This window comes from Ceratotherium simum, chromosome 24, assembly GCF_057802395.1.
Source record: "Ceratotherium simum simum isolate JZ-2026a chromosome 24, ASM5780239v1, whole genome shotgun sequence".
Classification (NCBI taxonomy): domain Eukaryota; kingdom Metazoa; phylum Chordata; class Mammalia; order Perissodactyla; family Rhinocerotidae; genus Ceratotherium; species Ceratotherium simum.
In genome coordinates, this window is record NC_141923.1 from 19,093,260 (window position 1) to 19,237,438 (window position 144,179).

At 39.4% G+C, this 144,179-nt stretch overlaps 1 protein-coding gene across 4 annotated transcripts; it reads right to left on the minus strand.

The window, feature by feature from the left end:
• Positions 1-2,696: 2,696 nt before the first annotated feature.
• Positions 2,697-104,697, minus strand: FLRT2 (fibronectin leucine rich transmembrane protein 2). Of its 4 annotated transcripts, XR_015556132.1 has the most exons (3): positions 100,856-101,676; positions 3,569-9,535; positions 2,697-2,850 (listed from the first exon to the last, which is right to left on the minus strand). XR_015556132.1 is itself a non-coding variant. In XM_087448091.1 (2 exons), the coding sequence occupies exon 2, from the start codon at positions 9,160-9,162 to the stop codon at positions 7,180-7,182; it is 1,983 nt and encodes a 660-aa protein (XP_087304217.1). In that variant the 5' UTR covers positions 9,163-9,535; positions 104,252-104,697; the 3' UTR covers positions 2,697-7,179. The 4 variants fall into 4 exon arrangements, 3 of the variants coding, with proteins under 3 accessions (XP_087304217.1, XP_087304215.1, XP_087304216.1); XM_087448091.1 differs by lacking the exon at positions 100,856-101,676 and adding an exon at positions 104,252-104,697 and having other exon boundaries at positions 2,697-9,535; XM_087448089.1 differs by having other exon boundaries at positions 2,697-9,535.
• Positions 104,698-144,179: the final 39,482 nt, after the last annotated feature.

A 144,179-nucleotide genomic window follows, 5' to 3' on the forward strand; every position in this document is an offset into this window, starting at 1 on the left:
CAGGGAGCAACATATGCGGGAGGTGATGTCACACAAGGAGTTTGAATTCTCTCTCAGAGTACCTGTAATGGAATATTTTGAAAGCAAGACAGTGTCACAAACAGGCATTCTTTATAGATTATCCTTTGTCCTGAGTGTGTAGGAAAGGCTGAAATGAAACAGACTAGAGGAAGGATCTTAACCATGTCTGACTTAGGAAACTGAGAAAAGAAAACACATTTCAGAGAGCAGGTAGGTGCTGGAACTAGAATTGTTGGCTGATTATTTAAATGTAGGAGTGTGAGCACTCAAAGGAGGCAAAGAAGCTAGAATAGCCTAGGCCATGAATACCAGCAACTTCCAGGGAAGATTTTTGATGATGCGAAGTTAACTCTCCTGGAAAACAGTCTTATTCACCACCAGAACCCATCAGGCCTCAGCAAATATCTGCTGCATGAAAACAAAACTATACTAACAAAGGCCCATAAGGCCCAAACCAGAGAGTTTAGCAGACTCTGAGCCAGCACAGTTTTATATTTGATTAGGAAAAGATTGACGCAATATGGAGGTTTATTATGTCATTGAAATGATAAGAATCTCCCTAAGGACATATTGAAATTTTCATCTAGTTTAGACTTCACACCAAGAAAATGGGCAAATGCGATCCTCAGCTGGGGTGTGTGCTACAATGACATCTGGCTTGGAGTATAACATTAAAAATTGTCTATCCTTAACTTTCTGTATAACAAATATAAAGCTTGAATAATATCCTCTAAAGCACACATTTTCTATTTGTGCTATGAAAAAAAAGCATAAATCCAGAAGCCAGTTTGTTAATGCCCTAATAGATTCTGACATATGAGCATCTTCAGCAGGATCTACAAAATACTTAGAGCAAACTCTCAAGTATGAAACAAATTCATTACTAAAAATAACCTGACTTAAGTCCTTTTAATAGTTCTCTCAGCTCACCCTGTGGGTGTAGATATATCTGATTCTATCTGAAGCTTTCAAATCACATAAATGTGCAGCCATCAAATAATCACAAAACAGCATTTCTATTAAAAAGTAGGAATGGATGACCAAGACACTTAAAAAACATAGATATTTTGCGGTTTTTAAAAATATTCCCCTGATTTGTCACAAACAGTAATTAATATGTGCATCCACTGAGTAAAGTTGTGATATTTCCATCATTGAAATTCTTAAACACTGATTAAGAATTTGTCCTGAAGGCTAGTCAGTCTTAAGGCTAGTCAATTTATTAGGAAGGAAGAAAACAGTTGAGTCCATGGAGTCAGGTGCCACTATTATTATTTTGGATTGATTTCCATTCTGGTGCTCAATGGAAATTTAAGAGGTTGTATGTGTAATTACCAAGTACAATTTCTAAATTTTCAATTACTTGTTATAAATTTGAAAATTTAATTCAAATTGAGTTCTGATTTTATCAACATACTATCACATTGTTTCACCTATTAAACACCAAGATCATCTAATATATACGACAGATACATTATCAAATTGACCAACAAGTATGGATGTCTCTTTGTTACCTTAGATACTCTGTTGAGTCTATGAGAGAATGTAAAGTTATTACATGGGCTCTGAGACACTGGAATGTGTTAGAAAACGAGTTTATTACATGATCTGTGAGCTCCTTAGCAGTGGAGTCATATTTTTCTCTCAATCCCCAGTAGAACCTAACATAGTCCTCTGTAGAAAGTAGATGAGGAGTAAATACATTGGACAAACAAACATATTTCTTTAGGAACATAGTGGCATAGAAGATATGCTTGATTTGGCTAAGACTGTATTTTATTCTTCTAGGAAACCTCTAAACTCAGACCAGTGCCTGGAACAGAGTAGAAGGAGTTTAATAAATTTTGAATGAATGGTATTCCTTGACTAAGGTCCTGGTCTCTATAGACTAAAGTATGTAACTCTTGGCAAAAGCAACCAAGCATACATGGACATTATTTTACAGAAAACCTCCCAAATGTAATATGAATCACCTGTTACCACTGTCTTCTATAGTTAATTTTCCAACAGAGACTCTGCAAATAATTAATATTGTTAAGTGAAGTGTCATGATTTTATTTCCTGATTCAATCTCTGTCAAATACATTATTAGTGAAATGGCCAAGAGGGATTAGAGAAAGGAGTTCTGGAAAATCATGAGATTAATCCAGTCAAACATGAGCATCTCAGTGGATACCTTTTCATGAGTGCTCACTGAAAGAGTAGGTGGATGAGCTAGGAACAGTTCTGAAGTAGAAAAGTACCGTGAGAATTCTTAAGGAAAACTGACACTTAACACCAGTAGTGTATATTATGAAATAAGGAAAAAGACTATTCTGATTGGATAACTACATTGATATTTATCTATATCCTAAACAACATAGATTTGACAAATACAAAATAATATGCTCAATGTATGTGTGAATATTTAAAAGATATTCATTGCAACACACAATTTAGTCAGGAAATAGAAAAGAACATGAGGATTTTATATAAATTCCTCACACTAAAGGGGCCAAATGGCCTTAAAAAAACAGAAGTTGTCTTCAAGGTAGGAGAAAATGAAAAATTCTATTACCTCCTTCATTCTTGCCATCCTCCTGCATCCTCAGGAAGCATCCTTCATTTCTCTTTGCCATTAACAATACAAGTATTGGCTGTATCCCAATGAACTTAGATAAACACAATGTGGTTTTCTTTTAAAATAAGCTTTTACTGAATATATCAACAAGGTACTGTATAGTGTAGAGTGAAGTTTGTCATTAACAAAGTGTGTGACACAGTAGGTCTCAGAGGACGTGTGATGCAGAATCTTCCAGCCCCTTGTAGTCCCTTGTCAGCGAGAACACACTAAACATAAACCAGAAGCAAATCAACATATGGTTCAAACAATAACAAATTATCAGGATTAACTTTCAGTGAGTAAAGACTGGTCCTATGAGGAACACACAGTGGCGACGCCTTCACTTGTCTAAAAGATTACAAATCTTACATCCCCTGGATTCCTTTACAAATGACCCAGTGTGTGTGTTTGTGTGTGTGGTGTGTGTGTGCATGCACGAGTGCAATTTATAGTAGTTTCAAAATGTCTGTTGCGATGGCCTTGCTTTGTGCTCTTCTGGTGGGTGTGCTGCTAGAAAAAGAAAGATAAACAAAAACTATAGCAAAAGAATCTGATGTGTTTGTTATAACAACAGTATCATACATGTACAAAACTTTCTCCCCACAATCAGTGACAGGTATCCCATGGCGAGCAACTGTCTTTCCACGCTGCTGAAGAAATCAGAGAAGACTGTAAGCTACAGCTTCCTACATTAGTATTTTGTCTTAAAAAAAAAAAGAGTATCAGGCAGGGTTTGACAAGACTAAGAAGTAGCAGAGGTTTTGTTTGTTTTGTGTATGTATCTCTTTCTCTTTTGGGCACTTTTTTCTGTTTTGCTTTCTTACAAAGCTGGAAAATTAAATCATGAGCAAAACCATTATTCTCACGTTCTAAAAGAAAACTTAATGTCTCCTTGTTACAGGTTAGAGGAAAAGGCTATAAACAAAGTTAATGGAAATTAACTACCTCATGGTCAAAAGTTGCAGTGGGCTCTGTAGCCGAGGTTTGCTGATCAAGTTCAACATCTGCTCCCTGCGGACTGCGACAATATTGCCTTGTGTCTGGAATGGATGCTTTGCACACATGAAGAGCTAGTCCTCCTCAGTGGGGAAGGAAGTTCTGAGGATCTGCACTAGTAGGAAATAGGGCCATAATATTAGCTACGTCATTAATACTTTTTATCAGACTGGTCACATTATGCTTTTTTTTAACCTCAGGAAAAATATCTAATGCATTTTTAACAAACACTCAGATAATTAGAAACTGCATTATTTCTCACAGGGTAGAATGTTTTCCACTTGTTACACAAGGAAAATAGGCAGGGGAACACACTTTTTGTCTCTGCCTGTGATTGTCCCATGCCATGGGCTGCGAATGCACTAGACAGTTTTGAGGGAAGCCCACGGTCTCTCCATGATCAAACACATCTCTCCAAACAACTAAGTATTAATGACAACCCTGGATATGAATAATGGTCAATAATATCTGTGTGATCATGGCTGTGCCTTTTTCCTTTGGAATTTTCTCTGCACAGTGACGGTCATCTAGCTCTGAAAGTGGTCACATACCATCTGAAATCATCTCATTTGGTCAGACGTCATCAAGCTCTTTATAAACCAGTGACATTGGCTTTGTTCATGGACTTGGCCTGCATCTTCAACTTTGACTCTTGACTAATCTCCTCAAAATACGTACTAATAACAACAAGAGAGGCCCAAATACAGAGCAGATGTGTGGGCAAAACACATTCCCGTGACTGAAAATGCCAATCAAAGCAATCCACCATTGATGGTTGTCCAGCAGTTTTCCTAAGACACAAAAGACATTACAAATTCAATGATGTGTTTTCTATCCTGGTTAAGTGAGAGCTCCAAGGATGCTATTACAAGTGGGAGACTGATCTTAATTTTAGCAGTCTTTGTCATGTTGTACACAAGATCAAAATAAGGCTATAACTAAATTCTATCTCTTCAGGAACACCTTCTAGCAAAGGAACCATTTCAGATCATTTTAACCATTTCACGTGACTAGGTTTCCATTGTACGACTTAAGTCCCAAATAATTCCATGAATCCCATAAGACATTATAGAAACCTCTCCAACCTTGGTCTTCTTGGCCCAAAGCAAAAGGTTTCAGCAGCCAAGTATTGCTCTGGGGGTTATACATACATACAAATAAATGAGAACGATTATTTTGTGGATAAAAAGAAAAGAAACCCTCAAAAGTCAAAGTACCGTCATTTGAACACCTAGTTTTATCTACACAGCCAAGGGGAAGAGGATAGTGGAAGGGAATTATCCAGTTAAATACACAAAACCCCATGTCCTTGTCCTGAATTTCAGATGGCTTACTGCTACACTGATCACCTTCACAGATTGCCTTATCCCTTCACCGTGTGGATCCAGTTTTAACAAAGCAACAGCCAAAACTTGCTAGCTAAGAGACTAAAATGGAAACCAAAGTCACTTTAGAATTAATTCAAATTAATTCATAGCTAATTTCAGCTCGACTGACTGCAGTTTCGATTCTTGTGTTTACAAGATTATAGCTTCAGTTATATTTTCTGCTTACTCTGAGGGACAAGGGAGATTAAAACATATAAGTTGGGGTATATTATTAAAGAAAATAAAGCTCTTTCTATAAAGAAAAACTTGCATAGCATTTTATACCTAAACTTTTACAAAGAAGACACATCACAGTTCTATTTTGTTAAAAGTGAGAGAGAGAGAGAAAGCAAAACGATTGTGACATTAACTTCACGGGTTCCGAAAATAATGGCTAGTAGTAAAGGAAATACGCACACAGAGTGAAATGCCTAAATTTGATTTTAAAAAGAATTTTCAAAAGGTGTATTTTTTAGATAATGTATGTGATCGATAGCCCTTCTACATCTAAGGGATGGAAAGGAGTAAATTATACATGCTTTCTGAGGATGGACAATGCTTCAAAAACATCTAGAAATAAGCCCGGACATCCCTCTCTTCTCTATGCCCTCTGCTCTATTCCCTGCTCTGCCAAGATTATGGGAACAAGCCTTTACTCTCTGACTTGTTCATTTCTCATCTGTTATCCTGTTAATATAAGATTGATTATCCCTCCACAATTCCCAAAGAAGAGGAACATCCAAGATTGAAAAGGAATAAATGAAATTTCAAAAATGGCACAGGATCAAAGTCAGTCCAAGGTGGAAACTCAGTATTGCTTTAAAAAAAAATACATTATGTTGGCCAGCTTTGATGTGTCCTTCCAGAATTATTAGCAGTGAATATTAGCATACATCTTAAAGTGTATAAGTGTATATGGATATTTTGTGCAATCAAGACTGGCATCTATAATTTTCTTTCAAATTTTGAGCAGACGGGGAAAAAAACAAATGTAGCATCAACAGCTAATTACGAAAATATACATGAGGTGATTGGAAGACAAGAATTTGCAAGGGGATAAAGGTATTAATTCAAGCTATTTCAACATGATACTAACAAAGTCCATTGATATAGTAGAGCAGAACCACTGATCACTTGCTTTTGTCTACATGGCATCAATAATTTTTAAGTAACAAGTCTAGAATATTCCAAATATTGATCCCTTGTTGGTCTAAATATCATGTTGACATAGCTGCAGTGAATCTACCCAAATAATTCTCATTATCAAAAATAATTCCATTCAATATAATTCTTCCTATTTTATTAGCCTCTTCTAAAAAAAGTATTCTAGAATATATCTCTGTTGAATGTGATTCAACCTGACATATAATTTGAATAGTAACACTTTTTAAAGGGAGTTTCCTTGCTGGGACATCATAGCTGTCCCCGAAGATGACTGCAATCAGACTTAGGTCTCTAACTCTGTTATCACATAGGGTCTGGGAGGCATGAGGAGTGATTTTTAAGTTCCCCATCAGAAAGCCAACTCTGGGGTTGGAAGGTCTCTTCAAATTCATCTCATTTTCTTCATTCTGCCAGGTTGGCTTAACTCGTCTTACGGGAACTCACTCCCTTGTGATGCTTTCTACATTTCTTGTTTTGGGTCAAACCAGGGTAACTACCTCCTTTCTTATTATTTCGGAATTTTTAACTCTTCTTCCAGACTAGGAAGTACAGAAACAGCATGAAGATATCTGAGACATTTCTTGTTTTACCCATATTATTTATCCTCCCCTGACGAGTCCATTTTAATCTGCCCTTTCATCTGACCACCTACTCTAAGAAAGGAATTTATTCTGACAGCTTCAACAGCAAAGTGGTTAATGAGCATCATGAGAAAGAATCACTCGTTCTTTTCCCTTGGCGTTGGGTTCTCATTGTACAACCCTGTACAGTACTTCAGCAACTATTTTTTTTTTTTAAGATTTAAAAAGCAAAGAGTTACAAAACTGTTTGTAATTAACTTGAAATAGAAAAGATAGCACTTTTTTTAAATCCCATTATATAGTACACCGTATAAATTACAGAGTATTCAAATGCACAAATGCATCCGTGTAACATTTATCAAATGTAATTTGCGCGTCTTTATGTGCACACACGTGTGTGTTCCCAAGAGTTTTATTGTCCGCCTTTCTAACGCTGGACCTCTGGCTGTCACGTATGGCAGTGCTCCAGGTCTGGCACACTGCTGTTGCAGTATCGCATGTTGTTGGGGATATGGCAGTCTGTGTAATTAATGCCCCCATTTGGGGTGTAAATGGGCTGCAGTCTGAAATCTCCTTTAAGGAGCTGATCGTTATTTAAGGAGACAATCTGAAAGCTGGTTTCCGTCATCTCCAGGATGGAATTGTCCTTCTTGGTGCCTGCCTCGCAATAGTCATCTTTCCGCCGGCCTCGGTTGTATTTCCACTTCTGCGAGGTGTAGCGCCCCTTTTTGTGCATGTGCCAGCAGAAGACACTGAGCAAGACCACCAGCACAAATATCACCGCGCCCCCGATCAGGCCCGCCAGCAGAAAAGGGGAGCCCATGCTGTGGGATGTTGTCTGCTCATGGCTGGAAGCAGTGTTACTGCCATTGTTCACATAAGAAGCATGGGTGGTGGCCTCAGAACAAATGGTGTCTTCTACAGCTCGGTAGTTAAAAGCATCCAGTGGCACTAAACAAATCCGATAGGTGGATCTGGGCTCCAAATTAACCAGGCTCAAATGTTGCTTCTCACCACTGACTATGCGTTCCTGAACAATGCCCCCGACTAAACTGTGGCCCATTTTCACCCACGTGAGTTTGTAGGCCATCACAGTAAAGAGAGAGAGCCAGCTGACTTGAATGGAAGTGTCATTCACAAAATGGATGGAGAGTTGGATCCGTTCAGAGATAGGCGGGGTCACTCTTTCTCTGCCATCCCAGTCAGGAATCGTGGGAAGTTTCGATGCAGTAGGAGTAAGAGGTGTATAGCTTCTACTAGGGCTTGGGGCAGAGAGTGTGGGAGGCTGAGTTGTGGGAGAAGCTGTACTTGGGGCTGGGGTGAAGAGAGGCAGGCCGGGGGTCGTGGTGGGACATGACAAGAGATTCATATTCAACTCCCTGACAGCCATCCCGCGGACTTGTTCAGGACCTTGGCACATGAAACCCCGCACGTTGAGAGACGAAGGGATATATTTGAGCCATTCCGTGACCCATTTAATACCGCAGTCACAAAACCAAGGGTTATTCCGAGCAGTGAGCTGCTTCAGGTTGGAGAGATTATCAAAAACCCCTTGAGTCAACATGCGCAGTTGGTTGTTGGATATATCCAGTCGCTCCAGCTTACGGAGATTTGAGAAGGCTGTCAAAGGGATGTGGTTTATCTGGTTGTCCTGCAGATAGAGCCTGATCAGATGTGTACCTGGGAGATCAGGAGGGGGGTGGGAGAGCGAATTCCGTACAATTGAAAATTCCTTGAGCTTGGTGAGATGGCTGAAGGTGCCCTCGGCAATGCCCTTGTTGGTCAGGAGATTCCCGTCCACGATCAGACGCTCCAAGCTCGTGAGGTTCTGAAAGGCCATGTCTGATATGACAGCAATTCGATTTTCGTCCACTCTCAGCTCTTGCAAGTCCACAGGAAGCCCAACAGGCACACTGCTCAGGTGATTCTTGGATAGAAACAACAATTTCAGACTAATAGCCTCCCGGAAGGCCCCATCTTCCACCCCTACTGTGGATATAGAATTGTCATCCAGGTGTAGCTCTTCGAGCTTCAAGAGCTGGGCAAGAGCCGCCCGTGATATGGTCTGAATATTGTTTTCCTGCAGATGGAGAACTCTGACATTCTTGGGAAGGTTCATGGGGAATTCATCCAGTTGGTTGCCATAAAGGTAGACCGTGTGCACTGACTGTACGTTGTGCAGTTCTGCAGGAAATCCAGCATTATTAATTTGGTTGTTGTGGAGGTAGAGTACGGTTACGCCCTCCGGGATCCCAAGAGGCACTGAGGTCAAGCTTCGCTCATTACAGTAGACAAAGTTCCTGTCACAGCGGCACACGCTAGGGCATGCCAGGATTTCTGACACTTGTGAGTAGAGCCCCAGGGAAATGAGAAGCCAAGATTTCAGGAAAAAAGCCCCATGGCTGGGCCACTGCGTAGTCTGTAGGCCCATTTCTGAAGCACAAAAATAAAATACAAGGTGGTGGGGAAAAGAAAAAGAACAAAAAAATAGATAGCAAAACCAAAATGACTGGGTGGGGTTCTGTCAAGTCCAGAACTCCAACTAGAGGAAAAGTCTCGAAGGCCCAAGGTAAAAGAATCTTCCTGTGGTCTCTGGTCTTGTCAGCCTGTGTTGCCCACTTTGCTATTGTCCTCCATGTGCAAAACAATTTCAGTAGGGAGAGTTCTCCACACAGGCAACAAGTGATGCCAAGTTGTTAGCGGTCACCAGGGGCCCAATTGGGCAGGCAGAACTCCCTCTTCTGTTGTAGGTCAGGCCAGCGTTGATCAGCCTATGAACTTCTTGGTTAAGCTGAGTCTGCAATCTGTTGTAGGAAAGTAGAGAGAAAAGAGTCAGTTAAAGGCAGTAATGGAAGAAATGCTGATCAGAGGGTATACCTTCTGAGCATGATGTGATTGGGACTAAATGACCAGAGGCAGCTGTTGGCATTAAGTGATATTCTAAGTAACAATAATTTAGTTGAAAAGGTGTTCAAGAAACGAATGATCTTATCTTATCTTTAAAAATGATCAATTATCTTATCTTTAAAAGAAAACCATGATGAATTATTTAAAAGAAAACCATACTGTCCCTCATACTATCAATGATCATATTGTGAATTTTACATCCCAATCAGTATGTTCTCTTCAATATCTATTTGCACAACAGGCACACACTGTTGAATCCACTGCACCAAATAATGATGACTTACAAATCCAACTGGTCACAGTCTTGTCTCAAGACGAAACAAACTGAGCAACTAGTAAAATTTAAGGGAAAATGTAAAACCCTTTATAGTTATAAATAAACAAATGCAAAATGAGGACAGATAAAGTCATTTAAAAAGATGCATCCTTTTGATCTGACACTGTGATGAAGCAGTATAAACCTAACCAACAGAAGCACATGAGAAAGTAGAGAGAAGACTTCTTTTTAGTTCCCCACTTCTTCCCTCCTCTCGTCTTTGTCTTCCTCCAAAACAGCTTACTCTCAAGTTACCAAGTAGAATGATCAAATTCTAGTCCATGACACATGTCCCCTTATTCCCTCCTTGGGGACCTCCAGGTACAGATGAAATACACCGCTGTAACCCCATTGAGAGCTGCCAAGCTCATGACTAGGAATAAATTATTTTGCAACAACAGCACCTTCCTTCCATCTGTAAGTGTCTTCCTGCTTTTAAAGAGGAGTTTCGGCAAACTTTGAAATGATAGAAGGCACAGTTGGGGAAGTAAAGGCAATCCACAGATAGTAATCATGCCTTCTTGCTCCAGAACACGTTCCATCAGTTTTTAAATTCGAGAGGTAAAGAAGTTAATTGAAAGGTGCCAGATTTGATTTCCCTACAAAATAAGCTAACATGACAGGACATGGCAAGCTATGAGTCTCTTAATTCTCACCAATACACAGAAATTGAAACAAAGTATATCTAAAACCACAGAGCAACTATTTGAAATTGTTCCTCAAACTATCTTTAGAAACATAATGTAAAAAGAAAAAAAAACATTGTAAGTGCTATTTAAGTGTCAAGAATATTGTAAATTTGTTCTACAATTTAAAAGATTATGAACCATATAAAAAAATGCCTTTGATGACCAGAAACGGTAAAATTCATTTTTCATTGCTCAAAAACCTTTTAAAAAGGAGGGATGGGGAGTTTCTTTCCAGGCAAAAGCAGATGCATGTGACACTTTATTAAAAATCAAGCATTATTTAATTTGTTAAAACTTATATGTTTTGTCACTGAACAGGAGCTATCCCCTCCAGCAAAAATATCCCTACATGCTTAAAGAATAATTTATAATAGAATTAAGGGTAGTATAGGAAAAATGAGTTTAATGCCATCAGCTCGATGCCATTCTTAGCTCAGGTTTCAAATTTTCAAACCGTCTGAATGCTCCCTGATAACTTGCTACTCGAGTGTGATCCTCGGTCCAGCAGATTGAGGTTGACCTGGGCAGTTGTTAGACCACAGAATCTGCATGTTAGCAAGAGCCTAGGGTATACACATTAAAGTTTGAAAAGCAATGCCCTAAACACAGTGCCAACTTATTTAATTACTCAAATGTTTTAATTTATTAAATGTAAAATAAATGCATGTCAATTGACTCTTTTGAGAAGCATAAAGGCATAAGGCATACTAAGAACTTTTGTCCCCAGGAGATAGTCTTCAACTACATTTTATATGTAAACAACATCTTATACAGGGAGCAGTGCAATGACTATCTATGTCACTAGGCCTCAATGGACTCTTGCAAATTGTTTGTCTGAAAGACAACCACTAATGTCAAGCGGAAGCTTAAAGAGTTATTTATAATCAGAGGAGCCCACTTTTAGAAAGCAGCTTTTGTTTAAGAATAAAAAAACTGTTTGGTGCTATTAGCATTTACTCTTCCAAAGAGGATAGTGAGACTAAAAGAATAGAATCTAAGATATTTCTGAGTATTCCACAGGAATCTTCCAAGTGTGATAGCAGCAAAAGATGAACAGAATTTCCTAAGGGAAAAAAAACAGCTGTTCCAGGGTCTCTAAGTAAGTTTCTATGTAAAAAGAATAGATGCGACTTGAACCCTGGTTAGACTTGACAAAGAATTAATATTGGGCGGCGGAGTCAAGATGGCGGCGTAGGCAGACTCTGAACTCACCTCCTCCCGTGGACACAGCCAATTGACAACTACTCGTGGAAAAATTACCCCTGAGACAGAACTGAAAACTGGATAAGAGGAACTCCTGCAACAACGGACAATCCTAACTGGGGTAGAAGAGGCAGAGACTCCCTTCTAGAGAGGAAAAACGCCACCTTCACAAGCCGCCAGCTTCACGGCCCCTGGGAGCAGCTCACAGGTACGCACCCTCCCTGGAGGCGTGGGGCCCTGAGCCGGGGAGCGCCCCCGCTGGGGGCATTTTGTGGACCCAGCACAATCGACACCAGTGGCATAATATCTGACTGTGCCTGCTACTAAAGCATTGGGTAGCACCCCCAGAAAACCCGGTTCACAAAGAAACTAAAACTGGCTCTTAAAGGGCCCATGCACAAACTCACCCGTTCCAGAAAGCATCCTAAAATCACCAGAAAGAAAGGTACACAGTGCTTCGGTGACAAGAGACTCACCTAATAGGCCCTGAGTGCATCACGGTGAGGGGTGAGACATCTCCAGGGACTGGGACATTGGCGGCGGCCATTGTTGTGGCCTGGTGTGAGCGTGCTGACACAGACGCCATTGGAGTTCTCCCTGAGACCTGCTAGCCCAGGGTCTGCTCCACCCGCTAGAGCACCAATTTAATCCAGCTCAGCCAGGGCAGGCAGCCCACCCTAGAGACTGGCCCCACCCAACAACAAGCCCTCAGGCAACGTGTGGGCCTGCATAGATTGGTGACTGGATTCTCTGCAGCCTGGCAACTGAGCTGACTTGAGCGGGGCAGGGTGTGCACAAGGAGCGGGTGGAGAGTGTGGGGTGGTGGCGGAGTGTGTGGGGCTCCCGCCGTGGAGAGACTGGGTCCGCTTGGGGAGGTCGGGCGCCACACGGGCAGGACTGTGTTGACTGTGTGTGTGGACCTGTGGGCAACAGGGCTTGTCAGCTGCAGAAGACTTGTGCTTCTCAAAGACCCACATAGGAGGTTTGCCCCACCTTCCAAAGCCTGAAACAATTGGGTGCTCCTGTGCCTGAGGGCAGCCCCACCCAGCTGCAATCCCCAGAGAGCTGACAAGAGACCTAATAGGCTAGAGGCTTACAGCAATTGTAAGGCCCTGAGCCTAACAACCTGCCACACTGGGGGCCTACTCACTTAAAAGAAATACTGCAACACAAATGTGGTATTAGAACTTACAGCCAACTGTACTGGGGCTCCCCACACCTGATAAAGAGACTGAAGGGCCCACAACAACTACAAGCAGCTGAGCATTACAACAGCTGGCCAGGAGCATAACTCAGCCTCCCTGGGCGCCTATAGGGAGAGCTAATAGGCCACAATAGAAGGACACACGTAGCCCACATAGGGGCCCCCCTGGAACATTGAGAACTGAGGGAAGCACACTGGAAGCCTCCTAAGGCATCACTTACATAAGGTCACCTATCCAAGAGCAGGAGACGTAGCTGACCTACCTAATACGTAGACACAAGCACAGGGAAAGAGGCAAAATGAGGAGGCAAAAGAATACATTCCAAGTAAGGGAACAGGACAAAACCCCAGAAAAGGAACTAAGTGAAACAGAAATGAGCAACCTACCCGACAGAGAGTTCAAACTAAGAGTGTTAAGGATGCTCACTGATCTGGGGAGAAGAATAGATGAACTCAGTGAGAATGTCAACAAAGAAATGGAAGATATAAAAAAGAACCAATCAGAAATGAAGAATACAATACTGGAAATGAAAAATTCATTAGAGGGACTCAAAAGCAGAGTAGAGGATACAGAAGAACAGATCTGTGAGCTGGAAGAAAGACTAGAAGAAATTACCCAAGGTGAACAGGTAAAAGAGAAAAGAATTAAAAAGAGTGAGGACAGTCTAAGGGACCTCTGGGACAACATCAAGCGCACTAACATCCGTGTTATAGGTGTCCCGGAAGGAGAAGAGCGAGACAAGGCGGCAGAGAATCTATTTCAAGAAATAATAGATGAAAACTTCCCTAACCTAAGGAAGGAAACAGACATCCAGGTACAGGAGGCACAGAGAGCCCCAAACAAGATAAACCCAAAGAGGCCCACACCAAGACACATCATAATCAAAATGTCCAGAATTAAAGATAAAGAGAGAATCCTAAAAGCCGCAAGAGAATGTCAAGTTACATACAAGGGAAACCCCATAAGGCTATCAGCTGACTTCTCAGCAGAAACCTTACAGGCTAGAAGAGAATGGCACGATATATTTAAAGTGCTAAAAGGAAAAAACTTACAGCCAAGAATACTCTACCCAGCAAGGTTATCGTTCAAAATGGAAGGAGAGATCAAAATTTTCCCAGATAAGCAAAAATTAAAGGAGTTTGTCACCAAGAAACCAGTGTTACAAGAAATGTTAAAGGGACTGATATAAGGGGAAAAGAGAAGACTACAAATAGGAAAAATTATCTATTTCCACGATTAGAACGTAATGGATACAAATGCACAAAAAAGAGGTTAGATATGATATCAAAAACATAAAAGGAGGGAGGAGGGTAGTTAAAGAGTACAGCTTTCATACAGAGGTCAAACTAAAGTGACCATCAATTCTGTATAGAAGAAGTAAGGAACAGAGAAGGACTACTAAAACACTGAGGGAAAAAATAAATAAATAAATAAAGTTAAAAAATGGCAGTAAGTACATACTTATCAATAGCTACTTTAAACGTCAATGGACTAAATGCTCCAATTAAAAGGCATAGGGTGGCTGACTGGATAAAAAAACAAGACCCATATATATGCTGCATACAAGAGACACACTTCAGACCTAAAGACACTCACAAACTGAAAGTGAAGGGATGGAAAAAGATACTCCACGCAAATGGCAATGAAAAGAAAGCTGGGGTAGCCGTACTCATATCAGACAAAATAGACTTTAAAACAAAAACTGTAAAAAGAGACAAAGAAGGGCATTACATAATGATCAAGGGAACAATCCAACAAGAGGATATAACACTTGTAAATATCTACGCACCCAATGTAGGTGCACCTAAATATATAAAGCAATTATTAACAGACATAAAAACAGAAACAGACAGTAACACAATAATAGTAGGGGACTTTAACACTCCACTTACACCAACGGATAGATCATCCAAACAGAAGATCAATAAGGAAACATTGGCCTTAAACGACACACTAGAACAGATGGACCTAGTAGATATATACAGAGCATTCCATCCAAAAACCGAAGAATACACGTTCTTTTCAAACGCACATGGAACATTCTCCAGGATTGATCACATATTAGGCCACAAAACAAGTCTCCATAAATTTAAGAAGATTGAAATAATACCAAGCATCTTTTCTGACCACAATGGTATGAAACTAGAAATCAACTATAGGAAGAAAATCAGAAAAGCCACAAATACATGGAGATTAAACAAAATGCTACTGAACAACGACTGGGTTAACGAAGAAATCAAAGAAGAAATCAAAAAATACCTGGAGACAAATGAAAATGAAAATACGACATGCCAGAATTTATGGGATACAGCAAAAGCGGTTCTAAGAGGGAAGTTTATAGCGATACAGGCCTATCTCAACAAACAAGAAAAATCTCAAATAAACAATCTAACAATGCACCTGAAGGAACTGGAAAAAGAAGAACAAACAAAGCCCAAAATCAGTAGAAGAAGGGAAATAATAAAAATCAGAGCAGAAATAAATGAAATGGAGACCAAAAACAATAGAAAAATTAATAAAACCAAGAGCTGGTTCTTTGAAAAGATCAACAAAATAGACAAACCTTTAGCTAGACTCACCAAGAAAAAAAGAGAGAAGGCACAAATAAGTAAAATCAGAAATGAAAGAGGAGAGGTTACAACAGACATCTCAGAAATACAAAAGATTATAAGAGAATACTATGAAAAACTATATGCCAACCAATTCCACAATCTGGAAGAAATGGATAAATTCTTAGAATCATACAACCTTCCAAAACTGTATGAAGAAGAAGTAGAGAATTTGAATAGACCAATCACCAGTAAGGAGATCGAAACAGTAATCAAAAACCTCCCCAAAAATAAAAGTCCAGGACCAGATGGCTTCCCTGGTGAATTCTACCAAACATTCAAAGAAGACTTAATACCTATCCTTCTCAAACTCTTCCAAAAAATTGAGGAGGGGGGGAAGCTCCCTAACTCATTCTATGAAGCCAACATTACCCTGATACCAAAACCAGACAAGGACAACACAAAAAAAGAAAATTACAGGCCAATATCACTGATGAACATCGATGCAAAAATCCTCAACAAAATACTAGCAAATCGCATACAACAATACGTTAAAAAGATTATACACCATGATCAAGTGGGATTTATTCCAGGTATGCAGGGATGGTTTAACATTCGCAAATCAATCAACGTAATACACCACATTAATAAAATGAAGAACAAAAATCACATGATCATCTCAATAGATGCAGAGAAAGCATTTGACAAGATCCAGCATCCATTTATGATAAAAACTCTGAATAAAATGGGTATAGAAGGAAAGTACCTCAACATAATAAAGACCATATATGAGAAACCCACAGCTAATATTATCCTCAATGGTGAAAAACTGAAAGCTATCCCTCTAAGAACAGGAACCAGACAAGGATGCCCACTGTCACCACTCCTATTTAACATAGTATTGGAAGTCCTAGCCAGAGCAATCAGGCAAGAGAAAGAAATAAAAGGGATCCAAATTGGAAAGGAAGAAGTGAAACTGTCACTATTTGCAGATGACATGATTTTATATATAGAAAACCATAAAGAATCCACCAGAAAACTTTTAGAAGTAATAAACGAATATGGTAAAGTTGCAGGATACAAAATCAACATACAAAAATCAGTTGCATTTCTGTACACTAACAACAAAGCAGCAGAAAGAGAAATTAAGAATACCATCCCACTTACAATTGCAACAAAAAGAATTAAATACCTAGGAATAAACTTAACCAAAGAGGTGAAAGATCTGTACACCGAAAACTATAAAACATTTCTGAAAGAAATTGAAGAAGACACAAAGAAATGGAAAGATATTCCATGCTCTTGGATTGGAAGAATTAACATAGTTAAGATGTCCATACTTCCTAAAGCCATCTATAGATTCAATGCAATCCCTATCAAAGTTCCAACAACATTTTTCACAGAAATAGAACAAAGAATTCTAAAATTTATATGGAACAACAAAAGACCCCGAATAGCTAAAGGAATCCTGAGAAAAAGAACAAAGCTGGAGGTATCACACTCCTGACTTCAAAATATACTACAAAGCTATAGTAACCAAAACAGCATGGTACTGGCACAAAAACAGACACACAGATCAATGGAATAGAATCGAAAGCCCAGAAATAAACCCACACATCTATGGACAGCTAATCTTTGACAAAGGAGCCAAGAACATACAATGGGGAAAAGAAAGTGTCTTCAACAAATGGTGTTGGGAAAACTGGATAGCCATATGCAAAAATGAAAGTAGATCCTTACCTTACACCATACACAAAAATTAACTCCAAATGGATTAAAGACTTGAATGTAAGACCTGAAACTGTGAAAGTTCTAGAAGAAAACATAGGCAGTACGCTCTTCGACATCGGTCTTAGCAACATCTTTTCAAACACCACATCTGACCGGGCAAGAGAAACAAAAGAAAAAATAAACAAATGGGACTACATCAAACTAAAAAGCTTCTGCACAGCAAAGGAAACCATCAACAAAACGAAAAGACAACCTAACAATTGGGAGAAGATATTTGCAAACCATACATCTGATAAGGGCTTAATCTCCAAAATATATAAAGAACTCATGCATCTCAACAACAAAAACCCTACCAACCCAATTAAAAAATGGGCAAAAGACCTGAACAGACATTTCTCCAAAGAAGATATACAGATGGCCAACAGACACATGAAAAGATGTTCAAAATCACTAATTATCAGGGAAATGCAAATCAGAACTACAATGAGATATCACCTCACGCCCGTCAGAATGGCTATAATTAACAAGACAGGAAACAACATGTGTTGGAGAGGATGTGGAGAAAAGGGAACTCTCATACACTGCTGGTGGGAGTGCAAACTGGTGCAGCCACTATGGAAAACAGTATGGAGATTCCTCAAAAAATCAACGATAGAACTACCATATGATCCAGCTATTCCACTGTTGGGTATTTATCCAAAGAACTTGAAAACACCAGTTTGCAAAGGTACATGCACCCCTGTGTTCATTGCAGCGTTATTCACGATAGCCAAGACTTGGAAGCAACCTAAGTGCCCATCAAGGGACGAATGGATAAAGAAGCTGTGGTATATATACACAATGGAATACTACTCAGCCATAAGAAACGATGAAATCCAGCCATTTGTGACAACATGGATGGACATTGAGGGTATAATGCAAAGTGAAATAAGTCAGAGGGAGAAGGTCAAATACCGTATGATTTCCTTCATTAAGTAGTAGATAGTGACAACAATGGTCGGATACATAGGGACAGAGATTGGATTGGTGGTTGCCAGAGGGGAGGGGGGAGGGAGGAGGGTGAAAGGGATAATTCGGTGCATGTGTGTGATGATGGGTTGTAATTAGTATTTTGGTGGTGAACATGATGTGGTCCATGCAGAAATAGAAGTACAATGATGTACACCTGAAATTTTTACAATGTTATAAACCAATGTTACTGCAATAAACAAAAAATTAAAAAAATAATAAAAAATAAATAAATAAATAAAAAATAAAAAGAATAGATGCTTAACTGTGTTTATAATCCAAGTTTTCAGGGTCTGAAAAACAACAAACCATTCTTGAGGATGACAGAGTTTACTTTGAAAGTTCATCAGCTAAAAGCCTCAAGGCAATAGTCATTGGGAGTTAAAGCACTCAGGGATGGACCTGGAGACCATCATTACATATCCATGTTGTAAATTTTCCACTTGCGTGAACTGTGTCCTCTGGAAGAGGAGAGATAAAGCCCCTCCAACCAACCCTGTGCCCCAGGCCTTGCTCTCTTGGAGGTGTATTTTACATATGAGTGGTTCTTTTATAATCATGTAAGAAGAGGATGTGGTCCTGAAGAAAACTCCTAATAGGATTACATGGGGCAAACTCTCGCATTTTTATCTACCTTCATAGGAGAAATATCCCATCTGGATCACCATGTGTTGATCAGCTATGTTCAATTTTGAATGAAAACAAACTCTCGGGGCTTTCTTTGAGCTTCTTGGGAATCCCACAAAAGAACAGTGCATACTGGATTTGTTCTAATCCTTGGATCAACAACAGCCTATATATGCTGTCAGCCAATATACTGTATCTTTGTTCAAATTAGTGCCAGTGTCAAATTACAAACACCAAGGCAATCAGAATTTTTTTTTTTAATTTAAGTAGGCTAAAATTTCCTTTATACTTTCAGCTGGAATTCCTACTGAATAGTGAGGGCAGAAATCCTTTTAGACCTTCAGCTAGAGACAGTATTTACAGAGAAAGTAGTGTAATATAAAAGTCACAAGCAAAGGCCCTGAGTTTTCATCGCAATTCTGACACTTAGTAGCTGCAGGACTTTGGATAAATTACCTAACCTTTTAAGTCTTAGTCTCCTCATCTGAAAAATGAGGATAATAATAGCTTCTAACTCCCATCACTGTTGAGGGGATTAAATGGGATAATATTTGTGAAAAGCTCATATGGTGCCTGACACACGGCAAGAACGTAATGAATATAAACTGTTATCTTCTGTGTGTTTGTTATTCTTAATGATATCCAAAGAAGTGAACTCCAACAGATAGAGCAAAATAAAATCACCTTTGACCTGCCAAATTCTATGCACTTTCACCTACCCCAGGATTTCTCAACCTCAGCACTATGGACCCTTTGGGCCAGATAATTCTTTTGTTGTGAGGCTGCCAAGAACATCCAAAAATGTCTTCTGACATTGCCATATATATGTCCCTGGGGGTGGCAAAATCTTCCCCAGTTGAGAACCAGTGACCTGCACCATCTCACAAGTACCTTAGAAGGTTAGCATTATTATTCTGATTTTATAAAGGAAATTGAAGATAAGTTTCTAATAAACAGAACCTAAAAATGCTTCTTGCCCTGGACACTGAAAAAGCATAAAAATGTAATGTGTTTTTCATTTATTTATTTGATCAACATTTATTGGGCACTAGAATGAGGATACAGTCTTATGCAGTGCTGGTGTGGTTTTTGGCTTCATGAGGCTTAAAGTTTAGTGAGGGGAGAATATGAATAAGCAGAAAATTATAGTACTGGGTACTATGTAAAGAGTTCTAACCTTAGGGCATCAGGGAATTACGGTACTGTGTAAAGACCTCTAACCTAGTCCATGGGGCATCAGGGAATTACGGTACTGTGTAAAAAGGTCTAACCTAGCCCATGGGGCATCAGGGAATTACGGTACTGTGTAAAAAGCTCTAACCTAGCGCATGGGGCATCAGGGAATTACGGTACTGTGTAAAAAGCTCTAACCTAGCCCATGGGGTGTCAGGAAAATGCTGCGGGGGAAGAGTTGTCTATGTGACTATCTGAAGGATAAAAAGGTACAAGCCAGGAAAGTGATTCGAGACTCTTTAGATCTGCACACAGATCCAAGCTGGTTGTTCTGCGATCAAGATGTGAAACCCAGCCCAGCTGAGAGAAGGAACTCAACTTTGGCTGCACAGAACATTCCCCCAACTCTTTATCTGCTTCTCACCGAGGTAGTCTTGTTTCTAGAAAATAATAAACAAACTCACATTTCAAAATCATTAGCCATTTCAAAGTCTCCAAATGTTGAGAATAAAACATTTTGCTTTACAAGATGAATTTCAAGTAGAGTAAGCACATTTTTTGTCTTTCTTTCTTTCTTTCTTATTTGTTTGAACACTGCACTGAATATGTTTCCCCTCCAGGAAACTAGAGATTATGAGGAATGGCTTAATGGAAGTTGCTAGGTAAAAAACAGAAATTTTCATTTAAAGTAGAAAACACAGTTTCCAAAGCTTGGGCGTAAATCAACATGCAAGAAATGCTCTTTGGAGACAGCAAGAACCTGGCCCTGCCAGTCTGTTACAGATGACAGTAACAGCAGCAGCTATCCCTGGCTACTTTACTTTAATTTAACTCTTTTCATAACAAGTAGGACTCAAAGCACATAAATCATGTAAAAGCTTTCTGCAAACTGTTTCTCCCTAGTGCTGCCTAAAATGTTTTTTTTTTTTTTAATTAATTCCAGGAGCCTGTATTCCAGGAGAGCTTAATAAACTCAGACTATAAAAATCATAGTACAGAAAATAGGAATTGTCAATAAGTACTGCCGATTGCATAATATAATGACACTAGGACAAACTAATAAAATCTTAATGGTTTTGGCATTGGCTGACAAGACAGCACAGTGCATGAAGTGATACAAATAAGAAAGTTAACTTGAAGTGGGATTCTCCTAGGAAAGTTTCCCAAGGTACTTTGGACTTAGAGCTTCTGGAATTTGGCAGTTTGTGCTTAAAATCAGACACACACAGGTGCAGAATCCATAGGCCTAACTACACTACAAATGTCTTTGTTACAATCTGGAAACACTAAAGCAATTTATAGATCTTGTGCACATTTCCACATTCCTGAAGATAGGTTATAAATACTGTTTGTACAACAATCAGGAGAGTTCTATAGTTAGCTGCCAAGATGTGGGGATTAGTGGAGGAATTTGGGGAAACATATAACAATAGCCACCCCCTAATTTGAAACCATTTTTCCATCTCATTCACTGAACCTGAACCAAGTCTCTTGAAGTTTCTCATTAGACAAATATTTTTCTTTTCTAAAACAAAGAGAGAGAAAGAAGGGAAGAGGGAGAGAAGGAGGGAAGGAGGGACAGAAAGAAAGGAAACACTGTATTTAAACAGTTGACAATTTCCTGGCTCCAGTCAGTCTAGAATTGGAAACATTAAAATTGGACCCCCCAAAAAAATCTATTCTCCTGGCAAGCATAAAATTCTCCAACACATTTGAAGAGTTGTTCTCACATGGTTTCCAATGCAGTTGGTTCAAATAATAGGGATAAGTTTAGAACAGAAACCGATGTTATAACCTCAAATGCATAAACTTTGAGGACACATTCATCACTGCCACACACTGCTCTCAATGCACTGGGTAGCTCCCACAGACCATCCCTTATGTCCATTAAAATCTATATCATCTAGGACTGCAGGACTGGGCCTTCCGGGTGTTTAATAATCCCAGTGGTGACCAGGCACTAATAGAGAAGAATTTTATTGAGATAGCACCAATAGGATTAAAGGAAAGGAAAAAGTATATGGTCCATAAAGGATGGACCCTCCCCCCCAGCTCATATCCATACACTTTTCAATCCATTTCAAAGTGAAGCAGTTCATTCATTTGCTGAAACAGATACTGAGCACCTCATGTTTTAGACATTGAAAATAGATGATTTCTTAGATTCTTATCTTTGGGAGAGATTTTTTCCAACATCTGATCCAGTGATTCTCCAAACCCAAGGGTCATCAAAAACACAAGGAGAAAGTGATGAAAAGTGAAGGCTTCTGGGTCGCACCCCTGCAGATTCTGGATTGACAGGTCTTCAAAGAATGTACACTTTGTCAACTTTCCCCAGGTGGGTCTGATGATCGGCTACTTTAGGGTTCGACTACCCAGACACACACTATCAGGAATTGCTCTCAGGGCATGGCAACAACTGGTCCTTCTCTCTTCTGGATCAAACCAACATGTGAGAGGCGGAGTGGTGGCATGGCAGCATGAAAAGAGCAAAGGGTTTGGAGTCGGAATTTAGTTTTGACCTCAGCTCAGCCACTCATTAATAGCATGACAATGGGCACTTGACTGAACCTCTCTGAATCTCCTTTTTTCATCTGAAGAGGGCATAACAAGTCGAGCTTATGATATTGTTGGGAAGACTACATATAACGCATGTAAAGTAACTAAGAGTGCCAAGCAGGCACTCAATAAACTGTGATTTAAGAGAGGTAGGGATGGTGTAATGAGCAAGAGCTGGGCTCTGTGAACAGTTGGCCTGTACAGCTTTCTCAATTACCAGCTGTGCTCACGTGGGCACACGACTTCACCTCCCTGTGCCCCAGTTAACTCATAAGTAAAATGGAGAAAATGATAGTATTTATCTCTCGCTGTTGTTGTAGGGCTATAAACCACTTAGAATATTATCTAACATATGCAAAACATACACTCATTATGTGCTGGGCATTCCTATTATTAGCTGTATAAAACAACAATAACAAAAAGCCTCCTACTCCAGGGAGCTTTTGTCCCTAATTTAGTAGAGAGTTGGTTCTTTTGAATCCATCAAATTTTACTTTCCTCTAACTTTCATTCACTATTTTGATCATAGTTATTTCCTTTGGAGATACACAGATACACCATCCCATCCATCAACGCTGCAAATATGTGGAGACATTTTTTGGGTCTCTGAGATCTTTTTCTTTCCCATGTAAATGTCCCATTTCTTTCATTTCCTCCTGACTCTTAGCAGTGCCAATGCCTTCATTGGCAATGCCTGTCTTGATATGTGTTGCCAGAATGGAAAACAGGACTCACACTGTGGTCTGACTAGCACCAACTACAGCCCAGCAAATAACTGAGGAATGCCCACTCCCTGCCAGGCATGGAGACAGTCACTAGAAAGATAACTATGGTATAGCACTTGGTGTTGAGCAGAGGTTCCTGTCAGTCAAATAACTCTTTGCATAAAGCTCTTTACAATTCCGAAAGCATTTTAATGTTTCATTTCATTTAATCTCACAACCACCCATAGGAAATATGTATATCAACCTCAAATGAAGTCCACAGACATGAAGTAATTTGCCTGAAGCCATATAGATGGTGGGGGCAGAGGATGGTATTGTAAATTTTCCATAAAAAATTTGGCTTACGGGTATGATTTTATGAATGGTATTAATTATAATGATATTAAAACCAACACCTACTTGCCTGCAAAAATGAATGCCTCTCCGCACTGCTTGAATTTACAAAATTAGCAATAGCCTAACATTTGAAGTGTGTAACAATTCCAAGCTGGATCAGCGCATAGGTAAAGAGTAGTTAGCCCGGGAACCCATTATCTGCTCTCTCCACATCACTGCAGGGCTCAGCGAGAGCAGGAGATCAAGTGGCTGCCCAGTTGATGGGGACCATCAAGGTGCCAAGGATTGGGGGCGTCTAAAAGACTTGATGGCTACTTACAGGATGGTAGCAAGACAGACAACAAAGGCTCCATGCCTACTTCAGTGTCAAAGAGTCCCATGTCGGCTGCTACCACATTCTACATCTTGGGAAAGTCTTTATGTGGGACCACTGTGGGAAAAGCTGTTGAAAGTGAAACCAATTGCCAACTGCCCAACACACAGCCACCTTACGTATACTAATCACTTGGGATGAGATATCATAGGTATCATGAGTTCTTTGAATTCCAAGTGAAAAAATCTGTAGAAAGTGGGATCAGCAATCCATCAAACAGAAAATTTAGGGAAAATCTTGCTAGATCTGTTTTTTCTCTACAAGAGACTGTGTCCAGGTAATAAGAGCACTTAACTCTAGAAAGTCTGAAAGGTTTCTTCTTCCATTTCCCACCCTACAATTCAAACACACAGTGCTCATTCTAAGTGTGTGTGTCCTTTCCATGCTGTCCCTAACCTGTCATACACCCAAGTGCAATGTGTCAGCATTTACCTGGAGGGAGAGAAGAGAGAATAAGTCATCTTTCCTTGCCCACTCCTTCCCTCTCTTTCTTTTTTGAAAGGCAAGCTATGCTGAGATAGAATAAGAGATCTGAGCTTAATGTGTACACTGTTCTTGATAATTCAAAAGAAGGAATAAGCACATCATTATACTCACACGATTCATCCCTAGACTTTGCATATTTCCACCTTGAGTTCAGCTGCAGCTAAATATTCATATACCTATTGAGTGTTAGCCACTGCTAGTACATGAAACACTCACAGAGTTATGAAGAATAAGTCACTATTATCCTTCATTTACAATGAGAAAACAAGCTTGGAGAAATCTGTGACTTATGCAAGTTCAAACAGTAGAAAATCCTATAGATAGAATTGCAACTCAGTTTTGTTAGTTAAAAAAATCAGTGCTCTTCCCACTATACCACATCTCTCTCCTTATCAGTTTAGGGTTTATAATCTATCATTTCAAAAATTCTTCTGCCAACACCCAAGATTCTCTGGCTCGCTGTTCTTTCCCACCAATCACAAGCCCAATATCCCCTGTGTCTCCTTGAGGTTCAGATTTCCATGAGAGAAAGTCACCTAACAGCACAGTCTACCTTCAGTAAGAAATCACCAACCTAAAGTGAGACCTCACCACATCTAGCAATCCTACTATACTTCTCTGGAGAACTCCCTCTCCCATTCTCCTCAAAGACGGCATCAATCTTCCATCTCCTTACACCTCCAAATCTTCTCTCCTCACTCTCAGCAGACCACCTGACTTTTATCTGAAGACATCAGACAGGATCTCTCACGTCTTTCTGTTGCCAAACACATGAGTCCACCCATATCTGCACCCACTTTCTTTTCCTTAAAAGTTGATCACATTGTCTCTTCCTTGGACCTCTTGCGATATAGGCCTCTCTAGAACATAACTCTCTACCTCCTCCTTCCCTGTGGATGCAACCCCTCCCTCTCAAACTGGATCCACTTTTAAACATTCCCCAATATTTCCCCCCAAAAAAACATCCCCTTGATCCCAAATCGCCCCTCCAGCTATTCCCACATTTCTCTCCTAACTTTAGCCAAGTTCCTAGAAAGAATAGTCCATCATCAGTATCTCTGTTTTCTCACCTCCCATCCATCTCACACCATCATACTCCATACGGGTTCCTGCTCCTACATTCAGACAAGCATCTCACTGATGTCAGCAATCAGCCCCAGGTTGGTAAATCTAAAGGGCTTTTGCCTGTCTTCCTCCTACTTAATCTCCCAGCATCATTTAGACTTGCAGTACATGCCCTTCTTGAAACATTCTCATCTCTTGGTTGCTATGACATCATAGTCTGTTGGCTTTCTTCCTATTTCTCCTGCTTGTTCTTATTTTTGCAGGCTGTCTCTCTTTAATGTAGCCATTCAGTGTGAGTCCAGTAAGCTTCGGTCCAGGCACTCTTCTTCTTTTCCCTCTCTAGGAAATGGCCTCCACGCCTGAAGCTTAAATTATCATCTATATGCAAATGAATCATAAACTTAAATCTCCATCCTACACTGTCCTCTCAGCTCCTTACCTGTATATCCAAACGCCCACTTGACTTATCCACTTCAGTGTCTCAAGAGCACTTCCAGTTTACCACTTACAGTTTCAGATACTTTTTAAGAATTTTAGATGCATGGACTCATAATAAAGCAGTGTATTTTATACTGTTATTACCCTCTAAGAGGAAATGAGAGCTCCAAGTTAAGTAGCTTCTTTAAGGCCAATCAGTGGACAAGTGACAGGCATGGGATTTGAACTCAGGCATGGGCTGCAGAGCCAGGCTCCTAACCCATGTCCTTCCTCCCTGTAAACTCCACGCAGCCAGAGGCAGGTCTGCTTTTGCTCACTATTGTTTCCCCAGGGCCTAGAGCAGCACGTGGCAGCATTCAAGAAGTATTTGTAGAATAAATGAATGAATCAAAGAATGACCTTCAGATGATGGCTTTGTTTGAAGAGGCAGTCTGTAAAGACTTTTCAACATCTTCCGTCTGAGGTCCCATAAGGAATCATCGAGATAATATTTCAGAACAGGCTCCAAGGGTTTAAAGCTACTCTAACTTATCCAGAGAGATTGAGAGATAGATAGAGAGTTGGATGCATAGTCCCCGAACACAAAGAAACTAGATGACCTTAGAAAAAGGCATTGAACGTACAACTAGAAAATAATTGCAATTACTACAGCACTATACTCGTTCTCCAAAACAATATCAAATTCTCTGCTCTTATTGACTAATGGTACTACTGCAATGGGGTCATTCTGACCCATTATTACAAACTTTGTTTGATTAAAGGCATGTCTGATCACACTAGATACCTAACACTTCTGCATTATGATGGTTATGACCTGAATTCAGGTAAGTCTCTATGGTCTACCACAAAATACATGTTTCTGCTCATATAATACCAACAGCTTATAAATATTTACGTATATTCAGTGTGACAGTTCAACTGCACTTTAATTGCACACCACTTTCCCATTCCACATAGTTAGAATCAGTACAAAATAGGCCAGTATCTTTGAGAGCAATAAAAAAGCTTATAAAAAAATAAACTGAATCCAAAAATATAAACGTGGCCTATTTTCCCACCAAACTATTGCACCACATATGTAATATACATAATGAAACAGAAAATCTTGTGTCTCCTTCGCAAGGAGAATACGGATTTCAGTCAGCGATATTGATTAGGCGCATGAAATGAAATTACATAGTGTGTATTTCCAGGTGAGTTATCTGGTTTTGAGTCTAAAAAATGAAAAATTCATTGCTTGAGCCTATTTCAGTATCATAGGGACAGCTCTGAATGTAAATCATATAAAATTTCCTCACTGAATAAATAGGTTTTACAATGTACCTTCTCATCTTCAGAACACCTGTCATGCTGAAGTGTCAGGCTATGTTCAGGGGACTATTTCTGGATTTAGGGGATGAGAGGGGACAAGAAATAGAAGAAAAATGATTATTTTTTATCCTTGATCTTCTCCTTCTCTCAAGGACATTTTTCCCCTGTGGAACATGACCAGATGTGAGTTAAGATAAAATCAAGTGATTTCCAAGATATAAAATAAAACCACAGATGAGCGCTATGAGCATCATATCCAATGTCACTACACAGTGCACATAAAGACTAATTCAAAGGAAATAGTAAAAAACACACAACAGATTTTAAAATCTACCTTTAAAAAAATCTTACTGGTGGCCTTTCTCATTTGAATGTATTTCGAGATATGTCCCCCAAACACAGAGGAACTTAAACATATCAGCAGCACCATTAATAGGTTTCTACACAGTCAGAGCGCTACTTTCATTTGTGGACACTATAGGTTCCAAATTATCCAAAATGCAAAAAGCTTCTATTTTCTTAAGTATATGCCTACAATCAATTTCAACTACTTAATTCTTTGTTTAAGAAAAAAAAGGGCTCCCTCCAAAAATTTTTTTAAAAAGTCAGGAGAACATCATAACTTTTTTTCTTTTCTTCTCTTTTTTTTTTTTAAGGAAAGCAAGCTACAGTCTGACTCAGTCCATGCCACCCAGGCCCATGTGCTCATGGCTGCCACCAGAGGGAGGCAATCCAGCTGACACATGGTCTCAGTAAAACACACACACACACACACACACACACACACGTTATACGAGAAGACAGTTTTGATTGGTGTTTCATCTTTGTCTTAGCTACTTGAAGGCTGTCCAGAAAAGAGTTCCAATCTTCACTTGCAAATAAAATTAAAAACTCAAGTTTTTATTATTAGATATAATATTATTATTAGTTTATTATTATAATTAGATTATAATTATATATAACATATAATTATAATTAGATTATAATTATATATAACATATAATTATAATTAGATTATAATTAGATTATTTTTATTTTTATTAAAATAATATTAGCTATTATTAGAGAGTAATGTGAAGTTTTGGATAATAAAGCAAATTTAAAATATTGAGATTGATGAGGGGAGCATCACATGTTCAAAATCAGACAGAATTACTCATTCCTTCCTTAGCTACACTCTCATGATTTACTGACACACAGCCCCCTGGTCCTTGGGAGTATCGTAGTGGGTCTAACAAGGTTTACCTTCTAAAGCATTACATCTAGATGGCAGGTCAGCTCTCAGACAACACACTCAAGAAACAGGTCAAAGAAAAAAGTGAGTGAGTGGGCAGCCACTTAACGTAATGCGGTTTCCCAATGGGCCTTTGTTTCCCCAAAAACCTTTCCTCATCAGTTCCCTGATGCTTAAAATTTTATAATTATAAACCAAGTCCTTTGGATTAAAAGGCTACCATCTCTAGAAATCCAAATATTCTTGGCAGCCATTCTAAGTCAAGTGAAATGTATCAGACCTTTTCCTAAAGCTAGCATTTCTCAGTCATTCATTTGTCAAACAATCATTGAGCTGCTACTCTGTGCCTGACACAGTGTCAGACCTTGTGATGCAAAGATGAACAAGACAGATAAAGTCTTTACAGTCAGGAAGGTGATATGTTTAGAAAGCAAGACAGAAAAGAAAAAATCAAATGAAAACTACAAGTTGAGACTAGAAATGATAAAATTGTAAGCAATGTCAGAAAGGACATAAAAATGTGTGATAGAGAATACTGGGAGGCTGTGGGTATGGGTTTAGATATGGCAGACAGGGATGGCATCTTAGAGAATGGGATTCCCAAAGAATGAGGATCTGGGAAGAGGGAGGGCAATGAATGGGAGAAGAGAGGCTAACACAACAGTCAGGCCTAAGTAAAAACAAGCACGGAGCCAATCCTGATGGCCTAGTGGTTAAAGTTTGGTGCTCACCGCTTCAGCAGCCTGGGGTTTGGTTCTCAGTTGTAGAACTACACCACTCATCTGTCAGTTGCCGTGCTGTATTGGCAGCTCACATAAAAGGACTTAAAACTAGGATATACAACCATGTACTGGGGCTTTGGGGAGGAAAAAAAAAAAGAGGAAGATTGGCAACAGATGTTAGCTCAGGGTGACTCTTTCCCAGCAAAACAACAACCAAACAAGCACAGAGGTACGAAGAGGGAAGAGCCTGCGCTCTTCCGGGAACCAGGGATGTTTTGTGAAGAATGGAGGAGTGGAAGACTGCGGGTTCTGACGGCCTGGACACGCAAGGCCTTGTGGCTTTGGTAAGCCATTTGTATGTTATTCTAAGGGCAATGGAAAGCCTGCAATTAAATGGACAAGAGCAGGAGTGTATGGTGAGAGAAGGTAACGATCGAAAGGGAGGACTTGAATCTATACAGCAAAGAGTAGAAAGAAGTTTTGGGGGAGGGGAGGTCTTGATGAAGTACAACAGGAAATTTTATCCATAAAAGGAGCTTAGGGAGGAAAAGCAAGCTCCAAACTTTTCCTGTCAGAATTTTCTCCTCAAATGTCCTGTTTCAGAGAGCCTCCCAAATACCCCTCTACACTTTTTTCAGCTGTCTCAAATTCTCTTTGGAAATAGACGATGTACAAACAATAAATAAATAAAAGAAATACAGCTTTGACTAAACAAGAACTTCGATGACAAAGCAAGGTACCCAGCTGGGCAAAGATAGCCATGTAATTAATTAGAAGGGTCTCTCCCCTTCTATCATGAGCACTAAAGCCTGCCACCCTGCTTAGCATAATGTCCCTTCCACTGGGAAAGGCACAGACCACCCGCTGTTCCCTAGCAAGTAAATTGGTTCCTACCTATAAATTATTCTACGTGGTGAAGAAAAGCATTGACTTTTTTTTCCCCGAAGCTATAAGCACAGCCTGGCAAAAAAACCATAGATAATTTGAAAAAGCGACTTTTAGTGACCCTAGTGACAAAAAAGTTGCTAGCACAGTCCAGGGTTTGACAGACCTGTATCATTCTTCAGAGGTTGTGCTGTCTCACCTGAGTGCAGGGGTGGGGGCTGCTGCTTCTACCTGAAATCTGCTCACAAAATGTTTCTAGACCCAAGTCTCCTCACAAGGGGTGAATTGGTCTTTTGGGGGACTCACAGGTGGTATTCAGGGCCAAGACTTAATGAAGTGAATTCCCAGGTAAAATAACCACCTCCATTAGCTAACTTTGGATGTAGCTAAGCTCTGACCCTGTGTTTTCCAGAATTTTCTGTCCCCCTGACTCTCTTGCTCACTCTTCAAGGAATTCCGAGTATGAGAATAATCTCAAAACTAGTGAGAGTTCCTGAAGCAGCTGGAAATGACCACAGTACCACCCTCAGACCCAAGACCCACACCCTCCCATCAGGGCACGGAGTGCACAGGGCCAAGGGGCGTGATGGTCCAAAGCCTATGGCCCCTTCCAGGCTATGCTCTGAGTAGCGGGTTCCAGAATTTCCTGCCCCAAACATTCTCCCAGGGCCTGGGGGGCTACTTCACTGGGTCTGTCCTCCCGAGGTTATGAAACCTCTAGGCCTGTTCATCTGGGAGAGAGGAGAGTGTACAGCTAGTGTGTGTGCAAAGATCCTTGAGGTTCAGGATGGAACTCCCATGGGAAGAGAAGAGGCTTGAGACAGTTGTCTGTGTACTGCATGCAGAACTTGATGGGGTTTGAAATTCTAAAGTCAAATCTGCCTGGCTTTCCAGCACATTCCGAAAGGCAGATCTGTCACAGCAGGAGAATTGTACACACTTTTTAAACAATTCTTTAATAAGATTTATAACTTTTGAAAAATTAATCTATGAGTGCCTTTCTCTCACCCTTGTCCAGGGCCCTGCAAATGTTTGGGGCAGGCCTGCCGATGGCAGTGGCCCTTCATGTGATGAGGGGACCTGCCACCAAGGAGAGAACAATTGTACACAGTTACTGAATAAATAGAAAAATCATCATGGAATTTCATCTCCTAAGCATATCTTCAGAGTGAAAGAAACATAAAAACTTTAAGAAGCTCATTAATAACTCACAAGTATTGCTAGAACTGCTAATTGAACAAACTTAGCAAAAATATAAATAAAAATCCATTCCTTCATTCATTATTGAATGCCCACTACACAACAGAGAGTGGATTGTTATGGATTGAATTGTGTCCCTCAAAACTCATATGTTCAAGTCCTAACCCCCAGTACCTCAGAATGTGACTGTATGTGGAGACAGGGTCTTGACAGAAGTAATTAAGTTAAAAGGAGGTCATCAGGGTGGGCCTTAATCAAATGCGACTGGTGTCTTTATAAGAAGAGGAGATTAGCACAGGCACACACAGAGGGAAGACCACGTGAGGATACAGGGAGAACACAACCACCTACAAGCCAAGAAGAGAGATTTAAGAACACTGCCGACGTCTTGATTTCGAACTTTCAGCCTCCAGAATTGTGAGAAAATAAATTTCTGTTGTTTAAGCCACGAAGTATGTGGTACTTTGTTATGGCAGCCCAAGCAAACTAATACAGAGATACACTCACTTCACATAATACAATGGAAAAGAAAGATATGTTATGACTAATTGTAAGACAAGGTGATTAATCACAGCTCACTTACATCCAACTCTTATAGCAGGACAGCAAAGAAGACTTGTTTGTAGACTGAGGGAAAGTCTTCCTTCTAGACATCCACTCTGAATTTAATTTCAGCTTCTAGCCCTCCCCACAAGCATTTATTGGAGCTGAAAATTTTCTTTTCCCAGATGCCGTCCTCATACCCCTAGCCATTCCAAGATTCCACCCACCTCCTACTTCTCAAGCCAATGAATGATGACTTCATATCTTCAATGACAATCCATTAACAAAAAATGAAAACTGCTAAGTGATTATTAAGAAAAGTAACATCGCCTAACTAATTGCTTTCTCAGACTCTAAAACTCATTCATGTGCTTCAAACCTTCACTGAGTGCTCTGCAACACCAGCTCCCAAATCTAAGCGTCTATCTCAAGAGGCAAACGTCCATGGGAGAAGGGAGCATGACTCCCAGGTCAAAACTGGCTCAATCTCATATTATCAAGAGTCAACCTCACTCTAACATAGTGCCCTGATGCCTTGGGTTGGGGGAAAACTCAATCATCTGAAATACAAAACATCATGCATTCTCAGTGAGGGCAATATCTTCCCCAAGTGGGTAAAAACTGGTTCTTGCGGTAAGGAGAAGAAAACCTTAGATATTATGATAGTTTATGGCCCTCCAAGTGGCCAAAGTACATAAACAGATATACAGTATATCTGCAGTATTAAAATGTCATGAGGGAAGGAGATCTTTAGGGAAAAAAAATATCTAAGCAACCTCGTTGGGGGGGGTGGGCAATAATGAAAACAAGTTTGAAAGACACTGCCACAGACTACCACCAAGCACAGAAGTATAAATATAATAATAATTAACATGTGCTGAGTGCCATATGAAACCATGAAATGCACAATGCCACGTGCTTGAGATTTGTCAATTTACTCAATTCTCGTGGCAACCTTATGAGATAAGCATTATTAAATTACCATTTTAGTGATGTACATACTGAGGCGTAAGTGTTTAAGTAATTTTCCCAAGATTACACAGCTTAGATATATGGTAGCTGGGATATATGTAGCAGAAAGTTTCTTACCAATAATCCACTTAGTCAATAGACCAGCAAGCACTATGCTCTGATGCCCTCATGAACTGATTGCACCCCTGACAGACTGGGTGCTAGCGGCTGCTCAGGTATTCTTCTAGCACCTCTACACATGCTCTTGACTTTCAAGCTCTATGCTACCAAGAGTTGAAACCTTTTTATGCCAGTTATACTTTTGTACTGTAATTACATAATACGAATAAATATTTTGGGGCTGGCCCAGTGGTGGTGTGGTTAAATTCACACACTCCGCTTCAGCAGCCCAGGGTTCGCAGGTTTGGATCCCAGGTGTGGGCCTACACAACACTTATCAAGCCATGCTGTGGCAGGCGTCCCACATATAAAAAGTAGAGAAGATGGGCACAGATGTTAGCTCAGGGCCAATCTTCCTTAGGAAAAAAGAGGAGGATTGGCAACAGAAGTCAGCTCAGGGGTAATCTTCCTCACCAAAAAAAAAAAAGGAATAAATATTTTTTAAAGCAATAAAATAAGGGTACAAAAAAAGAGTTACTTGTATGAAAACCTAGGTGAACGGTTTAGAAAAACTCATTAATGGTAAATCAGTTAAATCTGCTGGCAAATTACAGGGGGTGGGGATGGAGAATGGAGAATCCTAAAAATCTGGAATGACTCTACACTCAGATTACTCTTCAAGTGCCTGAATGTTTTCATTCCAATATAAGAAAGCAAACTGCAAATCGGAGTTGATACATTTGGGGGAGAAAATAAGATTAATTCAACCAGTGGTTTCACATGCAGGAAAAAACCTGGGCCCTACATCAAAAGATTGGCAAATTAATGTCCATTTAAATGACGTTCTGAGTATAAGTTATAATTAAATATTTTTATGATCTCTTTATCTAATTGAAGCAACTATTCTGATTATGTCTGATATTAGCTACTTTGTACACTATACAAATTTTCAAATGCATATCACGGTTCCCTCACCCCTAAATCCTGGAAAATCTGTGACTAATTACTGAGGCAAAATCTTAAGCAATAGTAGTGAGTGCCATGCAACGGAAAGAGCTACCATTATCAAAATAAATAATTTTCCAAATAAATAAAATTTCCAACAATATTTGTGAGTCATCGAAAGCAAAATGTAGCTGAGAGAAAACAAAACACTGGGCTCCCTAAATGGTCTTTCATGACAAAAAAGAGACATAGAGATAGAGATAGAGGTAGAGACAGAGGTAGAGATAGAGGTAGAGACAGAGATGACAGAGGGAGAGAGAGGGAGAGAGAGAGAGGTGTAGACTTTATTCAGATGGAAAGGCCTGGGATGATATTAAAGGAAAAGATGAAAAGGCACAGTTAACGTCTTCCATACCCAGGCACTTCTGTGTTTCTGAATTATTTATCAAGTGCACTGCAGTTAGGCCCCAAAAGGGCTATGAATTCTTAGTGGTGCCTTCTTTGTGACCTGTGATGATTCTGAACCCTCTGCGTCAGTCACGTCTTCGCTAACCAGCACTGACAGCCCGATGAGGCTGGGAAGGCCACCGTGGTCTTCCCATTTTCTTTCCTAATCTCCCAATTCTGCCCCTCTGTGCACACACACACAGCAGGAAAGACTAATTTCTTCCCATTTTCTAAGTTCTCTTTGAAGGTATTTCTCTAGCGCTGCTCTGAACTGCAGCTATTTAGAGCAATTTAGTGTATCTGCATCCTTTTATGTCCTCCGCCATCAGCCCAATTTGAAAAACAGTAAGAACAAAAAAATTCTTCTCAGTTTTAAAAACAATCCTTAGGCTTATTTATCTTGCATCTGACTTTTTTTTTTTTTTTGGTGGAGTTTTCCATTTATCTCTCCATTTCTTCACCAACAGCAATTTGTGCAAAAAAATGCTGTCCACAGAGATCATTAATCCTTCGAGTGTGACCTTCTGTGAATAATAAAGTTCAAAGACTTGGGCTTGGTTGTGAGAAGGCAAATGAAGTCAAAGATATGATCCAAGTCCTTGAAAAATGTACAGTTTAGTTGGGTAAATAAAATATGCACATTAGATATTACCAGGCAACAGATGAACATGTGGAAAACACACGAAATAAGGTATAACTAAAGAAACACTGGGTATGAGCTTGGAAATCATGATTTTATTCCTGAATGTTCCACTAACACAGGCACGTCACTTAACTTTCCTGGGCATCATGTCACACATCTTTATGGAAGGAGAGACTCGATTATATCTAAGCTCCTTTCTGATTTTAAAATAATTGACAATTTTCCAACCCATTCCACCCCTCAAAATCAAAAAAAACTCCACAAAAATGTTTTAAAAACTAATAAGACAGGGTGGGATTAATTCATGTAGGATAGCTTTTGCAGTTCTTGAGTTCATAGAAATAATATTTTACAAAGCAATAGATGTGGGCTTTAACAAAAGTGGTATGTTTTAACTCAGAATGGTCCCATCAAGACGCAATGAAAAGTCATTCTTTTTGTTACCCAGGAATCTGTACAATTTTAATCTCTGACCTTTTCTCCATTCTTAATCCAGATCTCCACTACCTGTCAAGATCTGACAAAAAAGAAAAGAGAATAAAAAATAAAGAGCGAACCCCTTCATCTTCTATCAGAAATTATTTATCTCTTCTTGTCCTCAGGAGAGAGCTTCACTCATCAATGAACAATAAGACAGGGTCATTCTTTATATGCTGGTTTGAGCTTATCAGTTACTCAGTCAACGCCATTATTAGAAAACATTATGACACGTCTTTTTTTTCCCCCTTAATAATCAATGTCCCGAACCTCAACTTTTCTCTTCACTATAGACAGAAGCAAAGCGGCCTCTATGTACTGTTCTCTGGGATTCCCTTCATTGGAGCAACTACAGCGGTTATCCAGTAAGCATGTACGAAGCGGAGGGCTCCATAGGAAGTGCCCTCAGGGAATTCAGAAATAAATCAGTTTAAGTCCTTGCCTGCATGTTACTTAGGAGAGAGGAAGACAAGGAAGACAGATAAATGAATAATTGAAGGCAGAAGGTCATAAATGCCATAAATAGAGGTATCGACAAAATTATATCCAGGCAGAAAAGAGAGAGAGGGAATATTTGACTGGGAATATCTCAAGGATTTGGAAAGAAAGTGGCATTTGAGATCAGCTTTATTTTCAACCGCCCATCAAGCTGTAAATTAGAAAATCACCTCAAGACACCACCCCAACTCCCCAAAATAAACCCGAGAACAGTGACGATCATTACTCTGGTTTTATGGCAGATTTTCTCTGCAATATCTCTTCCAAATGGTTATTAGTTTCATTTTAAACAGGAATGAAGTGTCCCCGCATAGAATTCACATGCATCAAAGGATACACCATCCACTTAGAACATTCTAGCAACTTGTTTCCTAATAAATAAATTGCCAGATCCACTCAGCTACAGGGCAAATAAAGTCATCGAGGTGAAAGTAAGGTTCCTAAAGCAAAATTACGCCACCCTTTCCATTTCACTCTTTACAATAATTGGAGCTTTTGCCAAATCATAGTTTTCTGTACTGAATGCAGAGTTCCTTTAAGCTACTCTCACTCTGAAAACTCTAACTTGGCTTTGAACAAACCCTGACGAAGACAAACAGAGCACAGAATGTAATCAATCCTGATTTCTCCAATTTGTTCTCTGAGCTACAGGGTGCTTTAATGAAATCTGAAGTGCCATCTTACTTTCCAATGGAGACGCCAGGCAGAGAGAAGATCAGGAATGAACCAGGAATGATTCTGCAACGGTAACTCCAAATCTGAGCACAGGGACTGTTCCAAGGTTGTTTAGCAACACAGTTACTTCGAGAAACTGGAATAAATGTATCATCATTTGAAAAGACAGCTTTGCAGCAGGCAGCAAAAAAAAATAAGGTAGTATAGACGTATTTTCGTGTAACATATATGTAATTTTTTACATGCATTTACTGGGTGATGGTGTGTGTGTATATATATGCAAATACATTTATACCCACAAAATACACTTCACTGCTCTTCACTACAAGTATTTAAAGACAAATTTTAGAAACGGTTAAAAGAAACACAAGTGTCTATTGTGAAAAGGGCCTTTCCTCCATGCAGACCAAGAGCACTGTTTGTCATCGACAACGAATTCTTCTACTTGACCTCCAGGAGCAACAATTTGTATAGCCTCGTATTCAAAACATTCCCTAGTGGACTCAAGGACAGATATCCCATTTCTGAGTCCAGTATGCCAGATATAGGGCAATCCTGCTAGCCCTGTTTCTTAGCCATTCACATCTCTGTGGCTTTACTAATAATAATGAGAATTATTAAAGACCTAGTATTTGCATAGGATGTACAATTTACAAAGTACTCTCCCATACATCTTATTTGATCTTCACAACATCTCTATAAGGCAAGTCTTTTCATCAGTCCCATTTTATAAATGGGCTCTGGCAGTTCCAGGAATTTGTTCAAGCTTATCTAGGTAGTGGGTAGCAGAGCTGGGATGTAAGTCCAAGTGTTCTGACTCCAGGGTTGTGCTCTTTCCTTTGGGGTGGGAAGATCTTTAGGGTTTTTCTCCACAGGCCATTAATCCACTGCAGCTTGCCATTCACCAGCTGCAAGGGCAGCCTGCTGTCTTCTATTATCCAGAGGCCTGCAGTCTCTCTGGGGAATTGGTGATGTTGGGCATAATTTTAGTCCTGGCAGCCTGGCTGTGTTCCAGGACCTCTGTATTAGGACCATGCTGTGTCATTTAAAGTTCAAAGGGGCTTGTAAGCAATGCTGACAAAATGGCTCAACAATGGTCTACGAGTCCATGGTGAGTTCAACCCGGCCCTGATGGATTTGGACTGCCAGCTTACTGCCTGTTCTGGGCCACATTCCGTCAGCTGGTCTCATCCAAGTTTTGATTCTCTTCAATTTCATCCTATATTTCCTTCAGCACTACGGTCGTGTCCTACATCCTCACTGCCTTCCTGTGCCTCAGCCCCTGCCTGCCATCAGCTGAACTTTCTCCTTTCTGAAGTTAACCTTGTGCTCTTCATCCAACCTCCTCTCCACTCTCCTGCCTACTATAGGACATGGCTTCCATTTGTTTATTTGATTCCATGCTTTTTTTAATATATAAAATTAGGGTACTAGCTATCTTTCTGGCTTGATAAACACTAAATTAGTCAAGCAACACACATCTACTAAGCACTTGAAGTGGATAAGGCACTATGCAGCATGATGCATAAGTCAAAGACTTGACATCAAGCTAGGTCTTCTCTGATGACAAAGATGATCAGATCTTCCCTATTCCAAAAACTCTTTCCCAGCACTGTAAGGCCACCAAGCACATACTCCATATTTCTCCTTGCATTCATGTAAATTATATTATCTCTATTTCTTACCCTCTGGCTCCTTATAATTCAGCTTACACTATGCTAAAATACTTTTGAAACTTGTCTCTAACAAGTCCACAATATGCTTTCATAATACAAAATCTAATGGTCTCTTTCAATCTTCCTTCACCTCGACTTCTCTGCAAGGATTGATACTCCTGATCACTTTTCCTTTCTCTAAACTCTCCCCTCCATCAGTTTCTCTGATATCCTGTTAGTCTTCCTTTTATTTTTCTGGCCACATCTGTTGTCTTCCCAACCCCTAAAGGTGCACAGTCCTTACAGTTCTATCCTCACGTACCTTCTCTTTGATACACAATGAAATGCTACTGCTTTAATCTTATAAAATGGGATCCCAAAGCTTCAACCCAGTTCCAACATCTGACCAGAAATTCAGTCCTACATTTCCACACTCATGGACACTAACAGCCATACATCCATCTGAAACTTCAAACTAAATCTCTCAGGCCCTTCTTCTGACTTCTTCATTTTGACTAATGGCATTGACCTCCTCTCAGTTACCCACCACAAAGAGATCATCACTGCCTCCTACTTCCTCCTAACTTACCACTCAAATGCATTACTAGTGAGGTCAATTCTTCCTTCACAATTCCCTCTTCGTATATTTAATGCTATCCTCATAAGTAAGCTAACTACACTTGCCTCATATCTCCTTGTCTCCAGTCTCTCTAACCACCCTCAACTACTCGCAGATGGATATCCTATAAGTATCATTGTACTGCCTACTCAAAACTTTACTTCTACTGCCTGTGAGGATAATGTCATTTACACTTTTCCATAGCTGGATGAAGCCTATCTTTTTATTTGGGTCTTGGATTCAAATTCCAGACTTACCACTTCCTGGCTGTGTGACCTTGGGGAAATTACTTAATCTTCCTGTGAGCTGGTTCCTTTATTTATAAAATACACATGCATTTGTTAACTCACTGATGAAAGAAAGAAAGAAAAGATGAATGAATGAATGATTAAAGTGAATGACAACTTAAGAAGGAGAAATTAATTTGTCGTGCATGGCATTGGTAGATCTACTTGATAATTCTCCAACTTTAGTTAATTCTTTAACTTTAATTGTGTTAGTCCAATGTGTTACAGAGGGAAACATGTAAACTTTACAGTTAGAGAAACCAGTGTTTAATTATTGAATACTATAATGAGTAGTTGTATGACATCCTGAAAGTCATTTAACTTCAGATAGTTATAGATTTCTCCCAGTAAATAGGGATAATGATACCTACCTTACAGGGTTACTTTAAGAATTAGGAATAGCAACATGTTGTATCTATGGTAGCCAACAACTCGATGGTAGTTATTAAGACTATTCTTGAGAATGGTCTAGAGAGGTGGCAGCCAAAACGTGGCCATTTCTGACAACAGAAAATATTTTTTAGCCCATTGAGTCAAGAGTGTTTCATGTGGCCAAAAGCTGTTTGCATCTGTCAGCTGAATTCAAGACAAACAAACAAAAAAACCATTTCTTTTATTTCATCCTAATGTATAGCTACATAAACTATATCGTATGTGATTAAATCTATTAGTTAACACTACTTTTTAAAGAGAGGCTATCTGAATAGTAGAAAGAAGTGAAGTCACAGATTCCAGAGACCTGGGTCTTTGTCTTAGTTTTGTCACTAACTAGATGTGAGGCTTTGGGGAAAATCAATTCATTTCTCTGGGCTTGAGTATTAAAACTATAACAGAAAGAAGGTTTTTTATTATGCCTCAGGTCTCTTTCAGCTTGAAAAACCACATGAATCCCAGAGATGGAGTGGCACCCACTGGGTCCAATTAAGAGGTGGATTTAAGATTTGAAGAACTTCTCAGAGCATCTGAATGTCACCATCAGAAGCCAAGCCCTATGATGAATAGACTCGACATAAAGCGTTGATGAGGATGACAGAGAAGCCTTGGTTTCCAGAATCTGCCTTCAGTATCTGATTTCTACTAAGTATCTCTTGTACACTGCAACCTAAAATCACTTGAAAATCTAAGTTTAGAATTCCAGTGGAATGCCTTTACTCAATTAAGAAAGCTGCTTAATTCCAGGATGAATAAATGTAGTCAGACAGACTTGTGTGTCCGAACACTTTCTCTGCCATGAATGAGCTATGGGCAAATATTCAGCAAATCATTTAACGTCTCTAATCGAAAATTTCCTTACAACATGGTTGTAAAGATTAAATGAGGGCACTTATGCAAAGCCTTTACTTAGTAAATGGCCTGAATGGAGTAAGTACTCAATAACTGGTAATCATTATTTTCAGCATTAGACTTAAGCTGTGTCTATATGAAGTAACTATATTAACAGTTTTGAATAGTATAACTGAGGTGAAATAGTGACAAGTATAGACAAGCCATTAAAGAGAATCTAGAACTGAGATCAAGGGTTTACTTCCCAACGGCAGACAATTATGTTTATGATTGCAAATAAGTCAATTTTGCTGGTGTAAAAAAATGTTACCAGAGCATATCATCTCTGTAGTCCCACTCAGCATATAATTTTAAGCCATACATTTTACTGTATAATTCGCCAATGCCTTTAGATTTCTGCAGAAGCAAAAATGACTGAACTAGAGAGAAAACATGGTGTCTTTGTGAACAGAATGGACTTCTCCACAAGTTGTTTAAACCCTCTAACTAGCTTAAAGTGGACCGCATTTTATTATTTCCAGGATTAAGTTTTTAACTATGAAATTAGTGCAGTTTAAGAAAAAATAACCTCATAGACTTCTGTCATTTAGCTGGGAATGGCAGTGGGCAAAATCTAATAAAACAAATAAAGAAAACAAACGTATAATAATACCTCCATGTCATCTTTCCTCATAAAGAAATAAAATATTTCCAAATGGCTTATCTCATTTACTCACATATTTCTCTCAGTTAATAAAAGAATATGTACTGAGTACTATACATACAAATGTAGTTCATGCCTAAATAGCTAATATTTCTCTTCATCTTTCTTTCATGCACTGACACATTTTCTCTCATTTTCCAGCTTCTTGAACCACATTTTTCCTTATTATATTTTAACTGACTTTTCATATTAAATTTTGCTTGAAAGGATGATTTGAGTTCAAAAGCACCAAAGTAGTCATAGGTGTTGACCAAAGTCTCATGTCATATTTAATTTGATCCAAACTTCGATAGTAAATTCTGGTTTTCCTCTTTACTTTTTCATATCAACACAACAAAATATAATAAAGGCACAGCTAAAAATAACAGAGAGAAAAGAAATCATTTCTGCCATTCAGACACTCTGATTTCACCTTGAGTTTCACGATCATGAAACTCTATCATTTTTAAATGTTTGCTGGCTTTCTGAGAATCAGATCGTTAAAGCCATATGCTATCTCCCAGCTTGGCATTCTCATTACCATTTAAAGTGTGCTTAAAATCAATTGAAAGTCAACACATCTCACAACAAGGCAAAACTAGCATGTTCTGATCTGTGCAGTTGCATGGTAACTGCTTGCCTATGAAACATCCGAATTCTCCCAGGTACCACGGTGATAAGCAGAAAGAGTTTAAACAGTGAACATGTTAAAAAAAAAACACGTTTTTCGAAAGATGATGGGTTCAGTTACTTTAGAATTGCTAAATCTAAAATTCTTTATTTACTTGTGCATTGGACAAATCCAGAAAATAAATTCTCACACTGAAGTCCTTCTCCACATTAAAAAAAAAAGAAGTGACTTAAAAAAAAGCCTGTCTTGTGTTCATGTCTAATCTCTAGTTTGGTCCACGATTCTACAAGGCATGAACACGACAAATAGCAAACCAGTGTGTTGGAGCTTCTCAGAAAGGAAAAAAAAAATTACATGAAAAGTGTGTGTCCAACTGTTTTAATATTTACAGAAATGCCTGATTCATTTTAAGCTTCTGTGAAGATGAGGGCTGGTGGTTATTTAATTGACTCCACCTAAAGCTGTGAGCACAGGTTCTATGTCAGTGTCCAGATCTGGAAGAGAAGATAACACGGGAAAACAAACAACTTTCAAAGTTCAGAGGAGCCTGTTTCCTGGCCCCCGGGTGAGACTCGGCCTCCCTGCCCTGTGCGGGGAGATGCTGTTTGTTTGCTAGACACCAGTATCTCAAAAGGCCCTTCCTGCACGGTCGAAAAATGAACTGCCATTTCCTGAGAAATGCAGCCACAAGCCTGTCCGAAGATGAATGAAGAACAAGCCCAGCTCAACTATAGAAAACTCAAAGACCTCCACACCCGCCCCAGGGGACTTGTGGAGGTTGACCCCAACCAACAGACCAAGCAAAGAACATTCTCACCTCTGCCAGTCAACTGAACCATTCTAAACTTCCTTCATGGCACCAAGAAAATATCTATGTGAAGACAGGAAAATACAGTGAAACAGAAATGGCCTACTTTTCCCATCGGGCCTGTTACTTCATATTGAGAACTTATCCCCCTATAGAAATAGCTATGAATTTCACTTTCAGGCCCTTCTGTATTAGGACTTCAAAGAAAATTCTGAAATATTAATCCTATTGATGCTTTCTGAACATGGTAGGCACTTACACCTTAGATAAAAGCTGGACATTAATTCCTAAGCTCTTTTCATATAGACTTCAAAAGGTTCTTTCTTCCAGATCTCTGAAAGGAATCCATGATTTCTCATAGCTATATGCATATACACATACATAAATAAACAAGCAGGAATATGGATTCAAAATGTGTACCTACTAACTATTGAACAAATTCTCAATGCCAAAATGTCAGGCATTTTTTTACTTCTTATTACTAATCCTCACAAAATCCATGTCGGTCATTATTACTAACCCATTTTTTAAATTAAAAAAAAAAAAGAAACAGCTAAATTTAAGGGAAGTGAAATAATTTGTCCAAATTCACAGAGATTATAAAATCAGCTCTTGATCCTAGGATTATGTGATTCCCAAAATCCAGAGTCGTTCTGACATATCATACATATCCCTTATTAGCTAATGACTGTGGGTGTGTACGGAACTATTAAGAAAACTTTAGTTTTTATCAAGATTATGTGAAGACTGAATGGGAGAAGGACTTAGAATCAAAAGTGTCAAAACATAAAAGCCTTGTGTATGTTTACCAACTGAAAATGCCTGAGGTTGGGACAACCTAAACTTTTTTTGGAGCTCAGGGAGAAAATGCTCAAATGTTTATTGAGCAACTACTGAGGCAAGAGGGATTTGTGGTGTGAGGTGAAGGGCTGAGTGGGTACAATTTTAAATAAGAATTTGAGCTGAGACTTGCAGGAGTGAGGGAGCTGGGCATAGGGATGCCTGGGGGAAGCAGTTCAATGAAGCTCTGCTCATGCACACATCACCGTACTCGAAAGGCACACACATATTCCACACACAACACAAATCCCTCTCCAGCTTTAGTGATCATGGTCTACATTTCTCCTCCTCTCCTTCCACTGAGGGCAAACATGAAATGCAGATAGGACCTGAGTACGACCCTTGCATCCATCTACAGTCATTCCATCAGGACCTGCATTTCCGATCTCCTGCTCAAGCGTCACTTCCTTTCACAGACTTGCAATTTTCCTTAGGGTCAAGCCCTTGCCTCTTGACGTACATGGGGTGTGGGTATGTCTCTGGAATTTCTTCTCCTATTATTCCTTTGCTGTCCCGAGTCAGCTGGTTTGTTGCAATTGGCCTCTCTTTTCCGCAGACACCTTTCCTGAGTCTATTCTCATTCTAAGTTAGAAGTCAACATCACCCCATTTTAAGGGCTCATTAGTAATAGGAGACCGTCTCAAATCAAGATAAATTTTTATTTTAAATGGATTCTTATCTTCAGAAAAGCTCTGGGGATCCGAAGGATGAAGCCATGCTGATGGGTAACAGACAGCAGGCTGGTGTTTGGGGCAGGGCATACAGCCCCACTCCTTACACCAGCCTATGCTTCATGTTCTCAACCATGGGAAGAAGATCATCTTGGTCACATCAAGGCAGAGCCCAGTCTATTTTTCACATGGCTGCTGGGTCTACCAACTGTAAATTGAATTTTCTAGAGAGACTGGACTGAGGAGCTTAGGTTTAGAGTTAGTTCATTAAAATATTCAGAAGACCACAATTTGGGTGGACTTAAAATCTCATTACTGTTGAAAATATAAATTTTAGCTTAGGTAAATTATTTTAGGTAAAAAATAATTGTGGTCATTTACTGCCTGTCCATTAAAAGTTTCATTCCTTGTTTCCTTAATATGATTTAAATAATTAAGTATGACATGGTTAATATTAAATAGCATTGTTTTATAGATAAATTTGGAAACAAATTTTTAACAGATATTTGTGACTTGAATATTCTAAATAAGTAGACAAACAATGGGATCCATAGTATATAAGATGAAGGAGAATTTTTTAAAAATCAGATGCTAAGTACCTGTAATGCTCAGAGCCAGATGTACAATTATTTCTGTTCAAGAAAAAAAGTTGTTAACTAACAGCCATGTAAACTACACTAAACAGCCATAAGAAATAGTTAAGAGTTGGCAATGGTAAAGTCCAGAATCTATAAAACATAATTAATTGGTTCCCAGGTAGACTATAAAACCCAAAAATATTCTTCAGTTCCAATTTCCAAAAAGTACATGATATATTTAAAACGCTACCAGCATCTACTGATTTGGGCTCAACACATTTTTAATCTCATGGAATCAACAGGGTTTCAATTGTATTAAAAGAGAAACCATAAGAAAGGTGTGACAAGCCTTAAATTAACCAACTGGCCATGCAGCCAGGAGATGAGATATGGAAAAAGAGCTTGAATATCATGAGGAAGAGGCAGCGGTTAGCGTCATGGAATTTCAAAAGCAACACACAACAAAGCCACACTGACATCATAGAAAAATCTAGAAATTTTAGGACAAGTCTAAAAAAATTCATTGATTAACCATTTGAAAGCTGCACTCAGAGAAATAAAAAGTTCATCTAGAGATATTATAGAGACATCTCGTCAAATAACCTGTTTCTCTTTTCTTCTGAAGTTAACCTAAATGTTCTTAAAGAAACATAGTATAACCCAGAGGCAATTAGACAGCATAAGAGGAAAAGAAACTGTTACCCATATCCAGATGTGAACTGAGATTTGGTGTATAGCAGATGGAGACGTATTTTGTATTTTCCATCCACGGATTTGGAAACATTATGCAAAATATTTGTGTAATTTGAAAATATTATGGAATGACTACAAAGAATGCCCTGTGCTCTTGGAACTCATGACATAGCATGTTCTCCACCTCTGGATCCCCCACAGCACTCTGCACAGCATCCTGCATGAACAGGTGCAGAATTCATGTGGTTGTGGTTTTTTTTTTTTTTAAGATTTTATTTATTTATTTTTCCCCCCAAAGCCCTAGTAGATAGTCGTATGTCATAGCTTCACATCCTTCTAGTTGCTGTATGTGGGACACGGCCTCAGCATGGCCGGAGAAGCGGTGCGTTGGTGTGCGCCCGGGATCTGAACCTGGGGCGCAGGCAGCGGAGCGCGCGCACTTAACCACTAAGCCACGGGCTGGCCCCATGGTTATGGTATTTGATTGAGCAAGTAATGCCAATACTTCTTTGTACACACCAGATTCTATTTATTCTTAGAGTTGATGTACTTTTATGACCAAAGGGGAAAGGGTGTACCAGTTCTTTTTACTTGATAAAGAAAGAAGGGAAGAGGAAGGTGGAGGTCTCCATTTACTGTGTGTCCCACAATTTGCAGCCCAATTGCTATCAGTTTGGAAGAGAAAGCAGGGATGTGGCTATTGGGATGTAAAGAGCAGAAAAAAGGAGGAGCGACTTCTTTCCTTGTCTGGAGTCATTTCCTTCCTTTTCTATTTTGTCTTCTGTCATCACAAAACACACTGACTGACACTAAGAAATACGAAAGCCATCTTTATCCTATCACTGTTTTTGTTAAAAAAAAATCTTATAAAAGATTTTTGTTTTCTTCATGTCACATCTATTTTAATGACCCAATTCACACAAGGTGAAATCAACTACTATGTAGAGAAATATTTAATTTGACACTTTAAAATCAGTTTGTAATGTACGTTGTTATTTCAATTTAGCAGAGTGAGTCATTCATTTCTTGACTGTTATATGTTTAAAAACAATAAGATAAATGCACATTAAATTTATATAGCATTCTCTGTAAGCATAATGCCCCTTTATTCCCCACATCCACAAGAGTCAGGGCTTAGCTCACGGAATATTTATTAAGCAATAAAAATGCTATATATACACCAGACAAAACTCCACCTCATTTATAAATTAGGTAGCCATGTACAAGTGTTACTCAATAAATCAAGAGCAATTAAGAAGTATTTAGTTGCCTACTAACCTAGATATATAAAGATTTGTTTTATTCTCAGCTAACTATCTTATATGCTAATTGGCAAAAGCAATTTGATGGTGATTTTGCAGGTCCGGGTGACGGGATTTTCAATCACATAAGCATTCACCTAAGTTACGTTTCAAGTGCTTAATAAGCACCTGCTCTATAACTTCCCCAAGCAAGGGGCAAGGCTGTGGTCTGTCCCTTGCCTGTTCATCTTCAGATCTTCAGAGTCCAAGCTCTTTTCCATCGCAGACTTTCTAACCTGGAGAATGAGTTCCCACAGGACAACGCACTTCAAACATTTACACCGGAAGAGGGCAAGACTGTGTCCTCAGCTTCTGTGAAATGAATGGATGACACCAACATCAAGACACCATCGATGTGTGCTTTCATTCTCTTTTCCCAAAATGGTTATATTTACCCAAATCCTCAGTGACTGGAAAGCCTGAGAAAGTGTCTACCCCTGAGAAAACCAAAACCAACCTGACGATGGCTTGGGAAAGATTTGTGCTGCTACCCCCTGGCTTTCTTCTTACAGTATCTTAAATATTGATGGCTGACAAACAGACTATTTCATCTTGAAAACTCCAATGAATGATGCTTTTTTTCCAAAAGTTATAGTTACTTTTCAGTGGTTTGAATGTCTCAGAATTCCTTTCTAAGTGTTTTGCGGTTAACATGACACTACTCTCCAAAGTCAAAGGTAAGAGGTGTTATGATAGAAGGATGGTTCTCATTTTGTCAAAAAGAAAAAATAGGAAACACAAATGATTCAGTGACTTGCTCAAGGCCACTCAGCAATTCAGAAGAGACAGTGATTAGAAGTCTGACTTAACGAACACATGATTGCTGCATATCCCAAGCACACATTCAGCAAGGGAAGAGAGACGAGCAATTAAAACAGTACTTACCGTATGGTTCTTCAGGAGCGCCGCTATGTGTATGCTAGTGCCTTCACGATGCATAGCCCTCTGCAACCATTTTTAATTGACCACACTCACAAAGAGAATGGGAAGGTGTTTATCAAGGCACTTAATGGGCATGAACAAGCAGACATTAGTGATCACTTACTAAGGGCTAAAGCTCTACGTTCAGATGAAAGAAAGAAGGAGCAGGAAGGAGGGAGGGAGGAGGAGGAAAGAAAGAGACAAGAAGAGCTGATAGCCGTAGCTAAGTACAATATAAACAGGGACAGGCAATATGGCATGAGTGTTAAGAGGAAGAGAATTAGTCTAAGACATTTCCAAGCTCTACCACACAACTAGTGCAGTGGTTCTCAACAAGGGCCATTTTGCTCCTCTCCCCTAGGGGACATTTGGCAATGTCAGAGATACTTTTAACAGTCATGACTAGGGGTGCTACTGGCACTTAGTGGGTAGAGGCCATGGATGAGACCATGGACACTGTTCAACCTCCTAAAAGGCATGGCACAGCACCCAACAACAAAGAGCTATTCAGTCCAAACTGTCGATTGTGCTGCAGGCTCAAGCCTGTACTAGTGATATGACATTGACCAAGTTACTGAAGTTCTGGAAGCCCAAATCTCCTTATCTGTATACTACTACTAATAATACAGCAGTACCTACCTTGAAGGGTGGGTGAGGGCACCACAAGTGATAATCCAAGTAAAGCACTTCATTCAGTTACTGGAACTGAAAATATTATTTTTATTAATAATAATGCCCACATCTTGCACTTAACAACACAGGGAGAAAACGAAAATATAAGAGGTCCCAAGAATAATAATGACTCTTTTAAAGTTTACAGTAGTAGTAAATAAATTAAATTCAGTACTCGAATAGTCTCATTTGGTTCATTCTAGAATATTGTGATCTAATTCTATCACCACCAATACAAAAAGAAGCTAAAATAAAAGCAATCCCCTAGAACATTCCCTCATCATTCACCATGAGAAATTTCCAGAGATCTCACTAAAAGGATGATTAAGACAATACAGCCTTATAGGTAATGTTTAATCAGGAAAAATTTGTGCTAAAAGGGGACGTTTAAAATTATTATCATTTTAATATCATCTTTGAAATATGAGCTTTTGTTCCAAGGATGAGTTTTTATTTTAAGTCTTAGGGGTTTTGATTGAGTTCTTTTGAACTGTCAACTGTGACAACATCTAAAGAGACAGTTTGCATTTGTCAGCTGAACCTGTGGCAGTGTTTGAGTAACAGCAACGTGTTCACTTAAAAAAAAAAAAAATTCCACAGTCAAGTTCTTTAATTTGTTGAAGTAGTTGGAACTTGAAGAGCAAGTTCCAGTGAAAACGACCTAAGAATTAAATATGTTTTTCTGCTTTACGTGGTGAAGAGGGCCAGAAACCACAAGATTATACATCAGATGAGCAAACAAAACAAATTGGGAAAACCTCGGACAGCAGAAGCAGCTCTTGTGCAGGAATTCTGTGGAGCCGTTGGCACATCGGTGTCTGCTGTCAGTGCCAATCAGAGTGACCAAGATGGGCTCTGTTTTTTTCATTCCTTAGCCAGCTACAAACCAGATGAGAAAGCAGTTTCAAGGCTAAAATCTACTTCTGCCCAGTTCCTGAAATGCTGCAAGAATGTAAATGTGGTTCGGTTTTTTGTTTTTTTTTTAAATATCATTTTGAAAACAAAGTAAAATTGAGCTTCCTCATTTGATGGTAAAACTGGAGAGTACAACACCTTGTCTAAGACACAACCAAGGGCCAAATTTCAAGAAAGATATTGGTCATATAAAATAGTGTCAATTTCGCCTGGGAATTTCCTTGACTCACCTAAACTCCGTGAGAACCAGCTAACCTTCCTCTGTCGACCTTTTGGGTATGAACTTTCTTCTGACTTTGAGAAACATCATGTTTCCCCTTGTACAGATGGTGGGATCATTACTAAATTGATTCCCTGTCTACCACGCCCATGAGAATTTGCCTGACTGGTGTTCTAACTTCAACTCTTTATAAAAACAATTAAAGACTTCTTTTTATCTTCTACTTTTTACTTCGAAATATACATAACAAAACATTATATACTCAATTCCCAAACTGTGGAAGAATTGGCACGTAAATAAACATGAGTTTTATCAGGATTATGAAACACCAACTTGGGGTATTATTTCTTTTCTTTTTTTTTAAATTTTATTTTATTGTGGTAAGAAGACAATAAGATCCACTCTCTTAAATTTTTAAGTGTACAATACAGTATTGTTAAGTATAGATACCATGTTGTACAGCAGATCTCTAGCAGATCTCTTATGCATTTTGCATAACAGAAACTTTACGCCCATCGATGGAGCGCTATTTCTTACATCAGCATTGTCAATGCAGTAAGCACAGTAGATAAAAGCTCAAACTCCACTGAGAGTCAAGCCCCCTGAGACTGAAGTTCCACTGTTTACTGGCTGTGTGACTTGTGGGCAAGGTACTTAACCTCTCTGTGCTTCATTTTCCTCTTTTGTAAAAAGAATTAAATAAATCATGTATTTATAGATACATGTTATAGATAAATGTATATATTTGTATATATATAACATATATGTGTGTATGTATGTACAATATATGTACGTGTGTGTGTGTCATGTAGAACCAATGCCATGGAGGTAAATGATATAAAAATATTTGCTATCATTATCACTGACTAGCAGCAGAGCTGAAGCACTGGTACTCCTGAAGGACATTAAGAAAGGAAAATGTATATACAATTATATTTGTCAATTATTTCTCAATAAAGTTGAGGGAAAAAAAAAGAAAGGAAAATGCAACTGCCCATCTTTTGCTTCCCAGCTCTTCACCAGGAGCCTGTGATTCCAGGACCAGATGAAATTGTCAAATCTCTTATGATTATATCTTAGATATATCTAAATATGGAGAAGATAAAATTCATCCACCCTCAATCTTGACAGACTTTATTTTGCAGAATCTAGAACCCTAAAGAACATACTAAGTGATATAACACCTAATGAAATACCCATCACATACAGTCTTAAGCATATATAATACACATAGACACACACACACAAACACAATGATTCTTTCTGTGTCCTGAGATTATAATTGCTGGCTATTTCACTCTTTAACTTTGGATGTTCCAAATTATCTAGAGAAAACTTGCCTTGCATTTGTGATCAGAAATAAAAAGGTTCGTGTTTTTAAAATAGGGTTAATTTTAGTATTTTGACTATAACTGAACACTACTGAGTCCCCTTTGAGTGGGGAAGGCAGGATTAGCAGACCGATAATATAAATACTGCCCTGCAGCATGATCGTCCAGGATGAACCAAATCTGAAAAAGATTAGTAAGAGAAATACAACATTTGAGCAAACAATCTTGCTCTTTCAACCCAGAGGGCAGATATTCAACTTAGTCGAACCTGAGGAGAGATGGCTTCGAAAGGCTTAAGGACTGGAGACACTTATTAAGTGCTGATGACAGATGACTTGACAAGCATTATCTCCCTTAATCTCATCTCCACCTCATAGGGAGCTACTTGAACCACCAGTTTACAATTAGGGAAACCAGGGTTCAAGGTCACACGGCCAGTCAGCAGCCTGGGTAGAATGCCAACCACATTTCCTGGCTCTAAGTTAAACATCCTTTCACAATGCCACGGAGGTCCTTGTCTGCCTCCTGTCTTTCCTCAGCCCTCATATACGTATTCATTGCCTCTGCCATGCTCTGCCGTTCAAGCCCAATCCCTTCCATGCTTTTGGGATGCTGCCTCTTTTGCAAAGAAAAGTAAGGGGGAGTACAAAAGCTTCATATAGGTCCCACACAGAAGGCCTGACTAAGGTAGGGCCAGCGATGCCTGAACCCACCAGTATTCTCGCAGACGTGCAGCTGCAGACATGCACACCGACGCTGCAAGGCTCATAAAGCAATTTTCAGTGCCACTTAGACGCCTGTGTGAGGGGCATCTGCAGCGGCGGCCAGCTCCTGCACAGTAAGTAATTCTCTGCTGAACCCAGGCAGCACTGCCGTGTGAACAGAGAAGCGGGCACGGGAGCCCAGAGACGAATGCCTGTCCTCTGTGCCTCTGGAGGGCATATTGTCATGTCCTGAAAGACAGGAAGGGGAGAAAGAGCTGCAGAAATGTCTAAGGAAGAACCTCCAAGCCTGACTGCATCGAGTCACTCAGCGTAGGCACTCAATGTCGACTGCTTTACGCAAATACAGAATTAAGACGTCAGAAAAAAAGGCCTTTTATGGCTTTAATGGGCCCGCACATTTTTCCCATTTTATACCTTCCAGTATTTTTCTCGTGTAATTTCTTTTGCCAATTATTTAAACAAGGAAATAGGTACTCTATGGCCTGGTACGTGCACATCCCATTCATAAGAGGCATTTCCTAGTCCTGTGCAAATATTAATCAACTCTTGTATTTGGGGAGGCAAGGAGCCCTAGTCCACCAGTGCTTAAATAGAGAGGTTAAGACAATACAGCACTTTCCTTGTAGAGTCTTCCTGCAACTGAAAGTTCACAGGTGAGAGAGTGGGGGAGCCCATATTCCCTGAGGGATAAATAAATAAATCTTATTCCAGGGATAAAGACAGTCCAGCGCAGGACAGGGGGCAATCAATAACAAAAACTAACGCCAATCACCACTTATTCTTAAAACATCCATCTATCCATTGTCAGATTCTGATTAGACTAAGAAATGCCCATTTTCTCTTCCTTCTTGATTTTCAGGAGGTTCCTGCTCTCGCTGTCTGTGGAACATTACAATCAACACGCAGCACTCATGTTATATAAAGTAAGTTATATTTTCTTCCTTGTACAATGCCTTGATGAAACATTCTTTAAGCGGGCCAGGAGCTCTGATCTTGACTTCATCCTGGTGGAGTCCTGGGATGTGCTCGGAGCTTCTCCCCACAGTATCTACTGCCTGATTCTGGGTGTATCTGGAGCTTCAGGCAATTGTTGCCAAAATGGGAGTGTTTTGCTCCCAAAATTCATTGCTTTAACCCACATTTGAATTCTGTTCATGGGACAGAGCACACATCACTTGCTCAATGGATTAACTCCTTGATTGCTACTCTTGGGGAATTCTGCCCACTCCAAACTCACCAGCAGCAAGGATTTCAAATGGGTTAAAAGTGTTTCCTTAATTTCTTTTTTTTTTTTTTTGAGGAAGATTGGCCCTGAGCTAACATCTGTTGCCAATCTTTCTCTTTTTCTTCTTTCTCCCCAAAGCCCCAGTTCATAGTTGTGTATCATAGTTGTAGAGTTGTAGCTCTTCTATGTGGGACACTGCCTCAGCATGGCTCTATCAGCAGTGAGTAGGTCCGCACCCAGGATTCGAACTGGCAAACCCCGGGCCACTGAAGCAGAAAGTCCGAACTTAACCGCTATGCCACAGGGCTGGCCCCTTTAATTTCTCATTTAACAAAACAGATGAGCTAATATATATTCTTTCTCATTACCTCTGCTTCTTTAAGTATTATGACATAGCATAAAAAATTAATCAATTAAAATCAATTTATCATAAATAAATACATGTTCCTTAAGTATTTGCTATTGGAAGTATTGGGAGAGACAGTTAACCTTCAGAGTTGATCCCTCCCAGTAATTTGCAGCATCTTATAGAGATTATCTTTCAATGACTTTCTGCACACAGTTCCTAGAGCCCTAACCCTTCACAAGGAGAATTCCATTCCTCACATGGGCATTTTCTCTCATCTCCTTCAGATGGTTTTCTATTTTAGATAAGGGCAGGGAGAGGAGAGTAGGTAGGAAGGTTAGCTTTAACCTCCAAAGTTGTACAGTGAAACAATGCACAATTTTTATTCTGAAAAATTATGCAGAATATTATAGAAATCTAGTAAAAAATTAAAATATATCAAACATACACAGAACCCTATAAAATGATATCCTTTTTGTATAGTTACTATTGAACATCTCTCAAAATCAGGTGCTTTCAACCTGAGTTAATAATAAAAGCAGCTAGACTTTATCGAGCACTTTCTTTGCAGGATGAATCTATGCATGAACATCTCATTTAATCCCCAAAATGACTGCCTAAGATAGGACTAACTATTATCCCCATTATACATATCATGGTAATGATTATAACAACAATAGCTATGATTTATTTATCGACTGCCTAACTATGTGCCAGACAGTTAAGATGTCTTCATTTAATCCGTGCAGTAGCATTACAAGTTTGGTTTTCTAGTTACTCTCATTTATACCAATGAAGAAACTGAGCCCACAGAGGTTAAGTAACTTACTCAAGATCAATACTAACAAATGCTCGGATGTCAACCCAGATTGGCCTGATTCTAGACGACTTTTTTTTTTTTTTAAAGATTTTATTTATTTTTTGCCCCCAAAGCCCCAGTAGATAGTTGTATGTCACAGCTGCACATCCTTCTAGTTGCTGTACGTGGGACTCGGCCTCAGGCTGGACAGAGAAGTGGTGCCTCGCTGCGCACCCGGGACCCGAACCCGGGCCGCCAGCATCGCAGCGCATGCACTTAACCACCAAGCCACAGGGCCGGCCCATGATTCTAGACTTCTTAACCACTTTGCTATACTACCTCAAACAAACACTAAGTACAAATGGAAATCAATGAGTGGGGCTGAAAAAGATCTCTAAGAGTCATGAGCAAATAACTTCTACCTCTTCCTTAGGTCCTCAATTCAAGCTTTCTATCACTTTAACAGAGGTTCCAAAATCGAAACACATCACGATTACCCCTTACACACACACACACATCATATAGTCAAAATAATGGCCAATGGCCGTCTGGCTATTGAATAGATATCAAAACTCTATTTATTTTGCCTTACTACCAGTCTGTAGATCTAAGAGCAGGACCTAAGTACACCTTAAACCCCCATATATCATACAGGTTATGGGGTGGTAGTTGTTATTAGTATCTTCCATTGTTAGAGGTACTGTTCCCTATAAATATCCTCTCATTAAAACTTCATAAGAACATGCCAGAAAGACTTCTCATGTACAATCTAGAGACACGAAAACTTAGATTCCAAAAAATCATGGTCAAATAAACATTTAAGATGAGTTCTTTCTCCAAAACATTTAAGATGTTCTTTCCACTAACAGACTGCACTGCTGATGCTCCTCATGTGCCACCCCCCAAGAAAAAAAACCAGCGCCAACTATGAACTCCACGGAAGGAAAACCATGCCCCTCACTGTAAGGAGACACATAAAGTTAATGCCAAACTGCACCCATGTCTGCAGGTATAGCTGTCAGCCACAGCCAAGACTTCATTTCTTCAAAGGCTACTCTCCAAGTTGAAACAAAATGACAAAATCACATTTGTCACACATCCTAATTGTGGACAGGATGATATGAAGAAATAACATTGCAAAATGACCCCAATTAGACCTTTTCTCATTCAAGTGAAATGTGGGAAAGGAACTTTTGGGCACCATCCTCCTAACGCCCAGAAATAAACACACTTTTTTCCTCAATAAAAATAAAGAATTTTATTATTTAAAATTTATTCCTATAAATTTAAAAATAATTGATATTATAAAACAAACTTCATAAAATGTATGTAACGTCACCATTGCAGAGGGAGAATTTAACCTTTTATTCCAGAAGAAAATGGAAGACTTCATCCAGGGGTTAATCTCCAATTCTAACATGACTGTACGCATGACTGTGACTGCCCATGAGGATGGGGCTTTGAACCTAAAGGAAGAGAACAACCACCATTTTGTTCCAAGTGGAGACGCGGTAGAATTTTCTAAACTGTTTGAACTAGGACTCAATGATCCTGTGAAACTATTGTTTTCCTTTCTTTGACCACTAAATACAGAGGCTGGTCTTCTCTGGGGTAAGTGGCATCCTGTAATGAGCCACGTGAAGCCACAGGCTTGTCATTCAGAGCACTGCTTGCTCTGTTCTAGAATTTTGGAACACTGGCCGACTGCTGCTGCCTCAGAACCATCTCCAAACAAGTGGGAAGCTAATTTGCATAAGGCTCATTTCCATTTTATTCATCCTCTGCCCAAATCTAGATCAGGATGTTTAATATCATTCCACTGTGGGAGGTCTCTGGAATTTAAAGGGCATTCGTGGTCAATGATTAGAAGGCCTGGGTTCCAGAATTGAGTTTATATTTGAAATCAAAAGCTGAAACAAGAGAAAGCCTGTTGCAAGACACAGACTAAGAAAAACAAAAAGATCAGCTAAAGTATAAACATTGAAGAAACCAGAACCACTGCTGTGGTCTTCTATCTCCACTAATGAGCTAGAAAGCCACCATTTAGGGAGTGCTTATGATGCACACCAGGCATGTTACTTGCATTTCCACATTTAATCTTTTCTCACTCTCTGATATACAAGTAAAACCCAGAGGAGAAAGAAAGTCAAAGGCAGGTGGTTTTCTCAATGTTAAACATCCTCTAAGCAGCAGAAGCAAGATTCAAATGCAGTAATGTCTGGCTCTAGTTCCATTCCCTTCACTCACCACCCCAAGTGACCTCCCTTTTGCTGACCCGTTGTTTTCTGACATTAGCCTTCATATAACAGGAATGTGTCCTAACAAGTGTAAACAAAAACTCCAGCGATTCACTCAGCACTTGAGTGTTTTCTCCTCCTTGAACATTAAACAGACTGAGACAAACTGTTCAACTAAACTCTGTTTAGGGTTATGAGCCAGATTTTTAGGTGTGTGTGAATATCATTTTCCAGGAATAAATTGGCTCGATGTCATAATAAATGCATACACACGCACGCACACACATGCACACACATATATACAAACATATTTCTTAAGCAAACAGGATCCCATTGGAAGGAAAAAACAAAATTAATTCGGAAAACTCTGCAAAAATCCTGCAGTACCAACAGCACCTTCCCCGGCTCATTAATTCTGGCCTAAATTTGCTACTGTCAGGCAAACCAGGCACAGTGTCCAGCAGACACCCACCTGCTATTAAGCTGAATGTGCCTGGCATCTTGACATTCTATTGATTCCAATCCAAAGCTTATGTAAAAAAGGCAGCCCAGAGTCCAAAAGGAATTTTAGCCACAAATACTTTGAGAGAAATCCAAACAACTAAAAACAGAAAGAAAGACAAGATGCAAATCTGAGTGACAAAACTGAGACAAACTGGAACAGACCGATGAGTGTTCAAGGACAAACCTACAAATGACTCAGGCATCCCCTTTTGATAACCACTCATTTTAGGAAATCCCAATAGCCTATGCATTGAATGACCCTCTCTCTTAATTTGGACTATTGGTGTATATATTCACGAAAGTATTCATTATCATTCCAGCGGTGCTGCTTTTAAAGAGAACCTTGTCAATTTTTGCCCTCTAGACTCCTATACATATTCAGTAGAAATCTTCTGTACCATAAATACGGTCCTGATAATGACAAAGGATTCAAGTTCTTAAGCAGTTAAGATGAACCAGCAACTATGTAAAGTGCTTAAGAATACTGCATCCTTTAATCTTCAAAGCAATCCTACAAGCTAAGAGTTTTATTTCCATTTTACAGATAAGAGAAATTGAGGTTCTGAGAAGTAAAGTCATTATCCCCAGTAGCTGGGATATGAGATATTAGGGAAGAGAGAGCATCAGGTTCATTTATAAATTTTCTTACACCTCCCAGCCCTCTTCCACCCTCCAAATACCCTAAGCCTAAATGAAATGGGGATATGTCCAATTTCCAAATCCCGGCACTAGTGGCTTTGGTGGCAGCCCCATGTCACAGTCAACTCTGCATAACCAGGCTGGCCCCAGAGGTGTTCTTTAGAACCAGACCAAGTCTCTCTATCTTTACTTTAGCCAAGAGAAGGCATACATTTCAAAATAAAAGTAAATATGTGTGTGTATATATATATATATATATATATATATATATTTTTTTTTTTTTTTTTTTTTTTTTTTATTGAGGAGAAACCTCTAATCCCATCGAGCAGCATGCATTTCAGTGGCCTCCACTACTCTCCTGCAGCTCCTGGCTCCCACCAGCCACTGCACAGCTCCCACTGACTTCAAAGACAGCTCCAGGGGGAAGAGGAGAATTAGGTCCATGAGGGCCAGCTAGAAGAAGGACCTTATCCCTTGGGGAGGGTAGAAGAGGAGTGGAGATCACTGCAGAAGCCAGTCATCTCAAGAAAAAGAATTCAAGGTGTTCTCCAAAAGCTGATTTCTTTCAAGGCAGCCAGGGCAGATCAGAAGATATGAGGTTCCAACTGGGAGGGATGTTTTCTGCTGCCCAGATATTTCCCAGCTTTGCAAGACGGTTCCAGGTTTTTGAGTGCCAGTCTGGGTTTGAGAAGCAGGAACAGACATCCAGATGTCAATTAGACTCGATTTGCCCCTACCCTGACAAGGCAGCAGTATTTCACCCTCCAATAGAGCCGTCTGTGACTTTGTGCATTTCTACAATTTGAAGTTAATACTCTTTTTGTAAAAGAATGCTCTTGAATTGAGCTATATAAAGCAAAAATGTGAAATAACCAAAAAGTTCCTTAAAATAGATTTGTTACATTCCTCAACCCACATTTCCCCACTTTGCTGTGGCGTCTCTTTTCTTTGCCTGTGTTTGGGGTTGCGAGGCCCTGCCTGGAAGTCTGGCCAGTGCGTCCTTCCCTCTGTTCTGCATCAGATTTACAAGGTGACTTCCTTGAGACAGCCACTTAGCCATCTATTCTTGGTTTATCGTCCATCGGTTATCATTGTTATTGCTACCATTATTATTCAAAATGATTACAGACTTATGAAGATGTTCTCATCTGATAATAACGTTTGCAATATGCTTTTGCACTGCCTAGTTAACAGTGTGCCCGTGATTTTTGCTCTGGCAATAGCTACAAAAGCTGCTGCCATGGAATGTTTAGCAGCTTTCTGAATGGTTACACGTACAACTGGAAAAAAGATTTAAAAAAAACAGGTGCCAATGTATTTTTTTAAAATAACAAGGTGGGTGTCCTTTTGTGCATAGATGACAGCAAAAAGGCAGCACTGCCTACAACATTAAAAATATCTGACCCTTTCCTCCTCAACTCACAGTCTGACAAACTAAGGGCAGTGATTGCTGTTTGCTGAATAAAGACCCAAGTCTGTCCTCGATCTTCTCGTTCGAGTCTTATTGCCAATAAGAGACATAGAATTCAGATATTGAAGGCAGAGCGTGGTCCTCGGAGGCTAATAAACTGACTAAGAAAGAGTATACTGCCTAGAAAGCAGAACATCGGAGGAAAGTGTGACTGCAGGGAATTAATGAAAATGTGGGCATCTCCTTTAAAGACAGCAGCAGTGGGCTTGTGACTAGAATTCTCTTCATGCATGCATTCGACTCTCCTTAATGTCTACAGGAGTTCTGTAACAGCATTGCAGGAGAAAATGGATTCAGACGTCATTTAAAATGAATCATTTCACTTCCTCTCCTCCATTTTTATACATATTGACAAAATATAAAAATACATTTTAAAAAAATCGATTCAGCTTTGTTGTTTTCTACTCCAACAGCAAAAGCAGACATCAGAATTATAAGATTTGATGGCCTTTGAATAATTACTTAAATAGGGTCACCCGCGATGTAATTCCTCGGGCCTAAGATTCACCAACCTAAATGAAAAGTGGGAGTGGCAATGTGTTACAGATCGCTCCTTATTTATTTTGAGATTTGCATTTCCATTTTATTTTTAACAAGAGCTTCACAGTTCACTGACAAATGTCCTTAGCTATATTTAGAGGAATAACAATATTTAAGATTAGGAGCACATGTGGGCAGAGCTGGCTTTTTACTTTTTCTCAAAAGAAATACAAAACATGTGCGCATTGTGTGAATTTCACGTCAAGGATTCGGGTTGGCCATCAGAATTCCTGCTCCCCTCTGAGCACAGGATGTCAGCGCCCTTGGGGGTACATCTGGAATGATTTCAAGGTATGTCTATAATGCCCTGTCTCCAATGCAAGAGAGTATTTCCACCATCAAGCAAGCAATTAGTTTTAATATGGAAAGCTGCAAATCTGAAATCAGTTTGAAAACCAAGAAGACAAATGGCTTGTTAACCCACCTGCAAAAGGTACTAGCAGTCTGTGCTGCCATTGCTTAGGAATTAGATTTTCAAAAATTGGAAAACACAGTCTTTGGCTTTCCTTGAAAGAATGCTAGAGGCAAATAATATGCTGATTATTTTTCAAAGCAGGAAAAGAAGGTGCTGAAAGCTCTGAATAACATGTAAAGTTCCGAGTTTGCAAGCACCAAACACAAAACAATGATAAAGGTTTAGCACTTTATAAATGTAAGTCACTCTGTCTACTGTTTGGAGACAGCAAATACTTTTAGACAAATTATAAAGTCTCTGCCTCCATTCCCAAATAGAGGAAAACAGCCAAACACTTTGAGGCATCAGAAGATAACCATGGTGATGGAAATACACAGCTCTTGTCTTGAAAGGAAAATAAGAAAACACATATAATTAAAATAGCGGCGAATCTGAAAGAAACCTGAGTAACTGAGGGTTTGGCGGTGAGTTTCTGAGATGGCCTCTGACAGCCAGAATTTCAAATATAGCACAAATTGTGAGTAAAGGAAGATCATTTTCTCTCAAGATTGATCATTGGTGAGCTGAATGGTAGATTATTAATCAAAGGAAGTGTAGAGTATAAATAAACAAGGTCATGAATAATCTCAAAGAGTTGGTGTAATAAGCATCCTTTCCAATTCTAGCCTATGCCCTCACAAATGGAGTTTTACAGGCAAGAGGGAATTAAGGTTTACTGAACTCCTTAAAAGCCATGTCCCTCCCAGACATTGTGCTAAGCACTTAACATATATTACGCGCTTTAATCTTCTGGATAGCCCAGCCAAGTAGGTAGTATTATCACTTCTTTACAGATGAACAATTTGACACTCAGAAATGAAGGCACTTAGCAGCAGAACGATGCCTAGAAGGTGGCTGAGGGGGAACAAAGGCAGGCCCCATTCTGTCTTCCCTCCCCACACTCTCACTCTCTGAAGCTCTTAGAGAAAGGCTTGAAATCTCTGCCTCGGGTTGTTCATTCATTAGTCCATTCGCCCTATGAGAAGAAGTACAGTGTAGGGCGGGGTTTTCAATATTGGCTGTAAACAACATTGGTTTGGGGTCTCAGGGATCCAAACTGTTCATCTCTCATTACTCCATTTAGCTGCCCTTTGTGTGGGATGATCACTGGAGAGGCTGCTGTGTCATCCCAAAGCAGAGAACTGTTTCATTTCGCCAGTTCCAAGCTAATGTGTATTTACTAAAAGATGAGTCATTTTGGGCATACTTTCCTTTCTGGAGCTGCAGAATCCCTTAATCCATTCTAAAACAATGTTTTGCGGGGGAAACCGAGGTATTGGCAGATATTTTTGAGTTTTGAGAAATACTTCAATAAGAACTAATCAATCAATAAGAATTCATCAGCTCCAGAAAGTGGGAAATGGGGTTCCAAGTCACAGAGTCTCTAATTTCACCCACCCACACTCCACTCCAAGGTACCCGGAAGCATCAGATACACACATTCAATATTTACCTGCAATACAACATTGAGCCTGTTTTAGACATAAGGATTGTGTAGGATGATCTGGGTCCAGGTTTCACGATCTTAGTGACATGGGAAAACCTGGGAGCAAAGGTTGGAAATAATAAGGTTGGGTCCAATTACAGTCACCTACTACAGGCTCTGTGCTAGTATCTGCCATATTCACAAGGAAAGCGTGCCTGTTAAGTGCATAGAAAATCACATTTGATAATTTATTAAATACAGTCATGTGTCACATAATGACATTTCAGTCAATGATGGACCACATATACGATGGTGGTCCCGTAAGATTAGTAAACCATCTAGCCTAGGTGTGTAGTAGGCTATACTGTCTAGGTTTGTGTAAGTGCACTCTATGATGTTCACACAACGATGAAATCACCTAACAACACATTTCTCAGAACATATCCCCGTCATTAAGCGACGCATAACTTTGTAAAAGCCAAAGCAAAAATATTTGCTTATCCAATGGCCACAGGCCTTTTCCGCCATGTCAGTCTATAATAAGCGTGGGTGGTACCCAGAGATTAATTTCAGTGGAAATGAATCCTAGTGCTGTTGGCGATAACTTGGTCTGCTCTTGAACAATGGCCAATGCCTACTTTACTCAGTATGTCCTGGGTAAATTTTTTTTCCAAAGGCGACTAAAGAGACGCAATTCAAAGACAGCTGGAAATATTCCATTTGGAAGAATAACTATTTGAGAAGACAACGAATTGAGAAGTTTTAAATTTCTCCCTAAACCTCATATCAAAATAAAGTTCTGCAATTTAGGAGAAGGTGGTTGTACCCACATGAGAAACGTTGGAACAAATTTCCACATGAAGTGATGGCTTAATAGGAGCCATGTGGCGAAATTCTTTTGCACTCTAAAAAAACCCTTCAATTTATTTAAGGAATAGAAGTGAATGCAGTGCTGGCAAAATGCAGCATAAAGGAAAGAAAATACATGAAAGATAAAAAATGTATCTTTGAATTTCTTTCTAATATAATGATGCTCAAAAAGATCAAGATACAAATTAACAGGCAGAATCAAAGCCTCCACAAACCTCTCTTCGTCTCAGGATCCTTTTTGACTCCTCAGTAATAATATTTGTGAGAAAATCAAGACTATCCTTGCTTTCTATAGCATGAAATGTTGCCAGGTCAAATAAAATAACATACAAATGGTGCATGGGACCTACGTATACAAAAAAATATTCACTGCATATCAGAAATTCAAATGTAACTGGGCATCCTGTATTTTCATTTATTAAATCTATCAACCCTACAATAGAATAATCAAACAGTCATGACCAAATTCTGAATGAAGTATTTTGAGTTGGTTAATGGTGCAACCAGCGGTCCTTAATCACTAGTGTGCTTCAAGGTTTCATGGGAAGTTCTTTGAAATTGCAGACTACTGGGACCTTCCTCTAGAGATTTGTTCTCCTTTGGGCCAAACATCACTATGTTTACAAGCTCCTAGATGAGTCCTGAGGCATACCCATTTGAGAATGACTGCTTTGGCCCAGACTAATAAAAAGGAATGAGGACGACACAATAAGCCAGACTTTTCTCTGATGGCTCAAATCCCTCCATTAGGCCTTTAGAGTTGGCTCAGACATCTTAAATCTTAAGACAGCATTAACCTGGGAATGTCCAAAGGAGATAACATAAACCCAAATATTTGTAAGAAAATATTGTCATGTACCACTTCTTCATTACCCAGATGAGGACACTGAGGGAAAATCACTCGATCTAAATTAGCAATCCAGAAGCAGAACCAAGAATAGAATCTCTGACATCTGATACCAAAATTCACCCCATGCTGTCATTTCTAAACAATTCCTCCTTACATCCTGTTTCTTGAACAGCTGAAAGAGTTGGCACACCCAGCAGAAGGAGCTGAGACATTTTTCTACCCTTAGCTAATGTGCAAACTCCTGTGCTACAAAGTAACTGTCTAATAACAATATAACATAAAGAAATCCACATTTGAATCAGGAATTACCTAAACAGATGTAAGCTGCTCCTTCATTGTATCACTAAATGCTAACATAGCATTAAAAGTGAGTAAAGAAAAATCTAATTGCACTTCACTGAAAATAAAACTCAATTACTTTTTGCTTCCATGGATATATGGTATGTGTGTGTGTGTGTGTGTGTGTGTGTTGTTTCTGTTGTAGGAGTGATGGAGGACGGAGTGTTTCCTTCTCTTACCATCAGCAGAATTTCTTCTCTCTGATATGCTGGCCATTTAAAATAACTCCCCATCCACCCCTCTCGTTTGTAATTGATAAGAACCTCCCTCTCATGGAGGCTATGTTTGACAATTCTGGTTAGCTAACTGTGAGGTCCAAATGTCCAAAAGAATGACTCAGCCAAGGAAAGATGTTAACACCAAAACTGTGGCTCATCAGTGATAAGAATGGCCAAGAACTGGCAAGCTAAAACTGAAGCATGGGTTTGTATGCAGAAGGAATTCAGTATAGTGGAAAGTAGTGATTAAAGCTCTCTCTTGAGAGTTACTCAGACCTGCATTCAAATCCAAGTTCCGCCTTGACTGGCCATGAGACCTTGGGCAGGTTACTCAAACTCTCTGAGCCCCTTAGTCATCTGCAAACGTAAATAACAGCAGCTAACTCAAAGAGCTGCCAGTGAGGATTAAATAAATTAGTATGTGTGAAGTATCAACCACAGGGCACGGCACATGGCTCACTAAATGGGAAGAATGAGAAGCAAGTGTGTGCATTTCTGTGGGCCCAAGGGATCAGCCAGTCCCCATATATTTGCCAGTACGTATATATGCACTTACTCTGTGCCTAGCTACGTGCAGGACAAATGAGCTATGAAAGAATATCAAGACCTACTCACTGTCTGCACGTAATTGTCTTATAGTCAATTAACCGATACATGCTTAATAATGATCCCTGCCATGACCATGAGACTTGATTAATTGACGTAGACAATACAAAACATTCTAAGACAGGCCCTGCTCCCCATGTCTTGGTTGAGGAGATAACACATACCTGTTTGAGAAGTTAATGAAAATGGCAGTTAAATAACAACAAAAGGACAACATGAAAGTACAACTGACAGTTGATGAATAGCTGATGAACAGTCAGAGAAGTGGTATAACAGATGATATCTATGAGCTCAGAGGAACAGGGAACCACCAGGAGTTAAAGTAGTCTGGGAATTCTTCATGGAAGATAAGCCACTTGAGATTGGCCTTGAAAGAGGAGTAGGATTTAGATAAGTAGAGAAGAGGAAATCCCAGGTTTATGATACAAGCAAAGCCACAGAAATGAGAAAACAGGGCTAAGTGATGACTTAGAGATATAGAGTACATTATCCATGTCGTTTGTAGCATTGAATGCCAGGCACAAGAGCTGGACCTTTGCTATTTAGACCTGTGGTTCTCAACATTTTATTGTTTGTCTCACCACTATACAACTGTCAGATAATAACAGTGATCTTTCTTAAGGTTCCACCCCAAAATATTTGGGATTGCATAGATAAGACTGGTAATATAGATTATATAAAATCCAAACAAAGTGGCACTAACACCCCACCCCCAACACACATACACCCATTTCCATGTCACTGAATGCAAAACAATAGTGTCTCTTGACACATGGTTTATGTCACTGCCGTGGGAAACAGGAGCCACTAAGAGCTTTGGCAAGCCAAATCAAGACACACTTGATAAGGGAAGAAGGTGCTAACTGTGTTCTTCAGACATCAAATACACAGAGTCAGAGAAGGAGAGTCCCTCTGTGGCTCTGCCCCAGTGATCTCACCCCAGCCCACCCTGTTACAATTCCTCCCACTTCACCATGCTGAGAAAATCAAAGAAATATTCACTACTGGATGAATAATGATTACATTGGATTCTTTTTTTTTCTTGGAATCAATCTTTGATATAGCCTTTGGACAGGTCAGTGGAAGGGAAGAGCCTGGAGATCAGACAAACCATTTCTCCTTTCTGATGCCCACATCAACCACCCCATTGGGTTATACTCTTTTAAACTGCCAATTATGAACTGTTAAATGAAAATGTTATAATATGCACAATTTGGCCACTTAATAATTCAATATCCTCCCTACCCTACAACGTTCTTTATGTCTACAGATTGTTAAAGTTTCTGAAACTAATATATGAGTGTGATAATTTCCATTTTAAAAGAAATTCTAGAATATAAAAATCTTATGGCAGATCCAAATATAAAAACATTATAGTTGACCTTGAGCTAACATCACGGTAACTCTTAAAATGATGCACTCTTCTAGAGAAACACAGTAGCAGATCGCATCCCATGCTGAAATAAAGTATATCCATTTTAAACCACTTCAGTCTTGAGCAAAACATGAAGAAAAGCCTTGGGTTCCAAATCCTTAGGATGTCAGCGGGGCCCAAGATACACGGTTACCACCTTACGTCACCCAACACAATACCACTGAGAACCATAACCAGACACTTTCTTAAGAGACAGGTCTTATAAACACTTGAAGCAACAAATGCTTTAAAACCTAAACTCCTGACTCAGTGTAGAGTGCAATGGAAAAAAAAATTATAATGGAATATATTAAGCTATTAGAAACAAACATAAAGAATTCTTTAAAAAGCATGCACTTCGCTCTTGGCTCTTTCATTAAGTATACAAATCAAAGCACATCTATGCAATGTTTTAAAAAATAATTGACCTCTAAATGTTAATTCATTTAAGCTGATTCCAAAACCGTGGTCAGGTTGAAGTAATAAAGTAAAACTATGAATCTTAATGCTTAAAATAAAAAAGAAGTTGAATTATTACATGTTCAATTTTCGTATGTATCTACTGAGTTATTTACAATAGCCTCATATAGATTCTAATCTACAGTTGGAATCTGAAACCTATGAAAACCAAGGGCTTTCACCTTTAATACTCAATGCAAACTTGGCAAAAGAACCAGAGAACATCTTTAAAGGAGCCAAGGCATAATTTATGTGTCAAAATGATGACTCTACCCTCTTGGGTGATGGCTGTCAGTACCGGAAGCTAGAGAATGGAGATGGTGGAGATACAGTCTTATTTTGTGTGAAAGCTTGTCACTTTCTGTTCTTGATTTTTTTCTATGGTTGAAAGATGATATGCCCATTTGGAGAAACGCTGTTTAAAGAACACTGTGGTAGATAAAAGGGTCACACCAACATTTTATAAATGCCACTAAGACTTACTGTCACATTTAATTAGCATGATCTCAAAACTGAACTGGCCAAAACTTTTAAAAGAAAACATTTGTTAATGACAGCACTCATGATCATTTTTATTGCTATTGTAAAATCCCTCCAAAAGCACAGGAAAAAAAAAATGCTTTAAAAACACTATTTCAGGATTGGTATTCTGCCATTGTCTCATCAGCATTTAGCAAGATAAATGTATTTTTTAGTAGCTCTGATAAAACCAAACAAATTGTGGTAACCAAAGGCTCGGGGACAAAATAAACCTCATCTGAAATTCTTAAAACACACTCCTTACTGAGACCATCCTCAGACTTTTATGAGAACTCTCAAGTCACTCATATTGTCCTGGTTCCTAATGTTTTCTTGTGTCTAACATTTACCTCTAAGGGCTGAGGTGAATGCATCCAGTGCCGTGTTTGCTGCAGAAAATGATCTCTTGCTCCTGCCGTCCCTGACCTGCCCTGTTTCCACAGTCCCAGCACAGAGGACTCCACACTGGGTTCCACACTCCTCGCTGCTCCTGGTGTCATTTCCTAGTCAGCCCAGGGAACCAGAGGAGCTCAAATTCCCCCCTCCAGCCCAAGCTAGACAAAGAAAACCTGCATTGACAATGGTAGCCTTAAGAACAGATGGTCAGCAGCCAAGGATGTGGGGTAATCACAGAGCTGCTTGGAGCAGACACAGTTCCTCTTTTCTTTCTAGGGAAATCCAAGAACAGTTCTCAAAGCCAAAATGGTCATCACCTGGGGCGGCTAAAGTAGCTCCTTTTGCCCTGCAGAGCCCTGACTGCTCTGCCATAATGCCCAAAAGATCCACCATTATACAGTCCTTCATTTCAGTGAAGGGCTGGAGTTGCTAGAAAATTACTGTTAAATGTTACTATTTATCATGAAAGAGTTTACTGATCGATTAGTAACATAGCTGGAATTTCTAAGATAAAAGACTGACCTGCAAATCCTCAAGAGAATAGGAGACTAGGGAAAAGAGAAGCTGAAAAGAATGAGAAGCCAGGAGAAGTGGCTAATAGATGCCAGGCACTGTGCTAGATACTTACATGCCACGTCCATTAATCTCTGAATTCGGTAATGGCTTCTCGGTTTCACAGACAGTGAAACTGGATTTCAAAAGGTTAAGTAAGAGGAGAAAGGTAAAGACCCCAACAATAGGAAGAGAAAGCAGCCAAGGTGGGGCTCCACAGTGAGGTGTCCTCATTAATTGGGAGGCAGGGGCATGACCGGGACACTGAGTCCCTGAGGAAGTTCATGGAAACAAAGAAGAAAAAAGAAAAGAAATGGCAGATAACCTGGGTCTGAAGCTCAAACACCATCTTCTATGCCATTTGATCCAGAGCTGGTCCAAGAATCCTGAATGTGAGCACGTTTTTAAGGAAAATCCCCACCTACATTATACAACAGAAGTAAAATTAAATTTATTTGGAAACATACCTAGCAATGACCATTGTGTCGGTACTAATGCCTCACACATGGTCATTAAGGCTTGCCAACCGTCTTTTAAATTTCCGTGTTCGTTCTCCTTACAACAACCCTTTTGATTGCCCATGCAGAGCAGAGATACTCTTCCCATTCAGTCATAAACTGAGTGATGTGCCCAGGGCAGAAACCATGTGCTCTGTCTCAAAGGCCCATGTCCTTCCCCCAGCACCGTCCTTCCCGCAAGTCAGCAAGCTTCTATGAATAGAGGTAATGCTTACTACCTTTCAACAGCTTGTCTTTATTTGTCTCCTTATTAAACAGGAAAGGGGTAAATTCTCAAGGGAACCACCACAAGGAGAACAGAGATGACTAATCTCCAAATACATAGTAAGACTCCTTGCTAGTGGTTCTGTACAAGCCTTCTGTAACTCACCTACTGGGAGGAGGGCAAACCATGCTGTTCATAGAAGTTAATCAAGCTAAACATTCCCCTACAGGAAAACAAAAGTCACTTATAAGTCATTTACTCTGTGCTAGGCCCATTCTAAGCCCTTTACAGACATTAACTCATTCAGTCCGCACAACAAACCTATAAGTAGGTACTGTAATCTGCATTGTACAGAGAAAGATACTGAGGCAGAGTAATAAAGGAACTTGCTCAAACTCCTAAATAAGTAAGTGGCAGAGCTGAGATATGAGTCTCGGCAGTTTGGCTCCAGAATCCATGCTCTTAATCCATGTGATATGGCAACAAAGCAAACACACACATGGCATATACACACAGTGTATGTTTTCTTAGAAAGCTCCATTTTGGTCCAACCGAGGAAGTGTGCAGGAGGAAGCTTAGAGGTTCCAAATACCTTCAGAGTTTCTATTATGTGCAGGCACCATGCTAGTGATGGGAATACCATGATGTTCAAGACCCTGCCTAGGTGCCCACAAAGTTCTGAGGGGACGTGTCAAATGTGGCAGCTGAATTGCAATCGTTCCAACCACTTTTGTAAAGTCAAATCTACTATCCTGCTCCCAATTTATGGATGTGTTTGCAGACATGTTCCCTGACCCGAGCTCCTTTGAAAAAGATTACCACGGAGCACAAGCATCAGCATATTTTTCATTTAAATAGGTTTCAATAGATGTGTCCTTCTTCCAACTTTCAACAACACTGGTTGAATCATGAGAAATTTTGTGTGGAAACTATTTTCATTACTTTTTAGTCACAACACAAATATTAATACTATTCGAAAGTTCTGCACTGTATTACCCTTCATCTGCAGAAACGGATTGTTTTTTCATCATGACTAATTCACAAACGACCAAACGGAAAAATATTTATGCTCGCTTCATTCCTGGGAAGCTGAGACATAGAAGGGATATGTTCCTTTTTATTCATGCCAAAGATTTGATAGTACCCAATAGTGAGACTATTTTTCAGCCACCAGATGACATTTTCTTTCCCTATAACTAGGCCAGGAATGTAAACCCTGTGTATTCTACCATACATATTTGGATCAACTGCTCAACAATACCAAATACTGCATTTTCCAAAATGTTTTCACCAAAATAGCACTAGAAATTTCTGTCTTTCTTACACACACACACACACACACACACACACACACACACAAGCATGAGAGTGGTGAGGAAAGCTCCTTTTGAATTAGACTTGAGAATTTACCAAGTGTTATCTTATGGGCTAAAAAATCAAAATGATCCTCTGGATTCCTTTACGAAGCCATTTTATTCTTGGAGAACGACCTCTGATTTCAGTCTTGAATGGAGTAATAATGTGTTACATTTATTTCTCAATGGAATGCTCCCTTGCAAGTCTCTACAATCAGACTCAGCAATCATCCAGTGAACACCATCTTCCCTGACACATGCACGTGTGGCACATCAGTGTACTTCAGGCCACAACACTTTGATTTTTTTCCCTCCAACACATCTAGAAACTATTGTTTGTTGGCTCATATGCACTGTTTAAGGTCCTCAACCAGAGCGAATTAGGCAAGTGCCAATATAAAAGTGAATCTCCATCCAGGTATATCCTACTTTGTCCTTCTGTCTCCGTTGTATGAATCATCAGGATCATTCATGAGAAAACTAGTGCTGGCATAGCAGCATTTGCAGATTTCCCTAATTTTGTCATTTCCCTAAACTGGTTTATCTGTCAGCATGGTTTAGATTTGGCAGAGAGCGAAGAGCCATCTTTCTTATTCCAATAATTGGGGGTGGGGGAGAATCTTACAAAAATTGGTGCATTTTCTTATTCATCTTCTACTGAACGCATTCTGCTAGGAATGAAGTTTCTGTCTGGAGGACCAACAAAGCAATGGTTTTTCTGCCTTAAGATGCGGTCTATTGGTAGGCATTTTGTAATAAATTCCATTACAGTTTCTAAACCTTCCCAAGGTCCCATGGATTCAATAGGTATGAATACATCAGTGTCACGTCAAGCACATTTTCCCTCATGACTTGCAACAGCTCTTTCAATCTAAGAGTCATCTTATGCTATTCTCAAGTGTCTTTTAAGCATGACAACCCAAAATAGCAGCTCTTTTTTAAAAGCTAATAACCTGTATTTTAAAACCAATAACCTGAGCACAAGGACTCTCAAGCACATACATCATAATGCATCTCCATGCATGTGGCTCCTGAAATAAAAAATAAATAAATTTGGTCACTAGCCATGCATGTTCTGGAGAGCTGGCAATATTCCTATTAATAAGATAAAGAAATTATCGGGGTTCCAAATGTTACATAATATTCTGAATAGTTCCATCAAGGTCATTATTTTTACACTCAGCCCAGTTAAACAACTGCAGAATCCACTCATCTCATATCCACGTTTTAACTTAAAATGAATGTGACAGATTTCCTATGAGAAAAGTAACAACCCACAAGTGATATTATGACAAAAGCTATTTTTATGACTCCATACGTACTAAGGATATTAATATCACTCCTCCCACACAAAAACAATATATGACACTCCAGACTGCATGCCCTTTGGGTCAGGAAGACTTTCATTATCCTCATCCAGAAAAAAACAAAAACAAGAAAACTGGGTTTTTTTTGTTTTTTTTTTTTTTTTTGGTGAGGAAGATTAGCCCTGAGCTAACATCTGTTGCCAATCCTCCTCTTTTTGCTGAGGAAGATTGGCCCCAAGCTAACATCTGTGCCCTCCTTCTTCTACTTTATATGTGGGTCGCTGCTACAGCATGGCTTTATAAGTGGTGCGGACCACCTGTGAACCCTGGGCCGCCGAAGCGGAGCACGTGAACTTAACCACTATGCCACCAAGCCAGCCCCAAGAAAACAATTTTTAAAGTAGGGTATTTTATGCCCTTTCCTAAGATCCCTGAAAGAAATGGAGATGACAGAAATGGAAGTCTAATTTAAAATAAAACTTTAGGATTTCCATGGCTTTGTACCTTGACTGTTCTATATAATAACTTATAAATTTTGTTCCCAAGATTGGCATAGTTCATAACTTCACTACTCTTTTCTTGCTGTCATAGAAATGGTAAGACAGAGACAAGATAAAACCAGTGACCATACCATAAATATCCTGTATCTCCTTCTTACCATGCAATGACCAGTCTAATTTCAACAACATCCCTTTTAGTATCATCTAAATTAGGTGGAACCCATCAATTTAGGATTTTGAATTCTCTTTAATATTGAAGAAGCAGTATTTTAAAATCTCAAAGACTTGATTGAATTATAAAATTAAATTGTTTGCTGTTTGGTAAGGCCAGGATAGCACCTGAGAACTAATTCATGGCTAAACAGGAAATACGAAAGAGTAATTTTGTGAAACAAAAGGAAATAAATTTAAATTTGGTATTATTAGACAAATTTAAGATACGAGGCTATAAGCCACATGAAATAAGTTTTAATGTGTGAACTACCCCACAGAATCAGAATATTAATCACCACTAGGACTTACACATGAACAGTACTTTTCAACTTGCAAATTACTTTTAGATATAGTCTCACATCTGATCACTACAAAAAACCCTTTGAGATTAGCACTATTAGAATCTTCAACATATAGAAGAAGAAGCTGATTTGCAGAGCGGATACAGAGCTCCACAGTATAAGAACTCTTATATTAAATTACGTGTCATTTGTTTCAATCACGATAGGTATAGTAGTATTTTTCTGTAATAGTGTTACTCATGTCTACAAAAGACAAAGAAAATGGTTTGTATAACAGAACCTTACTTTCAAATATTTTCTTTTTACGTTATCTCTGAATCCAATGGCACAGTCAGAAAACGAGCCCTTTTTGCTAAAGTCAAAATATCTTCACATAGATCCTCCATAAACATGTGAAATGGTCTTGGTTGGCCCAATAGAGATGTCATGATTTAGGCTTTTAATTACCTAAACATATTTCTAACTCAGGTTTTATTGCAGGTTTTTTTTGTTCAATTTTTGATTATTCTCTATTTATGTAAGATAATTCATTTGTACTAAGATGAGGGAAACCAGTGTTCCTTTTAACACTCCCAAATCGCTACTTGCCCTAAGGGTTAAAAAAACCACTAAAGGGCCAGCCCAGTGGCATAGTGGTTGAGTTTGCACACTCCACTTCCACAGTCCAGGGTTCGGGGGTTCAGATCCCAGGCACGGACCTGCTCACTGCTTGTCGAGCCGTGCTGTGGCAAGCATCCCACATAAAGTAGAGGAAAATGGGTAAAGATGTTAGCCCAGGGCCAATCTTCCTCAGCAAAAGAGGAGGATTGGCAACAGATGTTAGCTCAGGGCTAATCTTCCTCACACACACACACACACACACAAAATCACTAAATCTTCTAAACCCTTCATCCAATTCAAGCAATACGCAGTCATTGGTGAAAACAATTCATGATATATGAAAAAAAAAAAATGCCATTTGGCTATAATATTCTCCATCTACAGGCAGAGACGAGCAGGCAGCCAAGTGCCACTTTGGTTTTCTGCCATGTAAACACTGAAAACAGAGCCACTGAAGAGCAAAACCCCTACCTGCCCTACACTTCTCTTGATAAGATCATCTTGTAGATCAATCAAAGGAAGGGGGTCAATGCCCTGACTTCCGGCTGTCCATTCAAGTGTCAAATGTAGGGCTGTCTTCTTTTAAGGGCCTTTTCATACTAAGATTTTTACATATGTCAACACTATCTCCCTTTTAACTCTAGTATCTTCACTGAGATTGAGCGTCAACTATCATCTATTAAGTTAGGTACAAATACCAGACACATCCAAGCTCTCCACCTAAGAGGAAACAGACACAAAATTTCACATTTTTTGAGAGAGAAGTCCACTCTGTTTTTGTTTTTCTTCCCCAAGATCACATAAAGTACTGGAGTTCATAGATAACAGAAAATCTGAACCATGTCAGTCACAAAATGGGGGGGAGGCATTCAATACTCTGGTATTTGTTAAAGAGCACAGACTTTGGAATCAGGTACAGTTGGTCCCATTACAACCACTTCCTGGTTGTGTGGCCCTGGTGACAGGGGTAACCGCTGTGATATTACTTGGGCATAATACCATGATAATTTAAACTTCATAAGGCTTCTGTAATGATTAAATTGTGTGAGGCAACATTGCCCAGAAAACCATAATTCTCAAAAATGGTATATGTTTCTTCTAAGGAGTGGATGTCCTCCAGATGTTTCTGGACGTCTAACTTTATGTAAGAAAAAAATATATTTAAAAAATACATTTCAGTGGGGGGCTGGACCAGTGGCATAGTGGTTAAGTTCACACGCTCTGTTTCCGCAGCCTGGAGGTTGCAGGTTTGGATCCTGGGTGCGGACCTACACACTGCTCATCAAGTCATGCCATGGCGGTGACCCACATACAAAGTAGAGGAAGACAGGCACAGACGTTAGCTCAGGGCTGATCTTCATCAGCAAAAAGAGGAGGATTGGCAAGGGATGTTAGCTCAGGGCCCATCTTCCTCACCAAAAAAAGGAAAAAGAAAAAAATACATTTTGGGGCCACCCCGTGGTGTAGTGGTTAAGTCGGGAGCACTCCACTTCAGTGGCCTGGGTTCTCAGGTTCAGATCCCAGGGGCAAACTTACACCATTTGTCAGCCATGCTGAGGTGGTAACCCACAAACAAAATAGAGGAAGACTGGCATAGATGTTAGCTCAGGGCTAATCTTCCTCAAGTAAAAAAAAGAGGAAGATTGGTAACAGGTGTTAGCTCAGGGCGAATCTTCCTCAGAGAAAAAAAATACATTTCTTTATTATTTATCTTTATATTTAACACTGCAGAAACAATCTTGGAAAAGCAGAACAAAAAGCCAGGCTCTAGGCCTCTAGGACTCAAAAGCTTTGTCTCTTCTTGCAGGGTTCTGTTACAATCCATTGATTTTTCCTCACAGTATAAAATTTCCTTTGCTTAATTTCATTGGGCCATTTCCCCTGGGTCATTCTGACCAATTATGTTCCTTGTTGTTTATATTGTCCAACCATCAATAGATTTCATTTTGAAGAACATGATGCAATCATGTGATGGCATTCTTTCCTGTTATTGAACTGTTGCTGCCTGAAGAATGTCCTAAAGAACAGGAAAATAATTGATGCCCATGAACACCATAGTCTTTGAGACAATTATGAAATAAATTAGTATAGTTGGGAACTAGCCTCAAGTAGCTGACATTATAGATCCAGCTGCTCTCTCCCTCTCTCCAATGCTTATATTACCTCATTTGATCCTCAGAACGAGTCCATGAGTTGGTATATATTAACCTCAGTTTACAGAGGAGGAGACTACATTTATTCTTGATGCCAACTGCCACACATCCTTCATGGAAAATCCAGGAATCATCTAAGAAATTTAAATTTTTTATATAACATTTCAATTACTTTTGGTTTGAATTTAAGACATGCCTATATCTTGTGAAATGAAATGTCCATTTGTAAACCTGAGTAAGTTAAATGGACTCAAGAAGCTGACCAGGTATGTAGGAAACTTTCAGAAGGAAATGATGCCTTTCCTCCCCTGAACACTCTTCCAAGTTGTTCAGTAGCTGCCAAACATTCCATTTCAGAAACTATTTGCATTTAATCCAAGGCTTTACTCATAGTTTGAAAATGTAAATACTTTCAGAAAACTAACATTTAGCGTTGGTGTCAGTCATTACACTGTAGTGAGAATCAGTTGCCAGCTTATCTTGAGACCAGTTGTATTGGTAAGACAGCTTGAGGACAGAAAAGAAATATGGAGATGGAGGTGTCCCACAGAAGCGAGAATGGGGAGCTCTGGAATATTAGGGGCAGCAAAGCCAAATGGCAACAACAACAAAATATAAAGACAGCAATAACAACAACAGAAACAATTGCACAATTTTACCAAAGGCTGGGGCTGTCTAAAGAGTAATGATTTTTAGGGCTACATTATTACACATTTTAAAATAAGGGAAATTTACCATTCTATTTGTAAAGGTTTCTGGTATGATTCCACTTTATCTCACTCCTACTTTATCATTTTATACCAGACAGCCATTCTCTAACTTTATTGGTTGTCAGTAATATCATCTGCTGTCCTAATGGAGGGGGAATTTCCATGCAGGCGAGAGCTATGTATCAGGATGCCTTGCTGTCTACACCTGCCAGGGTTCTGTGAGTGTTCTAGTATATTTCCAGTTCTCATTCTGCACAATTCATAACCTAACAGATGGCACCATTAAGCAAGTGTCCCTGATAGTCAGTCTCTTTGAAAATGACGACAAAGAAATGCAGAATAAAATTAAGTTGACTAGAATAATACACGTCTTTATTCCTTACAGTATGTTGACAATGGCTGACAAATTTCTAGCGGATATAATCTCACAGAACATGCACAGTAATGTTTTACAACAACCTATACTGAGATTGTAAGATACCTTGATAAATAGCTACTTTCTCACCCCAGGCTGTGCTCTCCTCTCTCCAGACACATGCACAGCTCACATCACCATCAAACAGCCAGGGGAGAGTTACATACTGCTCAGGAGACAGCTTCTGAAACTCTGAGGAGATGTTAAAAAGCTGCCTTCAAATCATGGGGCAGTGGAACACAAACATGTTGGACAGAATGCAGGATCACTTTCCAAGGCAAAGAAATAGACACCATGCAACAGAAAGGTAATGGGAAAAAAATTTAGTGTTCCACGCACTGACAGTGAGCTGTTAACAAGGTAAAATTACCAAATATTGGTGCAATTTGGAGCTTGCATTTTCTGTTTGGGGAATTATGATAATGTGACAAGGTTACCGTTATAATTAGAAGAGTAATTAAAGTAACAGAGTAATTGCTCTTCTGCATTTTTTCTTAGTCAAAAAGATCTAATTGTAGAAAAAAAGGAGAGAAAAGAATATTCTTCATTTATGTTTTTTAATTTCTCACGAGCATCACAGAACCCAAAAGCAGGCAGAGAAGACACATTGGTACACAGCACCTTTCAATTTTCTTCTCATCTTTTTTTAGGTGTCACAAATTCCTTTTCACATAGCATGTATTCTACATGTGAAGACTGTTTTTATGCGAGCCATTCGCCTTTTGTGTGATATTTCTAATTCTGATAGGTTAAGATGTTTTTCTCCTTCGTGCTTCCTGACTCTAGACTTAGTTTCAATTAATTGTATGTTCGCACTGTCTCACCTATAAAAATGAAGAAAAACAAAATTGTTCCCCCTGGGCAGGTATCAATTCACATGTAGACCAGTAAAAATTTTAAAATAAATAAATAAACCTATCCATCCCTGAAGAGTCAGAGCTGGGACGACAAGGTCTGTCTGGCAGAAATGCTTTGAAGTACGGAAATGAGGAACCAGCATTAAGAGATCTGTTTAAATTCCTGGGGGGACAAGGGAACAGACCTGGCAGAGCTGCGAGAAAATCAACATTTTTGCTCAAATCCTATGGGCTTCCTGAGACAGATAAAAAGCCTCCCCCAATCAACATGAAGTGAGAGTGATTGAGACAGGCTCAGGACAGCCACTGATGAAATGCTGCTAATGTGTGTGTGTCAGGGGGGGATCCTGGGGTCAGAGATCTAGCCTGTGACCTGCCATCTAACCTCAGAGTGGCAACCGGAAGCACAGACCCGAGTAAGAGTGATGAGTCCCAAGAACATCACAGGAGGGAAACTGAGTCACGCAACTTTGTGCAAGTGATACCGCTCCTGTGAGCCTCCCTTTCCTGACCTGAAAAATAATGATCCTATTCATCGAACTCCCTGAGCTGCTACAAGGTAAAAGGGAAAAAAAAGTGCAAAAGGGCTTTATAAACAACACATACATTACATATATTCATATGTACATATATTACATATATATGTACATCTACATATATTACATATCACATATAATCTTTACAAGCAACTGTGCTTTAGCTCCCTGACTCCCCTTCCTCTGGCAGTGAGAACAGTGCATGCAAAGAACATCTGAACTATTTGGAAACAAAGAACTCATATTCATTTTGGGGTAAATTTAGTCCCCAAGTGATTACTTATGGCACCTGGTAGACTTTTTCTGCTTATCTGCTTAGCTAATCCCTGTTCCTTCATCAAAGATCAGCTCAAAGGTCACCTCCCTGTGGAGTCTTTCCAGGGTCCCGGGAGGGGAAATGAGCCCCACTTCTACTCTGCTTCTAGGCCGCTGCCTACACCCCCACCATCACAGCTTAGGATACTTGCTCCCTTGTGTGTCTACCAGCAGACTACGAACCCCCCGAGAGTGGGGCTAAGTCTTCTGCTCCACTCTACCCCTAAGCTGAGCACATGTTCAAAAGTACGTGTTGACTGGGCTGAGTAACAAATTCTTCAGTAACTAGGACAGTTACTTATGTGTGTATATATGTATGCATACGCATGTGTACATATCCATGTATATGCACGTGCTTATATGTTCATTTACCTGCCCATATAAACACATTTTACATACCATTTTCTTCGATTAGGATACTAAACTCTTAGGAAGCCACTAGCTACCCACATTACCCAGTCCAGAGAAGGCGACAGGAATAATTGGTTTCTTTATTTCAGAATACATTATTTCTCGAAGGTTATTATCTGTTCTGGCAATAGCAGTATCACAGCAATCACTCTAAAGAAACACTGTGTCCGATGTGCATGATACAAAAGCAATGGAAAAACAAGATGTTGATCTAGAAAGGAATCATGTAGCGGGAACTCCCGGGTGAATAAACACCTCAACGCCGATGCTACGGCTGCTGTTCATCGGCACAACTGCACCTTCCTCTCGCTTTTGTGATGTGATTTTAAACTGAAAGCATTAGGTAGCAAGGAGCACTGTAATTAAAGCTTCAAACAGAAAATGATTGAAGAAACACTGAAAGAGACGTCTCCTTTGAAAGTGCATTTCAATTCTCCCTCTGTCTCTAGAAGAAAAATGCTTCTGACAGTCTATATTTTACCAGTGTTTCATTTAATAATGCATATCGACATTTATCCAGGAACATTGGCCGTTGCTGTACTTCTCATTTTAAATCAGCTAAGCACCTGCCCGTTCCCATGACTCCAATCTCCCCCACCACCTACCCAGTTTGTTTTCTCTGTTTCTTCTCATTTACTTATTTTTTAAATTAACTTTTGAAGCAAGGCTCAATGGTGCAGGGTTTTAAAACACAAATTACCTAAAAACCTGGAATATAACTGGAGGGCAAATGAGGGCCCTTTGCTCTTGTTCTGCTTACAAAATATCATAACTTAACTGAAAACACACACACACATACACACACGACATATGTATTCCAAGAGCAAAACAGACTATACGGAGAGTTTATTATTCCTATGATCTGTGCTTAGAACATTGTAAGAGACAGTCTGCACAGAAGTCCATTATCTGCTTTATTTCCTGAAAAGGGTCCCAGTTCAACTATTTCTACAATTCCCATTTTCCTTTGAATATGCCCTGGGGCTATCCACAAAATAATTCTGAGAACTGTCTTTTTTGTTTTTACACTGTCTAGGTCTATGGAGGGACATTATCTCTTTTTTTAAAAAATCCGGTACTCTACTCATAAAACCTAATATTCATAACATAAACCCAGGGAAGAAGCAGTTCAAGCAGATTTATTCATCACTTCCTTCAATACTCGGTTAGGAGCTGTGGAGGTATTACAAGATGAATTTGACATGAACCTTGCTCTCAAGGTATCGGCAAACTAGTAATAGAGCTACCTAATAAAAAATGCTTTAAAAAAGAAGACTGTAAATGAATCAAACTCATTTAAGTTTTCAATTGAGTAAGAGGGTCTGGGTTTTTTGGGTTTATCACTTAGAAAACGGGAAGGGTGCACAAAGTTATTTACTAGATCAATTACAAATGGTACAGAAACTGTGCTAGTAAAGCATTACTTATGACTAATAGCAATAGCAAATAATGTGCACATACTACGTGCCAGGCCCTGTTCTGGGCACATTGTGTGCATTAAGTCATTTAACCATCTCGACATCTTTATAAGGTAGACATGATCTCCATGCTCTAGATGAAAAAACTAAGGCACAGAGAGACAAGTGACTTGTCTAAGGCAACCGAGTACAAGGAAGAGATGGGATGTGAACCCAAGCAGTCTGGCTCCCGGACAAGCTTAACCATTTTCACAACCGCCTCTAGGTATAGGTGCATCCTGTAGAGTAGAGGACATGCAACATTGCTGGGTTGAAAATAGATTCTTTCCAAAGAAGATGTGTAGTCCCCACACCGTGCTTGGGCAATGATTCCATTTTTAAAGCTAAAACATTATTAGCAATAGAATTTTATCACTAACTATTTGAAATTAATAGAGCACCACTTGTAGGTGAAATTTAGGGAAAGAAAGCAGGGTATTTGGAAAGTAGGATAGAACTTGTCAAAAGGTATATTAAATATCTAAAATAAAGCTCCTACCGATGAAATTATTGTACCATGCACATACCCCTCCCTGTATGTTTAATTTTCAACAACCCAGTGGGCATTCTCCCAGAATGGTGAATATTACAGATGAAAATCTATATAACTGTCTCGAGGATACCAAACTTTTAAAAAAATTTAAATGTCCAGACAGCACTGCTTATTATCATTGCTATGATTTAATTTTAAGAGAGTCATCTGTATATTCCATACAAATCCATATTCTATACAAAATGTCTATATTCACAAAACTGAATTTATTAATTTAATAGTAAATTTCTTAATTTATGTCCTCTATTTGTATTATATTAACATCTCACTGCTAGAAAATAGAAACATGTAAACATCTTAATGCTTATTTCTTCCTCTAATTATTAAAAGTTTTAACAGTTATTTCTTTTCTAGTCTTTAATAGTTGGCTTCCTTCTCATTTTCTCCTCTCCTGACCAGATTCGTTTTAAGATTTGAGATAGAGGAGAAATAGTTATGTTGCTGCCCTGTAGCCTCTTGTAGGAATCTAGGCATATTCTGACATACTGACTAGTTCATTTCTGAAGGTATAGTAATATTATTAGGGCTGCTAACCTCCTTTGGCCCCTGACATCAGGATCTGAATCTACTGTGAAAATTGATGTGAAAAGCCTTCAATACCTTGCCACCTGTAGACTTTCCGTCTCTCCCTTTCAATAAAGATAGCTTTCACACAAAGAGCAAAATCAAATTACCAGCTTGCATACCAAGTCTCTAAGGACCACAATTACATTACTAGAATGATGCCTATCTCCATTAGACAGGCATTATTAGATGATGTTATAGGTCTTTAATCCACATCAGTGCATTCTGCGGGGTGTGATGTATACCCAAGGGGTGAGGGCATGTGAGGCTGGCACGTGACAGAACGCCACCTCTGATTCTGCAGGACCACCCCCAGCGGAAAAGGACCTCAGAATCAGACCTTATCGGGCCTTTTATAGTGATACAGATCTGTTCACTTAACCAGGCCTAGTTTATTGAAATTCATAGCAGCAGCTCTCTATTTTTACATTCAGAAAGCAATGGCTTTATAAAGGGAGGTAACCATTTCTTGGATTAGGTTAAAGACCCCCCTCATATTCACAATGCTAATTGTTTTGGTCAAGGTCAATGAACTAAATTTTACAGAAAATGGATCAAGTAGAAATGTCACAATTTTAAGAGGGAGAGACTCTCAGCTCTATTAGGTGAGTTGAATTCGTTGCCAGCTTTAACTGGAATGTCAGGTTTCAGTTAAGGAAAGGGATAAGGATTCAAAATAGGTATTCCAACAGCACAGAAGTGGTCTGATAGGACCTCAGAGTCATCTGTACACTACTGGCAAACTTCAGAAAAAATGAAAATGTTGTACATCCTGAACTGTATTTCTTAGGTGTACTAATATGTCAGGAAATGAAGCACATAATACTTCCCCTCTGTAAGAAGGGCATTTGTAGCCTATGATCCCTCACTCACAAACGTCTGTCTTCTACAATGTTTTTTTGCAAGATGACAGTTTATTAAATCCCTCAGGAAGACCACTAAACTAGCACTTAGAACTTTCTGGTATTTGGGACTTCAATAAATACTTGCTGACTGCTGGCTCAATCATGAATCTTTTTTACTTAAATATATGTAGTGTCGTGCAGAGCATAATGAAACCCTCCAATAAGTTAAGCTCTTTGAAAAAGAATAGAATAAAATGTGTTCCCCCTTTTTCTATATGAGAAGGAAAAGAGAAGGGGGGCTTGGCTTTCTATTCCTGATGAGATTTTCTTTCCAATTTAAAGCTTCAAAATCACATTTGAAAAATATCTGCCCTACCCTATAAGCTAATTAATAAATGTAAAACTGAATCTATTCTGTTTTTAAGGTAATTTTGCCAACTGTGTCAAGCACATATGCAGAGCTGAGTTTTAATGCCTCTAAAACTCATCTACTATGCTATTTCTTCAACAAGACAAAAAGGCTTTATCCTTTTCCAAAATTACAATGCAGAACCACCACTACTACCAATGAAACTATTTACAATCACCTATTGGAGGTAAGCTGAAATCTTCCCTTTCTGCTTCTCCCTCAATCTTTCTTTCCTTCCTCCTCCCTCTCTCACTCTTTCCTTCCACAAATATTTTTTGAATCTCTACTATAAACCTGAGCAGTGGTGGAATCTAAAGATGAAAGTATGATCAGACAGCTGTAGTCCCAAGTGGTTCAACAAGGAGAAATGACCCTTAGATGACCCCAGTGGCAGAGCCCACTGGGGGAGGGAGAGAGAGAGAGAGAGAGAGAAAGAGAGCAAGCAAGAGAGAGCACGTGGATTATTGGGGGCACGCATTAACAGCTGGCCACCACTAAATACCCTGTTTGCATTCTAAGAAGATTTTATCATCATATCTTGTCCTGATTTCATGTTTATTGGCCAATAAACCTTTATTGCTGCACTATCCATTGCACCCTTTTGCTCCATCGGAATGCCGCAAAGAAGAGCAGGTGTGCATTTCATAACAATGACTAATGCGGATACCCGTACAGTCTTACCCGAATCAAAAGAAAAGAGCCAACAGGTGGAAGGTGGCTGGTCTCTAAGTATTCCCTTCCTTATACACTTGTATCTGTTGTGCCCAAAAGTCTTTAATCTACAAAAATCACATAGTTAAAATTTCATGTGAGAGTCATATACTGAGCACTGTATCAAAAAATGCCATTCTCCCTGCTGTCTTATAAAACCGGATACTAGAAGTTAGGCTGGTAAATTTTTCAGTGACTTAATGCAGTGGCAGAAGCATCAGATATACGAGCAACAAGACTCATCAGTTAGAGCAGTTTAGGCCTCTTGGAAGGATTTCTGGAATAGGTCCCTCACATCAAAGTTTTCACAATCAGCCTTCCAAATCCTGCCAGTCTTACCTGTCTGCACCAGGAAACTCCATGCTATGACAGAATCATCAACATTATCATCATCAAACATTTGCTGAGCTCCTAGAAGGAGCTGGGAGGACCATATCTCTCTTTGAAGAGGCCTGTAGGATCTCCCTCTGTCATCATCTGCCCTTGGTAGCTTTGAAGGACATGACTTAGGCAGCTGGGTCAGTAATACAGGGACACATTAGTATCTTTTGCTTTCTGAAAACATCAGTGACACTTACCTTACCTTTATCCAAAGAAGCCATGTTGGAAGACTTGTTATTATTTATCGAGCACGTAACTGCACCAGGTTCCACATGTATTACCTCATTTAGTCCTCATGTCAACTCTTTGAGGAGGTTTTAATTTTGCTACCCCCACTGCACAGATGGGAAAAGTGAGGCTTATACAGACTGCATACCTTGCCAAGGTGCTAGAGCTGTGAAGCAGTGAAGGCAGCTACAGGCCGAGGCAGACAAAATCCAGAGCTGAGCTCCTAACCACTAATGCTCACTCCCTAGATTCTAATAATTAGAGAATTACTAAAACCGCCCAATCTTTAATAGATGAAGAAAGTGAAGCCCAAGAAGGTTGAGCAATTTGATAGAAATCAAAGATTTTTTAGAGATAGTACAAAAACTAGAACTTAGTCTTTCTGCCCACCAGCCTATGGATCTTTTGATTTTCCCACACTGCTTGTTCAATTCAATTCATGGCATCAACTGTTGATAAGATGACTCTCGTAAACAGCTACACAAAACAGAAAGGACATGACCTTCAGCATTTCATTTCCCTCTCTGGGAATCTATGAGGTAGGATAATCATACAGGCCTTACGTACTACAGGAGATAGGAAGGTAAAATGCTATAACCAAAATGAAAGTTTTAAGAAAGAAAAGAAGTACGAGTGACAAAAATGGAAAAGATTACAAAAAAACGGTTCCCATCTTCAAGTTCCTTACCATACGATCTTTCTGGCAATAATTAAATTAAATCTTCAGTTAGTCCATTAGGGTCCATTGGCAATTGTAAATAAAATGAATCTTTTAGGCATTTCAGGGCAGAACCACCATACATATTCATCCATTCCATGCATCCATCCATGCATGCATGCATTCATCCATCCATTTATTAAAGAACTTAGGATACAGTGGTAATTAGTCAAACACACATAAAACCAACAACAATATTCTAAGACCCTACTATACACAATACTTAGCACAACTTATTTCACTTAATCTTTAGAACTCTATAAAATATTAATAGAAGAGGCTTAGATAAAATTTATAATTTGCCCAAAGTTTCACAGTCAGGTAATAGTAGAGCTGGGATTTAAACTCAAGCCCACCTAACTCCAACACTGAACGACCATGCTGTACTTGAGATTCGATCTACCTGGAGTCGTGTTTGGATGTGCCCATGACCACAAGGTACTGCCCCTCCCATCCCTTCCTATTAAACAAGACAAGCAGAGGTGGCACTGGAGCCTCTATTGCCATCCGTTGGGCTTTAAAGAGTTAAATCATAGAGTGACATGAAGAAAAGCAAACAGTTCACTTTTTTATGAAGTCTCAATAAATATCCATTGGAGAAGGGTAAGAGCTAGCATAGGCAGAAGACTCTAGAAGATTAGTTCTACCAGTGGCATGCCTGAGCCCTTCTTAAGCTTCTCCTGTCCTATCATTTCCTAATTGTTCCAAGTAATCTCATTCCTTCTACCACCTTCAATTATGACCTAATGCTCCTGTTCACCACATTTCACAGATACCAACTACACTCCTCCATCAGCAACATGCTCTTAATTTTAAGAGAGAAGGAAATGGGACTTGAAGTTTCAATCCTTTCACCTTCTTGTTTTACCTTCTGGTAAAAAGGTGGTGTCAGAATCAAACCCAACCTATCAGATAAATTAAATTACGGATTTCTCTCTAGATTTCACTATTTACAAGTCTCTCTGTCATGTAAGGATAAAGAATTATCTAAATACTCATTTTTCCAGGACTTTGTTATATATTTTCATAGAAACCCCATTAATGATTTAGAAATGAAGAATTATGGAAGGAGAGGGGGCAATGACAAGCCAGCTTGTTTGCATGCCTGTCATAAGAAGACCAAATTTAAGCTAAACCGTCAGGATAATTATTCTTGTTATTTTAAAAATCACTAATGAAGGAAAGGCCACCATTTTCCCATAAAACCCCTTCCAGATTTTCAAACTATTTTATACAAGGAGATCAATATTTTCACACAAAGAAAAATATAATCAAGGGTAAGCTCTAACATCTGTTTGCTAAACGTAAAAAAAAAAAACAAAAAAAAAAATCATGTTATATAGATCCTTCTTTATCTTCTAACATTCTGTTTCCAGACTGTCGATAAGCTTTTAAACCGAAATCTAGGTAAAGGCTAAAACAACAGTGATTTTTCCACCAGAAAAGAAGTCTGTAAATATAACTTTGCGTGGCTGTAGGGTTTTGATATGAAAAACACCTTCATAACTTTGGATGACACTAATATTATGCATAAAAAATATTCATTAGCCAATTATAATTAAATCATTCATGCTAAATGAAATATGTCTCACATCACATCATATTTTCCACAATGCGGTCTGTGAGGAAATTATTTACTTGATTTGCCTTCTTTCCTTCCCTCTATGTAATAGCTTTCATTTTGTTGTTTACCTGTGTCCTAATAGACATTCCCTAGGGTTCTTGAAGAGTTAATGCTCATTCTTAGAAGCTCATACTTGAGAATTTCACCTACTGGAAACACTCACAGCATTGTCCCCATAGAATATATTATGAACATTGCTATTTTCCTGTTTATAGTGACAAGCTGAAATTTAGTAGAAAAATTCCTTTTTTTGCCTGTTGATAAGCCAAACTCCTCTGCAGGCAGTTGTTTTTAAGAGCACTTTCTTTGGGTAATTCTTTTCTAATAATCCATGATACCTGCTGTTTCTGAGGCAATGAGACTGCTGGAAAGAGTGCTTTTTGTCTCAGAAAGAGAAGTGATTTTAAGAGTTCTTCAACAGTGAGTGTCCTAATTGAGACAGAGTGATGACTATTTCTAGGGGATTGCATCCTGTTCTGGACCCCAGAAACGAATATTGTTATGGAGAAATTGGGCAAGAGGCACTGTGGCCCCACAGAGAGCTCCTATGGGGAAATAGTGACACAGTATGACAGAACTGCCTTACCCATGCAGGAAAAAATAGCCATTTATAAGCCACAGCATTCATTTTATTTCAAGTTGGAGGGCAAAGAAGAAGGGAGTTAATGCTTACCAGTAGTTGATGTGTGTCAGGCATCATCTAACCTATTCATCACAGTGATCCTATGAGATGCATGTTATTTTTTCCCTACTTAAAAACTGAGGAAGTAAACACAAAAATGAAGAAATATGCTCAAGTTGCTCTAGCTGGTTGAGGCAGAACCAGGATTCAAATCCATCCATCTGAATCCAAACTCATTGTCTTCCCATTAACCCACCCTACGTTCTTTATGCAGCTCCCTTTTAAAAAGAATACAGTTATGGAGATAATGAAAAGCATGTGATTGTTGTATTTCTCAAAACACCCAGATGCCTTCAAAGATTCCAGCTAGCTGGAGTCTATGGTTTTGCAATATCACAAGCATCTCTTTCAATATAAACTACCACACCACTAATTTTGGCTCTCAAGCCTTGGTTATAAGAATCCAATTCAACATAATCAAGTCTAATGCCTCTGATTATTGCTATTTGCTCTTGCCTAGAGGCCTGGAAAGACTACAGGTTTTACAAATATAAACCAAGGACTCATGATGCTGTTGGAATGTTCCACCTTCCTGTTTTCAAAGCAAGAGTGCACTGCTTTGACAAAGTATTCCACAGAGGGAACAAAGGAAGCTTCTTCTATAAGATAACTTTAAAATTCAAATACATATGAGTTATTTGTGCAAACTTTGTTAGTATTAATTTGCTCAATATTTGAAATCTGATGGGAAGTAGCATAGAAAGAGACACATACTTGCGCTGTATGTAAGTTTCACAGAGGTAGGTTGGGGTCAGATGCCCAAGTTCAATTTAGCACCTCAAACATTTAATGGGCATGGCCTTTGTTATAAATGAGCTCACAGACAGTGGAGACAAAGCATTTGGTAAAATTGTACACCGCAATGAGACTACTATAAAGACATAAGCCTATATTTAGTTCAGAAGAGAAGATTAACTTTCTTTGGGAAGATTAGGGAAAGCCACAAGAAGAACGGCCTTGAGTGTCAAGCTAAGAAGTTTAGACTTGACTCTGTAAATAAGGGAGAGTAATATCATTAACACAGGAATGAGGAAGAGTAAGGTAACTATGGTGCGCAGGTTGGAGGAGGGAAGATACATGTGTACTTAACTAGGATGGACACTACAGAACCAAAATGAAAGGGCAAGAAGAACAGAATTTTTAAAAGATGCACACAAGGAGCGAAAGAACAGTTGAAAATGAATGAAAAGGAGAAATCAAAGAGGACTCTAAGTAGTGGTTCTAGAGAGCATATCTTGTTTAATAAAGAAATATGAATGAAGCAGAACGGGACTTTGTTGAGAACGATTTGCTCATTCTAAAACACACCGACACTGAAGTCTAGGAGAAAATCCAGGCAGTTCAGCACTGAGAGTGGACAGGGAACAGTGACACTGGGTCACAGGCTGATCCCTTACAGATGCACGTGGTCCAGACACACCAGGCAGCCATTTCTAGTAGGAGTGACACTGGTATGTTTAGGTTTCTTTAGCACGGCCTGATCACTTCCGAGTTGCAAACTGCAGATAGCAAAGGTTTTGCTTCCACACAATTCAGCTAGACTCCCATTGTCATAGACAGAAACAGCACAGAATTCACCAGAAGGCTAAACCAAGCTGGTGTTTTCATGTTGTCCTGGAGCTGGCTGGCTGTGGAGCCATTCACCAACCTGCTCCCACACCTGGGCAGAGCCTGCTTTTATAAACAACCCCATCCATGAGCCCATCTAGAGTAACCCAAGTCAGAAATAATCTGCCACCTCACCCACAGTCACCTCATGACAGATAATGGGAATATGGTGACAAAAGAAGGTAGAAACACCAGTAGCCATGGTCTAGCTGCCTAAAGAGAAATGAAGGAATTAAGGAATGGATCACTTAATTTAGACAGTATTAATAATATTTACAGGGAACTAGGAAGGACAAATAATTGAAGAGCCTTAATTACGATCCCTGAATTCATAAAACACAACTTTGATACACACAGAGATGAGTGCATCAGCAGAAAGTTCGAAAAGGGAGGGATGGTCAAAAATCAAATTCAACAGAGTGAAGACCTACAAGTACATACTGTGCTTATTTTCAAATTATCAATGTGGAACAGCCTTTCCCAGCCCATCTCGGGGTCATTTTTTCACCCAATAAAGTCTACCACCTGAGCAATTACATAGATTTAGAAAAGGAGAGAATCTGACCTATTTATAACATAGTCAATTCTCCATTATTTCCAGACTCTCTCAGAGACCACTGGCTTCATGCTACTATCTGCCCTCTGGTTTTTCCATTGTCCATTATCACCTCCACAGGGAAAAAGAGGGGAAATCTCAAATCAATCCATTTAACTATTTACTATTCGTGCTGATAAAGCGTAAAGGGAAAGAATGGAGAGTGTTCTCTACAATAAATGCACTCCTTAATCACTAGGCACCTATTCACAGACTCTCATTAGTATTGAAAACATGTTAAAAGTTGTCACACTGTATTTTCAAATTCCTGATTCTTCTCTCTTCCCATTTTAAAGAAATACATTGAAAGACCTAACAATATTTTTCACTCAAAAATGGCAAAGAGCAAATATCTTAAAGAGTTATCTATTAAAAAGTCAAATATGAAAAGCTGCACCACAGGTTTCCCCCGGACAGTGCGCAATCACCCCTGAATTTTTTTTTTTTTTTTGTGAGGAAGATCAGCCCTGAGCTAACATCCATGCTAATCCTCCTCTTTTTGCTGAGGAAGACCGGCTCTGAGCTAACATCTATTGCCGATCCTCCTCCTTTTTTTCCCCCAAAGCCCCAGTAGATAGTTGTATGTCATAGTTGCACACCCTTCTAGTTGCTGTACGTGGGACGCGGCCTCAGCATGGCCGCAGAAGCGGTGCGTCAGTGCGCGCCCGGGATCCGAACCCGTGCCGCCAGCAGCAGAGCACACGCACGTAACGGCTAAGCCACGGGGCTGGCCCCACCCCTGAATTTGATTTTTAAGGCATGGAAAAATAAAATTAGAGTTGAGTTCAGAAATTCCCCAGTGCTCACTTATCCTATAAAGATAATTCACAATAGTTACAAAATAAGATAAGCAACCTGAGGCAATTCTCTCCACTTCAGTTTCTGTGTATGTAAAATAGGATTAGTAGCGATATTACTAAACAGAACCTTCTTTACAGGGTTTTGTGAAGGTTTAAATGTTGATAATATACGTGAACTACATAAGCAGCACTCTAAATAAACCTTATCTATGATCAATGTAATTATTATTGTTGTTCATAATAACAATTATTATTATTGTTGATTACCCTGGATGAGCATGTGGCCTTGCTGATACTCACTGTGATTCAAGAATCAGGAGACCATATTGTTTCCAAACAGATCCATAAATTAACATTATAAGATCTTCTGGAGTGGTGTTGTTAAGTCCCTAGTATTAAAGCAGAGTGGCTTATCAAAAATCATTTCTCAGTGTTATTCCATGTATTTCCCACTGGCATGGAAAGTGTTGCCAACGTATAGACAGCCCAGAGGGGACTAAGGGTTAAGGTAGGGGCATATAAAATATGCTCCACCATCTTCTACTCCTTTTAGCCACTGAAAATTTTGCTGAAAAAAAGCGAGAGGAGGGACTGGAGTGTGTGTATATGTGCACAAACACGTCCCACACACATGCAAGTCATCTCTGTCCATCAATCGATAATCCACCATGAAAGGAACAAGGTGTTGTTAGCATTGTCTTTGGACCAACAAGGAGGACTTGGTGAGGCGCTGTCACCATCATGATCACGATAAACCATGTAGGTTGAGAATTTATTGTAACTTTCACTTGTTCTTTGCTGTATTCAATCCACAAATCATGGAGACTAAGGTGGACCCTGCTTTGTGGAGACAGAGTGATTGAGGAGTTATGATTTCTAGTCTTCTTTTCTCTTTTCTGAAGGGCCCTGGCTCCTCAGCTATCTCCATCAGGAAATAATGCGCCTAGGATAAAATAAACAAAATAAAAAGGAAGAACCAAAAAAAAATGAAAAAGAGAGCAAATGTACAAATTTTTCACAAGTTCTTTGCTTTGCTCTTTAATTATGCCAAGAAAGATACATAAAGTTAATGCTATGAGTTCAATTTCTCACTCTACGTAAAACCACATCTGTGTGAACATCTACTTAACTGATGGTTTCCCTCGGTGCCAAGAAAGATATATCATCAAGCGAAATTATTTCTACTCTAAACAGATCTTCCAGTGTGGCATCTGAATTGCCTCACGTGTGGTTTGGAGAGCTTGATGCTGATCAGGGTTGGGTTAACCAGCAGGCATCTGCCTGACAAACCTGCTTAGAGCAAGGCAGAAAGGCGGTGGTTGTACTTTTTTCCCCATTGGGCGACCTATCTATAGGAATGAAAGAGTACTTCTGAGGAAGCAGTCCCTATCATTAGATATGAATCTTCTTGTCTTCCAACATTGGCCAGCACAATTCTGTATTTATTCATGCTATTACATTTATGCAGAACCTGGTGCATTGGGCACTATCATTAGTGCTTGGGAAATGGAACAAATGAGCCAATTAAACTCTTGGATTCTAACAGGAGAGAGAGACAGATATGTAAACAGACACATTACAATACAACATGAACAAAAAACTAATAAAGCTACAAACAAAATGCTGTAGAAGCCCAGAGAAAGGAGTGACTAATTTTGATTAGGAAGGAAGGTGACATTTGTGTGGGTCTTCAAGGAAAAGAGTTTCCCAAATGGAGAGTGAGCAGGTAATATTCTAATATTCTATAACAGCATGGGAAAGGCTATAAGCAAAAGGCCATGCCTTACCATCTTTGGAACATGGGTGCAGGGGTTGGGTGCCTGAGAATGAGGCCTGAATGATGGTTTGAGACCCAGCTTGTCATAGATCTCACTTGTCATGATAACAAGTTTGGATGGGCTTTATCTAGAGAGACAGGGAATCCAAGTGGCAGATGACTAGTAATATGATGTGATTTATTGTTTTAGGAAATTAACTCTGAGGACACCAAGAACAGTTCAGTACAGTGGTATAAAGGATACTGATTGATAGTGGAGAGACCACACAGGAGACTGTGGCTATCAAGAATGAAACCAGCCCTGACGTCTGGCCCCTCCAAAGATTCTTTCCTAGGAGAGTTGGGTTAAATCAAGCAATATTCCCTATGTGGCAAAATATACAGAAAAAATGCTCTCAGAATTTAACAAGTGACTATAAACCATACGATTATAAAACCACTGAGTCTCTGAGTCATAAAAAATTTTAAAAACTATCTAAGTGAGTGATCTGCAATCCTGGGAGTTTTTGTGCATCCACATTCCCAGGCTTCTTCACAGACTAAATAAATGAGAATCTCCAGGCCCAGGGCCCAGGCACCTGTATTTTTAACCAACTCCTCCAGTTAATTCAGATGCATGAGTCAAGTTTGGAAAAGGGTGACTCTAGGCCAAACCATTAGATTCCTTGGTGAGCAGGGACAAAGTCTTCTTTGAAAGAGCATCCCAAATGTCCAGCACAAAACTTAGCATGGTGCCTGGCACGCGGGAAGGAATCAACCTTTGTCAAATCCCCAGTTACAAGCTCCTGACTTGAACGGATGTCTGCCTTGCATTCCTTCAAGACTCAGAGATTATTAGAATTGAGTTTTAAATTCCATTGCTGTCAGCACTATTGGACTTGTTCCTTACCTATTTGGGTAAAAAAAAAAATTTTAAACCATTTCCCAAAGAATTTTAATCTCTCTTAGATGTTCTGAAGTAGCAAAACAAGGTCTTATTGTTTTCTTTTGGGTGGAATGTTAGTTCAGAAGCTACTTAACTAAGATATTACCAGCTTACAAAATACACTCTAGTGCCTGCCTCTCTCTGCTCCAATTTGATTCATTATGAGTATATATATTACATTATATATTATGTGATCTTCACAGGAAGAGCTTCTGTGTTTCTGCACTTGGAGGTCTGGGTGGTGCCTAACATCTTGTTAAATTTCCTGTATCAATAAATTTACAGATTCATTGTGTCAAAAACAAAAACAAAACCGAATCTCAATTGTTGAGTAGAATGCAAAAATTGTACTATGTATACATGCAATTGTAATGATAAATGAAAAATAACTCTAGCATTATATATTTTGACCAGTGCCTCTGAGCACTGTATTTGTTCAGAAGTATCTGGCCGTAGAAGCAGTAAGAAGCTCCTTTACTTCAATTAATTGGACATTACTTTCTGAAAGAAATATTTCCAAAATGAACTGATAAGCCAATAGCATCATTCTGATTCTAACACCTAGCATTATATAAGCAAAGTATAATCATTCTATGAGTACAGAATAAGCATTACATAAAAATAACAATAATTTACAGGTTAATCTTCTACAATAAAGTATTTTCATGACTCTGTCAAGAGTCATGTGTGAGATGAATTGTATGAAGCGAGTGTTTAAAGTTCATTGTGATAAAAATCTCTGTACATTGGCAAAGACATAACCATCGCAGCTCAATGTGCCTAGTGTCTTCATCTAGACCAGGACTTGTTGCAAGCTGCATGTATTGGTCACCCTGAGTGATGGATGCATGCAGGTGAGTGGGGGTGCATGAGGAAGCACCCCTCAAGTGCCAAAGTCTTCACTTTCCAATGAATAAAAGAACTATAGTTGGGCAGGACCTGAGCTGCCACCACTTTCTGATTCCCCAAAGTGAGACAAGTCCTCATTTCTGTCCTTCCTCCCTTCTCTCTGTCCCCTCTCACACCATCACCCTACACTATACACCACTAGCTATGAGCTCATTCTGCCACTTCATGAAGTGTTCATTTCCTTTGCTGTCCTTTTCACGCTCTATTACATGCATAACTAATGAAATTTTATTTTGCAGAAGAGGCTGTATCCTGTTAGTGAATAGGTTCAAGGGGTCAAAAGCCTTCTTTAGCATTCCAGAGAAATGGCAAAAATATTTGTAGAAGGGGAGAGTAACATAATGGAATCATTATCATTTCAGAGGGAGAAGGATCTGCAGTCAGCATTTATTAAGTCTCTACTGTGCGGCAGACAGGTAGACATTTTCCATAATTATCTCAATCCTCAGAAGAACAGCTCTGTGAGTAGAAAGTATTTCCTCCCATTTTAGACTTGAGACAAAGACTAAAAGACATTTAAAAATTTGCCCAAGCTTATAAAATTAATAAGTGATGGAGCCAGCATTAGAACCCGAGACTATCCCTCTCCAAACATAAAGTTCTTGTCACTAATATTATGTACTCCCGGCACATGTACAGAGGGTTGACTGTACAGTCTTCAATCATGTGTGAAACTGCAACGCAATCAGGTTCTTGTGTCTCCCTCTCTCCTCACCAGCCTGGGTAGCCTCAGGGAGGGATCCTGCATGGTCTATGTTTGCCTCTCCAGTCTTACACCATCCCTGGTACATGGTAAGTGGTAACATCATCTCCTGAATGAATGAGAAAGCTTTCTTCATCATCTGGTGTATACCCTCTGCCTCTACAAGAATAATATCTCCTGCATGAGGACCAACCCACTCACACAAAAATATATTCCCTCATTGCATTCTGTGCTTTTCTTTATTTAGAGTTTCCCTGGGACATTTTAGGAAAAGAAAATCTCCAATTAAAAATAACTTGGGTTATTTCATTATTCTATTATCTTGGGGACATATGGGCTAAATTAGCAGCACCTAGGTTAAGGTGTAACTGTACTCCCTTCTCATAGTATCTAAAACTTAGATTTGTTCGTGCATTTCAAAGATGCACGCAAACACATACTATCTCCCCACACATATACCTACAGATTCTTCTCCTTTTATAGCAGAACTCTTCAGGGAAGTAGTAAACATTTTCTTTCTTCAAATATTATATCATTCAGCACTGCCAGAACAAAAGGTATTCAGATTAATTTTGCCAAACTATGAAAGTAATTTGTCACGTTAAAATATGGTTCTATGGCCAGATACTTTATGATGTACTACTAAAATACTAATAAATTAAAAAAAAAACAAATGTCAGACCTCTGGCAAATAGCAAATCAGAAAGCTAAAAGACAGTGTTAGATACAGATTGTCACACATTCGAATGGCTCAGAGAAATATTCCTTCTGACCAAGGATCACAATCTAACCATATATTTTATAAGTATACACTTCACATATGTGTGTATTTCCTGCAGGCTTCAATTATGCAACCCTAAAACAAATAAAAATTAAGCTTTACAAAGGCCTACATGTTTACAAATTAGGAAAATAAACATGCTCGCTCTTGAAACATTTAAAATTAAAAGTGTCTCAGATTTGACAATTATAAAAATACAACTGACCCAAATATGGAGAGTAAGTTGTAAAGAACTGTCCAACAAGGGTTTTGTGACACTAACCAAGTCAAAATAAAGCCAAGCTCTGGAGATAATGTCGATGTCGTAATAAATCAGGTCTTTCCATTTATTGGTAATGGGCTCAGGAGGTTTGCCAAACTACTGAAAAGACAGTCTTCTGCACTAGCCTGCCTTATTTTGAAAAATAAAAGTTTTAAAAATTATCAGATATTCTATTAATGACTGTGTTTATTGCAAAAGGTAACTTGGATGGCTAAAGTATAAACCCAGCCCCAAAGAGAAACCACCTTACTTCAGGGAACATTGATGGTTTCTTCCCAAAAGATCCTCAGTAGAATCTATTTGTGATAAATTCAGTTTCCAACATTAAGCCAAGCTGCCAAGGAAGGAAAGCTTGGCCCTTACATCCAACTTATCCCAATTAACCTTGATCCTTGAAAAGGACTTGCATCAAAATAGAGAAAATTCACAAAAGGAGATGATGCACCATTAAATGAACGGAAGAAGTAATGTAGAGGGCCACCAGACACTTTACTAGTTGGGTAACATCCCATAGTACCCACACAAGGAAAGCTTATGGAAGACAGTGCACTCTGTCTTGGTTACCATTTTACTTACGTAAAACCTAGAACTATCCCAGTACATGAAAATCATGCAGTGATAAATGCTATCAATTTGACAAATGCGTCTTTATGGGAATGTAACACTGTATTGTTATCAAAGTATTTTCACACACATTAATCTTATTTGACCCCGAAACAACCCTGTTGAACTCTGTAGAGAGGAAATTAAGTCTCCAGGAGATGAAGTAATTCGTCCAAGGTCATCAATGTAGAAAGGAGTGTGCTGACATGAGAATGCAGGTTTTCTCTATACAAATACATCTTGCTTTCCTCCAAAACAACCTCCCTATTGCCCTCTCCCTACCACAGTCAAGTCCCAAATCACAAGCCTACATCATAAAATTATACTCATTCAGAAGAGGCAAACTTGTATCTAATATAATGTTGGAGAGAGAGTGAAATGCTTTTTTTTAATCTAAATATATATATATATATGATTGCAATACTTTTTCCTCTTTTAATTAAAAAAAGTCAACTCTGATCTTTTTGGATGGGTTCGTATCTGGAGAATTCAACACCTATGTAATAAAATGTAATGTTCATCCTTTTGCATAAAGCCAAATGAATGGTTTAAAGGAGAACTCTGTGCAGCCTTCAGTAGCCTTCAACTTCTTTCTGGTTCCATTTACCCAATGAGAGGTTGAGCGAGTAGGGCTTTCTCACGTAGGGCTTTCTCACACCAACCCACAGAGGCAGTTGTGAGGAACAAATGAAATCCTTCATGTGAGAACTGGAAAATGTAAGAGAAGAGGGGAATAAATGCTAGGTACTAATGTGTTTTAAACACAATTTCATCCCTCAGATCCTAAACAGAATTCCTGGCAAATGCTTATCTAATCTACTCCCCTAACCTTCACCTCCTCTTTGTCCAATATCTATGAGGAATATTACAATCCCCTGTAATAATGAATTCCCTGCTTTAAAATATTTGAGTCCCAGCTCTGGAGCAAAGTGGGAGTGGAAACTATCACAGAGGCTATTTTGACACTGGATTTTCATGAAAGTGATGCCCACAGGCAGCTGGGGCTAAGAGTGACACCAGCATGTGGACCTATTTCCAGAGTGATATGAGTCTAATGTTTTCCATTCAGCCACATGACCTCTGTTGACTTCAATGGACAATATATTTGTGAACCAATTTTCAGAGCCACTGTTCTCCTACTCCCTGTTGAAGGAGGGTTCAGTGTTCTGAGGCCTAATAGCATCTATGAACTCTAAGACCTGATATTTTTCGGTGGGTTTAAATCCCAAAGCCCTCAGGTTCTTTAAAGGTTCAGATGGAAGATTCTTTTATCTGTGTCTTGAAAGCTCTAATAAAGAGAACTGAAATATAACACATGACCTGTGAACTGAGAGGAACAGAGGATCTTTTGCCAAGTTTCTTGCACATTCCCTTAAAAGCAACCTGGGAAGAAAGTGAGAAACACTTCTCAGTTCCAATGAGTGCCTCATGGGTGGGAGCCCCTGAGATTTATTTTGTGACTGCTTCAAAAAATGGCTGAGGTCTTGAACCACTAGACTGCCAGAAAATGTGTGTCCTTATTAAGTATCCACAGAATAACCGATCAGTGTGTGAGAATTATGAATGTGGCCTTTTGACTTCCCAAATTATACAAGGATATTTTCTTTGACCTTCCCTTATTACAGATCCGTAAAAACGACACTGCTTTGTTCAGACAACACGGGACACATGGCGCTGCATGCTTCTGCGGAATCACATCCCACATTAAATTAAGTTAGAGGTGGTATTTGAAAAATAAATAAATAATGGAGTTCCAATTCACTGCAAATGGTACAGAGGACCAGTAAGTAGGAAGCCTGCAAGAGAAGGACTTCTTTTAGAAAAATGTTTTACAGGACTTTTTCTGCATCATTAACTCTTCTGGAATCCTGAACATAACATGATGAATTTCCCTAAAAATGTAGCTACTGTTTAATTTTGAATCACTTCAAAGAGCCACAGTAGAAGGAATCAAAGAAAACCAAAAAGACCAGTAGATGCGAAATTCGCCAAGGAAAAAAAAAAACCAGGAAGGTTCTAACAGATTTTGACCATGTACTGAAAATACCACTGATTATTTTGCTAATACAGTGTTTTACTGTTCCATGCCACTGAAATAAGTCTCTGTATTCATTGAAACACAGGATATTTTTATTACAATATTTGTGTCATAGGTCTTTAAAAAGGAACATATTTAAAACCTTGAAAAGAATCTCTGTCTTCAAATGGTTCTTGATGTGTATGTGAGTGTGTGTGTTTCATTATAAACAGATACTTAATTGGAGGTCACATTGCTGAAAGGAGTAAAAAGATACTGATAGTCTTACTCCTATCCTCAACATGTAGTTTTAGAAGAAAAGTATAATCTAGAAAAAGCAAAGCAATTTGGAGGGTGGGGAAAAGTAAGAAAGTTGGCTGGGGTATTATAATGATTGTTTAACTTTAATAATAATAATAATTGGTCTTTAAAAATGTCTCTTGCCTAAAACCCGCCCAAGGGAAAAGAAAGAAAACCTCCTAAAAATTCCATATCCCTAAATATCACTACATCAAAAACCATCTGGAAAATGTCAGATAGTGGTATCCGCCCACCTAAGAAATTCAGTAAACTTTGTCTTCAATTACCATTTAGAATAATCAACACAAATTGAAATTTTGATTCAAAAACTCTCAGAAGACAAACCTGGATTAGGAGTCAGGTTTTAAAAGTCTCCTTACAAGATCATCTGTTTAGAGACACCCTTCTCACACCCCACCTCATCCTTGATCTGTACCATAAGTTCACAGTAGAAGTACAGCTGAATTTAAAGACATACACACAATGCTACTATGAAGTCTAGTTACTACATACACATTCTGAGCTTGTCTCAAGTTTCCATTGTTATATAAGCACTTAGGGGCAATAAAACTTCACTTACTTCCAGCAGTATTGTGAGTCTCAAAACATTAGTCTACCTGACTGTACAATCCTTTTGGCAGTGAATAGCACTGGGGTTTTATTCATGTTGATCATATTGTCGATGCTATATGGAATAACCACTTAGTAGCCTACTAGCCTGTAACATTTTTACCACTGTTGTTAAATATTATTACCCATACTGAACTCTGTATTAGAAAAATCAAGTTTGAAAATCTAAATATTCAGAAACAACTAGAGAGCTGTCGGATTCCACCACACACACACACACACACACACACTCTCTGTAGAACCTGATGAGAAGAGAGAAAAACAATGAGTATTCACTTCTCACAGATAGAGGTCACTAATGGACTGAATTTGAATCACTGTGGCAGAAACCATGAAGTTATTAAAGTAATCTAGTGAAAAATGAACTTGAATTGAAATTAAGTAAAGATACTAAAAGATGATTATCCAGAAAGGTCTGACCTGAATAGGAACAAAATTACATCACCTTGACCTTTTTCGAATCTTCTGTACAGGGAGCAAAACCAGGAGCTGCTCCTCTGTCACCCTTGCTGTTTTTTAACTTCAGACACTGCTGACGGCAGAAGCAGCAACTCCTTGTAGAGTACAATGCTGAAATGTCAAACTAGATCAGACGATCACACTGGGTCTCTACTGGATAAGGCTTCTGGACTTGTACATACTTGAGCCTTTCTTGAAACCACAGCTTCAAACTGGGAGGATATAAGGTTGCTTTAGGGAGATATGTCTAAATCCTAAATCAAACTCTGCAGCAGGCCAGAATATAAACATAACGAGCATCAGAGGAGGTTCAAATTAGATCCAGCCGGGCAAAGTCAAACTCGCAAAAGATCACCTCATCTGAAACGTAGCATACAAGAAAAACTATGACTGCCTTGGAAACCTCAAGGAAGCCCAGCATGGTGTCATTTGGGAATCTACTTTCTTCTGTTAAAAGCATCCCCTGGAATTTCTAAAATTGCAATGAAACTACTGAAGTGTTAAGATACGGGCTTTTTTAAAAAAAACAACAACAGCAGTCCTTCCATGCTAGGTTTCTAATAGCTTCTGCCACAGTACAGCTAGCCCAATTCTTTTTACAATATCTTGTACCTACTGGCAGAGACATGAAATAATGTTTGAAATTTCATCTTCCAACCTCCTTCAGTCACAGATATTTCCAACTCAACATGACAGTATAGTGTTGCACTGTCATCCGTGATTATTAAAAATCCTTAAATGGTTTAACCCTATCCTGTTTTGGACTTTCCAGGAGGGGAGGAAGAAAAGTTGTATTTGGGGGAGCAATAACATTGTGGGGAAATAAGCAACTTTTCATGGTATGTGTATTATTCAAAGATTTACGATCTTCTAATATGGTGGGCTGTAGATCTTATGTATCTGATGCATGTTGCTAAGTGACAAAAAAAAAAAGTCCAGTTCTAACACTTGATACTGACCTAAAATTTTACATTTCTACTGCAACAACCAAATATAAACCTGGAGAAAAGCCAACCTGCATTCTCTTTACCTCAAAATGTTTGGGGGATGCTCTTACTGGAGATGTAATAAGGTCATACCTCTTAAGTCCACAGGCAATATGTGTCTCGATATGGAAGCTAGCCTTCATATTAGCTTTCCACTGGGAGACGTTAGACATAAATTTAGCAATAAGCCTGTGAGCGAGTGGACATGTCCCAAAGCTTCCTGAAACCCTGTGTGATTATAGAGCCTCCCAGATGAGTGGGGAGCAATAGCTCCCACTTAGAAGAGGCTTTGCATAGCAAATGCAGCTTGTAAAGAAATCTAATCAGCACCTTGCACTCCTTCGCGAGCATTTACACGGATTTGTGCCTTGCACTTGATTAGCTTACTGTAAGCTTTACAAGAGATTCCCTCCACTAAAATTAATCAAAAGCTCTTGGAGACAGATTTCCATTTACCAGAGAAGGCACCACAAATAATGATCATAATAAAGGTGATAGCAGCAGCAAACGTGGGGCTGCTTTGAAACTCAAAACTCCACTGGGGGAAAGGGGACGTTGGGAAATTAGGGGTGGAATCTTTTTGCTCTCAGAGTGAAACGTAGGAGCTATTTTCTTAGTTAGCCTAAGTCAGGCTGCTGTTCCGAAAAGGTGACGGTGGTGTTCTCTCCGCTGCCCTTGCCTCAGTGCACACACGCGACCACTCACTGCTCAGGCACCACGGTGCATCAGGCCACCTAGGAAAAACCGGCCTCTCTGCAACACCACTAAACCGCCCCCAACAAAGCGCACACACACACAGAGGCGGATAATCACTGCAAATTCACGTCATCAATGGTTAACACGTTTCATCTCACCCTTCAATCAAAATGTGACTTCTAAAGTTCCTATTTTATGACGCCAGAAGGTGAATGAAGGGAAGGAGGAAGGGGGGTCTCCGGGGATGTCAAAGGGGTAAGGAGAATTTTTCCCATTTGCTTGAAATTCTTACACACACACACCCCATTTGCTTTTCTGCACCAGCTAAACACGGTGGGCAAATGGGAGTGGGCTCATATCATTTTTAAAAGATGCTAAATATGGGTGAGAGGGTTAGAGAGTGAGGGTGGGAGTGAGTGAAATCCATGCAGCATGTCCCCAGATTAAAGAATACTAAAAGCCCCTGAATCCACATTCTAAATTTCCAACAAGCTGCAAGATGAGGCACCAGCTGGGGCCGAAGGTTCTCACCCATTGCCGGGGGAGATTCGCCTCCCTGCACAGCTGCCCACCGGGCGCAGAGAAGCACCACCGGCCCCTCTAACGTGACTACAGATCTCCCGGAGCTAGGTGCCCATCCCTGAGATCTTGAACTTCGCCTCCCTCTTACTTTCACCCAAATCGGGCGTGCGTCAGGAAAGGCGCTAGGAGGAAGCAGGAACCCAGCAGAGGGGCATGGAAGGAGACGATGAGGGGTACGCGTTACCTGAGAAGGTTCTCGAGGTCTCCTTCCAGCCCTGGTGGTAATCCCGCTCAGCGCCGCGTCCTCCCCCAGATCCAAACTTTTGCCTGGTCCTCCAGGTGGCGGCGACGGTGGCGGCTGCTGGAGCCCGGCCCTGTCACCCGCAGCGTCGGGGCGCGGGGGTGCGGAGGCCAGAGCCTCAGAGCGGCGCGCGCCTCCCCGCAGCCGGCCGGCGCCCGGGCGCCCCGCTCGCCTCGCTCGCTCTCGCCTTTCTCCCCTACGGAGCCGCGGCATCGTCTTCCCCCGTCCTCCGCCACCTCCGCCTCCAGGGCTCGGGCATGCCACTTTCTCTCGGCTCCGGCCGCCGCGGCCCCCGCCTCCTCTCCTCCTCTGCCTCCCCCTCTCCGCCTCGGCCAAGCCGACAAGTCTCGCAAAGAGGAGGGCGAGCGAGGAAAGCGGCGGAAAGTGTTCCTGCAGAGCCGGGGCTCCTCGGAGACGGAGGACCCCGGGGGGCGGCCGGAGAGCCGGGCGGGCGCGCCTCCGACGCCGGTGTGCCGACCGCGCGGAGCCCGGCGTGGGGCGCTGCGCGGGGGCGGGCACGGGGCTCGCTCCAAGTGCTGCGCTGGCCCGGCGTGGGTCCGGAGGCTGCTCCGACCTCACTGCGGCCTCAATCCGACGCGGCCCGGCTAATGTAGGCGCCGCTGCCCCTACCCCCTCCCCTCCTGACACCCCCGAGAGATGTTTACAGTAATGAATTCGCGGGATCGCCTCCGCTGCTCCCGCGCTCCTCCTCTCCCTCCGTCCCTCGCGCTCTGGCGCGCTCCCCTGCCCGAGCCCTCTTTCTCTCTCTCCCTCCCTTCCTCCCACCCTCTCAGAGTCCCTCCCACATTTCTGGTTTAAAGAATGCTTGGGAGGCGCGGCTGCAACCCAAAGCTTTCCAAGAGGCAAAGTCAGACTCGGTTTTTAACTCTGTCCTTCCTGAAGAGAGTTGCAGAGCGCCGGGGCTATCCCACCCTGACCATGCACGCCTTCTCCTCTCTTTACCCTGCACCATCTCACGCCCCAGTAACTCTTAGGGATAATGCTACCCTCTGAGCGCTGAAGTCTATTTCCCTCCTGCCCACCGGTGTTGTTCTTCCAAGCTAGAGGATCTATTACTTAGACCTTGAGAAATGATCGAAACGTGAGATTACAGATTAAAAATATAAGTCTCTCAACCAAGATGGCGTTATTTCAAACGCAGGCAACCGTGGTGATTTGCCCCCACCCCGTCACTAGTTCCCTGATCCAGGACCTTCTTAAATAACTTTAATTAGGAAAATAATCCAAAGTTTAATATGATTATTTTAAACACCCCCTTTTCTCCCTTCACCCTGGCCACTGGAAAGAGTATTGTTCACTTTCTCTCTAGATTACAGCGGAGAGCCAAATTCAGCCTCAAAGATTTAAGAAACAGGCTTGACAGCAAAAGAAGCCACACTTGTATACAGGCAACGTTTCCACTTCGCAATCTCTTTGCAAAGGTTAAAATGTAATGTAAGAAAACCAGGTGCAGGTCTCTTTCCTGGGGGGGAAAAAGGGTTCTGGTTTTCTCTCATTTCATTGCCGCTCCTTCTGCCTCCAGTAAGTTGCTGTCATGTTTTAACAAGTCTGTAGAGAGGCTGAAACTGAACAGAAGAGGGAGAGCGAGCTCGCGCCAAGCGCTGGGCTGCGCTGAGACGCGCCGTCGGTGGGGCCACGCGAGAAGCAACTGGCGAGCTTACAACTAGCTCAGAACCAACTCCCTAGGGATCTGCTCGGCTATCGCGGCAGAAGAGTTGCGCAGGGGCGGTGGCCATGGCCGGCCCGGGACGATTTCCCCATCCTCATTTCAAAGCCTGAGTCACTTGGCACCACTTCCCCAATTGTTTTGATTTCCTTCGCATCCCTGTTGTGTCTACCGCCTTCACGTATTTGAGCGCTTAAGTCGTGTTAAGACGACTTGGAGAAACGCCCGATTTGCCTCCCAAGCACAAGCCACGCAAGGATCCACCAAGACGCACGCCCAAGACGCACGCTGGCACACGCACTCACACGCGCGCACACACACGCACACACGACCCAGGTTCGTGCGCGCGGGTCGCTGCCCATGTATTATGCAAAGGTAGCTAGGAAAATGCTTTGCCTTCTATTTACATAGTCCCTCTTCTCCCCAAACTCAATGTGTGACTAATAAATACCCAGAAGAGGAGGGGGCCTGGCTGAGGGAGTTAATTAGACTAGGACAGACAGTGAGTGCCATCTTGCTAGGAGGTTCCAGGAGCAAAGCACCAGCAACGACAGCAGCGGTGGCCTCCGCCTCCACCAGCAGCTGCCGCTGGCCGGAGCCACACGCGCTTCAGGAGTTTCCCGGGCATCAAGTGTGTGTACAGCCCGCCCCAGTCGCCCTTTTCCCCGATACTTCCTTTTCCTGGTTAGTGCCCCGACCTCAACTAGCAACCTTGATCTTGGGCCTGATTACAAACGAGAAGTGATCGCGCCGGCGCTGAAAGCGCGGAAACGAGCCAGAGACTGGTCAGCGCGGCGGAGGGATCTTTCCAGGCGGCTCCGAGCCCTCGCGGGGACCTAGTGGCAGCTGGCGAGGGTCTGCTCCCGCCCTCCTCGCTGTCGCCCAGCCGCTGCACTCAGAGCCTGGGGGACGTTATCTGCTCCCTTTCCGCCTCCCACGCATGCGACGCAGGGGACGCAATCCCAGTTCAGCCTCGAGTGCTCCCCGAGCCTTGTCCGCCCCCGCTGGTGCTCCAACTAGACGAGCTGGCGGGAGCTCAGTGGCGGGCCACTGAAGACCAGCAGGGCTGGAGAAAGACTTGATTTGGGGAAAAGCAACCCCCTCCCCAACTGGAAGGAAAACGAACTAGCACCCTCTGCATCTTAGCCATTAATCGATCTGGGATTGCGGGCGGGGGTGGGGGGGCTGGTAGCTTTAGAGGCAACCTCCTGATAATAACGCTGATGACATTAACAGCAGATGGAGCGGGCTCGGGGGTGGAGGAGTTAGGAGGGTGGTACTCCTAGAAGTTAACATTAATTCTGGGGAAGTGAGAGGCTGGACTCTGGCAAGCTTAGTGGCTCTAGAAACCCAGTTTAGGATCCATGCTCCCAGCAGGCTAGCAAAGTTGCCTTTTGACCCAGAGTTCGGTTACAAAACTCATTAGAGGAGGTGGATTCGACTTGCAAATAGACCTCCCTAAAGTCAGGGGAGAGTTAAGCAGCCTATTCTCTCTCTGGATAGGAAATAAAAGCCTAAAACATCACACCCCGATGACTATCCCCCAGTGGCTCCAAAAAACAGTGTCCCCCCCTAAAGAGACCGCGTGGTGCCCGCGTAGCGGCAGCCCAGGCGGTTACTGGAAACTCCACCTTGCGCCTCAGTCCCTTTACCTGGCGGCCGCGTCCCCACGCAGTGGGCTCATCCGAATCCGACAGGGTCGGGGAGGTGGAAAGGGAAAAAGCTGGCGCGGCAGCAACGGGGCTCCCGGGGCATGGTATTGTTTTACGGGTCGCCGCCAAGGTCCCTCCTGCCCATCGTTGAGAACTGCCAACCTGGTCCCGGGGCTGGGTGGACACGGCGGCGGGCGCGAAGCTGCCGCCTCACCGCTGCTTGACACCTGGGACCGAGAGCCAGAGACGCGCCCGGGGAGCGAGCAGCCCAGCGCCTGGGGGCGGAGATCGCGGCGGCCGATGTTATCTCCGGGCTCTTGTTCCTCTGCGGTGACAATGGAAGATGCAAACTCGCAAGTGATGGCGACAGGTTTCGAACGTAAAACTAACTACAAGGTACCCAGCCTGAGACAGTATGTTGCTTTTCCCCTCCCCCTCCTCTCCCTCCTACCAGGGAGGGAACTAACTTAACCCTGTGTGCGCCCTGCACTCCCTGGAGAAGCCGGAATCGACTAGGAAACCGCAGGCGGCGGCTCCTGGGGCGAGAGCTTTGTTCACGTGCGTTTCCAGTGGGTGTGTTGCTGTCTGGGGGCACTCGCGTGGCAAGACGCCAGTGGCAGCCTTCCAACGCCAGGCTCCGGCATGGGAAGGAGCCTTAGCGTTTCATCCGGACCAGACCCAGCCCTCGGAATCTATTTTTTGCCTCCAGTTACCAGATTTATTGAAGTTGCCAGCGAAGTTGGGTTTTATTCCTTTATTTCTTCCCCCTTCCCGCCCCCCGTATTATTTCCTTTCCTAGCGGTGCTTTGAAGATGTGGACTCTCCGCTCATTCTAACTCTACCTTTTAACTGTTCTGCCTGTGCGAGACGAATTGTGGAAGGCACCCACCCACGCCAAATTTAAATGAAACCGCAAGGAAAGCTTTCTCCCACCCAGTGCCCGCATAAACCCAAAGACCACATATTCAAATAAGACCAAGGCGCCGGAAGATGGGGGTGGGGCAGGCTTGGGGGAGTTTGAAATGTGAATGGGGAGGCGGAAGGGTGGAAAGAGAGAGAGAGAGAGAGAGCCTTAGGATGGCATAAACAGGAGACAGACAAACAAAAATGACAATGCAGAAAATATATCTGAGTCCCAACGTTGAAAGCAGCAGGTCAGCTTTAAGAACCTAGATTTTGATCGGCAGTATTTCTCCAGCTCCTCTGGAAGTGGTAAAAAATAAATAAATAAATAGAGAGAGTACAGGAGTCTCCACCTTGGACTCCCCGATGCTTTGCATTTTGTAAACAGCTTCGACTAACTGCTCTAGACTCCCAAGAAGTTAACTGGAGTTGGAGGCGAGTCATCGTGGACGCGGAACGGAGGAAGCTTAGACAAGAGAAAACTGACAGCAGAGCGCCTCTGCTGTCACCGTCACGTCTAAATGAGCCAGAATGTCGCCCAGAGCGCGAACTCAGACACTTCAACCGATTCCTTCTTTCTCTACCTCCATTCCCGACTAAAGAAGGAAAGACAGAAATACCATGCCTTTAAAAATCATTGAGAGGGTAACATGTGGATCTTGCGGAAACTGAGTTATTTTAAAAAGAGAAAATGTGTTTCTTCACCGGATAAGTGTTCTAATTTCTCTCTGCAATATACCCAAGCCAACGGGAACCTGTAATAGCCATTTCAAACGCTTCCGCGAGCCAGGCCAACCCACAGAGGCAGTGGGAGCGCTGTTTCCAGCCCGCCGGTGCAGAATTCCGTTGTAAATCCTTCTAGCTTGCCAAGGTGGCAGCAAAGCATAGGGATAGCTCATCAGGCTGCAGAATCAATACGAAAGATCACATTTTGGGACAAATACTCGTCTACCTGCTTTTACACATCCATCTTCGTGTGTTTAAGTGTACATAAGTATCCACACGAGGTGCTTCCTTTGAAACCTTGATCTGAGAGAACATTATAATTATTTCATCTTTAAGAATACATTTTTGTTTAAAGGCAAAACAGAACACTGTACAGGTTTTACGTTCTGATTTATGCTGCTGTAAAATGAAGAAGACTGGAAAAGGCAGAGGGGGTGGTTGCAGATGTACAGAATTAGTATTTTAGATTATTGCTGTTTCTATATTATAATAAAACAATGTCATGTGGATACTCTCCCTATTAAAGACTATCAGTGTGATTATTGTAATCAGAACAAGGAAAATTAAAGATGGAAAAATATCCTGTATGAACAGGGTCGCTGTAACAAATTTCTTATCCACGTGACCTATGAGTCAGCTTTAGAAATGTGTGATGGTGGGGCCAGAGGAAGGAAAAGAATAGTAAATGTGGTTCAGGGGCTCCAGAGCGTAATAATTTTGCAGACTCACAAAACTGTGATAATTAGGTTACTTTATTTTTATTGAGAAAGTATCACTAACACAGAAGGGCAGAGAAGTAGAGAAACAAAAAGCAAATCTGTGAGCTTCAAAAAACATAAAAATCAGCTCCTTAGTTACTTGAAACTTGAATCCTCAATGGAGTTTTCACTTCAATTGAAATTTGACTGCCATCTCAAATCTTTTATCGCCCCCTCTCCATGTTTCTTGTACCCTTCCTCATCTATACATGCACGTGTACATTGGCCTGTCTTTCTAATGAAAGTAAAAATAACACAGGATTTGGATTCACAAGATCATGGTTTAAGCCCCAGGCACTGAAAATTTTGATCTTGAGTAAGTTCAGCTCTGAGCCACTGTTTACTCATATAGAAAATAGACATAAAAATACCTGTTTTACCAGCTTCATAATATTGTCACATCATGAGTCAGCGTGCGTGAAAGTGCTTTAGAAATTTGAGTTGTTGTTATTGCTAACGATATTATCATTACATCACACAGCCCCAGCCTTCAAAACATAGGAAAATTACAGCAATGGAAACATAGTCAGTTTCCCCTCATGTTATCATCTTACATTACCTTGGAACATATATCAAAATGAAGGAACCAACACTGCTACAGTGCTGTTAACTGAACTCCAGACTTTATTCAAATTTCATCAACTTTTCCACTGATGTCTTTTTTCTGTTTCAGGATCCCAGCTAGAATACCACATTGCCTTTAGTCATCGTATTTCCTGTGCTCTGTGACAGTTCCTTAGTCTTTCCTTGTTTTTTGTGACCCTAAGAATTTTGAGGAATAATGGTCAGGTATTTTGTAGAATGTCTCTCAGTTTGAGTTTATCTGATGTTTTCTCATGATTAGACTCTAGTTATGGGTTTGGGAAAAGAATACCATGGAGGTGGAGCGCTGTTCCCATCACATCATATTGGGTGGTACCTGGTATCAGCATGTCACTGATGATAACATCATCACCCTCTAAGGTGTTGTGTGCCGGGTTTCTCCACTGTGAAGTTATTTGTCCTTTTCCATGCTCTATTCTTTGGAAGTAAGTCACTAAGTCCAGCCCACCTTATGAATTTGGAATTTCTACATGAGCAAAATAAGCATTTAGTGTGACTCATAAGCACCCCAAATATCAAATTCACCCAGGAATAATCTCCCAGGAAATTCCTGCTGTAATCTATGTCCTTAGGAAAGTGCTCAACAATCTTTTCTTGGTTACATATTTGAAGCCGTCTTCAACTATTCCATGTTTTACAGTTCCCAAACCCAGTCATTCTCAAAATCCTGTAGATTCTTTTCTGAAATGTCCCCTTCTTTTCCAATCCCCATTGCCACATCTGGTTGGTTCGGAATTCCAACTTCCCTATGAAAAGATGACATCCATGACCTCTTATCTCTCTCCCTTTCGTGGTTTTCCACCAGTATGTTGCTCATTTCTTTCTCCTTTAAAGTGACATTAGCTATCTACATGTTTGTCTCTGGAATAGATTTAAGCGTCTCAAAGAATCAAGTTGATCTTACTTTTGTATTCTCCTGGTAAATGCTCAAAACATGGTTGTTTACATCATGAATAAGCCCCTCCAGTAGGTAGAGAGAAATGCATCCTTTCTTCTAAGATGAGAACCATTGTAAGGAAATCCATGGTTAACACACTGGGGAGAAGTGGCTTTTCACTTCTCTCATGAGTAAGAAATACTCCTAGTGAATGACACCTTTTTTGTGAGTGTGGGTGGATTCATGTGAATCTATGATGCTGAAATATACACACTTCTGATTTTGAACCACCAAACTACAGTATATGATTCATCCATTCATGCAACAAACTTTTGTAGGAAACAAAAAACATGTAGCTGGCATTTGACGAATAGACTCGGCCCCCATCTGTCAAAACTCTCAGTCTAGTGGAGACATATAGACAAATATTTACACACTCATTAGGTAAATATAACAATTTAGGTATATGCAAAGTACTTCAGTGCCCTGAAATAGATTCTCTCCAAAGGGAAGACTTCATCCAGTGATGAAGAGGCTCTTTTGACAACATACTGATTTTACAGGGGACTTTGTGGCATTATTTTTGTTTCCAGCCTTCTGCATACAGCAGCCCCAGGTACCAACTGGAATCTCCTGTCTCATGGAAACCTTGTTGGGCAAAGAACTGGAAAATCAGTGTGGAAGTAATTGCTTGAATATCCATTTCCCCAAGCCTTATTTTCTTTGCGTTTCCATGCAGGTTACAAGATGATTATGCGTGAACAAAAAGAGAAGGTACATACTGACAGGAAACCAAAGCACATTAAACCATGGAGATTTCCTCTTACATAAACCTGCCATTTGTTAAGCTGTTGCTCTCTATTCCAAAGGGAAGCTGGCAAAAACTTGAAGCAAATATTCTCCAACAGCATTGGGGAAAAGTAAGTGAGGGAAATGTCTTTTTAGAAAGGGTATAGAGGTGATATAGAGATGTAAGCCATTTTAAGAAGAGATAAAAGATCCATCCAGGGACTTATGCAAACCTGTATGCTGCCATTGTAAAAAATTTTCTGAGACTTCTATATCGATTATAGTTCTGATGAAGAGTGAGGTGCCATTTTAATCAGAGAATACACACTTAATTGAATGAGCATATAAGATTCTGAATATATATATAAAACTTCCTACTAGACCATATATATATCCATATATATACACACACACATACATATATAGACTTTCCACTGTCTATAGATATATTAGAAAAATAAAATTGCATCGTTTAGAAGGTCAGAGACAGTTTTCGAGACTGACTTAGTATGAAAACAATTATCCTTATCAGTTAAGCTTTGTGCAGCTGCAAGAGCCCTGAACTTGAACTTGGTACACCAAGTCTCCACCACTTTATCAGGGAAATCACTTAACTGCACGAAGCTTCAGTTTCCCTTCTATCAATAAGTAAAACTAAAACTATCTTCTAGGGTAGATACATAAAGAATAAATGAGTTATTCCAAAGCTCAAAATAAGATTAAACTGTTATTATGTATATAATTATTGTGTTTTACAGAACATAATTTAATGTGATCTATATTTTACTCTGTATAACCTTAAACCATAAGGTTTACATGTGTTGCTATTTCTAGATTTTGGGTAACCTCGTTTTACATAAAGTCTCAGAGCTTCACAGATACAAAATTGCCTAGTTTCTGCACAATTGCCCTGAATAATACTTTCAGGTACCACTCTTTGCCACCAAATTTTGAACTACTCAAGACATAAACTTCCTCAACCTAGAGAATTGTTAGCTTATCTTCTCATTGTATCATTAAAAAATTCATGTAAATTGCTGTTGGCCAATTTTCTTCCATAATTCCTCCATTTAGCTAATAGAAGTAACTAAAGTTTTTCAAGTAATTCTTTTGTTTTATTTTTTTAATCTTATTGTTGGATTATTTTGGTACTCAAGTTTTCTGGATTTAGTCATCTCGTTTGCTTACTTAGTTGGAACAGATTGGATTTCAAGTTTACCCTTTCTCCACTTGAAATATTTTTGAAAAATGAAATTAACACTAAAACATGAAAATAAAAAATAATTCAAAGAGATAATCCCTTACAGAGAGTGTCTCTTCCTCTGTTGCTCTGTCTCACCTTTGAAAGTTTCCATTAGCACAATATTTTGTAAAGAGGCTAGGAAGTCATATACCATGAGTGTAAGTGAGTTTATTAGCATTTGATTTTTACTCTTTATCAATAGTACAGGGGCAAGAGTTAGATTCTCCCTTCTAAAAACTGAAGCGCCGTTGTGGATCAGCAGGCTATTTTGTAGGTTGACGAAAGCCACGGAGCTCTTGTCTCTGAAGAAGTTGTTAAGAGCTTGATTTTGAAAGGCCTTCCCATTTTCCTCGGCATTTTAAAGAGCTGTTTAGTGAATCCCAAACACAACGTCAAACCACAGAAAGATTTGAATTGTTCTGTTCTTGGATTATGTATTTATTTTTATTTCTAAGGATTCGGTAGCATTTTCATGCTCATATAGTGGGGTTTCCTCTTCTTTTCACTTTAATGCTTTGTAAATGGTATAGTGTCCAAGTTTTTAGTGCAGTAGATACAAGAATATGGATTATAGATCAGAGCTGGTATAAAGTCAAGCAGTTAACATTAAAAACACCTCCATTTCTAGAGCCTTTATCCCTTACAGCATTCCTAAATTAATTATTTCCACAGGAGTTCTCCATTCCCCACACACATGGCCCAGGTCACAGAACAAGTGAAGCAGCTAGTAGTAGATACCATGTCTTCAGAATCCTGTCCGGGGTTTAGCCCACTTCCCTGCTGTACATTTTATTCTCTCATCAGCAGGAATTATTTTTTTCTTGAAACTATGGATAAAGCCAAATGTATTTAATTTTTTTCCCTAAATGTCAATGAACTAAAAGCCAGATTCCTTTAAAGACACCAGTATTCCTCACACGTCCTAAGTAGAGGGCTTTAACTTACAGAAGTAAGCCTATAAAGGCTAGAGAAGCCTCAACATCATTAAGAAAATGCAAATCAAAACCACAGTGAGATACTACTTTATTCCCACTGTAATGGCTATAATAAGCAAACAAACAAACTGTAACCAGTGTTGGTGAAAAAGTAGATAAATAGGAACCTTCACACATTGCTGATGGGAATGTAAAATAGTACAGCCACTTTGTAGAACAGTTTGGTGTGAAGGTTTCTTAAAAAGTTAAACATAAATTTACCACATGACCCAGAATTCCACTCTTAGGTGTACCTACTCAGGAGAAATGAAAATCTATGTCCACACAAACACTTTCACATGAATGTTCTTGACAGCATTATCCACAATAGCCCAAAACTTAAAACAACCTAAATGTCCATCATCTGGTGAATGGATAGATGAAATGTGGTGTATCCGTACAATGGAATACTGTTTGGCAATCAAAAAGAACAAAGTAGGGATGCATGCCAAGGCATGGATGAACCTCAAAAACATTTTTCTCAGTGAAAGAAGCCATACTCAAGAGATTACATATTGTATGAGTTAATTTATAGAAATAAAGAGAAAAAGCAAAGTTTTTGAAGACAGAAAGCAGTTAGTGGCTGCCAGGGTGAGGAGGAATTGGGAGAGAGAAGAAGGAATGGGGATTAACAGTAAATGTGCAAGAAGGATCATAATGTGGTGATGAAAATTTTCTAAAATTGATTCATAGTGAATAGATGCATGACTTGGTAAATTTACTAAAAATAATCATTGAATTTTACACTTGAGAAGAGTGACTTATATGATATGCAAAATATGTCTAAATAAAATTATTTTTTAAAAGCTAACAGGATTGATGTCAACATCTATGAATATTTAATATTGGTAATATTCTCATTAGATCCTCTTACATCACTAATAAATAGGACTTGAATTATCTTAAGAATGATAAAGAATATGATTAGAAATAGTAAACGAATAGGCAAGTCTAAACAATTCCTCCTATGGTTCCCTACTTCTTTAAAACAGCAGGGCATTTTGAAAGCTGATTAAATCCATTCATGTGTTCTGTAAAATTCAAAAGTAAAATAAACAAAATACAGAGTGACATATCTCTTCCACTCCATTCGCTGAAAAAGAAAAGTAATATTTTAAAAATGTCTATGAACCAATAAGGGAAAACAAATTTTCTGCTTTTGTGTTAAGTTCTCTGCTCTCCAGACTCTGCTGCCAAAAGATGCTGCTATTTTTACAGCCTAATTCACATTTGTTTACTATGGCTCAAGGAAACATGACGTTTTATTAATAAAATTCTATCTTTGACAATAGAATTATCAATTATTTTAACATATCCCTCGAACAGTTAATTCCTTCAGATACTCATCAATCAAGAATCTTCTTTCTTTCTGTCCAATTAGGGCAATATAAATATCATTTTGTGAGGATGTCAAATTTTTCTTTTTTTTGGCAAAACAAGAAAGCATAAGACAGATGGGTTAAGAAGAAAGTCAGACACAATATCAGTTGCCAAAGGAAAAAAAATTAAAGACAACATCTTGTCCATCAAGAGGCTCAGATCAAGAGTCTTTCCTTTCTCAAATGATGACAGCTCCAGGGCTGTGAGCAACAGAAAATAAATAAGCAAAACCACCAAAGATGTTTCTCCATGGTTTCCACTGTAATGTCTGGAATCGATAAACATGTCATTTTACTAGGAAGATTACCTGACAAAAATTAGCTTCAGCAGACAAAGAAAAAGAAGAAAATTGAATAAGGGCATGTCATATCTGTTACACTGGATGAACTGTCATTATGCTTTTCTGGGTGACGCTGATGAAAATGTCCAGGAAGATAATCCACATCTACCTTCAACAATATAAAATGATCCAAAGTACAGACTTATAATCCTCATATGAGGAGCTTCAGTACAATTGACATAGTTACTCTCAGTTGAAAATGGGCCCTGGTTGGTATTCTGAGTTCATTTTTCTCAAACTGGAGTTTGCCCACTAGATGTGGTGAAATCCAGTTTGTATGCTCTTTAATGACCTTTTTACAGCCAGGAAGACCTTATTTTTCAGGCCTCAGGAAACTGTTGATAGAATGAAGGAGGTTAGAACTGCGACTAGATCTACTGGACCTGTGAGTCATCCATCACCCATTCACAACTGTATCCCAGATGGAAGAGAGATGAGAGTGAGCACATTTAATGAGGTGTGAGCTTTGAATGGACAGAAAAACACAATTCTGAAGGTTTTGAGATCAACTTCTTGAATTGACACAATGAAAAGTATTTTATCATAGATATACATCACATTTTTTTTTCACTTTTCACATTACTCTCAGTCTTTAGGAAAAGAGTAGGGACTAGATTGGAAGATATTGAGAAAATTTGCTAATTGGCCAAGTTCTTTGTCGGTGCCTTATAGGATATGTTTAAGTATAAGAGCATACTTCAGTTTATTTGGAATAGAATCAGGCTGAGTTCTGGTATCAAATATGTTCCCAACCAGCTGAGTATTTAGGAAAGCCATTCAATTTTCTTAGTCCCCAGATGTCTCAGCTCATAGTGATAATAATTTCTGGCAAACTTGCTTTCCGTCATTTTGTAGGCATGAATAAAATGACAAATGTAAAAGTACCTAAGAGAAAAGCATTTCCATAAGTAAGGGTGTCATTCTTATTAAAAAATGAGAATATCTCCTCTTTAACCCCTTAGTTTGCTTGAGAGTGAAAGCCAGGGTAACTCCTCTAGGAAATGGTCAGGTTCTGGTTTACATTTCTTATGTTATGAGGGTGATAAAGGGCTGATCTTTAGATGTGACAAGTACAAAGTCTTATGCTTGGGTTAGAGTTTGGAGAGCCTCATTAATCATGCTCCATTGTGTTATAGGTTCTGTAAACATTGCAAAAGCATAAAGTAAAGCCCTTCTATTAGTGACATCTTTCCAACCTAACTCCAGGAAGCCTTTGAGATTTCCTTAAATGACTGGATTTCATTTCAGTCATTAGTTAACCCTGCCTAGTGGGTGACTAGGAATCCCACCAGGCAGGAGTAAGAGGATATGTATTCAAACAGTACAAACATGGCTTGTCCCAGTCACATAACCATTAGAAATAGTAGGGGGGCTTTCCTTTCTCAGGATAAGTCAAATCATTTATGTGAATCCCATAATATTCCACGTTGTTTTTTTTTTTTTGGCTTTTGGAAACTAATGCTATAAAGTTGTAGTTAGAAAAAGAACTCGGAGAATCCTTCCTATGGGTATTTTGGATGAGATTAAAAGGCAAGTGTTATTTCTTACAGATTTATGCATTCTATTGGCAAAGTCTATTTATGTATGAATGGGTTACTCTGAGACAACTTAAGAAGCAAGGCCATCTTTGGGACTATAGATCAGAGTACATTTGGTATTCACCGGACTTATCTCCTCATGGTTCTTCCTTATATTTTGTTTACGCTTAGTTTCCAAAGTCTCTAAAATCTTCTCGTTTGTAAATATTTTATTGTTTATTTATTAATTAATATGTTATTAATATTTTCCTTCGTGGAAATGTTTTAAAGCACATTTATCCATTGCAAGGTAGTTCTTTTTAGCTATAATAGCAAAGTTCCCAACAGAATTAATGCAAGCAAGACCATTTAAATAGCTGTGTGAGTGAAATTTGTACAGAAACACATCAATGTATATTTTAATATTATAAATTTTCCAATTTAGCTGAAGAAGAGTATAAATCGTAGTTTCCAGGCAGTTTTGGGAGGTCCAGAAGCAGTAAATTGAATAAAAACATTAATTTCTTGGCTGCTTTTCTTGTCTTTGACCCCCTGCATTCATTAACACCCCAAGAAAAACTATGGCTTTGGTGGTTAGATGTCAGACTAATAAGGCAAATGTTGGAGTTTATATAATAAGCAAGCTCTCTTCCTTCTGTATAAATAACATGGAAAATTTCATGAATCTCACAGTAGGAGGACATTTACACACAGGGAAAGAGCATTTGGTTGGATCCTGGACAATCCATAATGACTTATGTATAAACAACTCAAGATATAGGACATGCTGACAAGGGGTCCGCAACTAGTATAATGTTTATGGAAAATGAAGTCACCTATAAGTGACTTTCTTCGGATTCTTCAGTATCCTAATATCTCTCTTTCTATCTTCTGAAAGTTTTGGCTCTTTCATGCTAACTAATACTTTTCACGTGTTTCAAAATAGCAAGATTCAAACTAAGCAATTACTAAGAAGAATAATAATTAACCAAAATGTGTACTGCCTAATTGCAGTGGGAGTTAGAATCGTTAATAACAAGATAATATGGATGTGATAATGTCAACATGCTTATAACTATGGACCGAGCAATGTGAAATATAGCAATGGAATTGTTTCCTGGTTCTTGCATATCATAATCCAGTAAATATGTCTAGATATTACATCATGCTTTCTCATAGCTATAACATATTATCTACTCAAATTTAGCTAATTTCCCAACAAAAGTCCATGTTCTTTCTACCACATGGACCTTGTCTACCTCTCCCTAAATTTGGTTATTCTCCTTTTACAAACTTCGTGTGATAGATTTGTTTTTAGCATGTGCATGGTATCCATGTCTTATTGCAAACGTTATTAAATATTTCTGAAACCCTTCTATATGCCAGGCACTGTACTTGATGCTGGTAAATGTGGCAGCAAGAAGTAGGTTATTGCAGAGCATTCAGACAAGTAAATGAAATTACAGTGCAATTACAGTAAGTCTTAGATAAAGGGAAACATCAAGTTCTATGGAAGAACATAGAAGAGACACTTAATTCAGTCCTTTGGAGTCAAGAGTCCTTTCTGGTAGGGTATGGAATATCACAGAATCTTAAAGTTGTTCACTTTGCCTGGAATGTCTATTGTCAAGGAGGGGGAAAAGAGAAGACACAGAGGTGGTAATAAGGCTTGCAAGTTGTGCGTAGAAAGTCAAGCTTTATACTGAGAGAAATGGGGAGTCATTGAAAGCTTTTGAGTGTTTTTTAAAATTATTCACAATAACCAAGATTTAGAAGCAACCTATGTAACCATCAACAGATGAAGGAAGGTTGTTAAATAGGGAAATGACAAGATCCAATCTGTGCGTTTGCGACTCAACTCTGCCATAGACAATATGTAAACAAATGAGTGTGGATGTGGTCCAATAAAACTTGATTTACAAAACAAGGCAGCTGGCAGGAATTGACCCATAGGCCACAGTCTCCAAAACTAGACAGCCTCTGATGAGGTAAAACTGCAAGAGTTTTGTCACTGGCTAGAAGTAAGGGAGAGATGTCAAATTCCTGGCTTAGCCAATGTGTGAGAGATAACTACCAATGGATGACCCTAAGTCTGGTTAAAGGTGTATGTATTTGTATATCATGTAGAATATTGCAGAAGAAGGCAATGACACAGTAAGAGAAGTGCTTATAATTTGGAGGATATCTTTAAATAGCCTTACAAACACTAGTTAGATTAAGCACTGTAGAATCAGAGTGTGAGCTGATTATTCTATCTTTTTTAGAAATTATTACACAACTTTATACCTGTAAAATGAGTAATTGTTTTTTTAAAACACAATTGTTAGGAAGACAGTATTTTTTTGAACATTGCTTAGTTCTAAGAATAAGAGATGCTAAGTACAGGCAAAGTATTATGATGCAGTAACATGTAATATTTTGAAATGCTTAACAAAGAGTCACACATAAGCTGCAGAGAGAGGGGGTAAATATGGAAACATTTAAAGAAAGGATGTGACTCACAGGAAGAGAGCCAATCTGAAAATTCAGAGAAATGTAGGGAGGAGACCAAGGAGAAATCCAGAGTGAAATGAAATAACTGTTTGGGGAGCAGATGGTGCAATATCTCATTCTTAAAAGATAAGACGAGCAAAGAATCTGCCTTTTCTCCTCAAAAAGTTACATTACTTATATTTTATATTCCGTTTCTTTCATTTTTTGGAGTGGTTTCATCTGTAATTTATCTTTATTCAAGGTTGAAATTTTACCAGTTTCTCATATGTCACTGCTGTCACCTTTAAAGACCTAGGATTTTCATGTCATTTTTTTCTTACCCTCCTCGTCTCCATTTTTGCTTCTATCCTTCATATTCTGCAGATGAACATGAAGTCAGTAAGGCTGCACCATATCGTGATATTAAAATATTTTGGCAACTCCTAATTACTGGTTTCCGCAAGACATTTGGGAGATATTACATACTATGAGTAAAGGCAATCCCTTCAGTCCTCCTTTTTGGCATGCTTCTCTTGGGCTATCACAGTTAGACCATTAATGGGAGAAGATGTAGCTTTTACATTCTTGGCAAATAAAACTTGGAACTTCACCCTTTCATTGGTTTTAGCATCCAAAACCCAGATATCCTGCCCATATGCTTCCCTCTTGCCATGTCACCAAGCCCTATTCTCAAAACTTGGTGTCAGTGTCTTCAGCATCTGGAAACTTTTGGCATGGAAACCACCACCAAACAGTGAAACATTTCCTTTTCGTGTACTTTGAGCCATATCAATGTGCTTTAGATCTTGAGAACCCCTCCCAGAACTGTCTAAATGCCCCCATTTTAAAAGAGAGCAATGATACAAATGTCAAAAACCAATGACAGCAAGGTTGATGCCATCCCAAGTTCTTAATTCCAACATGACAAGCCCTGAGTATGTCCAGATGTATGTGGATAAGGTTTCATTTAACTTGACCAGAAAAGGAACTTGGAGGAATACAACTGAAAGCTGTTTATTTAGACCCTATATATATATATTGTAGTTTACATCTTTAGGAGAAAAAAAATCCATTGTCCAGAAAGTAAAGTAAAATGCATGGATTCTTTATGTTCCAAAAAGCAGATCCTAAGGCTTACTATTTTTTTTATTTTTATCAACTTCAAAAGATCCTCGGAGTTATACTGTCAGTCATGTGGAAGCAATACACAGGTCTAACAACACATCCTTGATCTTTTTAATTACGTGGTTCATTTTAATGAAATAGGACATAGGTTAAAAAAAAAGAAAGAAAGAAAAAGTGCTAGTTTTCTACCAAGTATATTGTTAGAATGAGGCTGGGTCTATCCATGGTTAACTCCAAGTTTCCCTGAGGGTGGTTCACTGTATTCAAAATGTAAGGAATATTTCCATTCTATCATATCTAAAACATAGCAATAAAAAACTTCATATATATTCATTTGAAAAATTCTGAAGATTCATACATAACATTGTTTTATTGTCTTAAGTTATACTAATATATCCATTACTCTAAGTAACGAGGGCTAATGTGGCTTAATCCTAATTTAATTTTCTCACAGCTAAGTGTCTGCAGAGAGCAGGCAAATTACCATATCTCTTTATTAGGTTCATTAAAATCACTGAAAGGTGATATTTACAATAGTTGTAAAAACTTATTACTTTGGCTCAAACAAATCCAGAGTAGGTGATCAAGATGTAACTCTTCAAAATCTCATAGCCACACAGCATGGAATACATTTTAGATAATTCAAAACACAAAATCAATGCTTAAAAATATTTTTAAAAGTCATATCTCAGGAAGTAACTACCCAAGTCATTGGAGAATGTTCAGAGATTCAGTGCTTAAAATATGCTTATTAATATGTACGTACAATAGTTTGGAATTTTTAATATAGCAAAAAATTATGCCATCCATGTCAACTTTGCTAATTATACCAATCTATGGAGGGAAACACATTCCTAGCAACCTCTAGCCCCATTGCTCACAAACTGTCAGAAAGCATAGTCTGCATGCATCTCAGAGTTTGCATCTACTTCAGCACAGATCTTACACCCTCAGAGATATCTACAAGGTCTCCAAAAAGAAGACTGGAGTTTTTCAGTCTCTTTCTTGTTCAAGTCTCTCAGAAGTAACATATCTGTTGCTATTGCAAATGATCTAGATACTCACAAAGCAATAACTTTACCTTAACAAATAATAACTGAGAACTTACTACACAGGTAACAGACATCTATGTTAGTGGTTGGGGACGCAAAACTGAATAGGAAGCTCTCCTAGCTGTGATCCTTCAGAGTTGGCTTGGTTGAAACTGTAAGAGAGAACATTAAGTTGCTTTAGTTGACAAGAATAGTATACATGTAGCTGATAAAACTCATCAATGAATGTCCAACTCCAAATTATTGGTTTGCTTTTGTTCTAGATCCAACCGCATTTTTAAAACGAGTATCTGCTAATCTTAGCTACTCGAAGCCCGTCAAAGTGACAAATTACTCCTGTAGTACTTCTCTGTTGATTCCAAGACAAAATATGGTTTTAAAATATGTTGTTCCTGTGCTTTCCACTTCACTGTGACTTTACAGGACATTAAGTTAACAACTGAGGCTGCAAAGAAATCATTCCCCAGTAATTAAATAAATCTCAAACCTCCAAGGTTCAGCAAGGGTAATTGCCAGAGAGAGAGGAGATGGCTGACTCTGTCTGCCACAGATATATCTTTCTCTTAGGGTTTTCCCACTTTCAATTACTGCTGCCAATTTATTCCCCTCAGCTATAAACTTTAACCTTTTACCTAAATGTCCACATGAGGGCCAAAAACCTCTCCCTTTGATTGTCTATTGGTAAAAATTACTCTGGAAGGTCTCAAATCTTTACTGAATCTTAATAGAGAACAAACAGGAACTAAATGTAGAAAATAAAAGAAAAAGTGAAATATTTCCATTGATAAGGTAGAAGTGTTTGCGTCTGCCATATCTAGCCTTGTCTTGTTCAACCAGATAATTCGCTCTAGAAGCTCTCATGGGTATTGATGTCAGTCGGGAGGAAGGTCAGTTGAGAGGGAGAATAGTGGAGGTAGAGTTTCTAGGCATTACTTAGACAGTTTTGCTTTTTTCTGTTCTGTTTACTTACATTAATAGATGAGATTTCCTTTGAAGAAAATTTTCATGTGCTAAGAATTTTAAAACCATTACACAAACCGTGTGGAGCTAGCTGCTTTTGGGTCCATACGTGACAAATGTATGTCATGAGTACTGCTTATTATGTTCTAGGATTTTGTTATTCAAAAGTGGTCTTTTGCTTTGTGCTCTCTCAAGTATTCAGATTTGGTGAAGTGAATACACAATTGAGCCATTAAGACTCGTTAACTGCATTGATTTGTCTTTTTCTTTCTGTTTCTCTTTCATTAATGATACATAAGCTATTTGTCACGAGAGACTTTTTTATCCTTTAGGAAAAAATCTCATATTTTATTTCCTACAAAGAGTTGTCTTGTGGCATGAAGACTCATCAAGTCATAATTACATTTCATTTGTCTGCATTGAACTGTCTGTCATCTGTAAGCATGTGAGCCTGGCACGCGTCTTTCTGCATTTGTGCTACATTTTCCTGAGTTATTCACAATCTGAGATGATTCTTTAGTGAGCATAAGCTCCTTCTGGCACTCTCTGCCTTTAATTTTCCTGGCTACATAACAAGGTTGTTTATAAACTTCAAGCTGTCCTCAAGCCAAAATAATGATGATATTTGTATTTTTATTTATAAAAATTGCTAAAAGATATCATTTGTCATTAACCTTGAAGTTTGTCTACATAGTACATCTGCACCAGCAATTTCTATGCTTTATTCACCAATACCTAACTCCCACTTCTGATGGAAGGGACGAATTTAAGTGTTTCAAGTGCATTCAAATGTTAGAGTCTTTATCTGAACCTTATCTGAATGATCTGGGCTTCCTGAATCTCAAACCTTAAATACTGAGCTGGAAATTAGAGAGCAATCTCTCTCATTAGGCTTCCTACTTTTAAGAAAACTAGCTAACTCAGGGGGAATTGGTATATGCAGGGAACTTCCATAAGTGCGCTTCTGGTATATGAGTAAGATTACAACAGAATCTTGTCACGTGGCTGTGTTTACTATGACATGTTATTTTCAACCCAGAAGGAATCATAATTTAGGATACATCTGAGAATCGTTGGTCTACAAATGAGGGTAACCCTGGTCGAGAGGCATTAAGTAGTGTCCAATTTTAAAAGAAAGATAAAAATCAAGTTAAAAAGAAAAAGGCTTAAAGATATTTTCTACTCCAACTTGACTCTCCAGGTTCAGGTTGAGATTTGACAATCAGTGATTCATTTCACTGATTTTTCCTTTCATCTGATTTTTGCCCCAGCAGATGTACAGATGTAATTTTAAAACAAAAGAATGGCAAAAGAATCAGCATAGAGTCAGTTTCTCCCCTCCAATGTCTTGTTTCTGCTTTTACCTCAATTTCTATGTCGTCTATTAATTCCATTTATAAAGACAATTCGATACATCTGCACAGGCATATCCTCAGTCTCCTTGGTCTCACATTCACTGGAAGAAGAAGGCACTAATTGTAGTCAGTCACCACTTACCTCCGCAGTTGCCACACTTAGGTGTAAATATTATCTACTGTACATTTTTTCCCGTCTTATAATCAAAATTTGCCTCGGGATTTTCACTGATTGTTTCTAGTTTAATTACATTTCTTGAAGAACGCTAAAAATTTTGAAAATGTCAACCCCTCTATATGTTTTATTGTTTCTTGAAGGGTGGTTGTGAAGACCATCTGTGCCAGAATGCTCTAGAATGCCTGTCAAAAATGCAGATTCTTGAGAGGGCTCATCCTGGATATATTAAATGAAAAATTTCTGAGCATAGGTACCAGAACTCTGCATTTTAACAGAGTCCCTCCAGGGATTTCTGGTGGAAACTAGTGTTTGAGGTGACTGCCTTAGAAAGTGACTTCTAGATTCTAAGTGTTGTGCTAGGTGGCTTATGTACACTCTTCTGGATACCTCTCTTTCTTTCATATTCCACATCCAAATCCGTCAGCATAGTCAAAGCAGATCCTGAGTCTGACTCTTTCACTGTCTCCACTTGACAAGTCTGGCCAGGCCACCATCATCTCTTTTTGTGTGTGTGTGTGTGTGTGTGTGTGTGTGTGTGTGTGTGAGGAAGATCAGCCCTGAGCTAACATCTAGTGCCAATCCTCCTCTTTTTTTTTTTCCCCCAATGCCCCAGTAGATATTTGCATGTTATAGTTACACATCCCTCTAGTTGCTGTATGTGGGACGCCGCCACAGCATGGCCGGACAAGCGGTGCGTTGGTGTGCGCCCGGGATCTGAACCCCGGCCACCGGTAGCAGAGCACGTGCACTTAACCGCTAAGCCGCAGGGCCAGCCCCCACCATCATCTGTTGCTGAGATCGTTGTAAGGCCTCCTTGCTGGTTGCCTGCTTCCACCCTTACCCTACTTTAGTCAGTTTCAACATCGCAGCCAGAATGTTTTCTTTTAAAGTAAGTCAAGACATATCCCTCCTATCCTCAGACCCCTTCAGGGGCATCCTGTCTCCTAGAGTAGAGGTCAAAGTCATCACAACGGCCCACAAGACCCTTGTGATCTAGACACTCTGTACGCTCATCTTTCTTCCCCTACTGCTTTCTCCTTGCCTACTGCTCTCCAATCACACTAATTCCTTGGTCTTCCTGGACATGTCAGACCATCCCCATCTCTGCTCACCAAGATCGATTGCTCTTCTCCCAGTTATCTGTCTGGATGCCTCCCTTACTTTCTCCATCTTTGTTTAAAACTCTCAGCAAAGCTTTTTTCCAATAATCCTATTTATAATGGAATTGCCACACTTCTGGACATGTCCTATCCCCTTCTCTGTTTCTTTGTCACAACCAAATTTATCACCATCCACTGTTCTGGACATTTTACTTTTTATTGTAGTCTCTTCCCCCAACTATAATCCAAAAGGGCTAGAATTATTATTATTATTTTTTTGTGAGGAAGATCAGCCCTGAGCTAACATCCATGCTAATCCTCTTCTTTTTGCTGAAGAAGACCGGCTCTGAGCTAACATCCACTGCCAATCCTCCTCCTTTTTTTCCCCAGTGTATTTCACTAAGTATTAACACACTGCTTTCCAGATTGGCTGTTCTGGTTTACACACTCACCAGAGTGCAGGGGCAAGCTTATCTCTATACATCCTCATCAATATTTACTGAGTTTTGGAATCTGAGTGCATATAAAGTAGCATCATTATAATATGAATTTATTTGATTCCTTACTAATGAGTTTGGACCTCTCTTCACAGAATTGATATTTAAACTTTCTCTTTTGTGAATTGCCTATTTTAATCTTTTTGACCTTTTAAAAAATTTGGATTTCTGTCTCTTTAAAATTTGTAGTTCTTTGTATATTAAAGATATTAATAGTGTGTTTATACCAGATATTTCATGTACCTTTCTTCAGTCTCTTATCTGTCTGTTAACTTTGTCTATATTGTCCTTTCTTAGATAGCAATTCTTCTTAAGAAGTTTTTCTCATCTTTAGTAAGTTGGGAAATATTTACAAAGATATTCTTGGACATTTTCTTCTGTTAGCTTAATGGTATTGCCTCTTAATTGTTTTTTATAGTCTTGATAGAGTATGCTTTTGCGTTTCGTGTAAGGTAGAGACTGGTTTAATTTTTCTCTATAGAAGGAGCTTGTTTTCCCAACACTATGTATCAAACAATCCAGCTTGTCCTCTTTGTTTCGAAGCACCATCTTTATCCCATGATTCTTTGTATAACATAAGTTTCTTTGTATAAATAGATCTATTTATAAGCTATGCATTCTGTTCTATTGTCATTTTGTTCCTGCACCTATGCCATACTGTTTGTCTTATTATAACCCCATGAAGCATCTTAATATGTGGTGAAGTAATTTAACCTAACCTAGCCTTGGTTCTCCTTTTTCAAAACTGACATAATTACTTGAAGACTATTATTATTCTACATTAATTTTTGAAGGAGTTTTATCAGTTTTCTAAAAACATCAGCTGAAATTTCTCTTGCGACTACTTTGAGTTTATAGAACAATTTGGAAAGAATTGACATCATTACTGTGATATATTGCCTCATATATGTAAATAGTTTATCATTCCATTTGTTCAAATTTTCTCCTATGCTTCTGTAAAAGTCTTCTTCTTTGTTTAGTGAGTAGCTAAAAGCTTTAGTGTTATTATGAAGAGCATTAATCTTCTAGTTGGTTATTACTGTAATCTTGAAGGGCGGGCAGGACTTGAAATTACGGTAGAGATGGGTGAAGAGCATTCTAGTCAGAGAGACAAACCTTAGTGAAAATTCACAGCTTGCAAAGATTAGGGAACATATGGGGAATGGAAAAGAGTTTCCTTTGTCTGGAGCCAAAGATATCTGGAGAGAGCTGTTGAAGAATAAGGGTAAATAAAGCAAGGGCTAGAAGGACATAAATGGTGTGTTAGTAGTGTAGCATGCTGGTTGAAAGCACAGATTCTAGAGTCAAACTGCCCATATCCTGACTTTGCCACTTATTAGCTGGGTGATCCTGGGTCTCTCTGTGCTTCAGTTTCCTCCTTGGTAAGTGGGGATTATGATAGAGTCTACTGAAGTCTATGATGAATTAAGACATGAAGCACCTGGTGTGGACTAAGCATTCAGTAAATGTTAACTTTTATTGTTATTGTTGCTATTATTATTAGGAAATGGGAAATCAGTAAAGATTTTGATGTGATTTGCCCAGTGCCAGAAAACAGGTCAGCGATACAGCAGAGAGTAGAGACTTAGGTCTCCTGATTCCTAGCATAGGATTCGGTTCTTAACATTTTGTGGAAACAAAATCTTTGAAAAAATGGTCATTTATTACAATATTTTGAAGGGCCCACTGGTATCAAATGTATGAATGCTACAGTGCTCTTAATGAATGAACTGGCATGGGAAACCCAAATGCTGTCTGCATACATTTTAAAACACAAATGATGTTTGTGTACCCAGGCACTGAATTTACATAAAATACCATAAAAATAATTTAAAACTTCCCTGTTCTGACAAGTAAAGATGATGCAGGTATACTTTTAAAAAATCTATTCAAATATGTCGCCATGAGTTACATTACTAAGAAAAATAAATTCTTAATCAAATAGTGTCTATAAACCATAGAAAAGATTCCTAGTGGCAACTTTAGCAGTTGATGGTCTCTTGGAAACTGAGAATGGAGCAATAAAGAAGGATTTAAAGTGAGATTTATTCACACACAATGATATGACCATGTCATTAAAATCAAACTAATATTGGAGACCTTTACAGAAGGTGGCATATCAGGAAGAGCTGGCTAGCACGGACTAACTATGGAACAGGTTCTTGTTTCATTATCAAATTTAAAAAATATAAATTCTTTTAGCTTTTCTAATAATTACCATAAACATGGACAGGATTAGCTTATCTTTTACCATCATAATACCCCATATTCAAGTATAAATGATTTATTATATAATTGAGGGATCGATAAGAAAGGAATTTCCTTTGCTTTTTAAGTCAGCATCACAGTTTTTCCAACTCCCGCCTCCCCCTGACCCCCACACACACTTTGTAGTTTCTTGTGTGTTAGATCTGCCACCATTGTAGACCTGTAGATTACAGGCCTCTTTAAGGACAGGAAATATGTTTTACAAATATTGGATCCCCCAGAAGGCACTGCACAGGATAATTAAATGGTAAATCCTCAATTTAAAAAAGTAGTGGCTTGTGCCAAAGAGGGTTGAAGTAATTTGTGTTCAATGAGAAATGACTCATGTTTTTGATTGAAGAGGCTTTAATTTAGTTCAATATCCAGAGAGCAGAGGGACCGTGGAAGTATTACTTCCTATTGGGAACCACAGAAAATGTATGGGTCAGTGTAGGGGTTGGTTAGTGGCAATTGATTTGCAGATCTTCCAGATAACGCTTTAGGTTGTATAAACTAGATGATACATCTCACTAGGTCTAACATTTCCCAAGAAACCACTGAATTTAAATTGTACCAATGCCTCTCTCTGTTTTGCGTTTAGACCACTCAAATCCCCACTACTCTACCCCCACCATCCCTCATGCCCACTCAATATTAATCCTTTTTTTTACCATTGTTCACTCTATAACATTGATAAAATAAAGAAAGTGTTGAAAGCCTGAATGGCTTGCTTTGAACAGAACAACACAAATTCATACTCAAAAGCTGCTGCCCTTGAATTCCCTCTGGGTCTGATTCGAGGACCTCTATTCTTCTGGTAATAACTCTAATTTGGTTAATAACTAGGATAGAAATAGAAAGAAAAAAAAAAAACCACTTCCCTAAAACCTATCTTTTAATGGATTTGAAATCTGAAGTCCAAGAACAACTTTTTTATTCCATTCTTTTTCATATTTTATTTCCTTTGTTACTCTCAGCAGGAAATGTAAACCATGTGCACACAAAAATATAGATCAATCTGGCATTTACAAAAACTTGTTTTTCTTGGTCTAATACTTATTTAAATTTTAACTCAAGGTGACAACAAATGTGTAGGATTTTCCAATAGCACATCACGCTGTTTCAAAGACGTAGAAAATAAATACTATAGATCACATTTAAAAATTTTTCAGGTAGCAAATTTATACCCAAGGATTTAGAGATTTTAATTGCCAGAGTTTTAAAAATAAGTCATTTCAAAACTCAAACTGACAAAAAAATTTTTTTGAAGAAATGAATATAGTCCATTGATAATTGTCTTTGTTGTAAATGGAGAAAATAGACCCTTAGTCTGCCTTGGCTCTGGTATTTAGCAGTTGGCATCTAATTAATTAGTTATCAGGAGTAGAATCACCCAGAGAAGCAATTCCCTTTTCTCCTGATTAGGGACTGCATTTTGATGGTAAAATTGTTGGTTGTGTCCCTCCTTAGTGACAGATTTTATGTGATTAATGTCTTTCCTGTCTATTTTTCTTTGTCCCCTTCACACAAAAGATGCCACAAAATCAGCATCACCAATCAAAATGTAGCTTCTACACCCTTAAAAAAAAACACCCTCCAACTTCTCTTGCTAGGGTTGATATTTAGCTTAGTGTGTTTGAAAATTAAAAACAAAAAGAAAGATCACAAAGTTGCTATACCTATTACTGCTGGTTCAATTTAAATTATGGCTGCACAGTTCTGAGCCTCAGTAGGTTTTTGCACAGATAAAATCATTTGCAAGGAGTAGTTCATTAAATGTACTTGTTTTAACAAAATGCCATTCACCAAAACGTGGTTTTCTGCAATTGATCTAAACATTTAGTCATTTAACTGTGGTTCTGTACATTGTTGTTTGTTGAAATCCTCAGGCAAATACACCTGATTTAACAAACATTTGCTCAAATGCATGAGAGATATATTTTTATATAGTTAATATAAATATAACTTCATTGTTCACTTAGCTGATGAATTTGTTAGACTAGCTTATTTGCAAGGAAAAGAGATCTATTCAAGTTACCTTAAGAACAGCGATTTATGAGCAGATTGGTATGTTTAGGATGCAAGACTTCTCTAGGCACCTTATTTTATCATCACAGCTTCTGTTTTCCTATCTTGCTCCAGTTTAATTTCCCTATAAGCTAACTTTCTTTGCATTTGAGCCTTGTTTTCTGCAGCTTTCCTGTTATCCACAGGGGCCTTCACTGTCATCTTTGGGTCATTCTCTGCGGCTGACTCTATCAGGCAGCTCAATCTCTCAGCTTCCCAAAACCAAATGCTGAGGAGAGGACTCTGACTGGCTCACCTCGCTTTCTTAAATGAGGCTGCAGTGATGAAAGGTTAGTTAACAGGACTGTGGATTTCACTGCCCTTGAGTTGTCACTGATTCCTGGTCTGACCACTTAGGCCCTGGGGGAGCATTATCAGGTGGAATGAGATATGGCTTCCTTAGCCAACTCTTGAGAGTTGTGTGGGTAAAAGATGCTCCCTTATAAGAGGGGTCTTATATGGATGATGTTATTCACTAAACATTTTTATCCCTCTGCAGATTCACATGTTGAAGCCTGATTCCCAACGTGCTGGTGTTAGGAGGTGGGGCCTCTGGGTGGTAATTAGGTCATAAGGATGGAACCCTCATGAATGGGATTAGTGCCTTTATGAGAAGAGACACAAGAGAGCTTGCTTCTTATTTCTCTCTCTGCTTTCTGCCATGGGAGGATACAATGAGAAGATGACCATCTACAGACCAGGGAGTGGGCGTTCATCAAACACTGGATCTATTGGCACCTTGATCTTGGACTTCCTAGCCTCCAGAAATGTGAGAAATAAATGTTTCTTGTTTAAGCTATCCATCTATGGTATATTTGTCATAGCAGCCCAAACTAAGATGGATGGTACCCTAAACTATGTACAGTATAATTGATTAGTGTTTGGTTTGCCCAAATTAAGTTTATCTTCATTTTGTAAACAAGTTTGATGATATATTCTAAAGGTAGAACCAACAGATTTGCTGATGGACAAGATCTGGGTTATGAGTAAAATAAAATTTTTTTGGCTTGAGCAGAATTGAGTTTTTATTAACTGCAATGGGAAAACTGCAAGAGCTACAGGTTAGTTGAGAGGGGTGTGGTTTATTAGAAGCTTGGTTTAGGATATGTTAGGTTTGAGCTGCCTGTTAGACATTCAGGTGCAAATATTTGCAGGAGTTACATATTTAGGTCTGGAGGTCAGAGGAGGGTTCCAGGTTGTAGATACAAACTTGGTAGTCATCAGCATATGGGTGGTAACTAAATCCAGGCGATCAGATGAGATCACACAGGGACTGAGGTTCATTAGTAAAGAGAATGGGTTAGTTGATGTGCAGCATGTCAACATTTAGAAGTAAAGAAAGGAGTGAGAAAGAGTGGGTGGGAAGGTAAAAGAAAAACTTGCCGATGGTGGTGTCCCAAGAGACACATTTTAAGAAAATGTTCAACTGTATCAAATGCTGCTGATAGGAAAAGTAAGATGTGGACAAAGAAACAAATGCTCATTAGATATAGTAATATGAAAGTTTCATTAGTCAGCTTGGGCTGCCTTAACAAGATACCATTGACGGGGTGGATTAAACACCAGAAATTTATTTTCTCACAGTTCTGGAAGCTGGAAGTCCTAGATCAGGGTGCTGGCAGTGTTGGTTTCTCCTGAAACCTCCCTCCTTGGCTTGCAGATGGCACCTTCTTGCTGTGTCCTCACAGGGCCTTTTCTCTGTGCTCATGCTCCTCTAGTGCCCCTTCTTTTTCTTATAAGGACATCAGTCATATTGGATTGGGGACCTATCCTTATGACCTCATTTAGTCTTAATTGCTTCTTTAAGATTTTATCTCCAAATATAGTCATATTGGGGGTTATGACTTCACTATATGGATTTCGAGAGGGACACAACTGAGTCCATAACAGAGATTGACAAATTGATAACTATAGTTTTGGTGTCATGAGGTTGTGTTAGAGAGAATCTGACTTGAGTAGCTTTGATAAAGAATGGAAGGAGAGAATTAGAGACAGTGGATACAGACAACAATTACTAGGAATTTTACCATTAAGGGAAGGCAAGAAATGGGGATAGACCTGGAAAGAAAGTGGAAGGAAGGGAGAGATTTTTAATATATATGTATTTTTCATTGGGTAGAAATAAACAGCTAGATGTTTGGTTACCTTAAGGGTGAGCTGCCTCTTGTGTTGGAGAGGCAGTGTTTCCCTTTATGCTGTGTTGACCTTACTGTGACCAACAGAGCTGCTGGAGACTACAGAGATGCTGAGATGGAGGTTGGGAGGTGGGTGGTGGATAACTGACAGATTTTCTAATTCTTTTGAGTACTTCAAATTTTAGTTATTTATAGGATACCTCAAGATATTATTATAATATACAATTTTGTTAATTGATTTATATAAACATAATGTAGCATTTATTGATATAAACATGGTCCTTTTGTTTTTTATTGTTGAGGACCCTAAAGGGTAAAAATTTTTGAAATGTTTGTACAGTTTGTCACCTACAGTCACCTGAACTCAAATGTAAATTATTTTCATATGTTTAGATGCTTAAATTGCATTCATTTATGATTGGCAGTGAATACATCAATACCTCGTTAATCATATATCCTCAGAGAATTCCAAACTATTATTGCTGTGTATTACTTTTTTTTTTTTTTTTGCTGGGTAAGACTTGCCCTGAGCTAACATCTGTAGCCAATCATCCTCTTTTTTTCACTTGATCGCTTGAGGAAGATTCCCCCTGAGCTAACATCTGTGCCAATCTTTGTCTACTTTATATGTGGGTCACAGCCACAGTGGGGTTGACGAGTGGTGTAGGCCTGTGCCCAGGATCCTAACCCACGAACCCAGGCCGCCGAAGTGGAGCACACTGAACTTGAACCACCACACCACAGGGCCGACCGCTGTGTATTACTTTTTATACTCAGAAGAGAAGGAAGTGTCTGCTTACCAAGTGTCAGGTCCTGACTGTTCTCAATGTGTATTTCTCTCTGGAAGTAAATGCTTTTGCAGCATGATATATTAAGAAGGCCACAGAATTTGGAGTCAGCAAACTTAGGTCTGCATTTTACTAGCCTGATAACCCTGGCTATCTTACTTTATCTCTTATCATCAGGTGTTGCATGTGTACAGTAGAGATAATATTACATGTTATTATAAAATATTATTTGAAACTACACTCGTCTGGCCCACACTTTGGCCAACTTTTCCCTGAAATGGAACAAACCTTGACATATATGGGCCTTAGTATTCTAGATCTATTTGTCAATAATATAGTCTGCTATTTCCTGTGAATTACTGGTCATCTCAGGAATGTAAACCAGGGTCCGCAAGGCAGAAGTTGCCATTGAAAAGAAAAAGGAAAAGAAAAAAGTTCAATGCTTACTTTAGGAAGAGGGACCTAATGGGATCAGAGACTTTAGCTGTAGAGTACCAATAAAGAAATATAGATATAGAAAGGCCAGTCCTAAAATTTATGGTAGACCTATAAAGACAGAGTGAATGGGAGACTTCAGCTAATTCTACCCCTCTAGGGCAGCAAATCTGGATGGTTTTGCCCTTGGTTTTCCCATCTTATAAAACTGCAGTAGCAGATTTAGAAGAAATTGAATGAAATCAATTTTATTCTTTGCTTTTATAGACAAAGTGGTGTTTGGTAGGGGGAAAAAAGACCCTGGGAAAATGCTCTATACTAAAGAGAACTCCTATATTATGCTTTATCCCTCCTTTACTTTTTGGATACAGAAACTATAGAGGAAAAAGCAGAACATATAGTTCTTTTAGAAAATGAAATTATTCAGGTTTTTCTATTATTCCATCATCATTTTTAGCTAGGCGCAATGTATCAAGTTTCTAAATTATTTAGGTAGCTCAAATATATGCTTTATTCTCATATACAGAAAAAACTTCTTCCTACAAATAATAGGCAAAGTAATTAGCAATTTATCACTCTTATTTAGGCCAGAAGCCACCTCTATTGAGCTCTCTACCTTGTGAATATAACCTAGCTCTAGGAGTGTTAATTAATCTGTTTTTTCAATAGCCGTTCATTTTTAAAATGTAAGGTTAGTGCCTTGTCACAGAGCCCAAGGCTTCTTGTTCCCCTTTCTCTAAAAGATTGGAAGCATTGTATTGCATTTCTTTAGGGTTTTGTTTGAGACCAACTGTCTTTGAAAGCTGAGAAATTTGGAATGTTTTTAAAAAAACTGAGAAAACTAGAGGTTTCAGGCTTGCATGTGAATGACGAGGAAGGAAAATGCCATATGTTGATGAAAGTTAGAATCTTATGATATAACTAGATAAATAATTCATCTAAGTTCTATTTATGGATCACAATTCAACACACTTTGTGCCAGCCACTTGGGGATACAGTGGAGAATATAGTGAATACAACGGATATAGCGGCATCTATTAGAGCAGTGGTCTTCAAACTAGGCTCTATGTACCTTGCAGACTTGTAGACTTTCAAGATAGAAAAGAGAGATTGCAGAGTTCCACAGTCATCATCCAGACTTTCTACTTCATCTGCACACTTTCCTGAAATTAATCTGCCTGAGATGGAACTTCCCCGCCTCCTCGTTCACAGTAGCCCTTCTTCCATGTTACAAAATAGTCTCTAAGGTTCTGCCTAGAGGTATAAGACCTTCCAGGTACCAAACAATGATAATAAGAAAATGAATAACTAAGGACTATGTAACAAATTCCTTTACAGATCTGATAGTTTTCAATTATTTGCTTAAAAAAAATGAGTGGGAATCTGATTGACTTTAAGACTGGTGGATCATAAGAAGTATTTCTAGATGGTAGATCACTATGTAATTTTTGGTGTGAAATGCAAAAGATGGGTCTATGAAATAAGTCTCCCAAATCTCTTCCATTCCCAATTATTTATTTATGGTAAAATGTTTTCACAGTACTACATCTAAAATCAAAGACAATAATGAAAAATGGGGGCAGGGGACTTGATGCTAAACCCTGCATTATTCTGTCAGCTATTAGCATTCATTCATGACACATGAATCTAAAGACATAATAGTTTAAAACACCCCACTCTGTCTCTTTAAGGATGCTCTTACAATAAAATTTCCCTTTTTATGTTTAATAATTTCAATCAAAAATCTATAATTTAATCACGTTTGGTCAATTGAACATTATTAATAATTGTAATGATACCTCAATCTAGAAGAAAAAATAATGTAATACTTATGGATTCATAGCTACTGGAAATTTTAAAATAAATTTCAATTTATTTACATATTTTTATTGCAAGCTAGTATTACTGGACAATGACTAAAATACTTCCATTCATAAAACATATTACATTAAGATCAAATTCTGTAAGGGAAGAGAAATGGAATTATGAGTTTAAGGGTAAATCATGAGATGATTTAAAATGAATCATGGGGACTGCCAAATTGCTGTTATTTAGGTTCTTCCAGGTACATTTAAAAGATACATTATAATACACACAAATTACACACTTTTGCCACTATATAAATTCATGAAGAAAAATTTTAGATGCCATATTAAAATTGTGTAAGGTTTATATGGCTTTAAAAATTATTTAAGGGGGTTCAAGAGCAAAAGATTAGAGGACCACCATGGGGTAGGGAATACAGACAATTGAACAATCAATTTCCATATAAGCAATGGGATTTAAGGGTAAGGAGTGAGGCATAATGAATATGGGAGTGCATTGGCATGGCATGCCCAGTTTACAGGGTAAGGAACAGTCTCCTAAAAGAGGTGGTGAGCAGAATTTAGCCAATAAATGGGTGGGTGTGGAGGAGGAAAGGGAAAGTGTTCCAGGCAGGCAAGAGCATTATCAGAAACTCAGAGGGACATCATGTTCTAAGTTCTAAAAATAACTGAGTGTAACCAGGATCAATAATTCAAGTTGCTAATGGGAAAACAGGAATGCAAGGGTGAGATAGGAGGGATTTTTGCCATCAGTTTGAAAGCTGAAGTCTATTCATTTACCGCCAGGGTGTACCTTTTTAGGAGTTATAAGTGATTGGCTTGAATTACCATTTTCCATTTTTCATTTAGAGCAAGGGTTGCAAGATTTTCTGTAAAGGGCAAGATGGTAAATATTTTAGACATTGAGGTTCTATTGCAATTACTCAACTCTGCTCTTGTAGCATGAAAGCAGCCATAGGCAATATGTAAATGAATGAACGTAGCACCGTTTCAATAAAACTCTATCTAAAGACATTGAATGTCATATGATTTTCATGTGTCGCAAAAAGGTATTTTTTGTGTGTGCTTGTTTTTCATTCCAAACATTTAATAATGTAAAAACCATGCTTAGTTTACAGACTGTGCAAAAATAAGCAGTGGATAGGATTTGGCCCACAGCCTTAGTTTGCCCACTCTGGAGTATTTCAAGGATTTTTGTCATCTTCTAACTCGAATCTTGAGCTCAGACCACCATGGAAATGCATGAATCCAGCTTTTTTCTTCCCCCTTAGCATGAGAATTGCATAGAAACCAGGACTTCTTGGCAGGTAGGTTTGCTTTGCATTTTAAGAGTTGAGTCTTATTTGTTAATGCTTCGGTATAGTAAAGCCTTAGCAATACTGAAGTCCTTCATTTTAGCAAAAATTTACTGAAAAGGTTTATTTTCCTTAACCACTGCATTTTGAATTGAAAGCTTTTTATCCTGTGTAGTCAGTATCTAAAATTTTGTTATCTGAGAGTTTAAAACTCATTGGAACCATATAATATAGTGGAAAGACCATGGGCTTCGAAGTCTCTGAACTGAGATTGATTCTTGTCTCTACTACTTAGTCCTTGGGCAAATTACATCTCATCATTGGGCCTCAGTTTCCTTATGTATAATAATAGATGTGATAATAATAGGCTGTCTTTGTTTTATTGTTGTGAGAGTTGAGATAATGGATGTAAAATGGATAGCATATGCCACATAGTGAGTACACAGTATATTTCAATTATTAATATTAACAGCATTTGTATGAATATTTTTACTTTTCGCCTATAATCAGTAGCAACATCTGGCTAAATGACAACAGATTTTTAAAAAATTCTCCACGCTTTATTATTTTTGATCCATAACCTGGAAGACCACATAATCTTGCTATTCGAAACTTACTGGTGATCTCCATCTTGATCACTATTGTCTAGGAAGAGGAAAGTTGATCTCCTAGGTACTGAGTCTTTTCCCCATACCAGATTGAAACAAATAACCAGAAAGTTCCTGAACACATTTCTAGCTGATTTCAAGTCCTGCCTGAGCCTCTAATCACTGTAGCCTCTCATTCCTCACAACTGTAGCTTCTTCATCCTGCTCTTATAAGGTAATCGTTTTTCCAGTTCCAGGATCAATTTGAACCTGAAATTGACTAAATTTGAAGCAGTTCCAAGACACTTCTTGGTTCCTGGCTTGAAGTATTTCAAACAATTACCCTTCCAGTATTCCCAAAGCCTTTCCCTAGTGGACCCTATTCAGTTCCATCATATTTACCTCTGGATGTCCACTTTGGTCCTCTTACTTAGAACTTCTCTAAGTGCACGGTTTTCCTCTTGGAACTGAGGTCTTGATTCTTGGACGTTTCCTTTCCAGAGTATTTGTGTCTTGCTCATAAATTTCAGCCACGTGGCTAAAATCCTGCCATTAGTTAACAGAATTCCTGTCTCCTTCTATAGGCTATTGAGCCTCCACCTCTGGATATTGACTTTCCCAAATTTCTTCATGACTGTGCTTCAATCGTGTGCTCTCTCACATCTTTTGGGACTCCTGTTGTGAGACGGGATTGAGATGGGATTGAGACGATGTTATATCACACGGCCTAAGTATTCTCATTTGTAAAATAAAACCAATGATAGTATTTACCTCATGGGATCTGTGTGAGATTGAAATGAATTAATATACGTAAATATTAGTGGAACACCTGTACAATCAGTGCTCAGTAAGTAATAGCTATTCTTGTTGTTGTTGCTATTGTTAAAGCTGTTGGAGCAGTGTTTCCAAACTTGTCACTTGCGTCATGTCGTTAATTTGCCCCACTGGTGTAGTTCCTGTACTTTTTAAATAAATTTTTCATAAACTTTTAAAAAATTAAATAAATATAGCCTTCTACTAAGCAATTATTAGATCTAGGTTGCTTTGACATGCCATCTTATTTCATTGAATCTAAGATGTCATTGATTATAAGACACCATTATTTTTTGTAACACCAAGGAAAAGCACTGTCACCTAAACTATGATCTTCCATTAATTTTAAGAGGCATTCTGGCATCAGAGATGTTAAAATTTCAATATATATCTTTGGAATCACTGAATTATAACACTTTCCTTAGAATCACTCCCTAGCATTTTTTCAGCACTATACATACTCTCTCTAGGAGTTCTTAATCACTCCTGCAATTTAATAACCTCTTGCAGACTGATAACTCCCAGCTCTATGTGTCTGGGACAACCTCTGTCTTGAACTTCAGAAGAGTTCTGTTTATCAACCTGCTTGACATCTCTGTGCGGATACCACCAAGACACAACAGACTTTGTGTTCAAAATTAATTCCTTCTATTTTCCCTCATTTCTGCTCCTTAGTCTCTATTACTTATCTTGATGAATAGCAAAAATTCTCTCTATTTTACTTCATTTCTGCCCTTAGTCTCTATTGCTTATCTTGATGAATAGCAGCACCAGCCAATAATTGTTCAAACCTGAAAATTAGGGCTCACCTATGACTCTATCCTGTCATTTATCCCTCCATCTCATAATCTCCAGGTACTGTTGATTCTATCTCCTTAATCTGTTTCTAAACCACCCCCTCCACATCCTCACAACTGCAACTTCAGTTTCACGCCCCCTCTTTCCTTTCTGGTATTTCTAGGTCTACCTCCCCCCAGAATGCCCTGCCTTTGGTGTAGCTACCCTCTCTTATCATCCATTCCACATTGCTGCCAGCTAGACTTACCTTCCCAAGTCACAAATAGGTTCAGTTTATTTCTTTTTTTTGTTCTTTTCTCTCTTCTTTCTTCTTCTTTTTTTTTTTTTTTGTGTTTGAGGAAAATTAGCCCTGAGCTAACATCTGTTTCCAATCCTCTTTTTTTAGCTAAGGAAGATTGGCCCTGGGCTAACATCCGTGACCATCTTCCCCTACTTTATATGTGGCACGCCTGCCACAGCATGGCTTGATAAGCGGTGCATAGGTCTGTGCCGGAATCCAAACCTGCGAACCCCAGGCCACTGAAGCGGAGCCCACAAACTTAACCACTATGCCACTTGGGCTGGCCCCAACTTAGTTCTTCTTGTTACAGAGATTCAATGGCTCCCCATTGCCTTCAGCATAAAGTCTAAGACCCTCAGCCTGCCACCCAAGGATCTGTATGACCTTACTCAGGCCTGCTCTAACCCCAGCCTCTCACTCATTCAACAGGCCCCTCGCCACACACACTCACATCCACCACATTCTTTTCTTTAGCCAAGGCAACCCCCATCTGTCCCAGAATGAACCATTTCCTCTTTTGTCCTCCTTTGCAATAGTTTCTTCTCTCTCCTTCCTTATTGTCCCCTCTCTTCCTCATTGTCCCCTCTCTTCCTCATTGTCCCCTCTCTTCCTCTCTTGTCCCTCTCCCTGACACTTCCTCTCCTCCTCCTTTTTACTGTTTCTCCTTCCTTCTTCCCCTTTATCTTTCTCAGCTGTTGCCACCTCTAAGGAGCCTTTCCCATTCGTAAGTCTGAGGTAGGTGTTGCTGCTTTGTGCTTCCAGAATCTAAGTTTATTATAATTTTAAGTTGTACTTTAGTCTAGGTTATATTTGATTACCACTTGATTGTCTCCCAGTAGAGCTTCTTGGAGGTGAGTAGTTTAGTTTTAGATGGCTATACAACAAATCACTCCAAATTTAGTGGTGTAAAATAACCAGGAATTTATTATTACATCTCATGATTCTGAAGGTTGACTGGGCTCAGCTGGAACCTTCTCAGTCAGGGTCTCATTTGCATGTCATCATATGACAGTTGGGGCTGGAGACATCTGAAGGCTGCACTGAGTCAGATGTACAAGATGCTCATTCCCATCTGTGGAGCTGATGCTGGCTGTTGGCTGTGAGCTCAGCTGATTCCCTTTACCAGAGCACCTACATGTGTCCTGTCCATATGGCTTGGGCTTCTCTCAGAGTGGCAGCAGCGTTCTTAGAAAGAGTGCTCCAAGAGTGAGCATTCTAAGAGGCCCAGGCAGGAACTTCTGGTCCTCCTAAGATGGGGGTTCAGAAGTCCCAGAAGTTCTGCTGTGTCCTATTGGTCAAAGCAGTCACAGAGCCCACCCAGACTCCATGGGAAAAGAATAGACTCCAACCATTGATGAGGTGTGGCAAAATCACATTGCCATAGATCACGTGGGATGGGAGATGTTGCTGTGACCATCTGTGGGAACACCATCTACTGCAGTGGGACATCAACTTTGAGTTCTGTCTTCCCAGAGTCAAGCACTGTGCCTGGCAGAGAGTAAGCACTCACAGTTTCCTAAACAGGATAATACACTGGTTACAGGCACAGCCTCTGGAGCCAGATCTGCCTGGGTTGGTATCCTGGCCGTTCCACTCTCCTAACCTGGCATCTTTGATGAACTATGTTTCAGTGATCACAGTGGTAACATGCAGGTAGACTCTACCACAGTGTGGTTGTGAGGAATCACCAGATTAATACATATGAAGGCCTTAGGACAGTGTCTGGCGCATCCATTCCAAAGTTAGCTGCTATGACAAGGAGGAGGGAGAAGAGGAGGGGGCTTGCCCTGCAGTTGTTCCCCCTTCTCCAGCCCTTGCTTCAGAGCTTCCAAATCTATTCTTTTCTGTTGTAAACCAGTGGACAATACCTGGCTGAGCCCCAAGTTACCACGGCAATTAAGTCTTTACATATGACACCCCATTTAGGCAATCTAAAACATACTGAATATTCTCTGGTGACATATATAATAATGCCAAATGTCTTGAGATTTGTTTGGTGCATGCCATATTCTCAGTAGCTGTGTCCTTGTTTCAAAGTTTATTTAGTACTCTCCAACAGCTTCAAACTCCTTCAAGGACTAAGATCTTGCCTTATGCTGCCCGTGTATGATTTCTCTAGAGTGTAGTACAGTGCCAGAGTTACATCAGGCATGGAGTAAATACTTGTAATTAACATACCATATTATTGATATGCTGATAATTAAAGAATATTTATAAAGAAAATTCTACTTATCATGAGTTAATCAAGAAAGAGTTCTCAGGATTTTCAAAGAGAAAAAGAGGTCATGGGACATCACCCCTAAGAAAAGGCCAGAGTCGTGCATTCAACTTTAGTGCCATGGCTTCTAAGAGAGTAGTGTCTCATTGCTGGTTCACCTGCTCACATCTGGGCTTCCTTGCTGGCTCTTTACCAAGCGAGTCACTGAGTGGAAACATGTAGCATTTCGCTAGGAAGTGTTGCCTTCTGAAATGGCACTCAACCTCAGCTGGCAATTTTTTAAATAATTCGTGTGTGAGCCTTTTCTTAAACTCGGTTTCTCCGGGAGTTGTGGACACCCTGAAATTCTATGCCAGATTTTGTGTGCTTGTGTAAAAACATATTTCTTCAGAGAAAACCCATGGTTTTCAGAAGATTCTCTGAGTGATCCTTAAGAAAGAAAAAGTTAAGAACCAGTGGTTATGAAAATTTTAGTGGAATCTGCTGATCCTTGACATATCCTGGAAGTTGTTTATATCTGACCAAAGCTTTAATAGTGTATTACTTACCACTTCTCTCACTTTTAGCATAAAACTGGAGGGAAGAATTTACAAAAATCCCATAAAAACCATTTATGGCATTTCCCTATCCTAGTGGTCTGGACTGTAGTAAACAGGAATTTATTGTGGTGTAATATTGGTCTAAAATTTGGACCATGGGAATTTACAGGCAGCATGTATGTCTCTGACTATGTGCTTAGCTTTAAAAGAGACAAAAAAATCAAGAGAGACAACCCTAGACCATATCAATTGAAAAAAATCTTTCCCTTTTTCCAATACAAACACAAACACACACACGCACACACAAGTGAATGTGTGTGTGTGTATGCAGTTTTCATTTTTAGTAAAATATATACTTTCTCATAAAATACCACAAAATTATTCATTATGTTTTTAAAGTGTTCTCAGTATGTGTGATTTATCGGAAGACAGATTTATTTAAAAATGATCAGAGGCCCATAGGTTCTGCTAACTCAGAGAAAATCTTGTAATTACATACCAGAGAACCTTATCTGTATTATCTTCAGAGACAGAATTCCTGGAGATTTTAATCCTTAGTCAGCTTCTCTGCTCAGGAACCATATATAATTGTTGTCAGTTCCTCAATGTTTCCTTTTAATTAAGACCCAATGTTTATAATAATAACAGTAATAATTATAATAGTAGCTTTTTATTGAGCACTTATTCTTTTTCTTTAATTTTATTTAATTAATTAATTTATTTTTATTATCATTTTTTAATTTCATTGCAATCACATTGGTTTATAACATTGTATAAATTTCAGGTGTACATCGTTATACTTCTATTTCTGCATAGATTACGTCATGTTCACCACCCAAAGACTAATTACAACCCATCACCACACACATGTGCCTAATCACCCCCCTCTCCCTCCTCCTTTCCCCCTTCCCCTCTGGTAACCACCAATCCAATCTCTGTCTCTCTGTGTTTGTTTGTTGTTGTTTTTATCTTCCACTTATGAGTGAGATCATACGGTACTTGACCTTCTCCTTCTGACTTATTTCGTTTAGAGTAATATCCTCAGTGTCCATCCATGTTGTCACAAATGGCTGGATTTCATCATTTCTTATGGCTGAGTAGTATTCCATTGTGTATATATACCACATCTTCTTTATTCATTTGTCCCTTGATGGGCACTTAGGCTGCTTCCAAGTCTTGGCTATTGTGAATAACGCTGCAATGAACACAGGGGTTGAACACCTAATCTGTGCCAGGTTCAATGCTAAGCATTTCACATATAATATTCAGTTCTTTATATGTGCCATAATATCATTCTAGAATTGTTTTGTCATATTTAGGCAAGAATGGCATTTCATTTCCTACTTTTTAACAGAAGTTGATTGCTGATATAATAAAACACACACACTTCCATGGTAATGTCTCCTATAGGTTGTGGAACCTCCTGTGGTTTTCTCCAGGGACCTTATTTCTTAACTTTTGTTGAGTATCTACTATCTTCTAGACACGGTGCTGGGCTCTAGCTTATGAGAGTGAGCGAGGTGGGCATTGTCCCTGACCTCAGGAGCGTATATTCTAGCTGGGGTGGAACACAGCATATAATGTGAGTGTGAATTTACAGACAAATTGGACATTTCAAGTTGTAAGGCTAGGCCAAAGTTATTCATCCTGCTCTTTGATGGAGAATAGCAAATGGAATTATTTAATTCCACCACTTTTGGAGAATATATTGTTATTTCTTTTATTAAGTATTTCAGAAACAGATTCAAATAAGTGCATCCTAATTGGCTCTTACTGCTGAGTAAAAGCTTGTTAAGTAGGTAGGGAATATTGTTACACACCAGATGCTGGGGCTTTCTGTGAATGAGTGGCAGGAAAGGGCCTACAATTTTGAGTTACTCTTGCGGGCATGGTTATAACTGTGGTATGGTAGACCAGAGTCACTTTTGCTGCAATAAAAGACTGTTTTGTTGAAGATATGACTGTTTCTTGGCCATTTCTAAATATTCTTACTCAAAACAAAACATTTATGTTGGGGTTAGGCCTAGGAAAAAAACTAACAGTAACTGGGAGACAGTAAGACAGATTGATGACAAAGCTGGAGCTGTATTTCTTAGATTGGGGTTCTGAAACTGTCTGCTTAAAATCACCCTGAGTACTTGTAAAACGTGATTCCTATGTCCCACCTAAAATCTACTCAGTCTTAATTGCTGGGCTTCAAGCTCCAAAATATGCATTTTAATTATAGGGAAAGCTTCCAAGACTAGGGAAAATGTCAAAGGAACCCTGAAAGATTCAGCATGGTGACATGGAACTAAATTTTGGCCCCACATATGCAGCTAACTAGCGGGATGACTTTGGGCTGAGTCATTTAATTATCTGGCTTCAGTTTCTTAGTCCTCTCCCTCCAACTCCTCTTCCAACTATCCCCATTAAGTTGTATCAAAACATGACACCCTAATAAAGAAGTATGAGTAATTAGGCAGCATTATTCACAAACCCAGTGTCAGGCGAGGACAGACTCTTCAGCCAATCAATTAGCATTCAGTGCACACATCACGTGGGAGATTTGAGAGATGTGTAAGACGAGGTCAGTGTTTTCAAGAACTTACCATCTGCTTTTTGAAAACAAATTTCATTTAAGCCAGGACAAATGATATAATGTCAAAATGGTAAACACGGACAATTGTGCTATGAGATCAGATTCAGTCCTCAGCCAGGGCTGTCAGATAAGATGTCATCAAAGCAGACTTCAAATGACCCCTTAGGGCAACTGGATTTAAATTGTTGGAAAGTGCTAATTGGATATTTCATATAAAAGTCCAGGAAGCTGTGATTCGATTCTCAAAAGAGGAAAAAATGTAGTATGGAAAGAGCACTCTACTCTTAAATCAGTAGAGCACACTGGTAACTGAATGCTAGCCATAGAAACTTTGAAAGATTCTTACTCTAACTTGCTTGGTCACTATGTCTGTTAATGGTAAACTATACCTATGACATTTTAACTGGAGAATCTGTCCTTGGATGCTGGCTGTGAGAGAGTCAATATTTACTGCTAGGCAACTAGCAGTTTAAGAGAATAGAAAGGTGTATCTATAGATTGCCAGGGGCACAGGTGGAGGGGGGAAGAAGGGGAGGGTGGTATCCATGCGGGCCTACTCTGAAGGGCAAGGAGTGCGAAGATTTCACTCCAAAGTATCTACCTACCACGGGTTATGCTGTGGAATGTGGATTGCCAAATACTACCACTGACTACCTTGAATAATTCCCTTCAAGGATATTATTATAGTCTGAGAAACTCATGTGGGAAAACACACTCAGGAAGAGAGGGGAATAGATCATGGTATAAGCCATCCATTGTCCAGAAGGCTAGGGTTTTCCAAATAGCGGGCAACTGATCTTACAGTAGGGACTAGAAGAAAGTGGCATTTTCCCAGATTGATATCAAAGCTATGAATACCTAAGCAAAGTCAGAAACGGGGGACATCTGTTATGAGGGGAACCTCCCCTGAGATGCTTAATTCCTAGGATACCTGTCATCTGTTATTAGAGGTTCATTTATTCCTCAATTCTCTGGTTCCTAATGAGGAAAGGTTTTCCCAAAACATTCCTGGCCTCTTGCTCTGCTCACTCACTTACTTTTCCTCCAGAAAAGAGAAGGAATTGTCAGAATGCTGAGTTTGGGTAAAGAAATCCATAAGCACAGGGTAGCCCCTCTCCCTCTCTTCCCCTTGAGAACTAGCCTGCCCACAAAGAGAATGAATTCCTGCCTGGTCCTCCTGCTCCACGTTTGATGGGGACAGACCCCAGCATGGGGAAGGAAGCCTGTGGTTATTCAGTGCTTCCTGGGCTTGAGGGTGTAAGGCTCATTCTGGGGTTCACTGGTAGGAAGTCCATTGTGATCACATATCTAAACCACATCCTCCAATCCAATTTTTATCAGTATAAAGCAGCTATTTTGATCTCCACTTGCCTGACTTCATTGTTTATCTCTCAATTGTTTCAAAATTGGGCAGGAAAAATATTTACTCGGTCACAGCTGACTCGGGCAGTAGGAAAAATTATGTTTCACATATAGTTTTATTTTACTTTACTCATTTTTATTGTAATTCATTGAATTTACATACACTGGCAATAAACGATGTCAAAGTGTTGTAACTGTGGCCTCATGCTTAACTGTCCACTGCTGCCTATGCAAAGACTGGCTTCCTACTAAAAGTTAGCAGCAGTCCTCGAGCAAAGTGAGAAAGACAAGATAAAGAAGCAATAATTCATGGTCAATTGTTCATGAAGTTGTAAGATAAAAGCCCTCCTTCCCCATGCATACCAGGAGAAGGTAAATTTGAAGGAGGGTGAAGGTAGGCATTTGGGTTACAGTAGTGTCTATGCCTTGGAAGGTTTTGAATAAATTTTGAGGAAAAATCAACACTGTGCAGATTTACACTAACATCTCCAGAAACTCAAGAATAAACTTAGTTCTGTGTTTTCAGAAATGGCAACCATTGCAGGGCAATGTCATGTTTGCTTGCCTGGTTTCCCAGCTTCCAAGACAATTTAGAACCACACTGCTACCATCTAAGAGGATTCTGATAAAGATCTGATTTGAGCGCAGAACTTTGAAGATTGAGAGGGCTGATCTCCTAATCTTCTGACTGATGCAGGCCACAGGCACTCCCAGAAGTTTTTTAAGGAAAAAAACCCTAAAGAGCAAATCCTGACAACTCCCATGAGAGCTAAGGTAGCTTCACTATGGTAGACTGAGTTGTGGGTTTGGATTGATGAGTTGAAATTCCAAGTTGGCCAGTCAGTAAGTATATGACCTTGAGTAGCTCCCTTAACTAACCTCAGCTTTAGTACTTTCTTTAATCTGTAAAAATGGAATAATAATATCTCTTATAGGGAGATAATCCATATGAAAATGAATTGCATATAAAAATGCTCAATACATATTAATTGAATTAGACGTCAGGAAGGATGGAATCTCATACCTGGAAGAGTCTTTAGTGAACATCCTGCCCCTCATTTCAAGGGAGAAAGGATGGATAATAGTGAAGGGGTCTGAAGTTTTATAG

Bases quoted from the DNA above. Each gene is read 5' to 3' on its own strand.
- FLRT2 (XM_087448091.1), bottom strand. From the start codon at position 9,162: ATGGGCCTACAGACTACGCAGTGGCCCAGCCATGGGGCTTTTTTCCTG.